Source organism: Gymnoscopelus microlampas (genome assembly GCF_963454915.1).
Source record: "Gymnoscopelus microlampas genome assembly, chromosome: 1".
NCBI lineage: Eukaryota > Metazoa > Chordata > Actinopteri > Myctophiformes > Myctophidae > Gymnoscopelus > Gymnoscopelus microlampas.
In genome coordinates, this window is record NC_139962.1 from 30985194 (window position 1) to 31107703 (window position 122510).

Genomic DNA, 122510 nt, shown 5'->3' on the forward strand with positions numbered 1-122510 from the left:
CAATGAGGAAATGGCTAGACATAATTTGTCTCCTATGCAATCAAAGGCAGATGGCCTGACTGGGAGGAGACGGCTATTGGGGGAGTGTGTGTCCCATCACAGTGTTCCTCTGCAGTGGTGTAAAGTAACATCCAGTCCAAGTAACAAGTACATGTACTCAAGTACTGTACTTAAGTACAATTTTGAGGTACTTTTACTTAAGTATTTCCAATTCTCAGTATACTTTTACTTCTACTCCACTACATCTCAGAGGCAAATATTGTACTTTTACTCCACTACAATTATTTGAAAACTTTAGTTACTAGTTACTTTGCAGATATAAATTATTACATTATAAAACATACATTAACCACTTTAGCCCTATTTGAAATCGCTATTTTCAAACATTTTTGTACTTTTACTTTTGGTACTTAAAGTACATTTTGATACCTATACTTTTGTGCGTTTACTCAAGTACATTTTTGATTCCAGACTTTTACTTGTAACAGAGTCTACTTCTACATTGCAGTATTGTTACTTTTACCTAAGTAAAACATTTGAGTACTTTTTCCACCACTGGAGGAGACAGCTATTGGGGGAGTGTGTGTCCCATCTCAATGTTCCTCTGTAGGCGACGATATACAAACCCACATGGGCCTAATAACATCTCATAATGAACTATGTTTTCCTTTATCTCTATCATAACATGAGGAGTCATTGTGAATCTTCTTATTAGACAGCACCACCGCAGAAACCTGACATTAGTTTTTTTAGCATCAAAAGCAGCAAATAAACAAGCTCGAAACGCAGCGTGAAGCGACGCGTTTTGAGCTTGTCGATCTGCTACTTTTGCTATTTTTGAACTTGAATCCTGAAAAGGACATACTGTATGATTTCCACCCAACAGAGACAAAAGTACTTTTAATTGAGTACTGTACTTACATTTCTGAGGTACTTTTACTTTACTTAAGTGTGCCCATTTTTCAATACTTTATACAGTACTTCTACGCCACTAGCCCCACATCTCAGGCAAATATTGTACATTTTAATCCATACACACAAGTTTAACATACAACTAAGCCCTATTTTATTTCGGCTATTTGAAAATAGCCTACAGTACCTGCAAGCTAACGTGTCGCATTGCGACGCATTGTGAGCTTTGTGATCTGCTATTTTCAAAAAAGGTAGACCAATTTAGAGAAAAAAAAACTTTTACTTTAGTACTTTGGTGGTAGCTTTTAAGTCATCTCTGTCGGGTGGAAACCAACATTTTCCAAAAATGTTACTTTTTAGGATTCAAATTCAAACATATAGCAAAAGTAGCAGATCCACGCTTTGTGCCACGTTTCGAGCTTGTGGATCTGCTTCTTTTATGTAACACCAGCATAATCAAGTAGGGCGTTAATTTACAACAAAAACACAAAAAGTTAGAATGCGGAGATGGGTTTCCGCCCAACAGCAACAAAGTATTAAGTTAAAAAAAAGAAAAGAAAAAAAGAGTACTTTTACCCACCACTGCCTAGGATATGCAGAATGACTCAATCGTGGGTAAGGGGTGTGGAGCTGTGGACGGGGCTGGGAGTAAGTGCAATGGCTAGCAAGATGCCCCTTCGGGGAGCACACCCCGCCCTGGACATATCCATAAAATGTATGAAAAATGATTAGGCTGTGACTAATTGCCCGTTTAGTGTCGCCGAAAGTTGTTAAACAGACCATTGCCTTTTAATACTTAAAGTACGGAATGGGATTAATTAGGCAGAAATGTATTCTTCTACCCTGCCAAGTCCCTTCTACTGCACTCTCTAAAAACACTGTGTGATGGGGGTTGGTACCTGAGGGAAATAGCCTGTAATGGTCCGAGAATGGATCTCCAATTCTCCATCCACCCATTCTGTGTGGGAGAATGAATGAGGTGACTAAGTGCATGAGTGGTTGACGGAAAAAAAAGTGGATGGAGTTAAAAAAGAAAGAGAATAACAGATGAGCCTATAGGAGGAGTGATGCAGAATGTATATGACTGGCTGCCCACCTGGTCCTCCCCCCCCAGTGGCAGAAAGCTTGGGTTAGGGCGGAATACCAAGTGGAGCCACCGTTATGCTTTGGTGAAATGTGTGTGTGTGTGTGTGTGTGTGTGTGTGTGTGTGTGTGTGTGTGTGTGTGTGTGTGTGTGTGTGTGTGTGTGTGTGTGTGTGTGTGTGTGTGCGTGTCTTTGAAATGTAGTGGAGTGACAGTTATGTTTTTAAAAAAATGCTCAAGTACAGATACTGATAAAATGTACTTACGTGTAAGAACAGTTCTCAATTATATCGTCATGTGAAAACCTCAAAACTGTTACTTTTCTTGCCGAGCTTGCAGATCTGCTACTTTTGATAGCTTTGACGCTGTAGCATGATCACGTAGAGTATCAATTTACAAAACACAAAAACGTTGAATGAATATGTAGATAAAAGGTTTCTGCCCGACAGCAACAAAATACTTAACTGTCCACCATGCACTAGGTCATCTGTAGCAGTCTGGCCTGCATGGTGATGATGGCTGACCCGAACCAAGCCGTTACGGAGGAGGTGGTGGAGGATAGTCTGTGGATATAATTGTGTAGAATTGGGCTGTCATTGCCTGCACTGGGTCAGATCTGTCTCAGGAGGTCCATCCCCTGCTAAGGCCTTGTTTGCAATACAGTCAATGTTATCCTCCCACTTCAGTTCCTGGAAAGTTGTGCTCCACAGCAACTTGAAACTCTATAATGGAGGCTAGTGAGCCATGGATATTGAGGAGGGAGGGAGTTCACTATACTTTTTTTTACAGGGAGTGTTAACCACTTATACCCTAGAGCAGGGGTCTTCAACAGGGGGTCCGGGACCCCTTGGGGGTCCTCAGAGTTACTACAGGTGGGGCGCCAAAACTTTGTTTGATAGGAACTTTGTGTTTTACATTAACCGCTTGAACCCTAACATCCCTATTCTGAGGGGAACATTAGCCGAAAATAGCAGATCTACAAGCTCACAACGCCTGGCGCTGTGAGGCGTTGTGAATTTGTTGATCTGCTATTTTCGGCAAAGAGGTTTGGTGTAGTGGGAAAAAAGAGCAGACCAAATACAAGTTTTTAAAGTATTGAGGGTTTAAGTGGTTAACTGTTTGAAAATACACATTAACATGAACCAACACAACACTACACAAGCCTATGAAAGTTACATTTAATCAATATGTAGTGGGGGTCCCTGCTTCATCTCTCTCTCTCTCAGCTAAGGGGTCCTTCATTGGCCTTAAAAACGTTGAAGACCTCTACCCTAAAGTATATGTTGTTATAATGGCAAACAGAAAAAAATAGCTGTTGTGAGCTTGTACTGTAGATAGGCTATTTTTGCAATTATTGAATTTTTTTAAGAATCTTGAAAATCTGGCCAAAATATGGACACCAGGCTTTTAAGCTCCCATGGTTGAGGTGACTCCACCAGGCTTCCAGACAATACCAGATACCAGACAATAACATCGACACAGCAAAGATGTTTTCTTTTTAGTTTTGTTTCGTTTTTTCAACGTGGGCCCTATACATTTTTTTCAGTTATGCTGATCGGTTATGAATGTTTACTTTCTCGTATCTGAATCATTGCAACTTTTCTACGTACGTACGCACATACATACATCCGTACATCAACTACTATACAGTTTTTTACCCAAGACTGGAGTTGAGAAACAGTGCTTTTGTTTGTTGTTTTAAATTTTTCTTGTACAAAACACTCATTAAGTAAATGCAGATAGCAATTAGCGGATGGTTAATAAATCATTAACACATTGTATTAATCATTACGTCTTCATTCCTTAGTAAAGACTACCAGTAAAATACTAAGATAACGCAACCTACTATGTAAAGTGTCAGACATTGTATTGTTCGCTCTGATAAAAATGCCACATGTATGAAAGCAATTATAGCATTTTAGAAGAGAGGATAAAAACAAACCCCTCATAGCGGGTTTGTGAGTTTGTATTCAGACGAGTTCTTTGTAGTGTGCGTAAGCGGAACTCCCTGCAAAACAGGCATTATGGGAGAGTTTAGGGAAGCTGTGCTTTGTTGTTCTGGACTGCTTGACCTTGCTGTTGAATCACCCAAATCATCTGGCAGCTCGTTGCCTTTGGTATTTTCCGTTCTTTATTTGTAGATGCGAAGGAGGCCTTTGTCTTATTATTCTGCTTTCCTCATACAAACTGCCAGTGACAGGCAGCTTTGTGGCAAAAAAAAAAACGTTCCTGGCCTAACGCAACTTTGAATTGCACAATAAACCATTACTCGCAGTAAATGTTTTGCATTGTAAACAGGAAAAACCTACTTTGCTCCGTCCGTATATTACCGCCGCTTATGGTCCGGAGGGGGTCTTAACTCCCGATCATTGCTTGATTGCTTTTTTTTTGTCTGTCGCATGTTAAACGATATCGATCCAGTTTTGCTCCTCGGGCTTGCTTGGCACAAGGATGATTTTGGCCCTCCTGTTGCTTGGCCGTGTGCGGAGTGGTAAATCTGATCAGGAGACGGGGGGAGATCAGTCTGTCAGCTGGCTGATTTATACCAGACATGCTCTTAAAGCCCTGGTCTGACACCGAGGGTGCCAGCAGCACCCGCCATCAGACTGCCAGACACCCGGAGGCCGGCGCGGCGCAGAGCCCACACAGCTATTTAACGGCTGTGCTTTATGGTTTTTATTGGTGCATCAGCCTGGGCTGGTGAGACGAGGACAACACGAGCACATCGAGACCATCGATCGATTGACCACTTCAATAGTCACAGCCATTCCCAACCTGTGAGGCCGTGAGGATATTTCAAGTGGGCCCCCACAATACATGACTAAACACTAAAGATATTAATGATAATATAACATTATTATTTGGAATAATTATGTAAAAAAAAAAAGAAGATAAGGTCATGGTACGTTAGTTCCATTGATCCAAGCCGGAGCACAATTGATCGACTGATCATTACAATAAACACGCTCTGAAAATGCACACGGTCCACCCATCTGACCACTTAACACGGCAGCCATTCGGCTGCCGTGTTAAGTGGTTGGAAGGGTGGGCCGTGAATGCTTTTTGTGTTTTACCAGCGGTCCCTGATCTAGAAGAGTTTGGGATCCAGCGCACTAAAAGCACACGGTTTGGATGGGTTGTTGTGATTGCCTTGGTTTTGAACCAGGTTAGGGGGAAAAAAAAACAACAACCCTGGGGCGTGTTGCTGCCCACTGATCTGATTCAGTTCAGAAGTGTTATGTTGTTCATTTGTGATCTAACAGTTACTGTAGCTCCAGATTATTGTTGTCAGGATTGTGTTGTCCGCTTAACGTTTAAAAAACACAATATTGTTGGTGCCTTTAATTCTAAACCAGAGCATTTGGGGAATTTTCTTTCTTTCTTTCTTTCTTTCTTATGCATTTACGTAGAAGTTGTAACTATATACATGAAATGGTCTACATTTCTATAGCATCTCTGTTTATAAGTATACAAATGAGCAGACCAAAAAGGGTAATGAAACATTAAAAAGTTGTCTTTCCTGATTGGATGAAATTGGGCAAATCGTGTTTGTATAGACGCTCAATAAAGCCGGATGCACCGCTGTGAATTCAAACCCCCATACTCCTTGGTGGTGGGCAGCTACATTACCACTGTGCCACCTGAGCGCTTAACTTTTTAACAAAATACCTTTTGTTTTAACCCAAACATATCACTTACAGTACCTTTAGCTATGAGCTTGTACAACATTTTTGTGTTGTACAAATGTTTTAATAATTTATAAACACAAATGATCTCTTCTTTGGTTCCCTGGCACAAAACATTTTCAGATGGGGGTCCGTGGCCAAATACATCATTTTGGGTCCTTGCCACGAAAAAGTTTTAAAACTATGGCATGGCATCTATGGCATAGTAACATGGCATAGTAGTAGTAGATGTCTGATTTTGGTTATGATGACTATCATTACGTGATTTGGATCGTCTGCTTGCAAAATGCTTAATGCTCATGCAGTGTCTCATGAAAGGCACTTATAAGAGTAGACACTGCGAGTTTTAATGTTTTGTTTATTCCTCCTGTTTTCTTTCCAGCATATGGCTTAATGAAAATCTCACCGCTATTAATCTTTTGACATACCTCACAGCTACTTTAGCAGCAAGCCACCACGAGAGCACAAGCCGAGTCTGACATTTGACTAATTGCAGTCATTTGAGAATGATCACTGTTCTAATGCGTAGCGCGACGCACAGCAGCATAGCACAACATGCAGACACCTCTGTCTGTCTGGTGACCCACTTTACAGTTGGTAATAAAGGGGCAGGCTGTTAAAACTACCCTTTTACACCGATAAAGAACGGCACTAATTGGATGGGAAAGGATTGAGGTATGTACGATATAACGGTTAAAGTCCCACCGGTTACACCTCTGTTTCGTTTTATCAGTGCTGGAAGAAGTAGGCTATACTCATCTTTTATTTTTACTTAAGTAAAAGTAGCAATAACACAATATAGAAATATTCTGCTACTAAAGTAAAAGGCCTGTATTCAAAATTGTACAGATACGAAAGTATTGGCATCAGATCAGAATACACGAAAAGTATCAATGTAAAAGTACCAATTATTAATGGCCCGTGGCCCAAAATAGCAGATGTACAAGCTCACAATGTCGTGGGCTTGAAGATCGGCTATTTTCACGTGCTCGGAATAGCCCGAGATCGAATCCCAAAGGTTGCACTATGATGGACCCCAGCAGGGCGAAGGAGTCAAGGGAGGTCAACCCGAAAAACAACCTGGCGACGAACCGTGACAGCAGAGCTAAAGGAGGTGAACCTCACATGGGGAGAGGCGCAGCATGCAGCGCAACACACTTCCCGATGGAGACAGATCGTCGAAGCCTCATGTCCCACTCGGGACGAAGAGAATTAAGTTAAGTAAAAAAGTGCAATATTTGCCTCTGAGACGTAGCAGAGTAGAAGTATAAATCATTAAAAGAAATGGATATACTCTAGTAAAGTAAAAGTACCTAAAAATTGTCCTTAAGTAGGCCTACAATACCTGAGTACATCCATTATTGTGATTTTTTTTCCACAGCCTTTAATTATTGTTATTATTGCCTCGCTTGTGCATAGTAATCATTGCTACAGAGTGTTTATTTATTTATTTATTTATTTAGTAACAGGGGTGTCGTCGTCTCTCTAGATCTTTATTAAACAGAAAATACATTTTCAGGTGGGTGGCACATCTTTAGCCAATCAGGCGAAAGTACCCATTTACCGGCTTAATTTTTATGGTGTTCCAGTTCCAATTTTCTCATTTCTTTGTGTCATCACTTACAATGTCTCTCCTTATTATCAGAAAAAGCAATTCATATTTTAACAACAAAATATCAATTACCCTATACCTTTAATTAAGTAAAAAAGTACAATATTTGCCTCTGAGATGTGGCAGAGTAGCTTGTGAGTATTTCAAAAAAACGTAAATACTCAAGTAAAGTAAAAGTACCTCAAAATCGTATCAATGTATTATAGTTACTTTCCTCCACTGCCTTTAATTATTGTGATTATTGCCTCACTTCAAGGCCCCGGCCGCCGTGTGTCTTTGTGAGTATCGATAAAGAACGGGAAGCGATCCATGGCACGATCAATCATCTTCCTGTACAATCCAGCAATGTCACCGCCCCTCCCCCCTCTCATCATCGGTATAGCGTGGGGAGGGGGGGGGGGGGGGATTCAGAAGAATGAATGACTCTTACCCGTCCTTGGCACCCCGCGAATCCTTGTCGTTTGATGATGAAGACCTCAGCCACGGCCGGCCTCCTCCCCGTGCCGGAGTGGACGGCTCATTATTATGGCCAAAAGGACATATTATCATCGACGCTGTCGGGTGGAAACCTTGTATATCCAAAAACCTGTTCCTGGTTTATCCCTTTAAGACCGGAGGCCGATTCTACAAATGCCTTCTAAATCACATTACATTTACATTTACATTACATTACATCAAAAGCAGATGTACAACCTCGCAGCGTGGTATTTCTATTTTGCTTTACTTCACAACATCTTAGAGACAAATGTACATTTTACTTCACTACAGTTATTTGAGTTACTTGCAGATTTAGGTTACAAAACAGACATTTAACTACTTAAGCCCTATTTCATACAGTACTAGGCTGCACAGCTTGTAGATCGGCTATAAATGTTTGACAAACTTGAGAACTTTTACTTTGGTATAAATGCATATTTTGATGCCAGTACTTTTGTAGTTTTATTACAGGCATTTTACTTACTGACAGAAGTATTTTTTCTATTGTGGTATTGCTACTTTTACTCTTTGTTTTCTAACTGTTTATATGATGTTTTGCATAGCAGTGTACATATTTGTCTGTCATTAAATGCTTCGATGAATTGAGTACAAAAGACCCCAATGGAAACAAGCCATAGGCTTTCTTGGGTTCAAAATCCTCTTAGCAGACCTTGTATTGAACTCTACTTTCCTGTGCTTTTTTTTGCAAACTGCTAATAAAGTATTCAATCAATCATTCAAGTAAAATAAATCTGAGTGCTCTCTGCCACCACAGGCGACCTCCTCCCATGCTGGAGTGGAGAGCTCATTACGACCAGAGGAGAGAAGTGCATAGCAGAGAAACAGGGAAGAATGCATGTCTGTGTGAAAGATTGAGAGAGAGAGAGAGAGAGAGAGAGAGAGAGAGAGAGAGAGAGAGAGAGAGAGAGAGAGAGAGAGGGGGGGGCGGGGGGGGGGGGGGGGGGGGGGGCAGAGAGAAAGAGGGTGTGTGTGAAAGAAAGGTAGAGAGAGTCATTGACAGAGTCGACTGTAGAAAAAGCAGTAAATATGAGAGATGGGGAAAGCCCCCCTTGTAAGGTGAACTAAGGGGCGCTCGGGGACTTGCCTTGTACATTGCACCTGTCTTCATCATCATTTAACTCTTATTTGTTGGTCTTACTAAACTGTCAGCAATTCTCTGCCTTCTTGGCCTTTACCTGTGAAAATGCCATGAAAATGCTGACAGGCTGCCAAATCGGAACGGGGCGCTGGAAAGAGCTGCTGCTGCTGGCTTTTCTTTGAATTCCACATGCGTTGTCAGAATTAGAGGTAGACGCATACACTCCACTGCACTTTGCTGCTCTCTGCGTTTATACTCTACTGACATCTATTCCTCTGCCAACTGAAATTCATTTAGCGGCAGCTTTTTAAAATTGGCTGGGTCTAGGAGTCCCTTATCTAGCCCCCTTCCCTCCCTCCCCCCCTGATAGGTTAATAACATATATTTTTTCTTCATTGTATTCTCTGAAACATGCCCCATCCATCCCTGACATTTTGCCGCCAATGGCACTGTTGTGCCTGCAATGGTCTGTTTCTGGTCCAACTCAATTGTGTTTTGATGTATTCACTGGGCCAACTAAGCAAGACATTATGCCCGTGATCTGTGTGCAATTTTATGCAATATGCAATGTGGATTCATTTCTCTATAGCGGTGTAATTTGGGAAGGAGCTAGAATTCCAGCTCCAATCATCCCTCTCTCTCTCTCTCTCTCTCCCTCTCTGACTCACTCACTCTGAAGGGAAATTGCTTTTGCAATGACTCCCCACTTTCCTGGCTTCCTTGGTCATGCTATATTTTGAATTCACTGTGGGAGATATTCCACATCTCAATCAGTATGGGGATGTGACAAATGCTGGATGTCTCCTATCACAACTCAAGCAGGGAATGCCTAATCAATTGATCAAGTGCACTGCGGCAGCGTAAAAGGACTGGCTCTATCAAAGGCTTCGTGGTGGATCTTGGACTTCATTTGGCCTGTCTATGACACTGGGTTCTCAACGTCAGGTCTGGGGGACCGCCAGGAGTCCAAAACGAAACCCTTACGGGTCTGTAACTCTGAAAGTGTACACATGGAAACTAATGGACCTGTAAGTTCTGTTTGTACACTCTCAGAGTTAAATTATAGGATTTTACAGAGTAGATTGGGGTCTGCGAAAAGAACCGTATCAACATTGGGGGGGTCTGTGGACTAAAACATCAAACTGGGGATCCTTGAAATTAAACAAAGGTTTGAGAATCACTGAATTAAACTATACTGGAGCCCCAATCTACACAAAATCCTGTGCTTATCGCCGCTGTCGGGCAGAAACCTCTTATCTGCATTTCTCAACTCTTTGTGTTTTTTCATAAATTAACGCCCTACTTGATCATACCACAGCGTCACACAAAAGTAACACAAGTAGGAGATCTGCAAGCTCTAAACGCCACGTTTCAAGCTTTCAGATCTGCTACTTTTGCTATTTTTGTCTCCGCCAGACCGAAGACATGGCAGATATGTTTTGCACCCTGTCCGTCCGTGAGTGTGTGTGTGTCCTTCTGTCTGTGAGCAGCTAGTCTCCGGCACTGTTGGGCCGATGGTAGCGAACCTGTGCACGCACACTCCCTGGATAACAGAGCAGAACCTCTGGTCTGAATTTTTCAGATCGGCGCCACCAGGAGGTCTTTGCTAAACAATTTTTTTCGTATTACTCCTACAGATTTTGTCCAAAAATCACATAAATCGGTACACAGTATCTCTATTGTCATTAAATGAAATGGGTCTTTCAGATTTTTCATATTCCTTCCTGATTGGCTAAGATTGGCTTCCAAAGTTTGCAGGAGTGCTCCGTTTTGAACAAAAGGCCTCACATACTGAACGCAGCTTTACATTTTGAATGCACATTCCCACTAGGCCGAGGAAGAAATGCCACTTGAAATTCTTCAAATCTGCCTCATGGTGGCGCTATAACAGGCCGATTTGCGCTTTTACCTATAACTGTGAGAATTAAATTAAATGATATAAAAGGCTTTAAAGTGTTTCAATTGGCCAGCCAAATGGGTTATTGGTATAAGTGATCGTGCACTAATTGTATATCTGTGATAGGTTGTTTATTCCCCCAAATGACCAGGGAATTTGACCTTTGAGATGAATAAATAAGTCAATCTGTGATGGACTGCACTTTAGCTTTGTACGGTATATGGGCAAGGTTTCAGCCTGAACCGACTGCCATTGTCTTCCATTATATCCTTTAGTGCACAGAAAATACATTTTCAGGTCGGGATACCAATTTTTATCCAATCAGAAGAGAGAACTCTTACAGGATATGGATCAATACATGAAAATAGAAGTGATGAAACAAAGAAGTGAGCAGACCACATTGGAACTCCAACACTATAACATTTTAGCTGATAAATGGGTAGTCTCTCCCGATTGGATGAAATTGGCAACCCACCTGAAAATGTATTTTCTATTTATTAAAGAGCTAGAGAGTCGGGGAGATCCTGTTACGGGGGGAAAAAAAGAAGAAAAACAACAATAACAACAACACAGATAGTAACTAGATAAAGTGCTCCTCGGAGCACAGGTCTCCGCCAGGTCAGATACGTTATTGTGGCCTCCTGGTGGCGCTATAATAGGCCAATGTGAAAAGGGTGCCATTTATTCTTAGGTCGTTCACGGCAATCGGACACTGCATTCATGATTTGAAGCATTTTGTTCCAAAAATGTGTTTTGCTAAATTAGACCTGCTGGTGGCGCTATAACAGGCCAATGTGAAAAGGGTGGCATTTCTTCCTCGGCCTAGTGGGAATGTGCGTGTGAAATTTCACGGAAATCGCACGCTGCGTTCATGGTTTGAGGTAGTTTGTTCAAAACGGACCAATCCTGCAAACTTTGGATGGCAACCTTAACCAATAAGGATGGAATATGGGAAATCGGACAGATCAGGGTTGATCACATGACTATAGAGATACTGTGTACCGATTTGCATGACGTTTGGTTAAAAACTGTAGGAGTAATGTGAAAAAAATGGGTTTTGCACAAATCGGCCTCCTGGTGGCGCTATAACAGGCCCATGTGAAAAATTTGAGGCAGAGGTTCTGAATTGGCATCCAGGGAGTGTGTGTGCACAGTTTCGCAGCGACCGGGCCAACGGTGCCGGAGATTTGGTGGTAACACACGGACGGACACACGGACGGAGGGTAAAACATACTCTCTCGCCATGCCTTACGGCCTAGCGGAGACAATGATTACTATCAGAAAATACAGTGTTAACTTTTTAACCTGATATTACCTTCTTGTTTCCACCTGGCATTCCAATCTAACAGCGTCCACCATCAAGTGAAAGTCTTCTCATTAACTTTACTGTCCACCAATTCAATTGACAATGTTTTTCTTTCTTTCTTTTTTTTTGTCACTGGCTCCAGTCCATACGCCCCCCCCCCCCTTACTTACTTACTTACACCAAACCGCTGGCCCCGCTGTCCTTCATCAGCAGTGAAGGTCTAATCTTATCTGTAGGCTGTTCTGCCTGGCTCTTCATTAATCATTCTCACGGCCCCAATCAGATGAGTGAGTGATGCTAGCCGCGGCCTTGTCCGGTACATCCCTCAGGTGCTAAGGTTGGGCTACTTGCAGGCTGGAGGGGGCGAGGCTGAATAGCTGCCTGTCTGGCTGGCCTGCCGGACGGCTGGCTGGCGGGCTGGCGTGAGCAGCGAGCAGTGGAAAAAGTACTCGAATGTTTTAGTAAAAGTATCAATAATGCAATGTAGAAGTACTCCGTTACAAGTAAAAGTCCGGAATTCAAAATTGAATTGAGTAAAAGTACAAAAGTATCGGTATCAAAATGTACTTAAAGTACCTAAAGTAAAAGTACTGAAATGTTTGAAAATAGCAGATCTACAAGCTCACAACGCGTTGTGAAAAAAATGCATTTTACATTTTAGCGCTAAATGACGTACAGAGTATGTACTACTAACTATAGTTAGTAACTGAGATAGAGACAATGCTGAAATGTTTTGTCCTGAAAATACAGTTGTTCAAATTAACCAAACACAATTGTCCTTTTAAACACATTTTCATCAACTTTAAGAAAGGTTATGAATGTAACCTCTCATACGTTTATTCCATGACAACACAATGGAAAGCAGTAGCCAGTTAAACTATAAAGGACCACTTCACCCATTTTCAACCTATCTTCATATAATTGGTGCACTAATGCTCATTATAAGATTGCACAATTTGCATACTAACCTTCTAGGAAAAGATCAATAGTGTAGTTTATATTAGCTTGGAATCCCCATCGATGATGTCACTGGTAGGCAGGTTTCTGAACTGTCCACAGGCCTCCAATGAGCACAGAGTAGTCTGAAATTGTGCCATCTTACAATGACCATTATTGAGGACCAATTATATGAAGATAAGGTTGAAAATGTTGATTTAAAGTGATCCTTTAAATTAGACGATCTCTCCTTGAGGGGGTTCCAGGGGGGTCCCTAGTTAAATGAGAGCTATAGAAACCAAATGGACCTTATGGGTCTGTAACTGAGAGAGTGTACCCATGAAACCAAATGGACACTTACGGGTCCATTTGGTTCCATTACACTCACAGGGCCCTATTTAGTCTTATTTCCAGGTCTTAGGCGGTAATTAAGTAATAACGGCACCATCTTATGCGCAATTGCTTTTGCAAGTCACACTGAACGCAAACACTTAAGGCTTAAGACCCACCAGCATATTTAACGCCTGGGGAAGTGTCCATATGTTAATTAAGGGCGCTACGCGGTATCTGCTATTGTGCCCCTTGACTTAACAAAACTCACCGCATAGCACTAAGACATGGTCATGGACCACGTCTTAAGCACAAAAATATTATTTTTAATTGTAGGACACCGGAAGTTTAACTCGGTCGTACTCTGCCTGTCGGCCAATTATCAAGTGATTGTTATAATTCAAAGTTCTCTATATCTGTGAAGTGTCTATGTTCTTTTGGTGTAACAATCATGATCTTATTATCAACCGCTTAATGCCGCGTTCACACCAAAGGACGCCTTTATGAAAAAAACGCCTATAGTCCATTTGAATTGGCGTTTTTTTATCAAACTGGGCGTGTCCAAGGAGCTGTCACTCAAGTCTCCTCAAGTGCACTTTTTCGAGGCGAGACGAAAACGGGCTGTTTGAACAGATGCGCATTATGAAGTCAAAAATGAAAAATAGCAGCTGTAGATGAGAAATAAGTCTATATTTAGTTACTACATAACCTATTTATGGAAAGAAAATTTACAGAATGTTTATAAACAAGCTGCTAAATAACTGAACGGGCCGTCTGGTCGCTACCCCCCCACGCTGCTCTCCATGAGCCCGTCATACAATCATGATCTTATTATCAACCGCTTAGGGGTAAAGAGGACGTTTCGGGTGGCGGCGGGTGCACATTACGCACAAATGCTATTAATATTAGGCAACTGAGAATGAGAATATGTGTTGGTTTGTCAAGAGATATCACAGATGTGTTTTGGACTCTCCAAAATTAGCATTGATTTTACAGTGTAGATTGGGCTCCCACAGATTAAAAAAAAACCCCATCAAATTTGGGACTGTGGGTCTAATGCATATCAAACTGAACTGGTTGAAATTAAAATGGTTGAGAATCACTCCTATAGTTTTAAAAATCTTCTCTTATGGGGGTCCATGGCATATATTTTCAAACTGGGGGTCCGCGGGCTAATATGTGTCAATTTTGGGGTCCTTGACATGCACAAAATTTGAGAACCAATGCTTGAAATGATTAGGATTTTATCGATTCCGATTTGATACTGTATCTTCATTAGTATGGGTACCCGGTACCCAGAAATTTGGATTTGATTACTACTTGGAACCTAATTTCGACACCTAATCGTATGGGTCCTAATACTGTATGTCCCAGGCCTGGCATTTGACTGTGTGGGATGCATCTCAGTGACAGTGTTGTCCTCATACGCCAGCATAAAAATAATATAACAAGAACTTGCGCCAATCCTCTGGCAGTATGAACTATAGGAACATTCAATCACTGAGCGTTATTGTTCCACTTGCTACTTGTCATCAGCGGCAGTGATTTCTTTTTTTTTTTTTACGTATAGTCCGATTTGATTTGCCACTATGTCAGGTGCGTGGAGGGTTGCAGTATAATATAGGCATCACAAAAAGCTCTGGATCGCAAAGGGCCCTAAATTAGATCTCTGTTCGAGTGACGCGCGGCAATGACTTTTGACTTATTCGTCCATTATCGTCGACTGGGCAAGCTGGATAGAAGATGCATGGGCCAGTGATTGAGAGTCAACTTCGACTTGGGAGTGTCATAAACGGGAATGGATGGGTGGGGGTGTTAGGTGGAGAGAGAGAGAGAGAGAGAGAGAGAGAGAGAGAGAGAGAGAGAGAGAGAGAGAGAGAGAGAGAGAATGTGGAGCCTTAAGCGTCATTTATACTCCGCCGCATGACGGTGTCACGCGGCGAAAATAGAAGACGTACGCGTCGCATCCGGGTCTTGAGCTTGTAGGTCGGCTATTTTCGGCGCGTGCGCCACCTTCGTGCGACGAATTATAAATGGAGCGTTATAGGTGGAGGGAGGGAGGGAACGCACAGTTTGTTCTGGTAGGAGCAGGATATAAATGACACAGAGATGAAACAAATCAACCTTAGGTAGACCCAGCCGTTAGCCAATCCATAGTAATCAGGGCGACTGTATTGAGCTCTCCGCTTCATGGACTCTTACCAATCAGCCAAGAAAACACAGATCCGTCATCCATTTTCCTCCCTGCTGATAGAGGCGAGGTGCCTCTACGCACAGCGAGAGCCAGAGTGGAGGGCTGGTGCTTGTTTTGGAAACAGGACAGACGGGGCGGTGTGTGTGCATGCGTGGCTTTTATTACTATACTTGTGTTCCCAAAAGTGTAGTAGAATTGAAGAAATAGACATTGCGAGGACAATGATCCTGGTCCTCACAAAGCAAATGGATGTTTTATGGTGTAGAGAGATTTTTTTGAGGTAGACTTACATTTAGGAAATAAATCAGGTTGGTAGATTTAGATTAGGTTCATGGGTTGGGGTATACGTTTATAGTTGCGCGCCAGTGTCGCACACCAAAACTGATCAACAAACCCACTTGCTTGTAGATTGTCCGCTGTTTTCGGCTCTAGGGTTTAAAAATGGCTGTCCAAAATCACTGTGCTGGAGTGTTGATGTCCTCACAAGTATAGCAATACAGTACCTGTGTGTGTGTGTGTGTGTGTGTGTGTGTGTGTGTGTGTGTGTGTGTGTGTGTGTGTGTGTGTGTGTGTGTGTGTGTGTGTGGGTGTGGGTGTGGGTCTGTGTGTGTTCGGTTCTGATCAGGCCTTTCTCCCTCTGTATCATAACAATTCCTTCACAGCAATTCCTTCACAGCGGTTTGGTCTCAATATTACATATATCATAATTATGATAGGGTGGTCAACATTCTGCTTATACCGTGGTAACTGCTCATTCGTGGCCTTACTGTGACCACTCAGACAGAAGCCCCCCCCCCCCCCCCCCCCCGGGCAGTGATTAGAGCATCGATCAGTAAAAGTGAACTAATAAGTGTCCACCCGGTGACGTCAAAACACGGAAGGCATGACTCACTCTGTTTGCGGTATCCCATTAGCATCTTTGTCGGACGGAAAACCTTGTATGTCCCAAAGGCGTTTCTTTTCAGGGAATGGGGATATAAAAAAAGAAAGAACCTGTGTTCCAATAGATAAAATGTAGTTATTATTTAGTCACAAGCTCTTGTTATTGCTTTTCATTGGTTAAATATTTATAAAAACCCATTCAACCACTTTCTTTTTTCTTTTTTAAAAAAAAAATAGCTGACCGCAAAAGTAACGGAAATACTGGATCGCTCTGAGCTTGTAGATCAGGTATTTCCGCTACTTTTGCACACCACTTTACAAGGAAGTAGGGCGTAAATGTAAAAAAAAAAAAAAAAAACATTTAAAAGTTGAAATGTGGAGATACAAGGTTTCAGCTGCAGGTTTCACTAAGCCCAGTCTCCTGGATCCGGCCAAGCAAAATGACTTCCTCTGAGTTACGGGTGGCCGGACGCTTCGATTTCATGTAATTGATGCAATACGTGAAATTAAACAAATTAACCATAAATCTGACGTCTGTATCGGCATGTCTGGATGGACTCTGCACACAGTGAGGAGGAGGAGGCACATAAACCTGGACCACTGGTCCTCAAAGTGGGGGGAGGTTCCAGGCGGTCCCCAGCAAAATGAGGACCAGTTTAACCACTTAAACCTTCTAAGACAGGGGTCTTCAGCGTTTTTTAGGCCAAGGACCCCTTAGCTGAGGGAGAGATGAAGCAGGGACCCCCTCTATATCTTTGCCAAAAATAGCCGATCTACAAGCTCACAGCGCCTCGCAGCACCAGGCGTTGTGAGCTATAGATCTAATATTTTTGGCATTTCACACAAAGATTTGGCGGCCCCCCCGTACTAACTCTGAGGACCCCCTAGGGGTCCCGGAACCCCTGTTGAAGAACCCTGCTCTATTAAAGACTTAATAAACTGGACCTGAGTTGGCTCTGTACTTGGACCGCTTGTTTCCGTCTACACCAAATCTCTCCGCTAAACAAAAGCCAATCTACAAGCTCACTTGTGCTAGTAGATCGGCTATTTATTGGCTAATGTTCCCCCCTACAATGGATGCTGGGGTTTAAGTGGTTAAAGCACTTGGCGCCTATATTATGTTTTGGCTTTCTCCCCCAAAAAAACAAGGCGTTGCAATGGGGGTCTCTGGCACAAAAAGCTTTTCAAATGTGGGTCTGCAGCGAAATATACATAGCAATTTGGGGGTCCTGGACATGCAAATGTATGGGAACCACTGACCTAAACAGACATTACTGTACATTAGCCAAGTGTGGTCACAGATACACACATGTGCATGTTTCTATTGTACAGTATATGCATGCACCATCAAACAATGATGATGTGCCTGAGAGCAGGGGTCATCACCATGCTGGTTTCTGATGGGCATTTTCATCAAAATTCTATTTTTGCCACGGACATACAAAGGGGTGGACACTAACGGAGTAAATGTACGAGTACAATACTTAAGTACAGATTCTGCAGGATCTGTACTTTACTTGAGTATTAGATTGTGTTGATACAGTTTATTACTTTTACTCAAGTACATTTCTAGGAAGGCTGTAAAGTACTGAGGATCCTAGGAACAGTGAGCAGCTGTTGGTTGTAGCGGCTCTGGGAGCAGTTAGGGGTTTGAGTGTCTTGCTCAGTTTGACCTTTTACACATTGTTGAGGCCTGGAATCGAACCTGGGACCTTTGCCTTCCCAGGCGGGCTCTATAACGATTCATCTATGGCCGCCCCAGGTTGCCATGGGTACCCGGTGTGTCCAATCACAGTACGTTGAGGCCGGTCTGGAGTCACAGGGAACTCCTTTTTTGGGGAAATTACGTCATATTTGATGAGTCGATATTTGAGGAGCTGGATTTAAAGGCTGATTCCACACAGTGTGACTTGAGACGTCACTGTTTGGGACAGTTCTAGACAGCTGGAGAAGACACTCAGTCAAGAGATGGAGAAAAAGCTGTGTGCTGCCGAGATGAGGAGGATCCAACGATATGCGGTGGACTTAACTCTAGATCCTGATACAGCACACTGCAAACTCATCCTGTCTGAGGATGGAACACAAGTGAGTCATGGAAACGTATGGAAGAATCTCCCAGACAACACAGAGAGATTCTCCGCAATGTTCGTTGTCTTAGGAAAACAAAGTTTCTCCTCAGGAAGGTTTTACTATGAGGTTAAGGTTAGAGGGAAAAATCCTGGTTTCTAGGAGTGGCCAGAGAGTTCATCAACAGGAAGGGACTCAACTATGCGAGTCCCAAATATGGTTACTGGACTCTAGGGTTGAAGAATGGAGATGAGTACGAGGCCCCCCCTTATGTCTTCCTCCCTGTAAGAGAGAATAAGTTGGAGTGTTTGTGGATTATGAGGAGGGTCTGGTCTCCTTTTATGATGTGGAGACCAGAGTTCAACTCTACTCTTTCACTGGCTGCACCTTCACTGAGAGACTCTACCCATACTTCCTTCCTAGTTGGAACAGCAATGGTAGAAACTCTGCTCCTCTGATCATCTCTCCTGTCAATCACAATGAAACCTGCTTATCTGCAGCAGTTAGGGCTTCAGTGCCTTGCTCAATGACGCTTCATCCAGTTCAAAACACTGGTGACGACCTAAAAGGCAGTAAAGGTCAACCTCCTGACCTTCAGGACATGATCCAACCCTACACCCCTTCACAAACACTTTGCATCAGATATCATTTTTTTTTTACCAAATTAGTTAGTGACATTGAACATCAATCAGGGTTCTGATACTCTATACTGTTTGACTGTAATTGGATTCATAAATGTGTGGGCGGGCTGGGACCTATTTCTTATTCAAAACATTACAGCAATTCATTGATATAAAAATTAAGAAATGTACTTATTTTACTTTTACTTGTACTTTTAAGTATTTTTAAAAGCATGTACTTTTGTACTCTTAGTTGAGTAACATTTTGACTGACCTACTTTTACTTGTAGTGGAGTAAATTTGACCTGGAGTATCTGTGCTTTTACTCAAGTACTGGGGTCGAGTACTTCGTCCACCACTGGTGCTTTGCGGACAATAATATTACCAGAAACGCATACAAAGCTAGTCCTAAATGTATACTAGCGCAGTGGTTCTCAAAGTGGGTCGAGGGACCTTCGGGGTTCCTTTAAGGAAGGGGGTCCCTTACAGGTCTGTAACTCTGAGAGTGTACACGTGGAACCAAATGGACCCATACCCATCCATTTGGTTCCATGTGTACACTCACAGAGTCATGGGGGTCCTTGAAAATAAAATGTTTGAGAATCACTGTACTAGTGGGCTCCTGTTTATTCCAACGTGCGCATTTTAAAATGTTTCCTGCATGAATGAAATCGGTGTCATACATACAGTATTCTGAAGAAAACCTGGAGACTGGCATTCAGTACCTGGGTCTTATAAGGCAGTGGTTCTCAACCTTTTCAGGCTGTGACCCCCCAAAGTAATCACATTTGAACTGTGGACCCCCCACCCTGACAAGCACTTTCAATGTAGGAATCGGGGCATTCAAATTAGTTTGACTCGGTTCTGCAGATAAATATTGTGAAAATAGCAGATCTACAAGCTCACAACGCCTCGCATCGAATGTAGCCTCTTTCTTATATTATTCGACAATGTTTGACCAGTTGTTATAGTATAATTTGTTGAATACTTTTGATGCAGTAATGGTCTTTTTTCAAGTATTAAAAATTGTGTAGGGACCCCCCTGGGGATCCCGACCCACAGGTTGAGAACCACATGTTGTTGTAATGAACACATTAAGAACATTATAATGTTATGGAAAAGTATTGCCACGGACACATTTTGTCCGTTTACAGACATACTGGTGACCCCTGCCTGAGAGGCAGAGGTGGCCGGCTGCATGGGCTGATGGTGCTCAGGTCTTCATAACCTCTGGACGCCTCCCGTCACCATCCTACACAGAGCAGAGGACACAGCTCTGCCCTATTAGACATGAATAATGAGCCTATTGGCAAGAGGGACGTTGCTAATGTTTTGTCGAAATATCTCAAATCTCTCCCCAATGATAATGTATTCTGTACCAGGGCCAAAGAGCCCTGCATATACTTGAAGAGGTGATTTCACCAGCAGATATGATTTATAAAGCGTTCACACTGGAAACGGGGGGGAGAAAAACAACGACAATTTGAAATGTAAAGTCTGGCGGCTGTATGGGCATCACAATAAGGGCTTAGTTTGTTTTGTTGTGATTGATGCTTTGCCTGCGTGTGCGCCATAGCTTTGTTTGTTTATGCTAATGGATCCGATGACCTGTTGGTCCCCCCATCTAGCAAGGAAATGGCAGTCGGTGCTGTGGGGGAGCGCGGCATTGATCTCTCTCTTCAATGCATCTCTCTCACGGGGGACTCGTACAGGATTAGCAGAGCCAGAGACAAAGGGAAAACGTGAGCGGAAACGGACAATCGAAAAGCAACACATTCCCCCCCGTAAGGTATATGCACACATCAGTGAAATCCTCTGTGGTAAATTTAACTGTGTGTTAACTCTCAGAGTGTACAGACAGGGGACAGCTGCGGATATTTACATACTAGTTCATTATCTCTGATGCTGTTTTTCCCTATATTTATCCAGACCACTTTAAACCATGCACATGAAACTGTGATTTGATATGCCTGCTGCTATTTTTACACACATTATTTCCCACCTGCCCAAGAAGTATTTACATAACTTAAAATAAGAAAAGTTCTCCATAGCATAAAAAGCAGCTGTCTGCGAATGAAGAATCATAACATCACAAGTGGATGAAGTTGCTAGTATACTGTATTTAATGTACTGTACTTGGTACGTGGTATAATATTGGCCTATAAATGAACATTGTAAATGTCCAGCTTTCAAAACCAGCTATACTTGCAATATTTCTGGCAGCCTCTCTACTGTTAAGTATGAAATAAAATCTACATTGATGATCATTGCATTTGTTTATGTGGAGCTTGGGTGAGCTTGCCAGGGTCTTCCACACCTGACATCACAAAACATGATTTACTGGATGATGTCTGAATGTTGGTTGTGGGTCGGGTTTTGCCAAATTAAATCTCTTTGCGTGTTCAGTGCCATGGCATTAGCCTTGCGTGGCCAGACAATATCACATGACACACTGCGTGGATGGGCTAAAGTGCAATGCAATTTTGCAAAGGCAGATTCGTCTGGAACCAGGCTACCATGGCATAGGTACGACGCCTCTTCATTCCGAAACACTGTTGGTCCAACGGCGCACATTATTACTAACCTTTCCCCTAACCTAACATTGTTCTGACTATTGGGGTTTCACAATAGCGGGCAGGCCCCAAATGCTCACGCTAAGCTTCATGTGGTTAAAGGGGGTGTATCTTTTGTTAAAATAAGTGCTAAATAGCTCCATATTCTGATAATCATTGCTACAAGACTGTTTGCTCAGTAACAGGTGTCTTCACGTCATTCAAGCTCTTTAGTAAAACAGAAAATACTTGTTCAGGTTGGGATACCAATGTCATCCAATCAGGAGAGAGAGAGCTCATACAGCATATAGGTTAAACAAGTGAAATTGAAAGCTTATAACCCGTCGCAATCGGCTATTTTCGCATTTTTTTCTTTCTTTTTGAAACAGGGCTTAAGTTAAAATGAATTCATAATGTATTTGTGGGTCCCGGGGAGACAACAAGTTTACCTTTCGGGTCTCGGGCAGAGACATTTTGGGAGCCTCTGGTTTAAATTATAAATTATATTACATATTCCCACATTTCCTTTTCATTCAAATGACGGTTTGACAATCCCAGCTTTCTCTGATGACATATGAAATAGCCTATAGTAGAGGTATTTGCATGTGGTAGCATACTGACTGTACAATGACTTAATGCTAATTATCTTCAATTATCTTAATTGACTGCTGTCCGTGACTCCATTAAAACAGGCAGCAGTTTTAAGCAGCATATTGTTTCCATTATCTTTGATTATGATGCCTCATTACTCTCCAGCCAGTTGGGGATTGGAGTTGAACAACTCCATCTACTCAGCAGATGGACTTCAACAGATGGAGATGGATGTTGTCTTCTTCAGCACGTTGATATACGATAGATTCTACAAGACAACATTCTGCTAGGGCCACTCTGTCAAAACAATCAGCCTGACTGCTGTGCTATTTAACTAAGTGTGTTATGTAATGTGTGTATATTCATTCACCTTAATATTGTAATAATACAACTAAAGTGTGCTCGTCTGAGCGCAGATCTCCGCCAGGCCCGGTTCGCTACCTAAGGCCCGCAAAACATGTCAGTCAGAATGGAATGTGAAAAATCTCTACATCTTGACCGCATGGCTCCAGAGATAATGGGTCCTCGATATCTGTCAGTTTTGGACAAATTCTGTAGGAATAGCAGCAAAAAGTGTGTATTGAAGAAACCGCAAAATGGATGTATTGTATGACATACGGTTCAACAGCCATCCCAAAACATGAAGCGACCCGCTATAGCGACACCATGAGGCTCATTTGATAAACTCTGTGTGGGGGTTCTTCTTTGGCCTACTGGAAGTGTGCGTGCAAAATGTCACAGCAATCGGACGCCGCTGAAAAGTTACAGTTTTGGACATACAAGTTTTCCGCCCGACAGTGACAAAAAGGGCACAACCATGTACTTCTTCTCACCCCTACAACGTGTTGAGGTGTTCAGGATAGGGAGGCAGACTGGAAAGTTATTACTTACACTTTAAAGTAGGACAGAGCTGTTCTACAAGAGTGAATAAAGCGTGCCGGGCATCTCTCTGCTTGCCCCTGAGGATGAGTCCAAAAACATCAGCTTCACCAGTGGTGGAAGGTATTCTAGTACATTGATTTACGCAAGTAGCCTACTGCCTACTTAAGAACAATTTAGAAACATGATTAATACAAAACATTCATTAACAACTTAAGCCCTATTTTGTACTTTGACTATTTGAAATCGAAAAGGCTATATTCAAAAAAACGTTTGACAAATTTGGAAAACTTTGAGTACTTTTATTTTAGTACTCTAAGTGTTTGTTTTTTTTGATGCTACCACTTTTGTACTTTTACTCAAGTGAAATATTGTATCATCATATACTATGAGTATTTTTATATTTTGGTATTGCAAATTTTATTTACTAAATCTGAGTACTTCTTCCACCACTGGGTTCACGGGAGGCAACATCTTCACCACGGGACGCCGATCGTTGCGGCCGTGGCCTTTCACTTTCCCTTTTCTTATTAGAAGAAAAGGGAAAGTGGGGGGGGGGGGGGGGGATTGATTGAATGGGAGGGTGGGAGGGGGCTTCCTCTCACAATGAAGCCTGATTGCTTGGTAGAAAGCCTTTTTGAAAAAAAAAGAATGGACCTTCTCTGTCTCTGCCAACAAACTCTCCCTTGGACACACATTTTCCGAAATGTCAATTCTCTAAGATCACACAATTCTCTTTTTTTTACTCTCCCCCCCCTCTTGGTGTTAACTAAATAGGTCTGACTGTGAGTTTTTTGTTCACAGACCTCGGGAGAAGTGGCTGCGTGCTCAGCAGATAGACCTTTCACGGCAGCTTCCCCATCCACCGTATCGATCAGCCCGGCTATTGGCTGTGAATAAAATGCTGCTGTATTGAGTCCAAAATCCCCACTGGGCCACTGAATGGAGAGGGAAAAAAAAAAAAAAAGGTTTTGCATTTTCTTTATGCACTTGCCTTCATTTCAACCCCCAACCTCCAACACCCCCCCTGACGACGTCATCCCTTCGCAGAAAGAACGCCGAAAACATTGAAAATTGCACAACTTGGACTGTGAGATTCAAACAAATATATCAGTGGTTCTCAAGCTTCTTTCATTTCAAGGATCCCCCTTAACTCTGAGAGTGTACAAATGTACATTTGTACACTCTCAGAGTTACAGGCATGTAAGGGTCCATTTGGAACCCACTCAAGGTCCCTGGACCCCACTTTGAGAACCATTGAAGTATATCATAACTGTCGGGGCAGAAACCTTATATCTACATACTTATGTTTTCTTTTTTTAATAAATGAATGGCCTCTTTTATACTTGTGTCACACAGGTAAAAAAAAAACATGACCATGTTAGTCTGTTATCAAAATATTGTTAATATTACTTATGGTAGATTATAATACAAAAGGGTTTTATAATATTCAACCAATGGCAATTATTAAGAGCTTGTGAATAAATAGTAACTACATTGTACCATTGGAACAGTGTTTCTCAAAGTGTGGTCCGGGGACCCCCAGGAGTCCTTGAGGGGGTTCCAGGGGGTCCCCAGCAAAATTAGTAGATCTGCTATTAAAATAATCATTTTTTTCTATATATTTTTAATATATGGAATATTTTGGAAACACTTTAACAAAACCAATCTTGTATGGGGGTCCCTGACACAAAATATTTTCAGATGGGGGTTTGCGGCCAAATACAGTTCCTTTTTCCTTTCCTTTGCAGGAAAACGTTTGAAACCCACTGTATTGGAACACAGGTTATTTTCTTTTAATTGTTTTGGATACTGAAAAGTATTCAGTTTTGGACATACAAGGTTTCCACCCGACAGTGCCGACATATACCTGTTTGTGTGTGTGTTTATACCCCCCATCAGCTCCAGTCTCAGCAGCAGCTGTGTCTGCTTCCTCACTCAGCTTGACATCAAAGACGGGAGAAGGTTTGACAAGTGCATGTAGATACGTTCCCTTGCTGATACCAGCCATCCCCTTGACATTTCAAATAATTGGAACATGAAAAAGACAATGTTTATACAGATTCAGAGTACAGAATGTGCAGTGTTTTGTATCCACATTATAGGAACAAGCAATATTTGTTGCCGATGGGCAGAAACCTCATATTTCCATATTTAAACTTTATTTTTATTTTTCGCAAATTGATACCGTACGTCATCATACAAGAGTGTCGCTCAAAAGTATTGTAAATAGCAGATCTACAAGCTCACAACGCGTTGTGACACATTGTGAGCTTGGAGATGAGCTATTTTCAGAGTTGTTTTATTTTAATAAAAAGGAACGGTTTTGGGACATAAGAGGTTTCCACCGACAACGATATATATATATATATATATATATATATATATATATATATATATATATATATATATATATATATATATATATATATATATATAATTTTTATATTTGTGTAGGAGGAAAAATAACCTCTTCACATTTAACCTTTTGACTTCTGAAAACGTTCAACTTCCTGGAACAAAAAGAAAAGAAAGGAAAAGAAAAAAAAAACGATTGCTTTAGTAATCTCAGTAAGTGTTGCAAATGATTATACATAGGGAATCCATTCCGTTTTTTTTTTCATCATTTAACATTAATAACAGGCGCTGGCCGTTTGGTCCACCAATCTCTGCTGTCGCTCACACCAGCTTGCTTCATTTCATCTTGTTTTCCCTGAGCCTTGGAATGACTTTAGGTAGTCGAGTGATTTTTCCCATATATCATTTATTTTTATTTAGTAGTTAATTTATTTGTGTATTAATCTATGATCTATGTATTTTTAATATTAAATAGTACACGGTCCTCTTGATGATGAGTCCTATGGTAGCGGTAAGGGTTTTCTCTCCTCTCAGTGGTCCTTGGTTTTCTGTTTGGTTGGAATATAGGGCAGTACTGTTTGGGTGCTCTTGTCCGAGACAGTCTGAGTGCTGCTGTTCCGTAGCAGTTTTTTACGACAGCCAGGGTTCAGGAGACCCTTCCTGGGCAGCGTGTGAGCCCCCGACGTCCCCCTCGCCGGGGAGGGGACGTACGAAGGGTCCAGAAAGTTGTGATGGAGCGAATGCTCGGAGGAAGAGCGCTTGGGAGTGCAGCCGGCCAGCGGAAACGAGCCGATCATGACCGGACTGCGCGCGCCGTCACTGTCCGGCGTGCCGCCGCCACTCTTGTCCTCCCCCGCCTCCCCTTCGTCCTGATCGTCCTCCTCGTCGTCGTCGCAGCACAACGCGTGGTACAGGATCTTGTCGCTGAAGCGCACCCGTTCTCTTGTGCCGGAGGTGCGGGACGTCTTGTGGCTGTGAGTGGAGCTGCTGGCCTCCTCGCTGGACGAGTCCGGGGTGATGATGCGCGGCCCGTTGGGGATGGGCAGCCCGCCGTTCATCTGCGAGTAGACCGAGGCGGTGCTGGCGGCGCCGGTGGGGGGCGGGGTGGGGGTCTGGGTCTGGGTGGGGATGGTCCCGCGGCCACCGCCACAAGCCTCTCCTGGCTGCTCGCCGGGTCTGCGGGCAGAGCAAGGTTTATTGCAGTTCACTAAAACTAACTCAATTAATAAAAGTTAAACAAAAAGGATTAACTGAAAAAAAAGGGGAAAAAAGGAAGGTTTACAAAATAAAAAAGCATTAACATGAATAACATTAATTACAGGCTGCATTGTGTGTTTATAAAATGAACTAGAACGAATTCAAATCATAGAGAAATATTTATTTAAAAAACATTCTTAAAAAATACAGACAATAGTATTTATTAAGAAATATATTTAAAGTATTTCGTCATGAGGTTGTAGTTGTGCTATTTTCACTATGATTGATATTTTTTTGTACTTTGAAATCTACAGTTTTGAATAAGCATTTTTAAAAGCATGCACTTTTGAATACTTCACCCATTTTCAACCTATCTTCTTCATATAATTGGTCCTCACTAATGCTCACTAATGCTGTCTCATAGGAGGGCTGTGGGCACTTCAGAAACCTGCCTACCAGTGACATCATCGTTAGGCAGATTTGTTTTTTCAAACAAGATTTCCCATTTCTTATTTAGATTTGTATTAATGTGAGAACAATGGTTTCCATTATACTGTAGCATGCTAACTTTCCAGCAAAAGAAAGCCTTTATATTAGCTTTGATTCTCCTTCGATGATGTCACTCGTAGGCAGGGTTCTGAACTGTCAACAGCCCTCCTATGAGACACAGACCGAGTATACACAAATGGTACCATATTATAATGAGCATAAGTGAGGACCATGTATATGAACATAGGTTGAAAATGGGTGAAGTTGTCCTTTAAGTATAGTAACATTAACGTGAGTACAAATCTGACAGAGCAACTTTGACTTGTAGTTGTGTAATATGTGTGAACCAGGAGTATCTCGTCTCTTGTCAGGTGGAAACCTTGTATGTCCAAAACTGTTACTTTTCAGAATACAAATTCTGATCTACGAGCTCAAAACGCGCCGCTTCGCGCCGCGTTTCGCGCCGCGTTTCGTGCCGCGTTTCGTGCCGCGTTTCGCGGCGTGTTTCGAGCTTGCAGATCTGCAATTTTTTATGCTTTCCTGTGACACCATAGTGTGTTCAAGTAGGGCATTAATTTACAAAAAAAGACAAAAAGTTAAAATATGGAGATAAGAGGTTTCTGCCCGACAGCAACGATCTCTACTTTGACTCAAGTACTGGGGGGGGGGGGGTTGAGTACTACTTGTGTCCACCACTGATAATACTAACCTGCGGGGGGTGGAGACGCCGGAGCCCTCCAGGTAGCCGCAGAAGTCCCAGCTGTCAGAGAGGACGTCTGCATTGAGGAAGTCGAGTCTGAAGGCCTCTCCCAGGCCCCGCTCACTGCTGGACGTACTGCTGGCCGTGGCCACCGTCCAGTCATCTGCATCCACGTCAAAGTCAAAGTCTGACGTTAGCTTGTCGATCTGACCCACCACCTGCCCGGCACCAGAGAGAGAGAGACAAGAGAGACAGAGACACAGCTGTTTGAGAATGAGCACTCAAACAAAATGTCTACTTTCCACCAGGAGACCTGCACCGGACAGAATTTGCATACATATTATGATTGGCTTCAGACTAATCAAAGTCAAACAAGAGTCAAAGTCTGACGTTATACCTTGTCGATCTGACCCGCCACCACCTGCCAGCAGTGTGTGTGTGTGTGTGAGAGAGAGAGAGAGAGAGAGAGAGAGAGAGAGAGAGAGAGAGAGAGAGAGAGAGAGAGAGAGAGAGAGAGAGAGAGAGAGAGAGAGAGAAACTTGAGCTATCCAGGCGATGTATTTAGTGAAAGAGAGAGAGAGAGACAGCTGTTGAGATCTTTCACAAATCTTTGATAACGTACTCAGACCAGATGGAAGAAGAATTCATCGCATGATTGACTAGACCAGTGGCCAAGTGGGGTCCTTGGGGGGGTTCCAGGGGGTCCCCAACAAAATGTGTTACTGTAATACAGTATCACAATAATTCTGACCACTTAATCCATAATACGTTGGCTATTTAAAAAATAGCAGATCTATTGGGTCATAGCACGACACTTTGTGCCATGCTGTGAGCTTGTACATCTGCTATTTTCTTTTCTTTTTTTTATCTTGAAAGTATTGGAACATTTTGAATAATTTTGAATTCTTTTAACACACAATTAATCTTCTCTTCTGGGGGTCGCTGGCACAAACCATTTTCAGAAGAGGTCCGTGGCCAAATACATAACAATTTGCATGTCCTTGGCATGGAAAAGTTTGAGAACCACATGGGCTAGATTAATTAGGCACCAGCAGGTCAAAGTCAAAGTTTGACACTTGTCGATCTGACCCACCACCTGCCAGCAGTGTGTGTGTGAGAGAGAGAGAGAGAGAGAGAGAGAGAGAGAGAGAGAGAGAGAGAGAGAGAGAGAGAGAGAGAGAGAGAGAGAGAGAGAGAGAGAGACAGACAGAGACAGAGACATAAAGAGACAGCTGTTGAGATCATCCGCAAAATGATATTGCTGTCGGGCAGAAACCTTGTAACTCCATATTTCAACTGTTATATTTAGTAATTAACACCCTATTTCGTCATGTGTGGCACAAAAGCAGTGAACATAGCCGATCCTACACATGTTTTAAGTGAAAGTGATTGTGTCTGTCTATGGGTATTGTATAAAAATATTCAACCAAGGGAAAGTATTCACAAGAGCTTGTGACTAAATATTAAATACATTGGATCCATTGGAACACATGCTGTTTATTTTCTTTTCTTTTTTTTTTTACATTTCCTGAAATGCAACAGTTTTGGACGTACGCAAGGTTTCCACACGACAGCGACAATATAGTACTCAGACCAGAGTTGATCTAACATCATTTTCAGCTAACATCTTATGATTGGCTTTCAACTAATCAGGCACCAGGTGGTGAAGGGACCATATCAAATAATAACAACAACAACAACAAGTGCCAAACGATTTGGCAAACACAAGTAAAGTGTTGAAGTCAATATCATTTAGTTTTTTTCTGTACTTGACAGCTCACTAAAACTACCTGTGCTGTCCTATTTCTTTGAACACCACGCATTGTGCTACTCCAAGCATGTGAAAGCGAACGTCTAATACATTTATTTGTATCTGCTGTTTACTCCAGGTCTGCCATAGGCCCAGATGTCCTATCAATCAATCTGGGAACCCATTCGGTGGAAAAGGTTTCGCTCCTATACACTTATGCAAATGTTCCAGTCCGCTCCATCCTCCGCGTGTTTACATTCAATCCAATACGTGTTTGGGATTTTAGTGCTGACAGATCAGAGATTATTCATCGATAATCCCCTGATGGTTTGGCCTCATGTTTTGTAGAAGAATAGATCTATACACACTGAAAAAGAAAGGTTCCGACTGGAACGAAACAGACCACGGTTCTTTAAAGAACCGCTAACCACTTAAAACCCTATAGACTTCATCGACTGGTGAAGACCTGGTACGCTCCTATTGTGCAAGATATCTTTGTAGAAAATATCCGATCTACAATCTCACATTGTAGATCTGCTACTGGGTAACAGGCTTCCATGCCGACATCTCGCCACTCCGACTAGTGGCTTCCGCGTGCGGTTAGGGTTAGGGTGAGGGTTAGGTATAGGGTTCGTTAACGTCGGAAAGGCGACATGTCGGAAAGCCGCCATGTAACCCTGCTACTGTATGTTTGGCAATTGTTTACCAATTAAGACATGGCCAACTTTGGGATGGTAGGGTTTAAACGGTTAAAGGTGCCTCAAAGAACCATTATTGATGGTTCCTCAAAGAACTTTGACAAAAAATAGGTTCTCTAGAACCATATGAGGAACATAAAGAACCATTCACTAAATGAAATGGTCCTTTAGAACCATTATTTTTCTGTGTGTACACACAATGACAAACAGGTCTCCTGCTTTCACCTTCAGCATATAGAGAAAATAATAAGGTAAAAGCATTTCATTGTTTTTTGCCGTTTCAAAATTAACCTCAATATTCCAGTCATCAGCGGCTGCAAAGTGTAGAGTGCCTCATGAATAAAAAGCACTTAAGCTCAAAACGCCACTGATTTGCTGACAGGACAGAAAATTCCAGCCCCCAATACTTGACATTTTTGCACCTCTAATCAGCTTGTTGCACTCTGGAAAACAATCTATTGTAAAAAATGAAACAGCCAGCGTTTGTGTAGCTTGTAAATTATACATTTCCTCCTGAACTATTTGGCAATTAAGCCCTGTGTTTTGAATTGTAATATAATTGCAACTAAATGCCAAAGGAAGTGTGGTTGTAGCCTGCAGATGCACAGAACTTGATCCCTTTTTTTGCCTCGATGATCATTTGCAGGATTTGTCTGTGGTTCTCCTTGCAATGAGCATATTGGTCGGATTGACGGATCGGTTCTGGATAACACCTATCCGACGACTTGCCACGTGGCATCACACTCCCTGGGGTCCTCTGTGACACAGTCGAACGGTCAGACGATACACGAAGGACAGATATACATACGCACGCACACATTTGCATAATTACGTTTGTAAGATATTGGAGGAAAATTTCAATTGTTTTGAAAAATGTCGCCTATAATGACTTCAAAATAGGGAAAGCGGCGGTCTGGACACCCGCCGACCGGTCAGACGGTTGTCGAGATACATGAACTACAGACGCACAGAGATTTTGCACATTATCAAAATGGTATTTTATTCACTAAAAAGCTTACAGAGTGGAGCTTTAGTTGTCTTATTTATTTCTCACTTTACTCTATATTTTATACATAGCATGTTTTACTCAGTTTCTGATTTCATTTGCTAATTATATTTTCTTAAGTTTTATGCAAAGCACTTTGCAAGTTCCTCATAAATAAACTGTATTACATTATTACTATAATTAGTATCATTAAAATAAGACTGGAAAGGACTGGATCATCATTCAGCATCAATGAACAATGAAATGTACTTTCCTCCCCAATTCTTTTCTTATTTCTGCTTTGAAATCGAACTCTTCAACCCCATCTCTTTTGTACACACGGTGTTTGTACTTGTTGATGACATGTATTATTGTGGTAATTTAGTATGCTGTGTTGATGAATTGAATACATAGGACCACAATTGTGTTATCCTTTTAGCTTTAATGTCTTACTGTACCACATGCTGATTACATTTCTGCCTAATAAAGTATTCAATCAATCAAAACCGCTGCAGTGGATCATGATGACCCAGCCTTATTTTTCCATTTTAAAACACTTTCCCCGGTGCTAACGGTAAAGCAGTTGCCGCCAGCACTCCTCTCCAGGCTAGCCTTATAGCCCCATGCCTCCCAGTAGGTATAGGCTAATTCAACCTGATAACTGTCTGAGCTCGAAGGGTGCTCCCAATCTTTCTAGGTCACAGATGGGCCCAACATGGCGGCAATGAGCAGTAATCTCTGCCTTTTGTTCCAGGAAGGGAAACGTGTGATGAGCCTATGCGACTATGGGGTGAATTAATAGGTAAACAGATTGTCTAAGCGTAAGGGATGAATGAACACATCAGGAACTGAGTCATTAGTGAGGGACACACTGTGTCTCACATGGAAAGAGCACAATGTTAACCGCCAAAAAGAGGAATCCAAGTAATTACACGCCTTACAGTAAGAAACAGCCATTGGTAGAAGAAGTACTCCGATTTTTTAACTTACTGTAAGTAAAAGTAGCAATACCACAATATAAAAAAAACACTCTGTTACAAGTAAAAGTCCTGTATTCAAAATTGTATTTAAAAGTACAAATGTATTGGCATCTTGGCATTTTACAAAACTTGTAAAACTTTTTTTTTGGAAATAGATGATCTACAAGCTCACGGCGTATCACATTGCAACGCGCTGTAAGCTAGTAGATAAGCTATTTTTGAATATGATGCAATGCGATGAAACATATTTTTGAATAGCCGAAGTATAAGATTGTGCTTACAGTATGGTGGTTAATACTGTTAATACAAAACATACATATGTTTTGTATAAATAATCAAAATAATGTCAAATAATATTAGTGGAGTAAAAAGTACTATATTAATAAATAACACAAGTATTCTCTTCTCTTCTCTGGGGGTCCCTGGCACAAAATATATTTTCAGAAGGGGGTCCGTGGCCAAATAGATATCAATTTGGCGGTTCTTGCCATGAAAAAGTTTGAGAACCCCTGGTATAGTGCAATAGTGGCACAGGTGGACACAGCGTTTGTCATCCCCTTGGGGCCGTTGTCAAACAAGTCTCAGGGGCACACTTAATCATGCCGCAAATTACCGCCAGGGCCGCAAAAATCTGTGTTGCTTGCAAGCTTTCAATTTAGCGGGGTGTTAAGTCTGATGATGTAAATAAGCACAGTCACAGCGAGTTAAATTTGAATGCGCTGCCGCTATTTAAAGAGGCTCAGCTGTCTCCACATGCTGGCTGCTACAGGCCTCTGCCAGTGGACAGACAGGGAAATAAATCCAGAGAGAGAGAGATAAGGAGGGTGAGGGAGAAGGTTGTCATTGCCATCCCATGTCATTTACATCATTGGTTCTAAAACGTTTTCATGTCAAGGACCCGCTGCAAATTGATATATCTTTGGCTGCGCCCCACCTTTAAAGGTTTTGCGCCAGGGACCCCCAGAGGATAATATTTATGTAAGAAAAGGAATTAAAAATGATGCAAAACAATGTCATGGTATTCTTTCTTAAAACCTTGAAAATTGAGTTTTAATTGTGATACCTATAAATAGGTACTTAAAAAGAAAGTTCCATTGATTCAGGTCAGAACACAATCGATTGATTGATCATTACAATAAACATGTTCTGAAAATGCACATGGCCCACCCATCTGACCACTTAAAAAGAGCACATATACTGCAAGCTAACAACGATGTCTTATTACCTTGTAGATACAGGCATGGATATATTTCATTGCTGTAAATTAACACCCTACTTGATCATACTACAACGTCACACAAAAGCATCATCAGTAGCAGATTTACAAGCTCAAAACGCAAGCTTGCAGATCTGCTACTTTTGCTTCTTTTTTTATCCTGAAAAGTAACAGTTTTGGACATATGAGGTTTCCACCCGACAGAGACGATACACTGTATCAGCCTCACAGACCAAACGTTCAGTGTCATAATGTATGTATACAGTACGTACATCATACAATCTGGCCAGGTTGATCTCATGATTTTAATCATAATGGCTATAATTACTATGAATAGAACATAATAGATGTCTGTGTACAGGTGTTGAAAATCAGCACTCGTGCTAAAACACTCACACAATGCATCTGGCTTGTCCAATGTAATTTGTGATGTCCCCGTCAAATAAAATAAACATAACATAACACGATAACAGTGCTCTTATCAGTCCGTCGACTAAATAAACTGTTGACTGTTGACTATAATCTTATGATATTTAGTCGACTAAAACTAGACAAAAACTAAAACATTTCAGATGACTAAAATAGGGTAGAATATAAGTAGAGTGTTCATTTACGAAAAAAACGATTAGGTTGGTCAATATTTACGTCAGATGAGCTGAGGTGTGTGTAGACTGTAGATGGACTTGCTGTGTACCACTGTATGTCATTAAATGATAACAGTTTTACTCTGATGGGCTGCCAGGGTGGATCGTGAAGCCATGCTCTGGACCCCCCCCAACAGGGCTTTGATTTGGGATCTTTGTCACCTTTTTTCAGCCATCATGAGTGGCAGGTGTGACACGCTACGAGCTTGTAGATCTGCTATTTTTGAAAAATCGTGAAAATGTGTGCAAATCTTTGAATATATATATTCTTTTAAAGCAAACATTTGTAACTAAAATCTTTGCTTCTGGGGGTTCCCTGGAACAAAACATTTTGAGATGGGGGTCGACGGCCAAATACATCATTTTGGGGGTCCTTGACATGAAAAAGTTTGAGCACCACTGATATAGAAACATACGTTAGGATTCAGAAGACGTTTGTAGAATCGGCCTTAGATCTTAGGCACTGAGTCATAGTATCTGTCCTTCATGGCAGTAATGTGACTATTAGTGAAGTAACGTTATCTGACCGGAGATGTTTAAGATATGTCTCTTTCGTATATTACTGTTGTGTGTTGAACCATCTCTGAAAGGACCACAATGGAAATAAGCCTGCAAGTTTTTTTGTGTTTATCCTTTTGAAAATTGTATGCACATGTTATTTACTTAGATGCTTACAGTACATGCGCATATGTCAATAAAGGATTCAATCAATCAATCAATCAATTAGTCATTTCAATGGTATATCGTTGCTGTGGGGCACAAACCTTGTATCTCCATGTTTCAATCTTTTATGCTTTAAAAAAATATTATAACCTATTGTCTTACTAAAGTGTCACACAAAAATGTCCAAATACTGGGTAATGGTACAGTCCAAATACTGGGTAATGGTACAGTCCAAATACTGGTAGACCTACAGTATATCAGATACAGTATGCCACTGGTTCTAAAACGTTTTCATGTCAAGGACCCCCAAATTGATATGTTGTTGGCCCGTGGACCCCCACCTGAAAACCTTTTGTCCCAGGGACACCCAGAAGAAAGATTCGCAGTTCCCGCCCACTTCCAGTTGCCGGAAGTAAATACTCAATGCATTTTTCCCATTGACTTTTCCGAAAATATTTATATAAATTAATTTAAGCCTAGAATCAAGCCATCCAGGATTCTGGTGAATCATGACCATAAAACGTTTGATTCTGTGAAAAAACTTTTTTGAAAACGGCAAAACAAAGGGTATTTATTAAACATAGTATATCATATCATTAAATATAAAATAAAAAAAATCACAGAAAAAAAGGTTTTATGGTCATGATTCACCAGAATCCTGGATGGCTTGATCCTAGGCTTAAATTCATTGATATAAATATTTTTGGAAAAGTCAATGGGAAAAATGCATTGAGTATTTACTTCCGGCACCCGGATTCTGCGCAACTGCGATGCTCTATACTGCTGGCACGATTATTTTCTTTTTTAAATGTCAAAAATAGCAGATATACGAGCACAGCACGCAAGCTTATACATCTGCTATTTTTGAATAGCCAACGTCCGCAGTATGCAACCCACCCACACCCATAAGCTGAGAGAGAGAGAGAGAGAGAGAGAGAGAGAGAACATTTATAAAACAAAAATCAATGAATAAATAACAAAATTGCATAAATTGTTTCTCTCTGCGTTTCAGTGTTTTTTCACTCTATGGCATGGTAGATCAGACCATGTTTGTTGGGTAATGATATATGGGGTTCACACAATAAAAGAAAATGGGAGCACACTCCCATTAAGATAAGCACCACAGGCCAAGGGAACCTAGAAATGCCAGCAGCATATTGATTGCATGCCCTGTATTAATAATAGTAAGGGGCTACTGCTCCGCTCCTCTCCCAGGCCAGGCCTTTTTATCCTTACCCATGGGCCTGGAAAGTAATTAAGTACATTTCCTCAAGTACCATACTTAAAGGTATACTACCGTATGTACAGTAGCTTTGTCCTGTGTTTACATACAACAAAACAAAACAAAACAATATGTATAAATGTTTTACACATAATTTCCTTCCATACCAGCAGCCACTTGGAGTAGTGTGGTGTTTACCTGCAGAAACACACAGTCCTCTCAGGGTATTTTGGTGTTTACACTGTTTGTTTTGGTAGCCCAAAAACGTCCCAGTGAAACAGTGAAAACACCAAAATACAGCGAGAGGGCATAGTGTTTCTGCAGGTCAACACCAGCACATTACTCCAGTAGCTGATAACCAGTTTTGGAAAAAGTACTACATTTTTTGACTTAAGTAAAAGTATCAATACTGCAATGTAGAAATACTCTGTTACAAGTAAAATTCTGGAATTCAAAAATGACTTGAGTAAATGTACAAAAGTATTGGTATCAAAATGTACTTAAAGTACCAAAAGTAGAAAGTAGTCATTATGCAGAATGTCCCATTTCACAACGTTTTCAAATGTATAAAATGCATAAAAATTGTTTGAAAATAGCAGATCTACAAAAAAAAAGTATTATTTATTTATTCTTTTGCTATGTAAACACAGGGCAGAATTACATAGTATACATTTAAGAACACTTTTGACATTTACTTTGTGTGTGTCTGTTTTCAATACTTCTCTAATTATTTGAAAACTTCAGTGACACGTCACTTTGCAGATTTCGATTATTTTGAAGATATATATTTTAAATATGCAATTCCCTATTTTATACTTAGGCTATTCTCAAGTGTAGCCGAAGGATTAAATGAAGTTTAAGTGGTTTTAATGATCAATAAGTACAGTCCAATAGCATGATCTGATTCTGAATTGGTCATTCAGCATGATGATTGATGGGTACTTGTGTTTTTGCTTTAAGTATTTTGATGCCAATACTTTTTTTACTTTTACTCAAGTAATTATTTTTAATACAAGTCTTTTACTTCTAGAGTATTTCTACATTGTGGCATTGCAACTTTTACTTCAGTAAAAAAAACTAATGAAAGTTATTCTTCCACCACTGCCCATGGCCCTGACAACAGAACAATGCCAACCACGGCAGAACTCACCCCAAAGTAAAACTCCAGTGGAGCATGGTTGGGGAAACACATAAATAAATGAACACGGCTGAAGTAAACAGAAACCGGTGGGGGAAGTTGTTGCACACGCTCAACTTTTTGTTTGTACTTTTCTTAGATGCTGAGGTATGCTAACGCTTAATAACATGAACAGGGCTGAAAGCGTAGTCAGCGGGGTAAAACAGATGAACTAAGAGGGTACTATCAATCCGCTCCATTTTCCAAATTGGTGCCCTATTAGCCCCCTTCTAAAATTGCACAAACTTTACCAAAGTATAGTCCGGGCTATCTGAAGTGTAAACAACGCGCGGTGCAAAGGCGCTATCAAACAATCAGTCCCAAGCAGCACTTGTGAGCTTTAATTTCACCTAAAAGCCATTTCACGCCGAAAAACCAATAAAAAGGGGACCACATTACGGGTCTTAGAAACCAATTTGCGGTGCCTCTTGAAAAGCAGCACGCACCCTCGCAAACACAGGACCACGTACGGCTTTCTGTTGTTATCAGGGTCCAATGTGCTGGGGGAAGGGGGGCTATAATCATAAGCCTCTGCTTTTTATGACCCCCCTCTGGTCATTTATTGTTTATGTCCGGTGTGGGGGGGGAGGGGGGTATGTTTTATTCCCCGCTTCTGGTCAGACTGAATTAAATATATCGTCGCTGTCGGGAGGAAACCTCTTATCTCCATATTCTAACTTTCTTTTTTTTCGCCTTACTTGATCATATACAGCGTCACACAAAAGTAAAAATAAACTGCAGATCCACAAGCTCATAACCTCATTGTGGGTACATTTGTACACAATTATCAAAATCTTTCAAGATATTAAAGCATATTTGAAAATAGCGATGATAGCAGAGCTACAATATTATTTCTTTGCGTGGAAAATGGTCTCCTATGACAGGACCCAAAACCGGGACGCCAAGTCTTGAAAATGTTTTAAGTGAAGTAATCAGACAACTACTAAGCCTTAGGCTTAGCGGTGTAGTAATGGCATTTGGTGTTTCAATCATGATTATAAAACTTTAGGAACTAATTTGGTGTGTTGCTTCACCCAGTCCCTGTCTGTGCAGCAAGAGTTGTAGAGATGCTCCTTTCATCTTCAGAACAGCTTTCATCCTGATATTAACCATTATTATGTTGACATAACATATCGTTGCTGTCGGGTGGAAACCTTGATATCTCCAAAACCGTTCCTTTTTTATCATCATTTTAAAACATTTCAAAATAGTAAAAATCAATCAGACATTGTGACGCGTTGTGAGCTTGGAGATCAGCTATTTTCACTACTGTTTCTGCCTGACAGCAACAATATGTTCATTTTCCAAAGCTTCCGCTACACTCTTGTGGTTTTGGCGTTGGATTGGCTGATTCTCTGCTTGCTGGTTTGGTGTGTGTATAGTAGACTGTCAGTCTGACTGCCAGTGTGTCGGATTTGCCGCTGGATTGGCTTGAGCCTCTTCCTGTGCTGTGTCGCCTACCACCATGCAGAGAGATTCTCTACTTGTACAGTAACCCAACACACACACACGCACGCACTCACGTGCACACTCACACGCACACACACACACACACACACACACACACACACACACACACACACACACACAAACACGTGCGCACGCACAGTGGTGTAAAGTAACCAACTACATGTACTCGAGTACTGTACTTAAGAGCACTGTTTTGTTATTTTTACTTTCTATTCCACTACATCTCAGAGACAAATACTGTACTTTTTAACTCCACTACAATTATTTGAAAACTTTAGTTACTAGTTACTTTGTGGATTTTGATTAATATTGCAAAACATGCATTAGCCACTTCAGCCCTACAGTATGTGCTGTATACTCAAGAAAAAACACACAGCGACACGTTGTTAGCTTGTACTGTTGATCTGTTATTTTTAAGATTTTTATACATTTTAGACATTTGAAAACTTGTGAAACGGTAATGAATACTTTTACTTCTGGTATTTTTTGATGCCGATACTACATTTTGAACGCTGTACTTTCACTTGTATTTCTACATTGTGATATTGATACTTTTACTTAAGTATAACAATTGAGAACCTTTTTCCACTACTGCAGTGACACACACACGCACACGCACACGCACACGCACACGCACACGCACACGCACACGCACACACACAAACACACACACACACACACACCATTAACACTAACACTAATACATTTCTCCTGTTAATGAAAACAGCAAGTTAATTCTGCAGCAAAAAAGAAAGAAGAAAAGTAATAATTGAAAGCGGTCAGGGTGGCCCGCGGCTTCACTCACATCACAGAGCCATTTCCAGGACACACCTAGCGTGACCTGGCGGCAGCGCGGCCCTCTAATCCGAGGCACTATCTCCGGGAAGCAGACAGAGTGAGGGGCCTCGTAGCGTGGCACTTCCATCTATTTCTGGTCATTACTACCAGCGAGGCTTCTCGACACTGATAGAACCAATGGAGGAGAACCTCGATAAATGACCACAGTGCGCCCTGCCAGCACCCCACCCCACCGCACCGCTCTCCCTCCTCTGCCCTCCTCCGTTTTGCTGGAAGCCAAAGACTTTTCACCGCACTCCTCCTGTCTCAACGCGGTGCACAGTATAGTCCACAACCTCACCGTGATTAGCCCATTAAGCCCGGGAACGCATCTGTGTCATTTTGGATTTCTTTGGCAATTCCAAAAAATAGCAGATATACAAGCTCATGGCGCGAGTGCCATGCTCTGGCTTGTATATCTGCTATTTGTGTGCTAAAAATCTGCTAAATTTGTGCAAATCTTTGAATATATGTATTTTTAAAGCAAACATTTTAACTCAAATCTTTACTTCTGGGGATTCTGCAAATGTCTTCTAAATCCTAACAGTTTTAAAATATATATATATATATATAATGCTATAAATAAACAGTTTTTCATGTCAAGGACCCCCAAAATGATATGTATTTGGCCGCGGACCCCCATCTCAAAATATGTTGTTCCAGGGACCCCGCCCAGAAGCAAAGATTTTAGTAAAAAAAATCGCTTCAAAAGAAAACAAAAAAATATATATATTCAAAGATTCAAAGATTTGCACACATTTTCACGATTATTCAAAAAAATAGCAGATCTACAAGCTAGTGTCACGCTACGAGCTTGTAGATCTGCTATTTTGTAATAGCCCAAATAAATCAAAACATGACACAGATGCGCTCCGGGTCTTAATGGGTTAAAGTCAATGCCAAATGGCAGGTGGGCACAGAGTGTACACAGCCTAACGACCTAAATTAAGCTCCATAGACTGAGGACATTATAGGCTCAAGGAAGTGGGTTGGTTTTCGCCCAGCGCCCTGGAGCACTGCAGAAGTCCACCACGGCCGAAGCGAAGGCCCCGAAAGGGATAAACGATGCCCATTACCGAAGTTTGTAACGATGCTTCTGATTAGCGAGTTGTCAGGAGGTATTGGCCTCCGCTCTCATCGCAGTGTTGTTTAGCACTTTAAGGCCTCTATAACGATGAGTGTTCTTTTTTTCACGAAAGATGAAAAAGCAGCAGGCATGTGCCTAATGAAGTCTCGGGCTTATAGCCTCTCTCCTGACAGGATAATTACAGCAAATTCGCTTCCCAGCCAACACTTCAAAGGACACTTCATCCCCGCGCCAACACCAAGGCGACACAACTCACCAATCAAGATGGCCTGACCTAAATCAGGTCCCCTCTGGCTCGCCTGTAATGTCAGCCTCCCTCCCCGACAACACTGATACTCTGCGGAGTCAATTACATACGTACATGGGGATCAGAGTGAAGACTACAGCGGATTCACCTTTAAAGTACAACGCGTGTTGCGGGATTAAGACTGCCTTGGTGATACTGGTGCAGACACGTATGGCGTGCAGAGTATTTAGCCACATTGCGTTCGTTGGCCATTTGAAAATAGCCGATCTACAAGCTCACAATGCGTCATGATGTGACGCGTTGTGAGCTTGTAGATGTGCTATTTTCAAAAGATTTGTATTCATTTTGAAAACTTAAAATGGAACATTCTGCATAATGAGTACTTTGACCCATTGAAACCGAGAAAGCATCCGTGTCATTTTAGATATTAGCGTTGGCTATTCAAAAACAGCAGGTCTACAAGCTCACAGCTGCGAGCTTGAACATCTGCTATTTTTGAACATTTTTGAAAAATCTTGAAAAGTGTGACAGCTACTGGTTTAGAGGGAGGCATTTGTAGAATCGGCTTCAAGCTCTTATAAGTGGGTATAAGTGTTCAACTGTGCATTTGACTATAGCACACACCATAGGTTGCACTCATATTAGTGGGAAGTGTGGTGTGTGTGAGTAACCATCTGCGTGTTGGCCAGCATACCAAGGGGATCTGTGCTGAATCGTGAGATGACAGATGAATTATGGCGTGTTCATACTGGCAGCTAGTGGCTCCTACGAAAGACACAAAGCTACAAAGCCACTACAAAGCGCTTGTGAAATGTAGATCAACACGCGCGTTCGTTGACGTCAAGCATGCTCCGACGAGCTAGAAAAATATAAAGCCTGCAGGGTTTAAAAGGAACATTACAATCAGGAATTCAACACAACACTTGGCCGTTTTGTAGCTTTCTGGCTGCAGTTGAAGCCAGCTCAACTTGGATTGTCGCTTTAGTACATTGTGTAGCCGCTACAAAAGTCGTAGTAGGTCGCTTTGTATCTTCCCTTGCTTGTCTGGGGCTGTCACTGTCATTGGCAGGGTGAGGCAAGTCGTCAGCCATTGGTCCTCACCTGGAGGAAATCAGGGGTCAACCTAACACTCTCTCTCTTCTCCTCCTCCAGTGAGCGCCTGCCTTTGTTTGAGGTCCAGCCTTATTTTTGGTTATACATTCACAGACACGCATACACAGCAGACACTGCTGATTCTTACCATTTATCCACACACCATTGTTGTTTATGTTTATTCTCAGTTAATTGCATTTAAGTTAAACATCTTGGTTTCCCTTTTACACATGCACAGACTCCCTTTTGTTATGTACTACACCCGGTATGTAACACTTCCTGTCGCTGATTTCCATTGAAAATGAATGGTAGGTTGTAGCTTTGTAGCTGCCAGCGTGAACACAGCATTAGACGCTATGGAGATTAGCACCTTCAGTCATGCACCCCTGTGTAGTGTGTATGGTGCATTGTAGCGCCAGTAGCTGAGTGAGTAGAGCGTTCACCTAGGAATCGGCCCCAGTTCGCCCCTCCTCGGCCCACCCAGTCAATGTGTCAAAGCAGGACTTTTAACCCCTATGTAACTGCCCCCACCCCCCACTCAGAATGGCCATCTGAGCAGCCATCGCCTGGGTGAAGCTTAAACTGAACCCCCCCGCCCCCCCCCACCCCCCCACCCCACGGGATCAATAAAGGTCTACCTCTTTTCCCTTCTCTCTTGTAAGCCATGCAAGGCTCCGCAGTGCAAAAATATACTTAGTGCCTGTGCGATAAGAGTCGATGTGCAGATAGGAAAGGCTCCCTTCTCAGAATTGTACGCCATCCAGCAGCTGATAATGAGTAAAACTCCCATAAGAGATTACTGTTTAAGTATCGTGAGCAGGGGCTTGGTGTGGTAAGAGGGCTATAACTTTCACTGGACTATTCTTCAAGCCGTCCCAGTAAATATGTCCCCTTAGAGTGGGTTGGTGGATGATAAATGACTTTCTGTGGGATGAGATAAACAGTATCACCACATTGTGAGCGTCTTGCTTTGCTGTCCTTGTTCTCGTGTTGAGGGGAGCCGAGCCGAGGGGTGAATAAAAAATGGGGGGGGGGGGGGGTCGTGTTTAGACTAAAGGAGGCGCTGTAAAAACAGTACGAGCTAAATGCATTAAAACTATATTTGCAGACGCGTGTACTCCGTAGCCAGCATGCGGCCCGTTTTGATAATTGCCGAGGCCTCCAAACTTGCATGAACCGCTTCCAGCATTGGAAGTGGCACACGCTGGGGCGTTGGGGGGTTTGGGGGGAGGGGTTAGGGTAGCGTGGAAATCCATAGTGACATGTTGAGTTTGAAATAACACTTTAGACGTTTGTTACGGCTCCGTTGAACGCCTCTTGAAAACTGCAAATCAACACCAGACGCTGTTATGTTGCATAATTAACGGCCGAGCGGTGCAAACTTTTTTTTCCCTCCCCCCACCCCCACCGTACACCCCTAGAAAATGACTCCGGGAAGAATCGGGAGGCACAAGAACAGATGGAGAGAGGCCACTTGAACACAGCGCAGCGACGCACCACGGAAGATTCACTTATACAGTGAATTCCTCAGAGGCTTGTCATGTCTCATCTATTTCTGGGAAAACACGGCGTTTTCGGTGTTAATTTAACTCGGGGAGCGTACACATGTAACCAAATGGACCCGCAAGGGTCCATTTGGTTACATGTGTACACTCCCTGAGTTACAAAAACAGATAAGTGAACACTGATGATTTTGCTTTCTAACACTAAACAACTACAGGTACACTATGAGAGTTGTCGATAGATTAGGAATACTAAAGCTAACACTGTCTATTGGGGTCATTAGACAAATGCCACAGCTTATCCAGGTAGACGAGACATGTAATAGATGGTGACCTCCATCTATTTACGTGACAGAGAAGCGAGAAAAAAACCCCAAAGTTTTCATATTAAAAACCATCAACGCGTATCAAAACAAGCCATTACCGTTAAACATCTGTTGAAACATCAACAGAGTGATAAGAGCATGTGGTAAATGTCACCCGCCTCGTCGGAGGCAATTTCAGATGCAAAAGCCTCACATTTCTGCTTGTTTTTTGAAGTCGAACGAGCGCTTCAGCAGCACGTGAAAACATTGGAAAATTAGCAAAACAGTTTCAATTAGTACGTCTGAGGACTGGCACTAATGTGTGTGTCTGGTCGAGTGTGCATAAGTGTGTGTGTGTGTGTGTGTGTGTGTGTGTGTGTGTGTGTGTGTGTGTGTGTGTGTGTGTGTGTGTGTGTGTGTGCGTGCGTGCGTGCGTGCGTGCGTGCGCGACTGTGTGTGTGTGTCACCATATCTATTCACGATGAATTAGACATAAGAGCTCAATAATAATAGTAGACAGGCCAGATGAAGGGTTCAGAGATCACTGTAGTACATATGAGATGAAGTTCCTGCTCTAGTAGTTATAGACAGACAGACAGACAGGTCTACAACGAGGATTAACAATTGATGTTAATAATTCAAAAAGAGTTAGCCGGTAGTAATGCACAGGGATCACGAGACAAGTACCAGAACACTCTCCTCTCTCTCTCTCTCTCTCTCTCTCTCCCCCCCCCCCCCCCCCCCACCCACCCGACAGGGAGAGGTTCCCTGGTTAGACGTAATGCGTGGAAGGAACACGTTATTCCAACCAGTTCCTTTCCCCTCCATCAGGCGCCCCGGCTGACCAGGGGGAGGCAGTATAGTGACCCGGATTACTGCATGTTTTCTGTGAGGGTACCTACCCTAGGAGACATGAGGAGAACATGCAAACTCCATACATACAGTATATATATATATATACACACACACACGCACACGCACACGCACGCACGCACGCACGCACGCACGCACGCACGCACGCACACTCTATCGGCTGGTACATCGCCATCAGCGCTGGCCCAAACATCCTGTATCGTGGTTGTGCTGTCACCCCTGTGCTAGGCTACCATACCACAGGCCATTCTCTCCCCACATCGCTGTACATTTCACCGACACGGCTCCTTCACCTGACCTTCAATTACCCAGAGCCGTCATGGCTGACAGGTGTTGAGGTACGGTAATAAAGCCTGGCCTCAGCCAGCCTCTGAGCACCCCCCCTGAGCTCTCCTAACACGAGTGGGGTCTGCGTTGATCGCGCACTTTAACCACAGCTGATTCCCATCCGCCTGCCAGTGCTGTGCCAGACACAATTTACCAAGGTGCCTGGTGGCTCAGCCGGTTAGTACACTCTCCATATGCTCCTTGTGAATTTGAATCCAACTTCTCTCTCTCTCTCTCTCTCTCTCTTCATGTCTGTCTACACTGAACTTGAATACTTGAATATGCAACTGGGTCACTGATATGTTTTGTTTTAATTCAATATATTTTTTATTTTCTATTTTCTATGTTACTTCATGAAGAGATAGGCCTACTTCATTTGATTCATGATGTTACCCTAGATGTTTTTATTTAATCCCCCCCCCCTTTTTTTTCTTCGATGGCCTTCTTTATTTGAATTTTAACTGCTCTTATTACTCACTTGAATGTGTATTACTAAATAATAGTGTTTTTTTCCTGTCTCCACGTTAAATAATGATTTTGATTGCTTCAGAAGAAGACAAATGCAAGGTGTAAAATGTTGATCAAAGTGTGGATCGATCTGAAGTCTAGAGGAAAATGTTATGCTTAATTTATTTTTTAATTAAAACATTTTCAAATATTAATGAAAAGGTTTGAGTTATTTGGTTTAATGTTGTATTATCCCTTTGAAGTGAGAGATGCCCCTTTTTTAGAAACACTAGGTAATTTTAATATAGCATTAAGCAATAATACACAAGAGGAACTGTTATACTGTGAGATACAATATCAGCCCATTTTAAGACCAGAGACCGATTCTACAAATGCCTTCTGAATCAGTAGTTCGCAGTCTTACGCACACTTTCTAGATCAAACATGTTCAAAAATAACGGATGTACAAGCTCGCAGTGCGGCACAAAGTGACACACTGTGAGCTTGTACATCTGCTATTTTCAAATGACACTTGCTTTCCAGGTTTTAATGGGTTAAAGGCCCCACTGTGCTGCAAACCTATGAATATATCACAATACATTGTCGCACAAGTGTGAGTATATTACGATTATACCACAGTTTTATCATTTTATTAATATGTATGATATGATCAGACTGACTGAGACATGGTAATTATGGACGTTTATTCTATAAAGATGAATAATCTCCTTAATTATTTTCCCTTTTTTACCTTGTTTGTGAATGAGATTAACCGTTTGAATTTAGCCCATTCGGGGTCCTTGTTGGAGAGGGCCGGTCATCAGTTTTAGGTTCATCGCCATCAAAAATGTAATTAAAACTAATTTGTTCAAAGCCAATAGATTTGACAAATTAGACCTGCGAGTGTTTGACATAAAATGTTTATTGATTGTACTCTGTGGTAGAAAGTAACTAAGTACATTTTACTCAAAGACTGTAGGCTACTTCAGTACAGTTTTGAGGTACAGGTTTTACTTTACTTGAGTGCATCTATTTCCATTTAATACTTTATACTTCAACTCCACTACATCTCAGAGGCAAATATTGTACTTTTTTTACTTCACTATTATTTGGCAGCTTTAGTTACTAGTTACTTTGCAGATTTAGATTATTAAACATACATTAACCAATGAAGCCCTTTTATTCTTCGTCTATTCGACAATTTTCGAAAAAGTTTGACAGAAAAATAGTACTTTTACTTTGGTACTGTAAGTATATTTTAATGCCAATACGTTTCTACTTTTACTCCAGTCAAATTAAATACAGGTATTTTACTTGTGGTATTGCTTTCCACGACTGAGTGTACTCAAAACATGGTGTTGAAAAGGAGATTTGTTTAATTCTCCAGGGGACAGAATGAGATTAAACTTGAATGACTTTAATCATTAAAGGGATAGTTCCGTTTTGGGGGGGAATTGTGTCTGTGTGTCCAGGACCCCCACAAACGTAGATCAGTCATAGCTCACGCTACTAGTATAACTTAAAAGGATCATACGGTCATCAATATGTCTATTCACAGCTTTGACAATAGTTCATAAATATGCAAAAAATATATCTGTTAATGTCTTTATTTTTAGATTGCTAGTACATTTGTATTTTCTTCATACTAGGCCTACTCAGGAACGATGCAAGTTGTAAATGTATGACCCCCGTTGACAGAGTACCCGTTGTACCCGTCTGTCTCCCTTTTATGCCCATATACTGTACAGTATGTATTCTCTGTATCTGTCTGTCTGTGTTCCTTTTATACTCATACATGGAGCTTCCAGCTGTCATCAGTACATGGCCATATATGGGCATGCCCATATACTGTATGGGTATAACGTGTGGATCGGCGGATCTGGACAACCGTCTATCTGCACTCCCTCGGGTCGTCAGCGATGCGCGCGTCGAGATACAGTACGTGAAATACAGATAAACTCACAGGCACACTGCATACGAAGAGATTTCGCACATTTATATAGTAATACAATACACATTCCAGTGAGTAATAAGGGCAGTCAATTCTAATAAAGAAGGCCATCGAAAAATATAAGAAAAACATTCCGGAGTAACAGCTATTATGAATCGCATTAATCATAACTTCATAACTGTAATAAAGAAAATAGAAAATGAAACATAATAAATTAAAGGAACAAAAATATCCGTAGATTTCAGTGCCAGTTGCATAAGTATAAGACAAATTGAAAACAAAGAATAGGACTGGGTGAGCCTTGGTATAGAGGCTATTGTCTGACTACTACAATGAACTAGGCCTGTCACAATTATTACATAATCGCCTGATCACAATCATTTTCAGTTATAGTTGTTGAATGGTACTCGCATGCAATGTCTGCCAGCATGGTACACAGTGAAAATGCTCTGTGTCAATTTAACAAGTGAGAGTATTCAGATGTAACCAGACCTTGGGTACAAGTACATTTGGATGAATGGATAAATTAATCATCTAGAGAAGATCTTAACACACTGAAGCCATAATGTGTGCTGTTCCATCACAGTGTGAACGAGACCTTAAATCTCTCCGCCATTACAAGGAACATTCAAACTGAAAGCAATGCTACCAAATGTATAGGGTTATTGATTAATCATTTGATAATTAATAATAATCTAAATCTGAAAAGTAACTAGCAACTAAAGCTGTAAAATAAAAAATTAACATTTGTAGTGGAGTACAAAGTGGAATATATATCAAGAAATGAAAACACTCAAGTAAAGTCAAGGTACCTTGAAATGTTACTTAAGTACAGTACTTGAGTAAACGTATTTACTTCACGTCACAGATAAAGTTGTCTGATGGACAAAAATAAAGGCACTCTGCGCACTTTGTAAAGCCTAGATATCAGCGAAGTAATTCATCGTTGATGTATCAAAGCAAAAAGCACCCTGGTGAAAACACGATATAGGATGGCCTCATCAATCTTAAGCGTTTTGGCAACAGCCTGCCAATACTGTAGCTAAAACCCAAGACTGACAAGGTAACGGAGGCATTTGTGGAGCCAAAATCTGTCGGCCAGTTAATATAGTCCAACACCAGGGGCATAAGAGACATAATTTGAATTGCATCTGGTGACAGGTTGTCTCGCGTGTCTCTCCTCTCTCTCTGCCCTTGGTTTCCTGTCTCGCTACACTCCCCTGTCAGCATAACATGCCAAAAATAAATCACCAAAAAAAAAAGAAGGGAAAAAAACACAGAGCGACATTATTCTGAGGCGAGTGCTGGTCACATTTTGGATGCTGTTAACTCATTCAATCCGGGAAAGCATCTGTGTCATTTTTTACTTTTCTTTGGCTATTCGAAAATAGCAGATATGCAATTTTGAAAATCTGTGCAAATCTTAAAGACGGGGTGCCGTGATTTTCAGTGATCACCCCCCCCCGCCCTAAAACATAATCATCAGGTATTATGGTTATACTAGGAGGAAGATTTTTTTCAAAAAAGTGTACAGAAATTGTTAAAATTATGTTTTTATGTGGACACGCTTCCAGTTCATTAAGTATACCTGGTTCTCACCTTAGCACCTCCTCCACCACCTTAGCACCACCCACCTGTCCTAGTCCCTCCTCCTCCTCATGCCCACACCTGTTGTGTTATGATAATGAGGGGGAGGGTATATTTGTACTATGTCACTAAAGCGCTGTTTCTCTATTGGCATGTTTGACCCTCAAGGTTTCAGCCTCCAGGTGGAAACTCAAAATAGTCAGAGGATACATAAAACACCATAAAAACACCACCAGGGGGTTTAATGAAGTTCTATCAACCTCATAGACACATGAAAAACAGAAAAAGTGCAAAACCATGGCACCACCTAGTCCGAGGCCAAATACATATAATCTTGGGGGTCCTTGACATGAAAAAGGTTTTGAACACAACTGATATATAGCAACATAGGTTTAGGTTTTTCAACTGTTAGGATTTAGAAGATATTTTGTAGAATCGGCCTCAGGTCTTAATGCGTTAACTAATTATTTGTCATTTTAGATTTTTTTTGGCTATTCAAAAATCGTGGAAATTAGTGCAAATCTTTATATATATATATTTTTAAAGCAAACATTTGTAAAATATTTAGTTCCAGGGACCTCCCCAGAAGCAAAGATTTGAGTTACAAATGCTAAATTAAAAAATATGTATATTCAAAGATTTGCACAAATTTTCACGACTTTTCAAAAATGGAAGATATACAAGCCCGCACTATGAGCTTGTAGATCAGCTATTTTTGAATAGCCCAAATAAATCAAAAAATGACACATGGATGCGTTCCCGGATTGAATGGATTAAGGAAGGGGAAATGAGGACAAGTTATCCACACTTGGCACAGACAGCACACTTAGACATGATTACATGACTCCTTCCCTTTGAGCACTTGCCCCGCACTGTGCACAGATTGCACAGAATGTTGACACTTGCCCCCATGCAACAGTGGATTTGACACTGTTCTGACCAAGTGTCACAAAAGCGTAGAGATATTTCAAGCACAGTCTGTCAAATCCCACAGACATAGAGAGAGCAACAAGAAGCACTAAGGCAGCAGCATGAATCACTTGTTGGAGATGTTTACCACAAGATGGAATTCGACCGTGGAGACGCTTAAGCAGTTCCAGCTAAATAAATCACCCATAGACAGTGGTGAAAAAGATAAAAAGATTTGGGACTAAGTAAAAGTAAAAGTAACAGAACCATGGGGTAAAACATACTTGTAATAGTAACTGCACTCAACATACTTAAGTCAAAGTACAAAAGTATTTGTATCAAAATAATATTTTGATGCTGATACTTTTGTACTTTTGTACTTGGTACTTAAAGTGGAAAAAGTAAAAGTATCATTATGCAGAATATGGCCCATTTCAGAACCATATCGTGTTATTAGACCATAACCATTGATCATTAACCACTTTATTACATTTACTCAAGAGTTGTGCAATTTTGAGGTGTATTTTTACTACTTGAATATTTCAAGATAGGTTGAAAATGGGTGAAGTCGTCCTTTAAGTACAAAATTGGAGTACTTCTTCCACCACTGATTTTGTGATGGTTCCTGGATGTTTCCAAAACATCAAGTTAACTTTTCTTTTTGGCAAATGAACACTGTGTTGACAAGTGTGACAAGCGTTACTATAAAACCACAGCCGTAGACTGTCACACTTGTCAGCACATCCACAACCAATCTATTCTAATCTTACCAAGCTCATCCAAGCTCATCACATAGCCACGCTTTGACGCCCATGGGGGTCCATGGCGTACGTGCAAGGTGCCCTCTCACATCTGGAACAGAAGCTCCAGATGTTCAGTAGAGTCTTGGACAGTATTATGGTAAACCTCTCATGGCAATATTGGACGCAAATACGTAGATTCATGACTGGAAGCCAAACATGAAACATGTGCCAAAGCATGACACTCAGTCAGTTGGTCAGTCGGTCTCTCTGTCTGTCCGTACTAAATGTTCACACAAACATACTGCAGCCACTTTTGTATACATTGATTTAAGCCTCACCCATAAGCTTCAGGTAAAGGTAATCCCCCCCCCCCCCCCCCCCCACACCCAAATAAAGTTATTAAACATATGACATTTTCAAAATTATCACATTTTTATGAATGATATGGACAGCATACTCAAGAGTGATACAAAAAAAAGAAAATTCACATTTTTATCGGTTTACCATACCTTTAAAATTATACGACTCGTAATGATAGACCTCCTTGCCGTTGCATCAGGTATTAAGCGATATCAAATGGGAAAACATAAATTAGGCCTGCTTTTTACTGCCGTGGCAAGCTCTGTGAAATTTGATGGATCTTCTTTTTTTAAACAACATTGATTAAATTAAATCCCTTTCTCGGGATGTTGTAATCAAATAAACAAAGCCATTCGCTCTCCTCCGGGCCCGGGAATCATCTTGTATTAACACCTTCATGAGCATAAAGTGAGCCAATCACGCAACAAACAGGTTCAGCCACTCAAGGATTAGCGGATTCAGAAAGCCGCCCTGCTCCCCTCAGGCAGCCTGCCAGCTGAGAGAGATGGCACAGCCCTGGCACACCTGACACCAACGCGACGCCACACCACCAGGGATGTGAAGTAATTAAGTACATTTACTCAAGTACTGTACTTAAGTACAATTTTGAGGTATTTTTTACTTTACTGGAGTATTTCCAATCTTCAATACTTTCACTTCTGCTCCACTACATTTCAGAGGCAAATATTGTACTTTTACTCCACTACAATTATTTGAAAACTTGTGTTACTAGTTACTTTGCAGATATACATTATTATTATAAAACATACATTAACCACTTCAGCCCTATTTTATACATAGGCTATTTATCCTTGGCAGGCAATGTGTTAAGTACTTGACTAAATGCACTTAGTGACTTTACACCACTGCATAAAATCACCTCAAAGTTGTACTTAAGTAGAGTACTTGAGTAAATGTACTCGGTTACTTCCCACCACTGGAGAGAGACACACAGCCCTGGCACACACGAGGCACACCACCACACCACTGGCAGAGCCACAAGGGAAGCCGAGTGACAGAGGAAATGCCATGCATTCACAGCCACCATGGCTGCATTCACATGCAAGCTGCTGCTGCCATGTGAAATAAGGGCTGAAGAAAAGCCAGAGAAGAGAGAATTTCAAGGACAGTTGCACATGCAGGTCCGTCTTATTGAACAGCACAAAATGTCTTTCAGAACACAAGTTATCCCTGTCGGGTGGAAACCTTGTATGTCTAAAACGTTAACGTTTTTTTAGGAAGTAAAAGAACCTGTGTCAAAAGCATCCAATGTAGTTTTAGTCACAGGCTCTTGTTAATACTTTTCATTGGTTCAATACAGGCGGCAAGCATCCGGTTTATAAAATGAGGCCAATATGGAAGAGCCATTTTCCCTGCTGTTCTCATTAATTGCCCAGCAGATGTCGCTATTTCCCCTCTTGCTAGCTGGAAAAACTAACACTCTATTTGTGAGTGAATGAGGTTTTGGCCGGACTTTACGCTTGATTTTATTAGTAAACTTTATTAGTAAAATTTTTGATAAATATTTTATGTTTTCAATCGCTAGTTGAATGTATTTTTTTCAATTATCATGATATGTGTTTAATAAATGATAGTCCCATTGATTAAAAAAATGATGATAAAGTAAGGTGCTTCTATAGGGCTTCTACTGGTTCTACCGAGTGAAGACCCGCCCTCGCTGTCCTTCAAGCCAATAGCATTCGTTTACGGTTGCTTTTCCGGAATGGAAGGTGAATGGTGGATTTGAATTCGCCAAAAAAGTGGCTTCAAAACGGCTCTGTAGAAACCAATGGGGCTCCCTTCGTCCATATTCTTTACAGTCTATGGTTCAAGACACACTTAACCACTTTCACTTTTAAAAAAAAGCTAAATGAACAGTTCCAAGCTCACAGTGAGCTTACGGATTGGCTCCTTTTGCTTCTTTTGTGCGACACTGTTGGACAAAGAAGTAGGACATTAATAAGAAACGTTGAAATACGGATTTACGAGGTGTCTGCCTGTCGCGTTTGTGCTGGAGATGGCATGAGCTATGCAGATGGGCTATTTTCAAATAGCCGATCTGCATATACTGTAGGTTTAAACCACTTCTATTGGGCTTGCTTTCATAGACGACCGTGGACGCTTATTTCTCTCGCAAAACCTGGCAACAATGCTTACAGTATGAGAACATTTTCAAACAGGGAAGGCGCTCTCTGCCCAAGATAGGACGAAGAGAGCGGACCCCGTTTCATGATGTCATCAAGAGACGCAGCCAGCGCTGGACGTGCTCCACTGACAGCGAATAGGGACAACATCAGTGTTGACACAGTGGCAGTACCCAGGGTGAGCGTCACAGAGACACGGGCCCATTTTCTGCTTCATAACGGCTCGCACTACATCAAGCATAGAGCTTGTTTGAGTAAAAAAAAAAGAAAAGAAGCTCAAAGCTCAAACAAAACACTTCTTACCGAGTACACACATCTAGTCTCCAATTAATTTTCAGTGGAGCATGCTCCAAGCTTTGGTTTCTGCTGGGTGGAATCACAGATTGAGAGTGTTGGAGAGTGGAGTGTCTCTCTCTTTCACAGCTCAGGAGAGACCAGTTCAAATGCAGTCTGGGATCAAAGCATATTGTCGCTGTTGGGCAGAAACCTTGTATGTCCATATCTTTTTTTCCGTTTGTTTTTTCTTATAATTTTAGAGTAGCCAATTAAGTAGAATAGTATTTATGCCAGTTAAGTAGTTATGCCAATTAAATCCTCCCCACACACATTTCTGTGTTGTCACTTGCTGTCGTATCCTACTGACTCACCTGCCAGTGAGGAGCCCCCACCAGGAGGCTCTACTCCTTCGTCCTACTCCTCCCGCCCAACATTCCCCGCTGACAGGTCCCACCCCAGCTCGTAGGAGTACGTACAGTGACAAATATCACCCTCCCCCGTCAGGCTTCCCTCCCCTGAACACGGGCCAATTGCGTTCACATATAGGCCCGACAAAGCCGGATGCACCACAGTGGATTCGAACCCACAACCTCTGTGGTGGTGGGCAGGGACTTTACCACTGTTTCTTTTTTAATAAATCAATGCCCTATTTTATACTTTGTTGCAAAAGTGAAAAGTAGCGTATACCGATCTACAATAAGTCATATGATCGCCCAGCCCTATGACACAGGATGTTTTCAATCTGTTTCGGTGTGGACTCTTGACCACTTGGCCACTTGAACCATGGCGTCTCTATTCTGGGACGGGAGCTTGTAGATCAGCTATTTTCAGCAAAAAGAGATTTGGAGATGAGGGAATCAAGGAGTGTTAGTGTAGAGCCCTGGGGGACCCCAGTCAACTAAGTACAGGGTGTAAAAATGTGTGTCTGTCTGATTGACTCATATAATGTCGATATCTACAGACAGGCTTCTTATATCTAAAAGGTCAAGCAAAATCTGTTTCAGGGAGTGGAAAAAGTACTGAACCTCAATACAGGCTGGAGCCAGGATGAAGTGACTGAGGGGGGCGGTAGAGGAGGCAGTATAGACAAGGTATAAAACACAACTTAAATATTTAAAAGGATCCATATGGCTAATATGCCAAATATGCCTTAATAGATTATAATTGCCCTCTATAACTATATAAATATTTAATCTTTTACCCAAGAGGGGCAATGCCTGTCGCGAGTTGTTGATGTCATTTGTCCATGTGTGGTCTAGACCTATGGAATTTATGGAATGCATGTGCAAAAAAATATATTTATATTTAAAATATTGATTTGATGCTAATATTAACCTTAGGAAGTATTAAATAGTTTTTTATTGTCACATGCATTCCATAAATTCCATGGGGCTAGACCACGTATGGACAAATGACATCATCAACTTGCGACGGGCATTGCCCCTATTGAGTGAAAGATTTCTAAAATAAATAACATATTTAAGTTGTTTTTAATTTTTAATTTTAGTTATAGAGGACAATTATAATGTATTAAGGTATATTTGCCTTATTAGCCAGGGATCCTTTTAATGTATGTTTTGTAATAATAATCTAAATCTACAAAGTAATATGTGACTAAAGATGTCCCAATATGTAGTAGAGTAAAAAGTATAATATTTGCTCTGAGATGGGAGTGGAGTAGCCTGGTAAACCACCCCGCATTTCATTTTCCTGCGACCGGGGTGGTTTACTGACTAGGAGTGGAGTAGAGCGACTGAAAAAGGGAATGGGAAGTAAAGTAAAAGTACCCAAAAAAATGTACTTAAGTACAGCACTTGAGTACGGCGAGTCCTCCACCCCGGGCCTGGGGGGGGGGGGGTTTCTCAGAGTGCTGATGAAAAGCAGTCTGCGAGGCACAGTTCAATAAGAGGGCCGCATTCCATGCTCCACTGCCAGCTTTCAGTCAGAAACAAGAAATTCAAATTTTTCGAGAGGAATAAATCATTGAGAATGAAGGAGCTATTTGCAATAGAGTGAACATTAATCAGTGCCATCCTGCGAGAGGCTGCAGCACAAGGAGAGGCTCAAGCCAAAGGGCTCAAGCAGTGGTGGACAGTAACAAAGTACATTTACTTACTGTCAGGGCAGAAACCTCGTATCTCCATATTTTACTTTTCGTTAAATTAACGCCCTGCTTGATCGTACTAAAGCGCCACACAAAAGTATCAAAAGTAGCAGATCTGCAAGCTCGAAATGCGGTGCAAATTGCTGCGTTTTGAGCTTGTAGATCTGCTACTTTTGCTGTTTTTTAATTTCAACGCTGATAAGTAACAGTTTTGGACATATGAGGTTTCCACCCGACAGAGACGATAATGTGTTTTTGGATACGTATGTCTTTCACTCCACTACATTTCAAAGTCAAATATTTTACGTCTAGGAAGACATAAGGCATACATTATGAATGAACCACTTGAGCCCTATTTCAAATAGTGAAAAATAGCTGATCTACAAGCTCAAACGTTGCGACCAGGAGTGCCTATCCTTTGACTCACAAGTACTTGTCCGCCACTGAAATGTACTTAGTTACTGTCCACCACTGGAGCTTGACATATGATGATGTATAAATAAACGCAAAGGCACGGCTTTCTCTCGTGATTGAGAGGTTGCATTGAGCACACAAGCTGCCTGATACAGTGTTTGTTTGGTTCAAGCAGCGTGCCAAAAATACGCTGCCCTATCACGACTACATCTGTTGTTGTTGTTGTTGTTGTTGCTGTAGATGCGTCTTTTTTTCCCTCTTTCTTTTTTTTTTGCGTGTTACGTTCCTGTATAGATTTCTGTGTTTTGTTTATCAGGCTCTTCTTGCCGGAAGGGCCCGGTGTGAGCGAGGCAGCTCTCTCCCCACACACCACCACATGCTTCCTGCCAACTCTGCAACCTGCAATTATCAGGGGACACATTGTACATGAAAAAAAAGGAAAATCAAGAGAATTGTTGGATGGATGAGGTGATTTTTTTTGCTCTTAAAAAAAAAGATGTTTTGTTTTCGTTAATGTAAATACGTATGGTTTCAAGTAATCTACAAAGAAATCGATTTGTGTCCGGTCAGAGCTTATGCGTAATATTTCCATATATGGAATTAAAGGAGTTGATCCATAATTCCATATATATTTACTAATTGTTCACTCAACAAGAGAGACGGCTGATGAAATGCACTGAAAAGGGGACAGGGCGGGTATGAAACTGTTGCAGTCGGGCAGAAACCTTGTATCTCCATATTCCAACTTTTTATGTTTCTTTCATACATGAATGCCATACAACAGTGTCACACAAAAGTAGCAAAAAATTGCCGATCTACAAGCTCACAAGCATGTCACATCACAACGGCGCGATGCAACACAGGCTTCTTGTTTTTTCTCTAGATTTCCTGAAAAGTAACTGTTTTGGACATGCAAGATTTCCACACGTCAGCGACGAAATGCTTCTCGGTTAGAGAGGCGTGCCAACACATCTGGGCTTTTTAATTTAATGACTCGTTTCATATTCAAAGGCAGCGCTTCACTCACGGATCATTGTTCAAATAAATGTTTGCTCTAATTTCCGAGAGGGTATACAGCCTTGGACGCAGCACAGTGGGGAAAGGGAACATATTTGCACAGGTGCAACTATGGGAAATCAAATTCTTGTTTTGGTGCCAGGACAAGTTAGAGTGGAGACATTTATTTTGTGCTTTATTTATTTCTCTTATGCCCTCATGTATAAGTGAAGTGTTCGTGTTAGCAGGGTAATTCAAGTAGGTGCCGCTGGTGCAGCTGCAAGACAGCTTTCAAAACATACGCTGTTGAGCAGAAACCTTTTAGAAATTAATGCTATTGAGCATCCTCAACCACTTAAGCCCTATTTTATACTCCATCGTACGACACTCAAGAGTTGCAAAACAAAAATGCTGATCTACAAGTTCACACCGTGCTGCGAGGACGAACAACATCACATATCAAATAAAATAAAAAAAACGATACCAATATTTTCCAATATTACATTTTTTATGCTAATATCGACCCATAAAATCGGCTGGCCGATAATATCGGACATCCCTAATTGTAAGGTTTCCGGCCTATGCAGTGACGAAAACACACTCTCGGTGGAAAGGATCAAAATGCCTGCCTTGGCTTGCAAGAGCACGCCTGTGCTGTTCTCCATTCTGCACCATGGAACAGGGCGGTCGGTTTCACTCCCTCGGTGGTGAACGGCTGTTCAATAACATCATAACAATAATCATAATCTACCCCCGACCTCCACCCCTAGCCCCCCATCCTCCCCCCAGATGAGGCACTTGATTGCTTTATTGATGACTGCTCCCCCACCCTGCTGGCATTTGACAGCCCACACACAGTGCTGTGTGATGGCAGGCAAGCCCCAGTCCACGTGCAATTCACAAAACAAGACCGTGATTATCTATAGACCACCCCGCCCCCAGGCAAACTCCATTTCCACTATGACACCAACAAGGGAGGCATGATTAAACATTATGTAATTGTATGGGCCACGACAAATATTGATTAAATATTCCAGTATGCGATATTGGAATATTTAGGTTGACATGGGGACGCATTTTGTGATTGGAAATAATTGAATAATTGTGTCCCTTGAAATATCCATCTGCACGAGCCCTATAGCTTTACTATAGCAATAAGCCCTCGGGCTTTACTGTGTTGCCCTCTGTGGTGCTATGACTGTATGTCGGGAAAGTGCTATTGTGCTCTTTTAATGTGGTATCACCAAATAAAATCAATCAATCAATCAATCAATCAATCAATGTCATTAAAGGCGTCCGTTCTGTGAAAATAGCTGATCTACAAGCTCACAACGTGGCTATTGTTGGCAGAGATTTAGTGTAGATATGGAAAGAGGTTCACTGGGGAACCCCGGTCAATGAAGTATAATACGTTAGGGTTGAAGTGGTTAAGTGTGTTGGGGGGAAAAATCATGATAATAATAGACTACATGTAGCCCCCCCCCCCATACCTGTCCCCAAGAAGTGTCACACCCACACACCCCAGGGACCAAACCTACTGCATTTACTTTACACTGCTCATCCTTTTACCGGCTTTGCACCGGGCCAAGTTCGGACCAGGACAACAACATTCAAGAGGATGACAAGCAAGGTCGACGCAGGCCTTCTCCGTCTCCTCAAGGTCTGGCTGAAGGAATGGACCGGGGATTGATTGCTCATGTCTATTGTTAGTAATGACGCAGCTACTGCAGCCAAGAAGAAGTTATCCACACACATTATGACAAGGCGTGTTGACATCTGTCACACCGATGATTGAGTGTTTGAATGAGATCCTCCGCGATTACATAAGATTCCGGTTTACCAGCTCTTCCGAGACGCTGTGTGTGTGTGTGTGTGTGTGTGTGTGTGTGTGTGTGTGTGTGTGTGTGTGTGTGTGTGTGTGTGTGTGTTCGTGAGTGTGTGCGTGTGTGCGTGCGTGCGTGCGTGTGTACTTGTATTACTATACTTGTGAGGACCAAATGTATAGTAGTATAGTAGAATGTGATAAATAGACATTGTGAGGACCATTTTTATGGTCCTCACAAGAGAAATGTTAGTTTTATGGTTAGTGGGTTTTAGAGTACCATTAGGAAAAGATCCAGGTAGGTTAGGGTTCAGATTAGGCATTAATTCAGAGGTCAGGTTTAGGGGTTGGGGTCAGAGTTTCACCTGCTTTATACTTTGTTGTGCGGTGATATCACACACCGAATAATAGCTGATGCACAGATGTGTAGATCTGCTATTTTCCGGCTATTGTCAATGCTGTCCTAAAATCTTGGTGTCCTCACAAGAATGGTAATACAAATGTGCGTGCGTGCGTGCGTGCATTTGTGTGCGCGCACATCCGTGCGTGCGTGCGTGCGCGCGTGCTTGCGTATGCGTGTGTGGGTGGCTGGATGGGAAGGGTGTCTAAAAATAGAGGAACTGGAGATTGTGAGGAGGCGATGTTAGCAAGGTAGAGGTGGCAGCCATTTGGTGCCTTGTGGGCAAAATGTGTTTCTCTGTAAAGTCTCTGTCTTCTACCATTCCACCGTACAAAAACATTATCGGCAGCACTTTAGTATAAGTGCCACGTCTGATAAGAGTGTCACAGATTTTAAGATGTCCCCATTGCTTACAAAAGGGACCGAAGATGACACAGCGACAGGTTTTGTCACTCTGAGGAGACCGCCCCATAGTTACCACATTAGAGAGAACTGGTGAAAGCCTGGAGGCAGTGACAATTGTTTTAGGGGGATAGAATAGTGCTAGTCGTGCACTTTTGGTGTCAGCAATCGGTGGCACAGAGAGTGTTCCTCATTCTTTCTCAGTTACCGTCACACCTTAATTGTGTCTTGATCCTCTTTACAGAGTCTGAACCGAGGACATCAAAGTAATGTTAAAGAGTGCAGTGTTCAGTATTGACCTCTACAGAATAAAATAAAGTACTTATTGTCAGTGGTGGTAAATGTACGCACATTTTTTTACTTGAGTAAAAGTATCAATACCACCATGTAAATACTCGGTTACAAGTAAAGTAAAAGTCCGGTATTCAAAATTAACTTAAAAGTAAAAGTATTGGCATCAAAATATACTTAAAGTACCAAAAGTAAAAGTACTCATTATGCAGAATGTCCCGTCTCACAAGTTATATGTACATAAAAAATATAAAAAATCACACCCTGTGTGAAGGTAGCAGCGCCTTTGATACATTATGTCATCGATATGTGTTTATAGCTATGTGTCACGAGAAGCTTGACCAATCACTTTGTTGACGGGTCTGACCAATCAGAACGTTGACGGGTCTGACCAATCAGAACGTTGACGGGTCTGACCAATCAGAACGTTGACGGGTCTGACCAAGCAGAACGTTGACGGGTCTGACCAATCAGAACGTTGACGGTGAACACGGACAAAGTCAGGTATAGAGCAGGATCCGCTCTATACCTAAAGGTATAGAGCCGCTAGCGCTGCTAAAAATGGTTGGAAATGGCACATCTACAAGCTCTCAACGCGTTCCACCGCGTTGTGAGCTTGGAGATCTGCTATTTTCAAATGGGATCAAATGGGGTCTGTCGATCAACAGAAAAAGAATAGATCATCTGAGGTTACACCATGGCTAAATTATTGCTCTCCAGAAATCCTTTGCAGCATCTCGTGCACTGTTTGTACACACCTTCATAGTCTTCATCATTTCCCCTGTACGGGTCTGGGATGATCAACTGCTTCTGAGGGTCGTATGAGCCGAGGAGCTCGACCTTTGCCCTGCAGTCTGTCACAGATTTAGCCTTCTCTCTCAGGTAGCTCAGATTATTCTCGTCCATGCACAGGACGTGGTCAAAGCTGACGAGGTCTTCTTTAGTCACCTGCCTGGCCACGTGCTTTATGGGCACGCTGTGGCTATCCATGCAGGCTACGGCACGGGGGTCTGGTTTGTTGCCCGTGTGAAAGTCGGAGGTGGCAGCACTGTCAATCCTCCACTTATCCTCAACGCCAGCATCGGCTGCCATCTTTCTGAAGACAGCCTCTGCGATGGGGGATCTGCAAGTATTCCCCATACACACAAACAAGACTGACGTATTACCGCTGGCTTCCATCTTGCATTGAGGCTGAAGCCCAACATTGGCACGGCGGCTCCAATGTGGGTCTCTGAGTTTTATGTGGGAGGCCTGTGACGTCACGGCAGTCATCTATGGCGTATCTATGACATAATTATGACTGCAAATGTGCCTGATTGGACGCCTATTGACTTACATTAAAGTTGAATAATGTAAAATATTGTAGGGTTTAAGTAGTTACGCTAGACAGAATTATCATTATTATTATTATCATTTTTGTAATAATAATGTGTAATGTAACACTTTGTGAGCTTATAGATCTGTCTTCCGACATGCATACGATTTTGCAGGAATCTTAATCAATCCCTTACTTTTTCTGTCATGTCAAGAGCAAATAAAAAGACCCTATAAAACCCTATGAAACAATTCTTGTTTTAAAACCAAAGAGAAGCATAAGATTCATATTTGAGTCAGTGATAAAAAGAAGTCCAGGAAGCAAAGTATTACAAGTGAAATGTCTATACACCTTTTTCACGCCGTCTAAACGTTTATTTGAAATGTAGCTTTAGACATCACAGTGAAAGTAGACAAGTGACTGATTACAGGCATAATAGTGTCTGGGTGAGTGAAATTCAACGTGGTGTTTTTCTACAGTTATGTAGAGAGAATCATGAAGGAACTGCAACAGCATTATTACATCAGCGGTGGTGGAAAGTAACTAAGAATATTTACTCAAGTACTGTACTATTTTCGAATACCCTAAGTATATTTTGATGCTTACCTTTATACTTTAGCTTAAGTCCTGTTTGTAATGCATGTTTTATACTGTGGCAACGCGTTGTGAGCTTTCAGCGAAAGCTTTCCCTACAATAACAGAAAACAGAAAATACTCTAGTATAGAGCCCTGAGAGACTCCGCTCAACCATATGGGGTGTAAGTGGTTAAGTCCAGAATGTGAGTACTTCTTCCACCACTGTGTGTGAGTTCTGTGGAGAAACATAATGGAACAACACTCTCCCTATCCTCATTGTCACATCAGTCTGCCAGTGAGACGTCTGCCTCTTTCTCCACACACACAAAAGAGCAATTTTCTCACCCTGAGTGCTGCACCTATATACACATACAATGATTTCTGGGATATTCTGAGCTCAGACAGTGTGAAAATGTTGCCAAAAGGTTGATAAGTGATACCTCTTTTTTTGCTTCGATCCTCTGCTCTCCTTAGCGAAAAAGAAGAGAAAAAAGCTAAAGACAATTTAGTTATAGTCTGTTTGTCTGTCTTTCTGTCCGTCCGTCGGTCCGTTGGCCCGTCCGTCCAACCAAAGTTTGCCTTTTTTCTCTAGACTAAAATGAAAGGGGTTTTGGTCTTTTCAAGTGGTGGCTCCTAAACTCTGGAACTTCCTCGCCTTCAGATTTGTGAACTCAGTTGGCACGTTTAAAAAAGCTGAGTAATTTGCTCAGAATGGCCTTTGTTTAGTTTTTTTCGAGTTTAGTTCTTATATCATGTAGTTGTTTTTTTTTACTTTCCCTTTATCTTGCATCTGTTTTTTGTGAATCTGCTCTGGAAAGGTGCTTTAGAAATTAATTTGACTTACGATGCAAAGTAATTTGTTTTAAATGTAAATAGGAGGTGTGCGGTGACAAGTCACCAAAAACAGGGGGGTGAAGCCTAAGTTAGGTGAATGAAACATGGAGATAGGTGTTCCCCTCGACAGCAACGATATAACGTGTGCATCCATCCGCTGTGTGTGTAAGTTGTGCTACTGTAGCTCATTAGGAATGAAAGCACCACACACTGCCTGGACTTCCCCTGTCCACAACCTATACCTGCCCCCTGCAGGAGCAGTACACACACGCCAATTACCATTGTGTGTGTGTGTGTGTGTGTGTGTGTGTGTGTGTGTGTGTGTGTGTGTGTGTGTGTGTGTGTGTGTGTGTGTGTGTGTGTGTGTGTGTGTGTGTGTGTTTGAGTGAATTTTCTGTCCCTTTCCTTTCTCGTATAACTCTATATGGCTGCCATTCTCCCTTTAAATCGGCGGTACACATAAACAGCGGGCCCTATTGTGTCACCGCATTTGTGTCAACAGCGCGTGCTGACACAAATTGGATGGTGTGAAGAATGGAGGTGTATTGTTCCATGTAAAACGTATTCATCTTTTCAACAAAGTCGTTATTTGTGGGAGGAGGTTGGCGTGCATTTGTGTGTGTGTGTGTGTGTGTGTGTGTGTGTGTGTGTGTGTGTGTGTGTGTGTGTGTGTGTGTGTGTGTGTGTGTGTGTGTGTGTGTGTGTGTGTGCGCGCACACATGCGCGCACGCTTCTATAACTGTACTTTAAGGGCCAAATATTCCCACATTTATGGTAGAATTAGAGATACTAGACCATACCCGGTCGACGCATCCGTGGGGGGATATGCGCACATGATCTGGCAACCCGGGAGGTAGTTCGTCCCATAGCTGGGCAGCCCCGTAACCATGGCGACAGTGTTTGAAACAGAAACGCTAATAAGAAGCTGAGATTTGATGAAATTGAAAAACGGGCTTCACAGTTAAGTTCAGATGGTAATGGTCAATGGCTGTGTGCAAAATCAGAGCAATTGGTCCAGCCACTGAGGAGAACCGGGTAGCTTCACCTACTCACTCACTCACCACTACAGACGGACAGAGGTTACTAGAATTATAGTAGGATAGACATTGCGAGGACCATTTTTCCTTCGGCCCCAGGTTTAGGGTTAAAAATGGCAACGCAAGTGTAAAAATGTGTCATTCATAAAATGGTCAGGTCCTCACAAGCACAGTAATACAAACGTGCGTGTGCATAAGTGTATGTGTATGTGTGTGGAGGTGGACAAACGAAGACTTCATCGAGCCAACTGCATACATTTGTGAGGTGCTCCTCAGCTCAGCTTTTCTTTCTCATTTCTTTGTCCAATCGTCATCCTGCCAGCCGAATACCTCCCCCCATCCAAACCTACTGTACTGTACTGTACTGTACTGTACACTACAGTGGTGTCTGATTGCTACAGTATAAGCTCCTGCTGGCCCGGGTGATGATGCAATAACTGATGTTCTCTAGGCATCAACTGACGCAAGCTCTTTGCTCCATCCTCTCACACCATTCTATGGCGTACTGTATGAACAACAACGGAGAAACAATGAGACTGCACTTTCAACACTGACGTCCCTATTGGGCAAGTCAACATAGTCTTGTTTTTACTTTGTGAATATAGCACCTCTACAAGCGCACGATGCGTCACGAATCACGATGCAATGCACTGAGAGCTTCTGGATCAGCTGTTTTCCACTGCTTTTCGTCAAACAATAAAGTGTGTAGGACTTAAGTGGTTAATAATTGATAGAAACCATGCAGTAAGTGAGTAAATGGAGCCAACATGATTTCTGGATGTTCTCTTTTTTGATACCTTCCATAGCGCGCTCTCTCTATCTCTCTCTCTCTCTCTCTCTCTCTCTCTCTCTCTCTCTCTCTCTCTCTCTCTCTCTCTCTCTCTCTCATTCGGATCTGATGACAACAAAGGGGAGTGAGGGAAATCTGAGGACTAGAGATAAGTGAGTGGCCAGGAATGAGTCAGTCAGCCTGATGCAGCCTGGACAGAAGGAGCGAGGGAGAGAGAGACATGCCAATATACAGTACAGGATTTGGACATATACTAATGACATCAGGGATCTCCATATATGGCCACATACAGACGGGTACCACCACGGATACTCTGACAAAACCCCCGACACTATGACTCAGACATATCGGTCGGATCCATAGAGTTAAAAATAATAGAGAGGGCACCGGATATCCCCTCCCTTCCACTTGCATTGAGTTGCTCACACAGCGCATGGGCCGAAATCACCCCTTCTTCCGGGTTGTGAAATGTGGTGGGCGAGGCCTATTTGGGGCTTCTGCGCGTCACTTCTGTGACGCGTTTTGCGTCACAGAAGCACGCAGCCCGTGCGCAAGCTCGTGCGCATGCTCGTGAGTCGAGCCCATTGGTCGAAACCGTTTTCGCTCGTTCGTGACAGTGGCCCAAGCTGCAGTACCACAAATGGCCAGCAGGCCCATTCCGCTTCAATGAAACCACTGGGTTCTGGGGGCTTGGTCGGATCGGATAACATAGGTGTGAGACCTCTAGTAATCTATAATAAGCAATTATTAACTAAAGCTGTCAAACAATATTTGCCTTTGAGATGTAGTTGAGTAGTATCAAAAAACTGAAATACTCAAGTAAAGTAAAAGTACCTAATTACAGTACTTGAGTAAATGTACTTAGTTATACGTGGACCATCCAGGAGGGAGGAAGCGTAAGGGGATCACAGCCTTACAGATTGCCCCACATACAGCACACAGCATGTTGGCATTCCCAAGTTGATATTTTTGGCTGGACCACAACAGCATGGCCAGCCCTATAAATGTGAATGTTTCTGACTGACTGACTGACTGACTGATGCAGTTACTCCATTGGTCAGCCGTTTGGCCTAACAACAAACTAGCCAATCGCAGAGCAATCGTCCTTGTAGTGCCCATTATGATTTGATGAGTTTGGATGAACCCACGCAGACCCTGTTCCGTCAAATGAACATCCCTCCAGTGTTTCATACTATAGTCCAGCAATACTGTGACCTACTCTTGTTTAGTAGACACATCATATCGTCGCTGTCTGCCCAGAAACCTCTTATCTCCATATTCTAACTTTGTATGTTTTTTCGTAAATGAACACCCAACTAGATCATACTACAGCATCACACAAACATATCCAAAATAACAGATCTACAAGCTTGAAACGCGTCTCGAAGCCACACGTTTTGAGCTTGTCCATATGCTATCTTTGCTATTTCGGAATTTGAATCCTAAAAGTAAATCATTTTGGATCTGGCAGAGACAATACTGTTGTATGTCCATCTTTTTGGGGGAAATAAATGCCCTATTTTATACTTAATATCCGATCTACAAGCTCAGAACGCATCACACTGCGACGTGCTGTGACATGTTTGCTACTTATTAAGGTGAGCTTGTGACTGACGACAGTAAATCATTACTACGGTTGATGCATTGGAAAACGGGTTCTTTATCATTTCTATTCTGTGAAAAGTAACAGATGTTTTAGACGTACAAGGCTTTCACCTGAGGGTGGACGTCACAAGCGTAGCTATCCTGGCACACGCCAGTTATATATATTTATATACATCTTACTGCTGTCACTGAGGACGTCACACTCTGACACAGCTCTGGAGGTTACCATATGGAGACTATATGCTGGCTGGTGCACACAGGGATGGGGCGAATGGAAAGTCATTCGGATCAGTGGATCTCCCGAAAAAATATCAATAAATCCGCAACTCCCATGGAGTACCCTGATGTCATCAATGTGACGTCATAGTAATGATGTCATAGCCTGGCCGCATGGACTCTATAATATGGACATGTACACATATTATGTCTCACGCAGAACTCCATATAATGAGTATGAAAAGGACACAGGCAGAGAGATACAGAGATCTCGATACGTGGACATAGACAAACAGACGTGTACAACTTGCATGGATCCTGACCTGTGTCGTCCCTGAGTAGCCCGGCACCCGAACCGGTCTAGTATATACTGTAGGTAGTATGTTGTTGCTGTCAGGCAGAAATATCTTATCTCCATGACTTTTTGTGTTTTTTTTTGTAAATGACTGCCCCACTTGATCATACTAAAGCGTCACTCAAAATATCTGCTACTTTGGCTGTTTTTTTTTATTTGAATCCTGAAAAGCAACAGTTTTGGACATATGAGGTTTCCACCCGACAGACACGATATAGTTTAATCCATTAAGACCTGAGGCCAATTACACAAAACAATGTTGTATGTTGCTATATCAGTGGTTCTCAAACTTTTTCATGTCAAGGACACCCAAAATTATATATATTTGGCCGCAGACCCCCATCTCAAAATATTTTGTTCCAGGGACCCCCAAAAGCAAAGATTTGAGTTACAAATGTCCGCTTTAAAAATATATATATTTAAAGATTTGCACAAATTTTCACGATTTTCCCAAAAAAATGCAGATCTACAAGCTCATAGCGCGGCACTCTGTGTCGTGCTATGAGCTTATATATCTGCTATTTTTGAATAGCCAAATACATCTAAAATGACACCGATGCTTTCCCGGTCTTAATGGAATATACACCGACACACGCCCAAGCATCAATCAGTGCTCCTTCCACTCCACAGACATACATCCACAGTAAGGTAACATCCACAGTAAGGTGACATCCACAGGACTCCACTGACCGTCACACTATGCTAATCCTGATGGCATCCACTGATTATTTTTCATGCCATTTTGTTAGTCTAAGCTGAAGGCTATATGGAGTATTTATTTATAGCGCCTACATATACCGAACAAAGCTCACTGCATCTCTCTCATCAGAGCCTGAGCTACAGTAATCAAGTAATCAGAATAATGGAGACACTCAAGTAAAGTAAAAATCTGTGAAAATTGTATGTAATTACAGTACTTGAGTAGATGTACTTATGGTAGTTACTTTCCACCACTTCATCAGGCGAGAGCTACAGTATACAGTGCGCCTGACCTTGGCATTTATCGTTGTTGTCAGGTAGAAACCTCTTATTGTAAATTAACGCCCTACTTGATCATTCTACAGCGTCACACAAAAGCATATCATAAGTAGCAGATCCACAAGCTCGAAGCGCGGCGCGTAGCGACACGTTTCGAGCTTGTAGATCTGCTACTTTTGATATTTCTGAATTTTAATCCGGAAAAGTGACAGTTTTGGATATATGAGGTTTCCACCCGACAGTGAGTGTACACAACAGACCCAGTGTGTGCGTGTGTGCGTGCGTGCGTGCGTGCGTGCGTACGTGCGTGCGTGCGCGTGTACAGAACAGACACAGGCGGAGGCAGTGAGCAACGTGCCACGTGATCAGATTAGTCATGCCCCTCCCCCCGCAGCCACCCCCCCCCCCCTCATGACTCCCCCGTCCCTCTTAATGTCATCGTCACTTATGACTCATGACTTTCAATGGGAAGGTGACGGGCGCCCACTAATGATGTCACGCAAGAGACAGTGGTGACAGTCGCGTCTCAGTCTGTCTCTCTCTCTGTGTGTGTGTGTGCGTGTGTGTGTGTGTGTGTGTGTGTGTGTGTGTGTGTGTGTGTGTGTGTGTGTGTGTGTGTGTGTGTGTGTGTGTGTGTGTGTGTGTGTGTGTGTGTGTGTGTGTGTGTGTGTGTGTGTGCGTGCGTGTGTGTGTGTGTGTGTGCGTGTGTGTGTTTAAATAGCCCCATGCAGATGTAATCTGCTGACACAGTAATCTGCTTAATTTATTAATTAATGAATGTATTATTATTATCATTTTTTAAATTAATTAATTAATTTCTGTATTTATTTTTAAAAAGTTGACCCTATAAGTAAGGGAGCAATTGGATTACCGGCAGGTTTTTTTTTTTTACGTTCGCGGATGGAAGACACCCCCCCCCACACCACACACACACACACATGACACAATGGTGTCACTGGGGTGGATGAATGTGGGGCTGGGGCACCCGCATCTACGTACATCCTCTCCACGCCATGCATTTCCACACCATCTGTCCCCGCTCGCGTTGACGTGGGTCATTATTCCCATTACTCGGGTGGCGCTGCCACGCTGGCTTGTCTCAATGTGTATGTACGCTCCATCCATCGCATGCATGGCACTGAGCCAGAGGTGGAAAGCAACAAAGTACATTTTACTCAAGTACTGTATGTAGTTCAATTTTGAGTAAGTTTTACGTTACTCGAGTATTTGATATTGGAGTCAAAAGTTTAAAAAACATACGTTACTTCAGCCCCATTTTATAATGAGCATTTACTGTATTTAGTGTTTACTTTGCTACTGTAGGTATATTGTTATGCCATACTTTTGTACTTTTACTCAAGTAACATTTTTGAATACAAGACTTTTTAAGCATCTGTGTCATTTTATATTTTTTTGCGCTGGCTATTCAAAAATAGCACATCTACAAGATCTTATCTGCTATTTTTGAACATTTTATAAAGATCTTGAAAGTATGACGCAGAAGGCATTTGTAGAATGGGCCTCAGGTCTGAGTGCTTCTTCCACCCCTGCAGTGAGCGAGTCCGTTCACTGTGCGTATACAGTTTACGTAAGCATTTACGCATGGGTGATTCCATCATGTGAGATCCGGGGCTTAGCCCGGGACATCAAGGCGTTTACGTATGTGTTTACGTGTGTGTTTACGTATATATGCCCTCCCCGCCAGCCGCCCCCCCACGCACAGTGCAGTATGTGCGATCTTGGCCTGAGCGAGCGTTGCGCGGTAGGGTGTGTGTAGGCTGGTCACGCCACAGCGTGTTCTCAAAGACGACGAGCAGAAGAGGACAGCTTGAGAGCAACGCCACTATTATTACTCAGCATGAGCAAGAGACTGAGATGGAGCAGTGGTTCTCAAAGTGGGGTCCAGGGACCCCCCAGCGGTCCTTGGGGGGGTTCAGGAGGGTCCCCGGCAAAATGAGTTCATATAGCATGACAATCAGTTTAAGCACTTTAACCCTATACAGTATACAGTACATTGGCTACTTAAAAAGAAAACTAGAAAAATGCCCAATCCATATTAAAACACGTGAAAACGTTTGAGAACCTCTGAGATATAAGAGAGAGAGACAGAGAGAGAGAGAGAGAGAGAGAGAGAGAGAGAGAGAGAGAGAGAGAGAGAGAGAGAGAGAGAGAGAGAGAGAAGGCTGGGACCAATTGGCTTTGCCAGTAGCCATATCCGGTCTAGAGAGAATCAACAGAGAGTACGAGGAATGCTGCCTCCACACTGCACCGTGGCCTTAGTTACAAACAAGGTCCAGAACGCATAAACGTTGCGTGTGTGTGTGTGTGTGTGTGTGTGTGTAGGCGACAGAACAGACACAAACGAAGGCAGTGTAGCAACGTGCAACGTGATCAGGTTAGTCATGCCCCCCCCCCCCCCCCCCCCCCCCCCCTTGACACCTCTGCCCCTCTTAATGTCAACGTCACTTATGACTCATGGCTTTCAATAGGAAGGTGTCGTCTATAAAGCACTCTATAGCTTGCACTAATTGTAATGCGGCGCCCGCCTCCGACCATCATCTTTGACTTCTTTAGTGCCTTCAACACCATCCAGCCAGGCTGCAGGTGGACCATGGCCCCGTGGCCTGGATTGTTGACCACACACAGACAAACAATGGTGAACTGGAACTAGAATAGCCATGTTTGGGTCCAGAAAGAACCTTTCAGACCAAGATTCTTTAAAGAACCATTTATTTTAATGGTTCTCTGACGAACCCTTAAAAGGGCAATATCACTAATTTTCAACATTAAACTACGTCATTACTATACAGTAGCCTACCAGAGCTGTATACATAAGAAAAGGTCCCCCCTTTCTGTGTTGCCTAGAACCGGATAATCGTTATTTTTGGAGTCATGCGTGTGATCAGTGACGTACGCCCGCCTTATGGCAGCCTCATAGACTATAATGGGAAATCTGACTTCAACCTGAAACAGTGCAACTTGAATACAAAATGAAGACTTGTTAGAGCATGTTCAGCCACTTGAGTTGCATTATCTACAAGTGCTATATCTTGTGAAACCGAATATTATTCAGTATAACCGTATGCCATTATAAACTAGGCCACTAAGATTTGCTTGCAGAGCGATTTTTCATTCCTTCGCTCTGAGATACAGAATTAGGAAACCCTCTGTGACATAAACACTCTTATTTGGACTGGTAAAGTGATGACGTTTCTAAACAAACGCGATAACTCAATGACAATTCTAAATGAATGGCGCCAGAACTCTACACAAGAACACAAAAATAGCTGATGTACGTTGCAATGTGTCGTGCTGTGAGCTGGTACATCAGCTATTTTCACTCGTTACAAAAACATTTGAAACCACAAGTTGTGAGTTTGTGTGTTCCCAGAACTCAGGCTTTGTACCGCCTCCTGAGCAGGGCCCAGGTTAGGCTCTGAGAAACTAGTCTGAAACCGAGCCATATGGCAGGGGTCTTACAACATTTTTCAGGCCAAGGACTCCTTAACAGAGAGAGAGAGAGATGAAGCAGGGACCCCCACTACATTGGATACAATTACAGGCCCCCCTGTAGTAACTCTGAGGACCCCCTAGGGGTCCCGGACCCCCTCTTGAAGACCCCTGGCATATGGAAACAAATCCAGAACCTGTGAAATATGTCAAAACAACCCGGCAGGGTTCACTTAGCTCTTGTAGTCGAAAAGAGCCATATCATTTCCACCACAAAGGCAAACAATGATTCATATCTATAGGGCTGCACGTCTAATTTACACTTTCGACATTTCTAATTTGTTGTAATGTCAACCCCAACAGGTAATGTATTTGCCGCTGAAAACATCGGTGTTTGAATCACAAAGTTAAACACAAGAGCTGTGTTTGTGGAATAACTCACAGCCAAGGTAATAATGCCCCAGAGATGTATTGGGCCAATAGATTTCCATGTGGAACCCAAGCTTTTCGTCCCAAGATGGAGGGTCCTCAATCCTGAACTACAGCCTGTACTGTATGAATGCTGCTGCAACGATGCATCAATATAAAATCATAGATATGGTTTTGATTACATCATAGGATTGTGTCTCTACCTGTCAACAAGAGTTGTTTTACTATTTACTATTTACAGCTTGGCCATTTAGCAGGCACTCTTATCCAGAGCGACTTACGAGTGTGAGATCCGAGTAAATGGCATGAACACCTTCTCAGCAAACGACACGGTGAATGGTCACGTAAACAGAGTGCAAAGAAAACAATGTAGTGCTTCAAAGAAACTAGGAAATCAGTTAAACATCAGCCTAGCATCTGTCAAAACAACATGATCTAAACAACACATCTAGATTACAAAGCATAATCGTAAAATTTACGATCTACTGTATAAGCTCACAACGCGTCACCATCACGACACGTTGTGAGCTTATATTTTTGAAAACATTCGAAAGTGAAAGTGAAAGTGGCCAGTGTGCTGTGTCTGTGGGCTTCATAAATACTGAATCAATGAAAAGTCTTAACAAGAGCTTGTGATTAAATAATAACTACACTGGATCCATTGTAACTCAGGTTCTTTTTTTTCCATTTCCTGAAGAGTAACAGCTTTGGACATACAGGGTTTCCATCCAACAGCGATATACTGTATATGCGTAGTGAAACTATAGTGTCTATCAAAATAGCCAACATGCAGGTGTCCATCAAGTGGATTGGATGGGTCCGTCGTGATATCACTCTATCAATGCTGTCATCTATCATGTTCACGCTGGCGTTTCACTTCACGATCCCCGCGATAACAGCAGCCCTTCCAACTCTCCTGTACATACCGTAGTATTAGACAACTGCAGAAATCCCAAGGCCATGAAATAGGCAAGTGAGGACAATCTGTCATGCATTAGCGAGAGCAACCATTTCATTGCAAATGGCATAATTCTCCATGAAGAGCAAAGCCAGCTCCCCTTCTGCAGCACTTCTGGAAATAGACTGATACTGTATATGCAGTGCTCCGCTGCATCTGTGTAATGTATTCTATTTTACACTCCAGCATTACAGTTAGGTTGTGTGGACTTTCTTTTTATATAATCGTCTCTGTCGGATGGAAACCTCATATGTCCAAAACTGTTACTTTTCAGGATTGCAAAAGTAGCAGATCTACAAGCTCAAAACACGTCACTGCGTGCCACGTTTTGAGCTTGTAGATCTGCTACTTTTGATGCTTTTGTGTGACGCTGTAGTATGATCAAGTAGGGCATTCATTTACGGAAAAAGCACAACAAGTAAAAATATGGAGATGAGAGGTTTTCTGCCCGACAGCAACAATATTTTTTTCCGTGGCCGGAATGAAAGGAGGGTAGGGGAAAGAGACAGAGAGTGTGTATTTTTAGTTCGCGCAATTGTGTGATGACAAGGTGGAATCCATTTCTGTGAGATATTCTCTGGACCCTCCTTGCTCTGCATGCTCAATTAATTTGATTCGAGCTGGAAGCATAAATCCTGGATGATTACGCCGCGTCGCGGGGGTGGTGGGGGGCAAGGAACATTTTCATCTTCTCAGGACACGAGCACAGCAGGCGACGAGGAAATTAGTTTTGTTGTATTATGCAGATGTTGATGCATTCTGCAAACTCGTCCAGATTCGGCTAGGGGGGGTTGGGGGTGGTGGAGTAAAAGAAAGACATTATTTATTTATTTATTAATATTAATGTGTTGGACGATACATTTCGAGGAAAATCCATTTTACAAGATCTACAAGAAGTTGTGAGACAATAGATTATTATTATATGTGTATATATATATATATATATATATTGTTTATTGGCATTCTTCATTCTTATATATCATCATTATTATTATAATTATTAGAATGCCTATAATTTCATGCCCAAAATATAGCTTGAGGAGCCGACAGGGCACCATGTTCTTTTCTGTCGCCCTATTACTTTGAATAGTGTGCACGTTCTATATAGGGAGGCCATGCTGCAAGACCTAGCCGGTTGAGTGTCTAAACGGAAGTACCAGAATTTGGGGTGGAAGTACCGCCCAAGGAAATGACGTTGACGCTTTACAATTCTGCTTGCATTCTCCATGAATGAAATGAGTATTGTGATTGATCGATAAAGATTGTTTCCAGGAAAAATACATACGACGGAAGTCCCGCCCCTATAGACACTCTCTGCATTAGGTGGTGACCAGGCTTTTCTTCTCGGAGATGAGTAAATGTCTTTCCCTAGGATGAGCGGGGCGCAGGAGCACTTGTTTTACAGCCCCGACGGAGGCACGCCGTCTGAAGCAGACTTTAGCCACAAGAGGCACCACCGAGCGAGTTCAGGTGAGCAAGTCGCCGTGCCAAACATTGCGAAGTCCGCTTCAGCCATTCCAGTTATGTCCCGATAGAGACCGAATCGTAAATCATCGCCCCCCCCCCCGTAGCCTCGGTACCTCCGAGACGTCAACACCGGTCCAAGCTAACACAGCCGAGCACTCCCTACCCCTGTTGCGTTTCAGCCAATCAGAAGCCGCGTCTGGCCCCCGCTCATTACAGGAACGCAATTATTGCCTGGGAATGAGGCTATAGTGCTACTGCCAACGTGTCGTCACCACGGGGGGCGTGGCATATTAGCTGCAGACATACTTGTGGGTGTCAATGTTAAGTCAACCTGTTTATACCCCACCAAGATGTCCGTGCTACCAAATTACATTTGTTGACGTCCCCTTCAGGATTTTTTGGTACACACTATAGGGAGGCCATGTTGAAAGTTGTTAATGACGATGGCCTAACGACGACCATATGCTGCTGGGCCTGTTATACATCAGCTGTCCCTGTGATGGCAGGGCTGCTCGCTCATGATCACCTCCCCTCCCTCCCCAACCCCCTTTACCATCTCCATCTCCATGGAGAAGGATGTGGAAAGAAACGCAAATAACAGTGCAGGTAGAAGGCTGGGGGGGAGAGACAGAGAGAGAGAGACAGCATTGTACCTGCTGGGATCTATAGGATCACAAGTAAACAAAGGACCTAGCATCAGTCTAAAACAATATACTGTACTATTAGCAAAAAAAATATATAGTGCTTGCCAACGTGTCGTCACCACGGGGGGCATGGCATAGTAGCTGCAGACATACTGGTGGGGGTCAATGTTAAGTCAACCTGTTTACCCCCCCTGTGTGTCCGCCGCTCCAAATTACACTTGTTGACGCCCCCTTAAGGATTTTTTGGTACGCACTATAGGATACCAGGAAGGAAAATGGGCCCAGCATCTGTTTAAATAGCATGCTATATATCAAATTACAGTCTTAACTTTGTGGTCAAGAAAAACAAGCCTATAAACACATAGTTTCTGCCAAGTGGAAACCTCATTATGTCCAAAACAGTTACTTTTTAGGATTGAAATGCAAACATAGCAAAAGTAGCAGATGGGCGAATTTATGAAAAAACACAAAAAGTTAGAATATGGCCCGACAGACATGAGAATGAATGACAGAGGTATGTCTTCATGGTGGTCATGTCTTGGTCAGTTGCTACCATCAGTCTCGTTACATTTCCACCAGTGGAAGCGGGCCAGCTGTTCTCAGTTATGGGGTGGGGGATGGATGAATGAATGGATGAATGGATGGATGGGCGGGCCTGGCCAGACGTCTGTGAGGTGACCGCTGGCCGCTAGATGAGGCTGCAGATTGTGGCGTAGCGTGGTGGACATGTTTCCCAGAGTGCACTTGTCACCGGGGATGATGAAGCTCCCTGACACTCCCTCCTGCTAGCCTTCTCTGTCTTCAGCTCCCTCCCTCACTCTCTCTCGCTCGCCCTTTTTCTAACCCTCTATCTCTACAGTAACAACTCTACACACACACACACACACACACACACACAAACATCCCCCCCACCCCATCCCCCCCACCGGCTGCAGGAATTGCAGCGCTGACACGTGTGTGTGTGTGTGTGTGTGTGTGTGTGTGTGTGTGTGTGTGTGTGTGTGTGTGTGTGTGTGTGTGTGTGTGTGTGTGTGTGTGTGTGTGTGTGTGTGTGTGTGTGTGTGTGTGTGTGTGTAGCATCTCGGCATCTCTCTGCCCCTGACTCCAGAGGAGAATCTGTTTATTGAGTCAGGGGATTTCAAGGACTGGCCGAGAAGAGAGAGAGAGAGAGAGAGAGAGAGAGAGAGAGAGAGAGAGAGAGAGAGAGAGAGAGAGAGAGAGACAGACAGACAGACAGACAGACAGACAGACAGACAGACAGATACAGAGACAAAGAGAGAAATAAGAGAGAGAGAGAGAGAGAGAGAGAGAGAGAGAGAGAGAGAGAGAGAGAGAGAGAGAGAGAGAGAGAGAGAGAGAGAGAGAGAATGTGATAACTCCTGGCTCCATGTCTCTGTCTATCTGCTACCACTCAGATACATTCAGCCACAGAGTCAACACAGTGCATCAACACACAGTGCATCAACACACAGTGCATCAACACACAGTGCATCAGCACACAGTGCATCAACACACAGTGCACACATTCTATCTCCCCGTTTGGTTCAGTGTGTCACACAGACCTCCCCTCCTAAAGGGGGCAGGCAGGTTGGTGAATCAGTTATGGAGGCGGGGTAGAGCGAGCATGGGGTGAATCAGAGAAGCGTGAGCGAGCGCACGCGTGTGTGTGCGTGTGTGCATGTCTGTGTGTGTGTGTGTGTGTGTGTGTGTGTGTGTGTGTGTGTGCGTCGACCTGGAATGACACGGAATGAAACGGCATGGCTAAGAAATATGTACCGTGCTCTAAATATTCACCCGGTGTGGCGTCACCGCGGCTGCAGCCCAGTTCTTAATTCAGCTCCGCTCTGCTTAGCAGTTTTTCATTTGCCGCTCGTGCTCTCATTTCCAGAGTGAAAGAGGAGAGACAGAGAGAGACAGAGAGAGAGAGAGAGAGAGAGAGAGAGAGAGAGAGAGAGAGAGAGAGAGAGACAGAGTTGCATGTGTGTGTGTGTGTGTGCGTGTGTGAGTATGTGTGCGTGCGTGCGGTGGGGGAGTTGACAGGGTTCTTTGTCGTTTTGTCGTGAGACACTCCCTATGGGAAACAGCGCCATCTGGCGATGTAACAGAGCTACACAATACGCTCCCGGGGCCCATTTATTGGGCTAGAGGGTATGTCACGTGACCGGCCATCCCTCCCCTCAGCGGGAGGGCATAAAAGGCCCCGGTCGTGACGTCAACTTCCTCTTTCAGTTCCTCTGTTCGCAGATGTTAACGGCTACACGCTTATCAAACAAACTGAAATCATCCTTTATCCAACGACTCAACTCTTCAGGACCAAAACTCGAGAAGCCAGCTTTAGCCCAAAGCGGAGGCTAGGTTAAGTCACCCACGGGTCTTCTCGTTCTTCTAAATTCTCCAAACTACGAACTTTTCTTTACCTCGTGGCCTACCGGCGTTAGCCCTAGCTGTTTTTTGTTAGCCTAGCCGCTAGCCTTTAGCTTAGCTCTTAGGCTACCCCTCCACAGCGCTAACACCCCCTGTACCGTTGAGCTAACTCCCCGTATAGAGCTGTTAGCCTAGCCCCTTCTGTGAGCCGGCGTTAGCCCTTAGCCTAGCCTAGCCGCTAGCTGTACTAGCTCAGCCCTTGGCTACCCCCTGAACGCTAACCCCTTTTTCCCGCTTAAGCTAACTCCCCGAATAGAGCAGTTAGCCTAGCCTTGTCGCTCACTTTCCACGATGACGGCTCCGTTTAAGCCCCCCAGAGGCACCCCGTACCACCTGGGCCCTCTGCCGGCTAGACAGTGCGGCCTACCCGACTGCTCTGCCAGTATCGACGGAGACGATACACACGCTATCTGCGTGGGATGCCTCGGCGTCGCACACGCTTTTTACGCGCTCTCCGACCCCGAGTCTTTCTGCGAAGCATGCTCCCGGTTCTCGGCGCGGCTGCTTCGTCACAGATATGGCCAGGCTACGGCCTTTGCTGGTAGTGTAGGAGACACCGACGGCTCTCGCTCGGTTCCCCCGAAACCCTCCCGCATCCCAAGACCTTTCTCTGCTGCTGCTGCTAGCGGTGGAACTCCCCGCTCGCAGCTCTCGGCGGAGACCAGGGTACTCCCCCTAACCACACCAGGCCCTTTAGCGGGCGGTACTAGCCTAGCACAGGGCCAGGGAGTTTATGTAGCGGCTGCCTCTGTCCCCGTTGCTGGACCTCAGCTCCCACAGAACCAGGCTAGCCTACCTTTTCCCCTCCTCCCCCTTTCCACTACAACACCTCCACCCAGCGGCCTTCTCCAGCTGGGAGACGGGGAGCAGTCCATGGACGAGGAATTCTCCGTCGAGGAGTACTACGGCGAGGACTCCGAGGAGGAGGAGGAGGAAAATGGACTACTCGACGAGGAGGACCTTCCCTCTGCTCAGGTGGCCTCCGACGTCGTCATGATGAGCCCGGGTAGGGCACACGAGGGACGGGCCGCGTCCTCCGGCACTTCCACCCCTCAGCCCCCTGTTCCAGCGAGCTCTGCAGACCTGCCTGAGGGGGCCCCACCGCGCCCCAAGCTCTCCGTGTCTACCACCTTCGAGAAAGCAGTGGGCAGATGTGGCCAAACGCTCCAGGCAGAAGAGCCCCAGGCCTCCTCCTCTGCTCCAGCACCCTTCCCAGGCATGGCCGCACAGGAGCCTCGCCGCCCCCGCTTCAGAAAGCTCCCAGTGGCCAGCGGTTTCAGAGAGGCTCTCCACTCTTCCTGGGAGGCCCACGCCAGTCCCTCGAAACTGCCCTTCGACATCGGCGTGGCAGGAGCAGAGGGACTGGGCCTCGAGGTTCCCCCCATGGACTCGGCCCTAGCCACCAGCATCTCAACAAGCAGCAAGAACCGAGTCTCCCTCGTATCCAAGCCCACCTTCACCCAGAAGGAGGACAAGGAGGGGTCCACAGCCACGGCGAAGAACTATCACGCCTCTGCCCAGGTGGCCAAAACACTCAACGCCAGCACGTTCCTGCAGGGCTACCTCAGCGTGTTGATCAAAGGCATGCTGCCGGCGCTGGGCGAGGACGCCGAGGAGATGGAACTGCTGATACAGCTCATCATTCAGCTGAACCAGCACGCCACCAATTGGACCGGAAGGGCCATGGACCTCGCCGCTCTGCAGGAGCGAACCAGATGGCTGGACATCGTCCATTTCCCAGGTGAGCAGGGCCAAGAGGCCAGAAAACAACTGCTGGCTCTCACCCTGGTCCCTGAGAATCTTTTCAAAGAGGGGACCAAGTATCTCAAGTCCTCCACAGACGAGAGGAAAGCGACTCAAGAGGCAGCATCTAACGTCTTCGAGCCGCTCGCCTCCACCTCCTCCAGCATAAAAAGCCGAGGAGGACGACCTGCTAACAGGGGAGGGCGCTCCTCCTCTCGCCAGTCCAGACCGAGACACACACACGATGCGCCCGCATCGAGCAGCTCCAGGGAGAGGGTCCACGACACGGCCGGTCCTCGGCCCCGTCCCTCTCGCACCACTTCCACCACTCGGGCTCCTCGTCGTGGAAGTTCCTCCCGCCCTCGTCGCGGGAAGGATTTTTGACATTTGCCCCTCTGTTCCTCCCTTGGCGAGGCAGACACTAGAGGACACGCAGCACTGCCAACCGCTCCACCCAGGGCTGCTCGGTCAGCCTGGACTTTCGCGGACCCCCCCTTTACTGTTGGGGAAGAGACAGGGACCTTGTTTATTTCTAGAGGACAGAGTCAAGGACCATTCCTCCACAGCCAAACAGAGCAAAATGTCGCACATTTCTGTCAGGTCTGTGAAAAAGAAATACCCTGTGATTGTGGCAATAAATGCGCTGAAATATACAAAACCTTGTCTTATTCCACCTCTGCCTGTGTACCAAGGAGAACGAGGACCGTCCACGTGGCGGCCCCCCGTTCTCGGAGGTCTTCCTATGAGCCCACAGCATTTGGAAAACCCGGTTCGCGGTTTTCCAAATGCGTGTGGGACAGAAATACTGAATGTATTGTCTCCAATGAAGGTAATAATAAAATCAGTTGTAAAAACAGTATCACCCCTGTCCGCCAGAGGGCGCCTTTGCTCCTTGGCACAGGGGTCACGCCCGTTTTTACAACCGATTCCGCCATCTTGGAGAGGGCGCCAAAACGCTTTTGCATCACAGGGCCCTCCCAAGATGGCCGAACGGAAGGTAAACAAGCTAAACACTTCCGTTTCCGACCGGAGACGGACGTCGAGCGTCCCCCACCGGATGTTGACGTCGGGGAGGTACCGCGTACAGTCTCACGTGACCTCCCCGAATCCGACTATTTCCGTTTCCAGCCGGAGACGGACGAGGAGCTTCTCCGACCGGATATCTACTTTGGGGAGGCACCGCGTGCGGGATCACGTGACTTTCCCGATTCCTTCTGTCAGTCAGGTAACACCCGTACTGCCTCTAGCGAGCGTCACACGCTCGGCTACGTCAGGGCTTGCGAGCTCGTCACTGGTCGCCATGACAACGGACAGACAGCGGGGGGAGAGAGCAGCTGTTTTAATCCGCTCAAACCCCCTAGCTCGCTGTCTAACGCAATGGAAAGCTTGCGACCCGTCTCGTTGGGTGCTGCGCACCATACAGAAGGGTTACAAACTACAGTTTTGCATGAAACCCCCGATGTCAGACAAAGTGATTTTCTCCAGCGCAAAAGGCGCTGCGGCGACCACGTTAAGAGAGGAGGTTCTCTCTCTCCTAAACAAAGGCGCCGTAAGAGAGTTGTCCCCAGATCAGAAACGCCTGGGTTTTTACTCAAAATATTTTCTGGTCAAGAAAAAGGGGGGGGGCGTACGTCCCATATTGGACCTGAGAGGTCTAAACAGATTCCTAACGAAATTCAAGTTTCGCATGCTGACGAACGAGACGCTTTTACGCACGGTGCGTCAGGGCGACTGGTGGACCAGCATAGATTTGAAGGATGCGTATTTTCACATTCCCATCTACCCGCCACACAGAAAATTTCTGCGCTTCGGGTTCGAGGGGCGAGTATACGAGTACACGGTTCTCCCGTTCGGGATGTCCCTGAGCCCCCGTGTTTTCGTGAAGTGCACCCAGGCGGCTATAGCCCCCCTGAGGAGACAGGGAATACGCATGTCGACGTACATCGACGATTGGCTCCTGGCGGGAGACTCCAGCCAGGAGGTAGCGCGTCACACGGAGATGACCATCTCACATCTGACGTCACTGGGTTTCACCGTGAATTTTCAGAAGAGCGTGTTGGTCCCATGCCAACAAACCTCTTTCATAGGGATTGCTTTGGACTCGAACACGCTGATGGCACGCCTATCCAAGGAGAGGATAGACAGTTTCCTAGCCTGTGTGAGGTCTTTTCGAGTAGGAAAGAAAGTCACGTACAGGCTGTGTTTGCAGGCGGCGGGTCTCATGGCCTCGGCCATACACCTAATCCGCCTGGGCAGACTGTTCATGAGACCTTTTCAGCGGTGGGTGCGGGATCTCCACATTCCACCTACCATGGGGTCTCGACAAGTTCTAGTGTCTCCACTTTGCATGGAAGCACTCGAACCCTGGTCACAAGCACCTTTTCTGTCAGAAGGTGTCAGACTAGGTGCAGTGCTCTCGAGGAGAGTGGTCACGACAGACGCCAGCTTAACCGGCTGGGGCGCCGTCTACGAGGGTCGTGCGGCCAGGGGAGTGTGGGGCCCCGATCTACGATTGGCCCACATAAACTACCTGGAGCTGATGGCGGTGTTTCTCGCACTGAAACAGTTCGAGGCGCACATCAGCGGTTGTCATGTCCTGGTGAGGACGGACAATACCACGACCATGTGCTACATCAACAAACAGGGAGGCTTAGGCTCCCGTGTGTTGGACAACCTGGCCCGAGAACTGACGATGTGGTGCGACTCCCGCCTACTTTCGGTCCGGGCGGTCCACGTCCCGGGCCTCCTGAACGGCGGGGCGGATCTTCTGTCCAGGGGCAGGCTTTGGTACTCGGATTGGTCACTCAACCCGAAAACAGTGCGCGAGATCTGGTCCAGGTTCGGTCGACCCCAGGTCGACTTGTTTGCCTCAGCAGAGAACGCGAAGTGCTCTCGCTTTTTCTCAATGAAGGCAACGGATCTCTCGTTGGGGCTGGACGCAATGGCTCACAGGTGGCCGAGGGAACTGCTGTATGCATTCCCGCCGCTGGAGCTGATCCGCCCAACGCTGGAGAGAGTCAGGCTCCAGGGCCTGACCGTACTGCTGGTTGCTCCGGGGTGGGGCGTGTGGAGGTCAGAGATAACTCCCCTGCTCTACGCCAAACCCTGGTCCCTCCCTCCGATAACGGACCTGCTAATGCAGGTGGGGACAGAGATCAACCACCCCAGCCCCCGGGACCTAGACCTGTGGGTCTGGCCCGTGAGAGGGCCAATCTAGATGCTTGCGGCCTGCCCCCTGATGTGGTAGCTACTATTCAGGGGGCTAGGGCCGGATCTACTCAGGCCGCCTATGACGTAAAATGGAACATTTTCGTGTCATGGTGCCAGGAACAGTCGCCGGCGGTGGTGGCTTTTCGGGCGCCAGTTCGTAGCATTCTGATTTTCCTGCAGAGCAGGCTGAATCAGGGCTTGACCTACTCGACAATCAAGGTCTACTTAGGTGCCATCTCAGCTTGCCACGACGGTTTCGAGGTCGGAACGGTTGGCAAGCATCACCTGGTACGACGGTTCATGGGCGGGGCCAGACGGGCCAGGCCGACTAACAGGCCTCTGTTTCCGGCCTGGGATCTGGCAGTAGTGCTTAATGCACTCTGTCTTCCTCCCTTTGAACCCCTCGAGACTGTGAGCCTCGAGGTGTTAAGTTTGAAAACTATCCTCTTGGTGGCCCTGGCTACGGCCAAGAGGGTCAGTGACCTGCAGGCACTCTCGGTGAGTTCGGAGTGCTTGAGGTTCTCTGGGGATGGCAGACGGGTTCTGCTGAAACCAAACTTGGCATTTGTTACCAAGACCGGAATGGTTGCACCGGCTCCGGTCGAGTTGGTTGCCTTTCACCCACCTCCTTTCGCTTCGGCGGAGGAGGAGCGGTTGCATTGCCTCTGTCCAGTAAGGGCGTTGAAGCTCTACTGTCAGAAGACGGCGTCTAGTAGGTCGACAACACAGTTGTTTGTCTCCTACGGCCGGGGTAACCAGCGGAAGGCGGTGGCCAAGCCAACGCTTTCCAGATGGATTGTTGAGGCCATAAAGCTCGCCTATACTAGTAGTGGGGCCCCAGTGCCTGTTGGACTGAGGGCACACTCGACTAGGGGAGTGGCTACCTCCTGGGCCCTCTCTAGAGGGGCTTCGGTCCAGGAGATTTGCACGGCTGCTGATTGGTCGTCTCCTTCGACTTTTGCAGCTTTCTACAGCCTGGACGTGGCGGCCTCCTCAGTGGCGCACGCAGTCCTGGGCGTGGCAGCCTCATCTAATTGAGGTGCTTTTCTCCTCCTGATGTGATCCCGTGGGGCTAACGATCTGTTGGGTCTCTGGGAGCAGGGGGGCCCTGTTCCCTTATTAATTGGTTGGTAGGTGACGGACCTTGTCCTCTATTAGCTGAATAAGGCAGACTTCGGTCTGTCAGGGTCTCTTTTATCTCATCCCTTGTGCCGCGTCCAGGTCCGGTGGACCTGGGCGTCCCTGAGGCAGGGGCCCGCCGTGTGCGGGTCCCTGAGCCAGTAGGGGCACGTGCGTTTTTTTCTGGGGATGCAATGTTTTGAACGCTTCCGGGGGGTTTATAGATCCCATAGGGAGTGTCTCACGACAAAACGACAAAGAACTAGAGGTTACGTAGGTAACCTGGTTCTTTTAGTTTAGGAGTGAGACACTCCCCAAACACCCCTTTGTTTCGCCACTGCGAACAGAGGACCTGTGTGAAAGAGGAAGTTGACGTCACGACCGGGGCCTTTTATGCCCTCCCGCTGAGGGGAGGGATGGCCGGTCACGTGACATACCCTCTAGCCCAATAAATGGGCCCCGGGAGCGTATTGTGTAGCTCTGTTACATCGCCAGATGGCGCTGTTTCCCATAGGGAGTGTCTCACTCCTAAACTAAAAGAACCAGGTTACCTACGTAACCTCTAGTTTGTGATGTACTTGGTGGATCAGGGAATGCAACTAGATATGGCCAAAATGTTTTGATCATAGCAACTGCATGTTAATGCGACTCTGAGAGTGTATGTGTACATTTGTACACTCTGAGAGTCACAAATGGATGTATTTATCACTGAGGATTTTGCTGTGTACCGCTGTCACTATGTCACTCTCTACCTACCACATTATTGTACTTAAAAAGATTTTTTTTTCCATTGGTGTTCCAGTGTTTGTTTTCATTTTCTCCATAGTCATTAAAAACATTACCAAGTCAATGTTGGCTAAACCTCATTCCCGTGGTTAAGTAGTCACGGATGCTTGAATCTCATTCATAAATCAATCTCTTCTCCGGAGACCATTTTTGGCCAGACTTTTTAAATCAATCCATGTTTTAAAATGCGCTAAAATGGCTCGATAATGTAACTTTGAGGAAAGAAGAAATAGCAATTAAAGGAGACACACCATGAATTTCACTTTTTTTTATTTTTTTGGTATTTTTTGGGCTCCCCAGTGTCTCTTGTACCCCAATTTTTTTTTTTTTTTTAACATTCAGTCATTCATTCTCATTTCAGAGATTTTCAGAATGGGCGTGTCTAAACAGGCCATCTCAGAATGGCATGTTTGCTTACATCACCAAACTTTCTGCCCATGTATTTTGACAGACAGAATTGCTCAGTACCGCAGTACAGCACCCCTCTGCCCAACAGGACGTTTTGGTATTGCAGCTGAAAGTGCTTTATAAGCCTGAGAGAATTGACTTGGGATGAGTATATCTGAGTGTTGATTTAGGCTCAAACCTTTTGAAAATGGTTTGAGGGACATACACCATATGATATTAAATATCAAATATTTTTTTTAAATTCATGGTGTGTCTCCTTTAAGGCACATTTCGAGTCTCTGCAAGTTGATTTTCTGAACTTACTGAAATGAACCGAACATCACGATAGTTCAGGCGGTCCCCTGTTACTCATGCTCAGTCACCCTCCAATCGCATTCGCCAACAAGCAAACACATACGCCCTCAATCCTAATGGTTCATTCTAGGCAGGCGGTCTTATTTTTTACGAGAACGCTGTTCACTCGTCATACTACAAGCTCAGCATACTATAGATCAGGGGTCTTCAACAGGGGATCTGGGACCCCTAGGGGGTCCTCAGAGTAACTACAGCGGGGCCGGCAAATGTTTGTGTGATAGTAACTATTTTATTTTTTACATTAACCACGTGAATCCTAGCATCCCTATTCTGAGGGCGACATTAGCCAAAAATTGCAGATCTACAAGCTCCCAACGCGAGGCGTTGTAGCTCTGCAATTTTCGGAAAAGAGGTTTGGTGTAGAGGGAAAAAGGAGCAAACCCAGTACAGAGCCAAATGTCAAGTTTACAAAGCATTGAGAGTTTAAGTGGTTAAATGTCTGAAATGAACAAAGAACATTCATTTACACAACACTGATGATAGTCTATGAAGCTATACATGGAATCTATGAAAATACGTAATCTGTAACACAATTGTATGCAATGTAGTATTATGCCTCGTGGCATTCAGTTGTTCAATCGGTATGTTAGTTATATGGATTTCTGTGGATTGTATGATGTTACATCTGTGTATCTTAAGTTATGCCCTTGAAGGGTTCAATGTTATGTTCATGTAATAACTATCTATCTATGTATCTTAAGGCTCTGCTCCGGGGGGGTGATCTCAGATTCTGCACCATGCTCGCACAGATACATCTGTGGTATCACCGGAGCAGTGTCACAGTGCCAAATGTAATGCAATATCATTGCAATACATGGTTTATCTTGACAAAAGTGTCTGACTGAAATGGCATCCAATGGCTTCCTCCAAAATCACACCAACCATCTGGTTGAACACCAGGGGAGCAGGGAGAGTGAAAATTTCCACAAAGAATTACAAGCTCTCATGAAACCTCAAGTCGCCGAAGTAATTTATTTTAATGCAGTACTACTTCAAACATTTTCGTGTCAAGGACCCCCAAATTAGTAATGTATTTGGCCACTGACCCCTATCTGAAAATATTTTGTGCCAGGGACCCCCGTAAGATAGTCAGAATGAATTGTACCTTTATAATTCATATTAAATAAGTGACTCTAAGACACTTTTACTTTACTTGAGTACCTCCAGTTTTTGATATTTTACCCTTCTACTCCACTACATCTCAGAGGCAAAACATTTAAATTATTAACACAAAACATGCATTAACCACTAAAGCCCTATCTTATACTTCGACTATTAGAAAATAGCCAACCTATACAAGCTCGCTCACAACGCAATCAAAATACAAGAGTATTTTTGTACCTCTCTTCCACCACACTGACCAAACGGAACTGAAGCGGCCCCACCTGCTGAGGGATCATGTTTGTGTTTTGTTGCCTCCGGCCACAATCCTGGCACTCCAGCGAGTGGATAGCTACTGTAGGCTATACAGTACGTCTAGACTTGATTAGGCCCTTCTAATGATGGGTCTCAGTGCTGCTGGCAGGGCGCTATACCGGCCTCAACACTGACTTCACTGCAGCTCGATCCACCGCTATACTGTTCCTGTTGATGGGAATCAACAGGGACTATCGAGGATGCTTTGTTAAGTACACTCCCTCTGTCAAGTTCCAAGGACAGTTAGAGGACCACTTTAATCAGTGGTGGAAACAAACACAGCAAGGGGGGGAAAATAAATACCTCAAGGACCCTCTCTCACACGCTTTGGTCTTTGATTCAGTATGAATTAGCAGGCAAGCCGTTGCACGGCTGCGGCGGTGAACGTCTGACCGCATCAGACCCAACAGTTAGCCAATGACACGTTCAGAGGGATGTTGGGGAGTAGGGAGTGTGAGAGAGAAAGGTTGTGGGGGGCTTTGAAGAAGGAAGAGAGAGGGCAGCTGTGAGTTGTTACGCCAGTGATCCTCAAAGTGGGGTGCAGGGACCTCCCAGGTGTCCTTAAAGGGGGGTTCCAGGGGGTCCCCAGTAAAATTACGTTCTTAAAGGGATAGTTCACAAAAAACAACTTTTTTTCTATCGATTAGTCACCCCATGGAGACTTGAATTCATGGATATTTTTTAGTTTTTGTTGCATTCCTAAGCCAATAATTTGATGACCAGCGGACCGATAGGCAGCGGTTCCGGTAGGAGACAAAGAAGACTCTTTGTGTCTCCTACCGGAATTGCTGCTGTTCATGAAATGATTGGCTTACAGTAGGAATGCGACAAAAACAAATATATATCCATGAATTATGGGGTGACTAAAAAGTCATTTTGGGGGTGAACTATCCCTTTAAACCCCATACTAGTGTCTTTTGTGTTTTCTGTTAGTGTGGGGAAAGCTTTTGCTGAAATAGCCGATCGACAAGCTCACAACGTTGTGAGCTTGTCGATCTGCAGGTCTAAGTGGTTGATATCGCATCTATTTTATCCATTGGTCACATTGTGACGTGTTGTGAGCTTTTAAATCTGCTATTTCTGAAACGTTTTGAAAAAATGTGGAACAAATTTGTTATGGGGTGGTCCCTGGCACAAACTATTTTCAAATTTAGGGGTCGATGTCCCGGAAGTGACACAGCTCCGCCCCTCAAGCTCTCTGTCTCTCACTGCAAGAGCACGTCACCGAACGGCCCGAGGTAACCCGAGGCAGAACGCTCTAACACTCACTGGAAATCACCCAATTCACTGGCCCTGGAGATACCCCACACTGCACCAACAGAATCACCACTATGCCCCCCCCCCCCGCCCCCCACGTAATGAAAGTGGAGAGAAAACTAATAGCTTTGTGGAGGAGAGGAAAACATAAAGAAATAGCACAAGTCTATCAATGAAATGACAGAGGCCGAGCGTGTTCGGTTGAATTAGGAGAATCCAATGGCCTTACCCCCACCCACCGGCACAGCCCGCCCCGCACTGGATATCATCAACACTAAATACGGCGATAGCAGATAAAGGGAGGAAATCCAATAAGCTATAAAATGGCTGAAAATATAGCCGCTGGCTGTCACTGGCCGCGTTTACAGCAGGGGAGGAGGTTTGTCCTCAGAATGATTCTCCACTGTCCCAAAAGGAGTCTCCCCGTAAAGCACATCGCTTGCTGGGCTTTTTTTGGGGCTCGGTTTAATCCATGACAGCTCTCTTGGATGAATGTTATTTCTAAATTGAATCTCCATGACAGATTTGAAAAAGAATCTTGCATTGTTCTTAGCTGTTGAGGGAGTGTGCGGCGCCTACCGGAAAGTCAGACGTTTATTGTTCCCGGCAGTCCTGAAGCGTGAAACACTTGTGACAGAAATTCAGATACATTATCACGTGTGGGAGGGGGGCTGAATGATGATGTGGTCATGAGTGTCAGCGGCTTTCCTCCCTTTGTCATTTTCTTCTTTTAATGGCTTAATACCCTTCAAGAGGCTGTGCCTGAGGCGGCTTTCCATTCCTTGTTGCCTAGGCAAGTTTTGTTTTGTTTCGGCTTTGTCATTTATTTTTGCTTGTTCTTTTTTGTATCTGTCCTTCTTCTTTATTTTTCTTTTGAGGGGAGAGCAGACTTAAGAACTATCTGAAATGAACTCCATCCCGCAGGTTGTTTGTCAAGCCAAGCAACGGGAAGTAAAGTTATCTGCTTGAAAGGGAGAAAAGTTACGTTTCTGTGGCTGTGCAGAACAAATATTTTAGTACTGGGCGGCAGGTTTAATGCCCAGCAATATACCACCTACTGTAAATGTCAAGACAGCTGACTAGCTTGACATTTTGCCATTTCACTTTGTGGCTTGGATACCTTACCTATACAGTATTTAATGTGCAAAACAAGCCAATACAGAGATCCCAGTTCATCTGTATATGCACATTACAATACAACCCTATACAAAACTAACAAACGTTTTGGTTGACATTACTTTATAGTTTATATGTCTCAAAGGTCAGATCAGCCATCATGAAGACAGTACATGTACAATTAATACAATATCACGTATACTGTATACCTATATCACCCATGTGTCTGGCCAGTTTTAACACTTTAAATCATTTTTTTGCGGTTTTCGTGCTTTGCATAGTTACTGCACTTACAATTTTTGGAGCAGTAGTACTCATGCATATAGTCGCTGTCTGGCAGAAACTTTGTACGTCCATATTTCAAGGTTATTATTACTATTATTTATTTATTTTCTACTTTATCAAACTACAGTCACACACAAAAGTACCCCAAATAGTCCATAATACAAGCTCACAACGCACTGCATGTTTGAGGGGCCAAGGCCATAGGGCCGTGGACCCTCTTTGCATCTGTAGACTTCATTATTCTTCCGCCGTTTTTTCTGTCACGGCCTAACCGTGCAATAAACTTTTACGAAAATCGGTAATATGGTAGAGGGCTACTGTATGCCAAACGGCCAAGCCACAAAACTCACAACCATTGGCCAAAGGGTGGCGCTATAGCACTTAATTGAAAAATGCAAACTTGAACAGGTATAACTCATGCCCTGTTTGAGCTATCGCCATGATACTTTAACACACATATGTGTCTACTCATGATGAACAACTTTCACGATCTGACTTTTGACCTTTGACCTTTAGATCTCCCACCATTTTGAATTATATGAAAAACATTAAAAATCTATAGACTCAAGGGATTTTTGAGAAATCTGCACAAAACTTCTTACACATGAACACATTAAGCTTTTATGAGCCAAACTTTGCAGTAATGTCATTCCAAATATCACTAAAACCAATCTTATTCCAATTGGCCAAAGGGTGGCGCTATAGCAATGTTTTTAAAATGCAAACTTTAGACAGGCATAAGTCATGCCTCGTTTGGCCGACAGCCATGAAACTTGCTTACACATGTGCCTTGAGTCATGAGGAACACATCTATCACTTTGACCAGTAAGCTCCGCCCTTAGATTTTTTTTGGAGCAGTTTGCATGAGTTTGCAGATGGAGCCCAATCTGTTTGGGCTCCATTTTCACAAGTTCAGGTCTGTGGACTACATAACAACAATAACTACATTGGATCCACTGGAATACAGCTTCTTTTTTCAATTTCCTGAACAGTAACAGATCTGGACATACAAGGTTTCCATCCAACAGTGAGGATATGCTCTCTACATGATTGAAGAGGGTGTCCATGCATGATGGGGCTTCATTTCAGCTTGACCTGTTTTGCAAAATGCAAACACAGATTTTGATATGCCAGTTGTTGAACAAAGTTGAAGAGCTGTAAGTTCTGGCTCTCCAGCTAAACTTTGTTATTCCTCAAGGATATTCACTGGTGTCCTGGAGTCAAAGATCAATAATGTATCTTCTGCCTCCACTAGCTTCACCAAAAAAAAGAAGAACATCTTTGTGAATTGAAAAGTAGGATTTATTGATCCCGAATATCCTTTTTTCAAATGTTAAAGGGAGTGAAAGCAGGTTTAAATTCATCACTCATAATACTGCAACTGCTGCAAAGGGCAGAGCAGGAGGCTGATCAATGACAACGGTTATGGTGCTGTATAGTGCTTATGTGCTTATGTTCTATATAAATCGAGGGGGAAGTGTGACCTTCAGCCATTAAGGTATTAACCGCTTGCCTGAAGCCCTGGAGATGTTCCGATGTTTCCTTCCCATCGGTCGATACCAAGTACTTATCCGATATTAATGCGAAATAAAAAATGTAAAAAATCTAGGAATAAATAACAATTCAAGTGCAGCCACAATTTATACAGCAAGAGGATACATCAGTAGTGCAACTGAAGCAAAAACAATTATCAACTGTAAAGGAAATTGCATGTGACCGTGGTACCGATTACCATTGACTGGCATAGGCCTACTCGCCCATACCGATACCATAATTTTAGGCAATATCGGCAGCTTTTCAGATACCGCATAGGAACAACTACTTTGTTGTACGACGGTGTCATGCGGAAATAGCCGATCTACAAGCTCACAATGGGTCACATTTAATATTTTGGACATGACATGCCCAAAATAAGGACACCAAGTTGAGAGTGGGTGAAGCTATAACAATTCTTGGGTGAAGCTTACTTGGTGGGAAAAAAACAAAAAACGCAAATGAATTACACTGCAGCAATAGGGATGGTTTTAAAAATAGAGTGGACCTTTGGACGGTTTTGCTCAGTCTCTATCTTAGCCTGAACTCATACATATGTATCGTGCTGAAAGCAGGCAGGCAGGCAGGCAGACAGGCAAGCAGCAGTGGGTAGAGAACAGTGTGGGCTATGTTTTGCACAGTGTATAATCTAATTGCCAGACCACCAACAGTTATGGGCAGATTCACTTCCAACACAGTGTTTATGGCCTCCTGCCCCTTCGTGCGGTATAAAAAGAGGTCATAGTCGACCTCTTTCGCACCGTGGCAGTCGTGCGGAGACAGCCCGGAATGAATTTCAGAGGGCATACGTCCCCCTTTGAACACCCTTGTTCTCCTCCCTGCACACACGGAGAAATAGCGGTTCTTAACCCATTAAGACCTGATATACAAATGCCTTCTGAATCAGTAGTTCTCACATTTTCAAGATCTTTCAAAAAAAAAAAAAAATAGCAGATGTAGAAGCTCGCAGCGCGGCACGAAGTGACGTGCTGTGAGCTTGTATATCTATTTTTCAATAGCCAAAGCTAAAATCGAAAACACAGATTTCCCGGTTTTAATGGGATAAATGTTTCTTTAAAAGGCTATTATGGTTCCACATAGAACCACCACTACTAAAGAATATATATATATATTTTTTTTATTTAGTGAATGGTTTTTCGTGTTGATGGTTCTTTGAGGCCCCTTTCACCACTTAAACCCTAAATTTGGCCATGTCATGCCGTGAACATTCGCCAAAAATAGCAGATCTACGAGCTTGTAGCTTGGCTATTTTAGACAAAGAGATTTGGTGTAGAGGGGGAAAAACGGAGCAGACCGAGTATAGAGCCCTGGCAGACCCCGGTTGATGAAGTATATAGGGTTTAAGTGGTCATGGGTGCTTAGTAGAACCATTAAAATAAATGTTTCTTTAAAGCACCTTGTTCTGAAAGATTCTTTCAGGAAACAAAAATGGTTCTTCTATATGGCGTCACTCTGGAGAAACAGGGTCGGTTCCAGTTGGCACCTTTATTTTTCTGTGTGAGGTCGACCTCTTTTGCAATGTGGCAATCATGCAGAGACAGCTTGAAATGAATTTCAGAGGGCACGTCCCTCTTTGAACACCCTTGTTTTTTCTCGCCATACAACATTTGATTCAGAGCACTTATCGAAACGCCAAAGTCGCGTCCACGCAGTCAGATAATGGCGTCGCCCTCCTCCAGGTGTTTGGGAGGGTTGCAGCTGGTCAAGCAGAGAAGAGAGACTGCTTGACAGTGTGCAAATTCCCACAGGTGCAGCGCTCTGATGGTGCCACTAAATCTTCACAGAGAGGTGGCAAAGAAAGCTACACATCCACTTTTTTTTGTGTTTTTCTATCCTTCATTCCACTAGCATCAATTAATGGTGCGAGGTAGCCTTGTGTGAGCCTCACATTCACAGCTACGTTACGTGCAAATGTCACACTGCCTCCTGCCTGTGTCAAAGTAGAGTATCGTCAAAAGCCTTTTAAACCGCAATGACTCGCGCGTCTCTCACCGTTATTATTTTCCTCTCTCTGGGGCCACACCTCTCCACTGATGAACATCAGCATGTATGACAAAATGAAATACTCATGACAAAATAGCACCAAAAGTAGTGCATCGCAGAGCCCCCCAAAAAAGTCCTGGTTTTCTTTAGTTATTAAGTTCCTGTTCAACTCTATAAAGAGAGCAAACACCGATAGATTGACTAAAGAAGACAGTGAGTTGAAACACGTAGGTGCCTAGCCCATTTGTTAAAGGCTTTTTCACATTAGCAAATGTGCCTGCAAATGTGCAGTGTGCCTTGATATTTTTTGGGCTATGACTTATTGATCACAAAGCGCTCTCTCTCTCTCTCTCTCTCTCTCTCTCTCTCTCTCTCTCTCTCTCTCTCTCTCTCTCTCTCTCTCTCTCTCTCTCTCTCTCTCTCTCTCTCTCTCTCTCTCTCTCTCTCTCTCTCTCTCTCTCTCTCTCTCTCTCTCTCTCTCTCTCTCTCATCCTCCTCAACTCTGTTAGATGTTCACAGTCATTAATAGGAACAATGTTAGCCTAGGACAAAAAGGCACTGTAAGGAGACATTTTTTGGGGGGAGGGGGGGGGAATCAAAGGTAGCTTTGCTGTTTGCACAAAGCACAGTGGGACCGGCTCCCAACCAGGAGCCAGATATACCACATTAGCCTAAGCAACGTGGTTGCGATAAGTAGTAAGATGAGGCTGTAATTTACATAGCAAATGTGAAAAAGATAATATTGCTGCTCGCAGGCTTGTTAAGGATCTCTTTAATTGATTGGGGAATGTGAGCATGTTACAGAATACATAATTCCCTGTGGAGAAGTGTGCATAGCAGCAGCAAACCTAAACTACGGCACGTCTTCGCTCTCAGTCGTCATTCCACCCGATTAGAAGAGTGCAGAGACTAAAATGGAGGCTACGTGTGGATTGCTTAACTCTCTTCATGTGTCCAAAAATGTATCCTCTCTCAAAGCTCAATTAGCATGTCCTCAATTTCAGACATAGCATACTTCACAGACTAAATGTAGACCAAAGCTATTTTCGTGTTATAAATGACACTGCAAAATGGGGCTGGCTGAGGGAGCACATCGAATGGATTGGGTGCTTGTGTAACCACTTAAGCCCTATAGTAAGAATGTGCAAGGATTTAAATAAAAAAATGATTTAAACTGGTGGTTCTCAAACATTCTAATTTCAAGGACACCCATAATAACTCTGAGAGTGTACAAATGGATAAAACTATATAAAAATAATGGACTAAGCCACACCTCTGGTTTCTATACAGACCGAAAATGAAGCTGATTGTTCAGGAATTTGAAATCCGCCATCTTTAATATAATTATGCCAAAAAGTAACCGGGAATAGGAACCGGAAATCAATCCCTAAAGAATGCTATTGATTGGGTAGCTTGTCAATCAAGAGCGGGGGGGGGGGGGGGGTGAATGAATGCTATTGGTTGTGTAGCTTGTCAATCAAATCATCCCCCCCCTCCTAGAGCATAGCCTACTTTATCGTAAATTTTAAAATAAATGGGACCATAATTTACCAAAACGCATATCATGATGATTGAAAGGAGACTTTAAACTAGGAAGCATATAGTATTTATAACAATGTTTAATAAGGTAAGAAAATCAAGTCTAAAGTTCGTCAAAAACCCATCCGCTTACATTGAGAGAATACTCTTTCTGACACCAGCAGGGGTAAAACAGCGAAACTACAGGCGATTCATATGAACTGTCTATTCCGTATTAGAGTCAATGTAAAAATCTCAAGCTGGCCCCTTGGTCAAAACATGTTAAGACAATACCTCATTAAGGTCATTTTTTCCACATTTCTTTCCCCTCATTTTTTATGTTCCTGTTGTTAACAGACATTTTGACCCTTTGAGAACCACTATTCTAAATAATTTTTGAAAAATACACACAGCTTGTAGATCAGCAATTTTTGAAAATCGTCGACTATAATATAGCCAAAAATAGGGGCGTCAGAGTTAAAGTGGGCTCCTGAAATCCCAGATGCATTTTAAAATAGGGGGAAAAAACAAGGTTTCTGAAAATATACATGGGTACACAACTGGATACACAACTCATTCATGCTCCTTTGTGGAGTTTGTGCACCTTGGTTGAATATTCTTGGCGGCTGACAGGCCGCCTTATAGCTAGTCGGCACCCGGTGCAGACGCAGAAAATGACAGGTGTTAAAGAGGCAGACCTCCGCTTTTTATTGTCACGCATCTATGACTGACTCGCAACCATAGAATTACGGACTGAACCGGTGACCCTCTCGCTTACGCGCCCAGAAGAAGGAGTCGCTCCCTTTACCCCATGGCCCTGTGCTGTGTGGCTTCAGCTTTGAGAGAAATGGCTGTCTGCAGGCAATGAGATAAGCATTCCTTCTCTCTCTCTCTCTCTCTCTCTCTCTCTCTCTCTCTCTCTCTCTCTCTCTCTCTCTCTCTCTCTCTCTCTCTCTCTCTCTCTCTCTCTCTCTCTCTCTCTCTCTCTCTCTCTCTCTCTCTCTCTCTCTCCCCCCTGTCTGCTCCCCTCCCCATAGACACACATGCAGATACCTATATATAGGTGGTGGCTGACGCCGGGATGGACACACTGTCCCTGTCGTCCTATTTGTATTGTGCTGACAAAAGCCTCTCCCTCCCTCCACCCTAAACACAACAATGGATGACCCTTGTGTGTCTTCACCGTTGTCACCTGACTCCCAAAGTTCCTGATGGTGGCCGGAGCCACTCCATCACCGCTGCCCTCTCTCCGACCAACCACTGATGCATATCGCTGTTGTCGGGCAGAAACCTCTCATATCCATGTTTTAACTTTTTGTGTTTTTTTTCCCCCGTAAATGAACGGCCTCAGCGTCACACAAAAGCATCAAAAGTAGCAGATCCACAAGCTCGAAACAAGCCGAAAAACTACACGTTTTGAGCTTTTAGATCTGCTACTTTTGCTATTTTTGAATTTGAATCCTGAAAACTAACAGTTTTGGACATTTAAAGTTTCCACCCGACAAGACGATATACATATCGTTTCTGTCAGGTGGAAACCTTATTATGTCCAAAATGTAAACTTTTCAGGAGATGGGGGAGGGGGAAAGAACCTGCATGTTCTAATTACATACTTTATTTTCGTTCAGCATTTATAAAACCCACTGACACACTTAACCACGTTCACTTTTACTTGAATGCTTCCAACAAAGGGAAACTTTCTAATTTACAAGCTTGGAGATCGCTCGACACTCTTCTACGACAAAGTAAACATAAAAAGTTGAAATATGGAGATACAAGGTTTCTACCTGACAGCAACTATCTATCTGCAGTATCTAATCTGTCTATCCATCTATCTAGCCTAGAGATTCAGCAGATACAGCAGAGGTCACTCACCAATTGTAGCTCATCCTCTCTCCGTGGCTCTCCACACCCCCGTCCTCTACCCCCCTCCCCAATCTGTCAGTTGCGGCTCTTAACCAAACGAGGACAATACTTTAAATGTTGCGGCGGGGCCAATTAGTCATGACGTTTCCCTTTTGGCGAGTTGACATGATGTTAGCGTGACTGATGATGAAACCGAAAGCTAGGGGTCAAAGGCTATGAGTTACGGGGTGGGCGTGGGAGAGATGTCACTGTAGTCCTGATGCCCCCTGGAGACCGCCATCGTTCAACAGGCTCCAACATCTGTCCACACCCCCCCCCCCCTCTAATCACACCGCATTGATTAACGACTAAGTCACGCCTGAGTTATACAGTGTCGTACGACGGTGACAGGGCGGCTGTAGCTGAATGCGTAGAGCAGTGGTGGTATTTGTTTCCCCCTGGAAAAATAAAAATGTTTTTATGTGAAACTTATTCTTATGTGAATATTCTTTTTATCTTAGGGGCGTCCCTGGCACAACATCTTTTAGGATGGGGGTCCACGGCCAAATACAATTTGGGGGTCCTTGACAGTAAAATGTTTGAGAACCACTGGGGTCCAGAGGCTGTCTGGTAAACAGAGGGCCATCGATTCGACCCTTGGCTCTCCCATCTAGACACGTATCCCCTTACAGCTCCCCCTCCGAGCGCTTATACCAAAAGCCATCTGAGCCAGCCATCAGCTGGATGAATTCAAAAAGGTAATAATCTCTCTGGGACAATACAATACTCCCCTATTCCCCCTCGCCAAAAATAACCCGATCTACAAGCTCGCAGCGCATGGCTGCGCGTTTATTTTCGGCACGAGACAGAGTATACATATTTTGCATAACACAATGCAGTACTTTCACATGAAGGGACCTGATTTTAAAGGACAAAGTGGGGAAATGGATTATGGCGTGCACTAGGTAATGAAAGTTATCTTTAGTTGCTAACGCAGCAATCAAGCAAGTGACTTATGTTGACTTATCACTCTGCTTGTTTCACCAAACAATCACCGCTATCTGATCGCTTCCGGAAAGTCATTCTCAGTATCTCCATCAACATCTCATTTCCACACGCTATAATCTGAGCTTGCTCTCTGGGAGGGAGATCGACACACGCTGTGACTCAGAGTTGAACTGAGGACAGCCGAGTTGCTTGGCTTGTCACTCTCTTAACAGGCCCCTTTCTCACTTTCCTCACCACACAAACGCCACGCAAACAAATCTCACCAAAAGGAGAGTCATATTTCCATTACTCCCACATTGCCAAATTGTCAGTCAACCACTTGAACCCCAGCATCCCTATTCCGGGGGGAACATTCGGCAAAAATAGCAAATCTAAGCGTATGCGATGCGTTTTTTTTGTGTGTGACGAGATTGGTGTATAGACTGAAAAAAGTGGTCCAACTGCATTTGCAAGGGTCTATTTATTATGCTCGGTCAAAATGTGTTGTGGCAGTGGTTCCTCTAGATACTGTAGCTTGTATTTGTTGTGTGTTGGATGTTTGAGTTTCCACCTTGCTGGTGCTAGTATTGCTAACCAGATTACAGCTTCTAATTAGGTCAACCGCTATACAAATTATTATGTTTTAAGGTGTGGCTCTGCAAGACACACACACACACACACACACACACACACACACACACACACACACACACACACACACACACACACACACACACACACACACACACACACACACACACACACACACACACACACACACACACACACACACACACACACACACCAAGAACATATACAGTAGTGCTGCCGTGAGATATTACTGTTCAAAACCGCTCGTTGAACTGCTCCTGGAGATCCACGATATTATGTGCAGTAGGATAATGACTACGGCTAATGTATAATTTCTCCATCTGCGTGATGCACGGGCGTAATTTGCATGACATGCACCGACGTCCGACTCGGTTGCACCGAACTAAGTCTGCGTAAACCTGAAGGCCTGCCTGCCAGTCAGTATAGGCTATATGAGGATATAAGTAGCCCAAGGGGACTCATTGTCACTCCACCTAATGCCTTAAAAGTCAGAAAATCGCGTCCCTCATCTGAGTACGGACGTGGAACTTGCCGCCGGGCACAGGTGACTGCGCAGGCGACAGAAAGTATTAATCATCCAAACAGTTTGTTGTTGACATGTTCTGCCCCCTGTCTGCTCTTAGACTCTGTGTCTGAATAATTACCCTAGCTCCCTGTGCACGCCGCTCTCCCGTTTCATCTCGCCCCCCCCCCCCCCCCCCCTTGTCCCACACGTTTGATGGTGCATCACTGCGTTATTGACAGTGACGCTGGTGGCAGCCATCCATGCCCTGCCAGGTGGCAGAGTGTGCGACAGATAGCGCAAGGTTACAGAGAGAGAGAGACAGTGGTGGAAAGTAACTAAGTACATTTACTCAAGTGCTGTGCTTCAGTACAATTTGAGGTATTTTTTACTTTACTGGAGTGTTTCCAATTTTCAATACTTTTACTTTTACTCCACTACATCTCAGAAGCAAATATTGTACTCTTACTCCATTGCGGGGTTTATATAGTACTTCTGTCGTACAGCGGGTGTCGTGTGGACGCGAGGTGTCGTAGTGAGCTTACGGATCGGGCTTATTTTGGACGTGTAACAGCGACAGAGCATGAATTGAGCCTTTAGAGATACAGAGGGACAGAGAGAGATGTGGAGGAGTCCCCTCACAGTGGACATGGTTCTGGCCCGGATCCAGCCACCATGAATCGCTCAATATGTGCCCTGTGTACACCATAAGACCATTTTATAATTTCACAATTATTCTATGCAGCTTTTCTGGGGCCGCTTTGCTAGAATTGATCGTCGCACGAGGACTGATTGCGTCTTAACCCATTAAGACCTGAGGCCGATTCTAGTTTAATCTGTCTAGTTTTTTCTTTTTTAAACCTATGTTACTAGTAGTTCTCAAAGTTTTTCATGTCAAGGACCCCCAAAATGATAGGTATTTGGCCGCGGATCCCCATCTCAAAATATTTTGTTCCAGGGACCCCCAAAAGCAAAGATTTGAGTTACAAATGTTCGCTTTAAAATATATATATATTTAAAGATTTGCACACATTTTCACGAATTTTCAAAAATAGCAGATCTACAAGCTCGTAGCGCGGCACTCGGTGCCGCGCTACGAGCTTGTATATCTGCTATTTTTGAATAGCCAAAGAAATCTAAAGTGACACAGATGCGTTCCCGGTCTTAATAGGTTAAACTGTGACAACGCCTCGACTAATTACGATAAGATAAGATCAGAAATTATAGACCTCTATTGATCCCCGTGGGGAAATTCAAAGGTGCCATCATCGCAGCGGACAGTGGTATAGTGTGAAACGCAGGATAGATACAGGTAAGAGTAGAGTGATCAGATTGAGATAAAAATGTATAAAAATAAATACAGTAGACTTAAGAGTATGACCCTAGAAATCTGCACTCGGATCTGGCTATGATGTATGTTCTATCAATAAAGCTGATATAATCTATAAAATATAATAATCTACAAGCCATCACCAGTTAATATATCGTCTCTGTCAGCGTCACACAAAAGTATCAAAAGTAGCAGATCTACAAGTACTGTAGGGCGTTAATTTAGGAAAAAACACAAAAAGATAGAATATGGAGATTAGGAGGTTTCTGCCCGACAGCAATGTTATGCATTGATATACGTCTCTCGCCCATGAATGGACAGCGTTGGGTGTGGCACTGAGTATTATTACAGTGTAGATTGGCCTCCCAGAGATAAATGTAGTATCAATCGAGGGTCTGTGGCCTAAAGCATATCAAACTGGGGGTCCTTGAAATGAAAAAAGGTTGAGAATCACTGAACTAAACTATACTGGAACCCCCGACGTTGAGAAACGGTGTATTACAGTAATAAAGAGATGCTTGTCGTTACTGCAGGGCAGAAACCTTAGCTGACACAACAAACACACAACTTCAGCCCTTAGACTTTGGCTATTTGAAAATAGCCGATCTACAAGCTCACAACGCGTCGCGATGCGACGCATTGTGAGCTTTTGTAGATCTGCTGTTTTCAAAAGATTTGTATACATTTTATACATTTGAAAAATTTGTGAAATGGGACATTCTGCAAAATGGGCACTTCCTACTTTTGGTACTTTAAGTATATTTTGATACCAATACTTTTTTACTTTTAATCAAGTAAATTTTGAATCCCGGATCTTTGCTTGTAACAGAGTATTTCTAAATTGCAGTATTGATACTTTTACTTAAGTAAACATTTTAGTACTTTTTCCACCACTGGGTACAGTACATGTAACCACGGGTACAGCAGCGTTCAAAGCAACAGTCAAGATGTGCTGATGCACTCTTATGGAAAAGCACCATCTGTCTACGGAATGGTGAAATCCACACATCAACACAGTGAACATGAACACGAGGTGCTCAAGAATAATGTAGTTACTGAACGCCTGAGGGCCTCTTTATTACACAAAAGAAATCCTAAGTGTTTATCCTAGCTTAAAGGGATAGTTCCCCCCCCCCAAAATGACTTTATTTTCTATTGATTAGTCACCCCATGGAGTCAGACCATGGAGATATCTTTCACTCAAAGAGTCTCCTACTGAAGTTATCTATGAAATATATGAAAAGGTTCAATCTGCAACACAATTTTATACACTAGTGGGGGTCCCTGCTTCATCTCTCCCTCAGCTAAGGGGTCCTTGGCTTGAAAAACAAGGATAAGATTTAAGAAAGAGAGATGTCTCACTCGCACTTGCTTTCTTACTATATGTTAAATAGAGAAAATACACAAACCATGTGGACTGGCCAATCTTCTAAATGGAAAAAATGACTGATTCATGTGGGCTGAGGCTGGGCCTATAGACTGGCCAAGACAAGGTCTTTGGTGTAAATTAGTTATGACATGCACTTCCAAGCTATGACACTGCTTTAGATATGCAGGCAGACAGCAAATAAAAAAAGAGGTAATTAGATTATGAGGTAATGACATTTAAATGTTAAACGGATCCCTGTCTTGTTTGGCGTTAATTAGGTGGATTAGGGAACAAATCCTAATAATCCGTCTGTTTTCAGCAATCCGTCTGTTTTTTTCTGTATCTGCTAAGAGTACTTTTTTCCCCCGTGAGGTGCCAAGGTGCCTGTAGTTCTCAAACTTTTTTGTGCCAAGGACCCTGAAATTGATGTATTTGGCCGTGGACCCCCATCTGAAAATGTTTGTACTAAGGACATCCAGAAAAGAAGATATATATATATTAAAAATGTTCCAATACTTTCAAGATTTTTACAAAATGTCCAAAAATAGCAGATTTACAAGCTCCCAGCGCAGCACAAAGTGAATCGCTGTGAGCTTGTAGATCTGCTATTTTTGAATAGCCAAACTTATAAATGGATAAAGTGGTTTAATTATTGTGATGCTACGTATATTCCCTCAAGTTGAGCGTGTCTTTCCCTTGAAGGTACATGTATTAACGTGTATTAACCCCCCCCCCCCCCCCCCGCCCCCAAGGACCCCTGGGGGTCCCCACTTTGAGAACCACTGGTGTAGAGAGGTAGGGCAAACACAGATTTCCAAAGTAGACCCATCTATTTCTCTTCTCTTCATCATTTGGAACTTTGGAAATACACAGTAGAGTGCAATCACAGTGTGCTGTTCCTTAGCCGTACTGTACAGTGATAACCTTTACAGAAGTGCTGTTTTTTAATATTACAATATACAGCAGAACCAAACCACTATAGTGTAAAACACACTATTCTCCTTTAACCACTGAAGCACACTATACTTTGTCGCACGGCAAATATAGTTAAAACTAGAAAAAGTGCTCCTCGGAGCACAGGTCTCCGCCAGGTTAGGAAGGTTATTGTGGCCTCCTGGTGGCGCTATAATAGGCCAATGTGAAAAGGGTGCCATTTCTTCTTGGGCCTTTCACGGCAATTGGACACTGCATTCATGATTTGAGGCATTTTGTTCCAAAAATGTGTTTTGCTAAATTATACTTGCTGGTGGCGCTATAACAGGGCAATGTGAAAAGGGTGGCATTTCTTCCTCGGCCTAGTGGGAATGTGCGTGTGAAATTGCACAGAAAGTGCAAGCTGCGTTCATGATTTGAGGCATTTTGTTCAAAACGGACCAATCCTGCAAATTTTGAAAGCCAACCTTAGCCAATTAGGATGGAATATGGAAAATTGGACGATCTGTGTTGATCACATGACTATAGAGATACTGTGTACCGATTTGCATGACGCTTGGATAAAATCTGTAGGAGTAAAAGGGTTTTGCACAAATCGGCCTCCTGGTGGCGCTATAACAGGCCCATGTGAAAAAATTGGGGCAGACGTTCTGAATTGGCATCCAGGGAGTGTGTGTGCACAGTTTTGCAGCAACCGGGCCAACGGTGCCTGAGATTAGCTGCTCACAGACAGATGGACGGACAGGGGGTAAAACATAATCTCTCGCCATGCCTTTCGGCCTGGCGGAGACAATAACTGATCTGCAAGTGTTGCCTCGTCTGTAACTCTGAGAGTGTGCAAATGGAAGCAAATTAACCCATAGATCCATTTGGTTCCATTTGTACACAGACTGGGGTCCCGGTGATAAAAAAAAAAAAAAAAAAAGTATGAAATGGGGGAACCGTAGACTAATGCAAATCAAACTGGGTGTCGTTGAAATGAAAAAGGTTGAGAATTCTCAACCTTTTTCATTTCAACGACACACAGTTTGCTATAGGCTATGTAATACCAGCTAAAACCAGCTAAAACCGGCAACCATGATAAGCTGTTTTTTGCTGGGGGTTTTTTCAGCAGGGAATTGCTGCCCTAAACCATAGAAGGTACAGTAGATAATTTCTGCTGTGTTTTGGTTCTTTGGCGACCGTGTCTGGCTGACCCTTTCTGTCCGTGTTTGACGTTGTCAGTTTCCTCTGCAGCGAGGGCGCTCACGGTTGCAGTTCAGCATGCGGTGGCACTTTAGCGTGCACTGATCGGTCACCTACTACTGTACTACCATATCAGCCCTGGGGCTGATAACCGATAATCGGCTTATCACCCTTTTATCACTCCAGTCGCCCAGGGCAAATGGAGGCTGCATACTGCATGTGATAATGTGAATTACTGTACCACTTGTTTCACTGAGTCACTATGTTAAACCAACAGCCAATTTTTTTCTGGATTAATCCATGGTACAAATGTGACCGAGCGCTCTGATGTGAAAACAACTACAACTAGAAAAATGAGCTCCTCGGAGCACAGGTCTCCACCAAAGCAGGTAGGTTATTATGGGCCAGCAATGTTTCACATGTCACATTTCATGGAGATGTTGGGAAAGGTGTATTTAACCACATGAACGTTGGCGTCCCTGTTATGGGACGAAGATTCAAAGTGAATAGCTGATATAGGTGGGCCATTTTCAGCAAATAAAGATATTTGGTGAAGATCGGGGGAAACTTTGCGAGGACTAGCACAGAGCCTTGGGGGACGCCAGTCAGCAAAGTATATACTGTAAGGTGGCACTACAGCAGGGGTCTTCAACGTTTTCAGGCTAAGGACCACCTAGCTGAGGGAGAGATGAAGCAGGGACCCCCTACTCTATACTGTATAAAATTGTGTTTCAGATTTAACTTTTTTTGTTTACTTGGTCTGCTCTTTATTTCCCTCTACAGCAAACACCTCTTTGCCAAAAAATAGCCGATCTACAAGCTCACAACGCCTCGCAGCGCGTGGCGTTGTGAGCTTGTAGATCTGCTATTTTTTGGCTAAAGTTCCCCTCAGAAAAGGGATGGTAGGGTTCAAGTGGTTAAGATAAAAATCACATCACACAAAGATTTGGCGGACCCCCTGTAGTAACTCTGAGGACCCCCTGTTGAAGACCCCTGCACTACAGTACTGTATGTAAATCTAAAAGTGAAGAGATGGAGTGCGTGCCAGCACGGTGTGACAGATTATGAACATAGGGTGAAATAAATTCTACGTATTTAATTGCTTTAATAGACATCTTTTAAACAGGTAGGAGGAGATTTAAATGGAGCTGCAACAGTGAATTTCTCTACCTATTCATACAGCCAGTCACCCTGACCCCAATCGGGGACACACAAAAGGGAGCTTTTTCCTCACCTTGAGCACAGGTATTCAAATGTGATGAATTCTGGGACAGGGGGCTCTGACTAGAGCAGCTAGTTCTCATCCTTTTCTGGATATGGGGCCCACTTGAAAATCTGGAAAGTTTTTCCACGGCGGGCCCACTCATCTGACCTCTTAAACACGGTAGCCATTGGCCAAATCAGACCTTGCATGTGAAGCGTTACGTTTTAGCGTTATATCTTCCCATACACTAATGATTGAAATTCAATTAGCTCTATGCACAGCAACCATATTGGAAAGAAATTGGGCCTCTTCTTACTTCCTTCACAGGTGTTACCAATGATACTAATGAAGGCTCTGTTCCATTCTGGTCAGGGTGCTGATAACGTGCATATTGGCTCACTAGAAACACCATGTTGGTTCCCAAATGGCCCCTTAAGGTGGGTGTGTATAGAGGCTGTGCATAGAGGCTATTGGTTCATGGAACCAATTCAAAACTTCAAAAGCCTGATTCTTTTTGAGAATTTCAGTTTTTAAGAATCATTGCTGTCGGGCAGAAACCTCTCATATTTTGACTTTTCGTGTGTTTTTTCATAAATGTATGTTGTACTTGATCATACTACAGCATCACACAAAAGTAGCCGAAACGTGGCGCGAAGCGACTACTTCCATGCAGAACTACTGTATAATGAGTCCAGTAGTTAAAATGTGTCTTCAGACGTTTTCTTAGTGCTTCTGTACATTTTTACTCCTGTTAATGATTATTATCGAAGGATATTATGGTTTTGTTTTTTGTGTTCTTTTTCTTGCCCGTCTTCTTCTAGTTCTCATGATTACATCAGTGAATCTGGGTCAACAGAGCTGTGAGTCATGATGATACAGGATGTGGCACTCTTTTTAGAACACACACACACACACACACACACACACACACACACACACACACACACACACACACACACACACACACACACACACACACACACACACACACACACACACACACACACACACACACACACACACAGCACATGACAAGAAGCATTATCATTTTTGCTGACTTGCACAGGGTGTAGATATATCCAGAATAGAACAGAGAGAGGAGGCTATCTAGGTGCAGCCACCTGAGACTTCCAGTCAATGTTGCTTTAGGTAAAGAGAAAAGAAGTTCAACTTCAAAATCGAGGTGATTTTTTTTAACCACTTAAGCCCCATGTATTCGATTGTACGATTAACAGCGAAAATAGCGATGCAGCTGTGAACTTGCAGATCTGTCATTTTCGCTTGTATTGAACATTTTGACAATGTTTACATTTGTACCCGCTTTTTCCTCCCCAATTTAGTTATTATGCCAATTGATTCCTCTCCACACATATTTGTGTGTTGTCATACTGACTCACCTACCAGTGAGGAGCCCCCACCAGGAGGACCTAGAGCCTTCGTTCTACTCCTCCCGCCCAACACACCTGTTGCCAGGTGCCGCCCCAGCCGGCAGTGACAATTATGCCCGGCTTCCCTGCCTCGAACACAGGCCAAAATGTGTTTGTGGAGATGCTTGACAAAGCCGAAGATTCGAAGTAACCTCCGCGGTTACTTAAAAAAAGAAATGCTGAACAATGTGGAAGGTTTTTGAAGATCAAATGAGAATATGTTTGAGAACTTGACAAGGCCAAATTAGACGACACAAGGTTGAAAGTGGTTCAAGGACAGTGTGTCTTCAGTTGGTGGGCTGGCTGCCGGCTTGGCTTTGTCTATTACTGTAAGGCTCTGAAGTAGGGGTGCAAGAGTTAATCAAACAAATCAATTTAATAGATTTTTTTTTGTATCGATAATTTCACGAATTCATTTATAATCGATACCCATTTTGGGCATGACGAAGTGTAAATCACGCTTAAGTGGTTAAAGCTTTAGCTGCATCTAACCTTGAGCCTTGAACCTGTGCGGAGGAGAATAAACGCACACCATTCCCCTGAGCCTCTTTTACGTGGCTCTGCCGTCCAGCTCCAGCTCCTTCTCCAGGTTGCAGGCCAAGCATATCGTTCCTGTCGGGCAGAAACCTCGTATCTCCATATTTCAGATGTCCATGTATTTCTTTTTTTGTAAATCAATGCCTTACTTCGTCATACTATTACTACAGTGTCACACAAAAGTAGCAAAAATAGCCGATCTACAAGCTCACAATGCGTCATCTACATGTACAAGCTCACATCGCGGCATTTTTTGCTATTTTGCGGTTTGTTTTTAAGTGACAGTGAAATGGTTATGTATGTGGGTTTTATGCATACTTAAACAATGAATAACATGACTAAATAATAACTACATTGGATCCATCGGAACTAAAAAGTCACAGTTTGAACATACAAGGTTTCCACCCGACAGTGACGATATTGACTAGCCCATCATGCCTGTAAAACCCACTGGATTAGCAGGCCCTTTGAGCCTAAGCGCCTCCCGCCGCAGAACCCTCGTACTCAGCACAGATTGTAATGAGGGCTTTAGGGTTAGAACCCTCTGCCGAGGTGCCGTAAAACACCACAAAATTGTGCGCATCGATTTAGTTTTTATAAAACAACACACCTAGTAAAAGGGGGCTAGTTAGTAACAGATGAGCGAGAGAGGAAAACGGTTAGCATGCGTGTTTCTACATAATGTTTAAAGCCTATAACCCTTTTTCCCTTCCCCCCAAGGGAGGGATAAAGTAGGATAGAGAGACAGCGAGTAAGACAGACGGAGGGAAAGAGGCAGAGAAAGAACGAGAGAAGCAAAGAGAGAGCAAGTGCAGAGAGAGATAGAGATGGGGGGGGTGAACTGTGGACGGAGTTAATGGGCGCTCGCGCTGCACCGAATTGCGGCGGAACAAGCTTAGATCAATTGTTGCAATTGTGCTCGTGGGCGTGTTCAGAATTGTTTTGGCCTATCTCGGTGGCTGCGAATAAAACTAGTAGGCTGTAGTTAATGGTGTGAAAAATGGCATCCATCGAAGTGCATAAGCAGCCCCCAAGAATAGCGACATCACTTCATCGTGTCTGAGTGTACTGTATGCTGTACACGGTGGCGCCAGCACTCTTTTCCTTTAGGTCATTATTATCAGAGGAATGTATTTAAGGCTAGGTGGCTAGATGATCGTATGTCTCGTACAGTAGACTAAAATGTTCAAGTCATGATTAACTCATTAAGACCGGGAACGCATCTGTCATTTTTTAGATTTGAAGTACTTTAACCATTATCTTTGACTATTCAAAAATAGCAGATATACAAGCTCATAGCGTGGCACCGAGTGCCGCAGTATGAGCTTGTAGATCTGCTATTTAAACAAAAATCTTGAACATTTGTGCAAATCTTTTAATATATATATATTTTTAAAGAGAACATTTTTAATTCAAAAACATTTCATTTGAAAACAATTATGTTACTATATATATCAGTGGTTCTCAAACTTCTTTCATCTTTCATTGTCCCTCAAAATGATATGTATTTGTCTGCGGACCCCCATCTAAATATATGTTGTTCCAGGGACCCCCAGAAGCAAAGATCTGAGTAAAAAATGTATATAGGCTATATATATTCAAAGATTTGCACACATTTTCTTTATTTTTTTTCAAAAATAGCAGATCTACCAGCTCATAGCGCGGCACTCTGTGCTTGTAGAGCTTGTAGATCTGCTATTTTTGAATAGCCCAAAGAAATCTAAAATGACACAGATGCGTCCCCGCATTGAATGGGTTAAGAACAAATAGGATGACATGCATTTATGAGGAGCGCCTCGAGCACTGTTTCCAAAACTATAGCGTCCATATTTTTATAGGTCGCAAGTAAATATCTATATAGGCTACTATTACTGTAGGTACACATGGCTAGTACCAGCTTGGACCCCATCTTGCAGCTTTAGAACTGCCATAATCCTTCATGGCATAGATTCAACAAGATGCTCAATTGGTACTAAGGGGCCCCAAAGTGTGCCAAGAAAACATCCCCCACACCATCACACCACCAGCAGCAGCCTGAGCCATTGATACAAGGCAGAGGATGATGGAGACATTATTTTGCGTTGTAGATGCCAAATCCTGGCCCTATACCATCCAAGTGTCGTAGCAGAAATTGAGACTCATCAGATCGATCTGATGATCAAATCTTCTATTTTTCCAATATTCAATTTTGGTTGAGCCAATGTGCAAATTGTAACCTCAGTTTCCTGTTCTTAACTGACAGGATTGGCATGCAGAGTCTTCTGCATGCTGTAGCCCATCTGCCTCCAGGTTCAACGTGTTGTGCATTCAGAGATGCTCCATCTGCATATATCTCGGTTGTGACGAGTGGTTATTTGAGTTACTGATGCCTTTCTGTCAGCTCAAACCAGTGGCGGAAAAAGTACTCACTTTGTTTTGTTTTACTGCAATGTAGAAATACTCTGTTAGAAGTGAAAGTCCAGAATGTACTTGAATAAAAGTACAAAAGTATTGGCATCAAAATGTATTTAAGTACGAAAAAAAAGTACTAAAATGTTTGAAAATAGCAAGCTCACAAACGCGTTGTGAGCTTGTAGATCGGCTATTTTCAATGTAATAATTTATATCTGCAAAGTAACTAGTAACTAAAGTTGTCCAATAATTGTAGTGGAGTAAAAGTACAATATTTGCCTCTGAGATGTAGTGGAGTAGAAGTAAAAGTATAGACAATTGGAAATACTCCGGCAAAGTAAAACAACCTCAAAATTGTACAGTACTTGAGTTACTGATGCCTTTATATCAGCTCAAACCAGTATGGCCATTCTCCTCGGACCTCTGCCATCAACAAGGCATTTTCGCCCACAGAACTGCCACTCATTCACAGGATATTTTCCCTTTTGCTGACTATTCTCTGTAAACCCTACAGATGGTTGTACGTGGAAATCCCAGAAGATCAACAGTTTCTGAAATATTCAGACCAGCTCGTTTGTCACTAACAAGTAGGCCACAGATGTACCTCCACATGTGTTTTTCTGTAGATGTTTTATTATTTATTTTGAACAAAATCTCCATTTTTCAAAGGATTTCAATGAATACAAATCTAATTCAATCTAACCTTTTAATCCAACCTTTTAAGAAATAGTGAAAATAGCCGTTCTACATGCTTACGATGTGTCGCGACACGTGGTGAGATTGTAAATGGGCTATAAATGGGTGGCGGGGAGACACCAAATGAATCGTTTGGGTCGCGAGCTGAAAACGTTTGGGAACCGTGTTCTAAACACCTACAGCATCAATGGGAATGGCTTTTTGCTGCACTGTCCCATTGAAGTAGCAATGATCTGTGAATCTGGGGATGAATGTACAGTATAGGGTCACTATGAAGATAGCATGATGGATTCCCACCAGAAAATGCCCATGACCGGAAATAAATCTGGGCTACGGTTCATTCAATTTAAGACGGGTTTCCTCTTGGGAAGGGAGATCAGTGCTACAGATACTGAAGCAAAATTTCACATGGGTTATCATCATTCATATGAGGTCTGTTGGGTCCTTCATGCATGATATATACAGTGCCTCTGTTCCGAGTAAACAGCGTCCCATCAATAATTGTTTTGCTAATTGATAACGGGATTATATTCATAAGCTACCCAAGGCATTGTGAGGACTAGACCCCAATTCCAAAAGGTTCATTCTCTTTCTAATCATCACATCCTAGAGCCAATCTGGAACTCCATGTCAAATGCTGAGGCGATATTTCCTCATTAACGTAGACAATAACTGAACACCTGATCCATTTGCATTTGGAATGGACTGAATCTGTGTTGGAAGTGTGGCTGTGGGCAGGCATTCATCTGTGAAACATGTCAGGGTATTTTGCAACTCAGTGAAGAACAGATCAGAACGTACTTCGTTCTTGTGTTGTTGTTTTTTCCATGTGCAAAGAGAACTCCGCTGGAGGCACATCGCCGAGTATAATTTGGGGAATTTAATTTCCGCAACACAAAAGAGGCCCAGGCAAAGGAGGAACAAATTGACAGACGCGCCGTTGCGGGCGCATGTCATTTTCCTCCCAAATGGCTTTTAATGGGAGGGGGAACCCTTCGGCCCCTTTGGTGTGTCAAGTTGAGGGGTATTTTCCCTCTAGTAAGTGGCTGAGTGCTTTAGCCCTCACCGCGGCATGTTGCAGCCCCACAGAGCAGGTTTGATGACGGGCCAAGGCCCATTTTAATCTGAAGTCAATGGACCTGCGAGTGCAGCCATTCCCAACCTGTGGTGATGGCTCACTGGTGGGCTGTGAGGATATTGCCAAGCGGGGCTCAGATAATTGGCAAAAAAATGATAATATAACATTAATATAATATTGATATAATTTTTGGGAACCACTGGTCTCCATGATCTAAACCAGTGGTTCTCACTTTTTCAAGTCAAGAACCCCCACATATATAGGCTATGTATTTGGCCGAGGACCCCCTTTTGAAAGATACCCCTAGGACTCACAGAAGAGAAGCTGTAGGCTACTGTATCTAGCGTGACACTTCGTGTCGCGCTATATCTGTGAGCTTGTAGATCTGCTGTCTTTGAATGGCCAACATATAAATGGATAAAGTGGTTAAAATGATTGTGATGCTATATAAACAACTTTTTATCAATGTATAACGATAAATAGGAAGGTAAATGATAACTACGTTAGCTCCATTGATCCAAGCCACAAACACAATTGATTGATTAATCGTTAAACTAAACATGCACTGGAAATGCATGGCACGGCATGCCGTGTTTAACCGGTCATGATGGGACTTTCAGGTGGGCCCTGATCCAGAATAGGCTGGGAAGCACTGCTTTTAGCCCTCAGCAGCGCGGCATGTTGCGGTCCCACAGAGCAAAGCTTGATGACGGGCCAAGCCCCTGCATCTTAATCTGAAGTCAATGGTCTTTGCTATAGGAAGAGTGGAGCATGCAGCCACATGGAGATCGCTGGGCTGTGCTGCATGGTTTGTCTGGACTGTCTAACACAGGTAGACTGGCAGCCAAGTGCAAACGGTGGCTTTCTGGGAAGCGTTCCACCATGGACACAGCTTTGTGACTCATTATGATTTCTGATGGTGAGCACTCATTTGGAATGAATGTAAATGTGCCACAACCACAGTGCTACAAAAGATGTGGCCACAGGCTAAAAATAAATATAACTGTGATGTATTTCAAGCATACTTGATCAGCAGTAACTACATTTGACTCCGTCTAGTTTTTTTTACCCCGCCTCATTGCTGCACGTTTATGTGCAGCATTTAGCTGAAGCTAATTAATGTTCTAAAAATAATGCACATACCTGCCACTACACATGCTATCTGTATGTACCCTTTAGATGTTTGATGTGTTGCTGTAGTAGTATCCAACATTAGCAATACTCAAGTAAAAGTCTCACTATGTAACTTTTTTTTAATGATTAAAATGTAATTTTGTCCAATCTGTATGGTAAAGTATGTTGATACAATATAACTTATACAACTGGGGTGGTTATATATTGTCTCCCTGCTCTTCTATTGAGACATTTAGATCATGTCAAAGGTCATGTCTAATAGACACAGGATCTGACATGAATTTTGACCTGATGGTCAAGATTCAATGTATCCCCTGAGCAAGCAGGCAGGCTCTATTAGGTCAATGGTAAAAAGAAATGTAAGCACTTGAGAAGGAAACCGGGTTCAAATCCGGCATAAAAGAGGAAAGTTACATAGTGCTGCTTAAAGTACAGGTACTATTTTCTTATATTTTTACTTAAGTACAATACTCAAGTAAAGGTACTTTGTTACCGTGCACCACTGTCACGATGTATCTCATTAATAATCTGTGTTAAAACACCATGTCTTTCAGTACATCCCCCTAACTCCCACAGGATCGAACATTGTACACAAGGAGGCCACGTGCATACCGCGACTCATTGCAGATAAGAGCTTCAGTTAAGTACCGTAAAATGCAAATGTTAATGTATTTTTTTTTCCCTGTGTGATTACACATGTCGCCTTTAAGCTTTCTGATTTAAGCTTCATTTTTTTCTGAGCAAAGCTGCACATAATTAGAGTGCCTCTTTTCTTGGGTCAGTGAAATCATCGGCTTGGGAAAAACTAAGTGTGTCCCCCTGCAGTGGTGGAAAGTAACCACATTTTCTCAAGTACTGATACTTTAAGTACACTTTTGAGGTAGGCTACTCGGACTTTACTTGAGCATTTCGTTGCTGTGGGGCAGAAACCTCTTATCTCCATATTTTCACTTTTTGTGTTTTTTTAAAAGAAAATTAACGCCCTACTTGTTCACACTACAGCGTCACACAAAAGTATCAAAAGTAGCAGATCTGCAAGCTCAAAACGTGACGTGACATGTTTTGAGCTTGTAGATCTGCTACTTTTGCTGTTTTTGAAAAGTAACAGTTTTGGACATATGAGGTTTCCACCCGACACAGACGATTTCCATTGTTCAATGTTTTATACTTGTACTCCACTACAGCTCAGGCAAATGTTGCACATTTTTCCTCCAGTACAATTTTATTTGAAAACTTTTGTTGCTAGTTACTTTAGATTATTATTACAAAATACTACTTTACAGTTCTAGATCTGCTATTTTTGAAAAGGTTTGACAAATTGTGTATTTTGTATTGTATTGTATTTTATTGTATTGTATTGCATTGTATTGTATTGTATTGTATTTTGATGAATAGGCCTACTTGTGTACTTTTGTCTTTTACTGAAGTGGTATTGCTACTTTTACTTCAGTTTGAAAAAAAGTACTTCTTCCACCACTATCCCCCTGTAGATCAGTAGCCCTTTGATTTGCATTTGAGACTCCCTACAGCAGTGCCTGTGTTGTTAAGCGTGGTGCTGGCTACAGCGTTGGGGGGGGGGGGGGGTGGGGGGGGGGTTCTGTGGCTTTCCCCCGTTGCCTGACTATGTGGCTGTGATTGGCTTCATACGAGATCGTGAGACACACACACACACAAGCCTGCCGGTTGGCTCGCATGATGCTGGCCGACAAACCTGACAGACCGACTGATCCTAAGCCAGCTATTTGGACGCCTAACCTTCCCACACCGAGCCCCCGCATACAATGCAGCGTTTAAGCACGCCTCGGACATGAAAGACCATCCGCGGCGGAAGCCTCTCCTCTAATCAGACCATATTTACACGGCAGTATTCTTTGACAGGCTCCATTTCAGCACAAATGGCCTGATTTTGATGGCCAAGGCCGATGGGATCGCGCTGGTACCCGGGGTTTGATGAATAGGAAACGAATTGACCAGCCTATTTCTGCCATGGCCCAGGCTTAGTGGCTGTGAATGGCTTTAAACAGAAAGTGTGACTAACTCCTCGCCTATATTCCAGTGGTGAGCTAATCTCGTAGAGCACAAAGTGAAGCGTTTTGTCCCAGAAACAGCTATAGCGGCAGCCTGGGGGGATGTGGATGGAGAGTTGTTGCTGCCTGCCTGCCGCCTGCCGCCCGCTGTGGTCATGGAACCCTAACATACAGTGACACGTAGGCCTACACCACTTGGTGATGATCGTCTTACAGTAGTTTAAATAAGTATAATGTCCACTGGTGTAGGGGTGCAATAGTTAATCAACCTATACAATTTAATCTATTACAAGGAAAAAAGGGAGAAAAAAGATCATCGATAATTTAATAAAATAATTGATTAATAATCAATCCCTATGCTGGTGAAAGTTTTTAAAACATAAAAATAATGTAATCTCAAAATAGTGAAAATGTCTGATCTACAATCTTGTAGATTGGATAGTTGCACGACACAATAGCATGACAAAGTATTAATCTATTATTTGATAAATAACAAAAAAAAACACACAACAATTCAATTACTCGAAAAAGTAAATCGACAGAATATTGGCAAGAAAATAATTGCAGCCCTAAACTTGATGTTGATCGTTTGACAGTAGCTTCCATTAATATAATCACTGATTATTACTGGTTGAAGAGGATTTCATGTCCTTTTGAGCCCGCATGGAAAAGAGTATAAAGTATAAACGTTCAGTGATGAAAACAAAATCACGGGGTGCTTTTCTAAAATTCTTTAAAGCTCATTAAGGCATGTTCTGTCTGCAGTCTTTCAGTCCAGCGTTGAGCTCAGAGAGGCTGCCAGTCCGTCAGGAGGTCTGTGATGATAAGAATGTGCGAACAGCTAAACAGAAACCAAAAAGCTCTTTTTCAGCCAGACCGATACCGTCTGGTGTCCCGGACACACTGTGCTCTCGCTCTGATGTCTGCCGCCAATTCAAGCCATTCTCATTTCGTTGCCGTCAGGCAGGAACCTTGTATCTCCATCTCCATATATTACTTTTCGTAAATGAATGCCCTACTTGATCATACAACAGCGTCACACAAAAGCATCAAAAGTAGCAGATCCGCAAGCTTGAAACGCGGCGCGAAGCAGTGCGTTTTGAGCTTGTCGATCTGCTACTTTTGCTATTTTTGAATTTGAACCCTGAAAAGGGTTAGGGAACAGTTTTGGACATATGAGTTTCCACCAGACGGAGACGATTTGCAGCTTATTTCTCTCTGGTCTTGATAGCGGCACGTCTGTGTTCATTTCTCTTTAGGCAAGAGTCCTCTTTTATGCCTGGTTCCACATAATGACACCTCTTTTTTTTTTTTTTTTTGGACATTGTATACTTTATTTTAGATATAGGTCAGTGTAGAGTAGACATGTCAAAAGCCTGGGCACAGGGGGCCAATTGTAGCAGATGGCACCTGAAATGTATTATTTATGGTACACCAGCTATAGTCATGTGCAATTCATACATCGTTTTTTTAGTGTTTTGGAATTAACCTGGGAAAATAGGATATTTCTAAGTAGAATTTGTAAGGGTTCCTACAATAACTGCTTGTTCCTTGTTTTGTTTTTTCCCATTTTTAAGATGGATAAAGAAAGGATATCTATTTTATTTTATTTCATGTTATCTTAATTGTTGTAGAGACATTTTTAACCCCTGATTACATTTGGCTATACACTGCTATTTGAACAAAAAAGACAATTTATTTGACTGTAAATATAATGGCAATGCAGACAGTGCATGCATGTGAAACAAAGCTGAAACAGCTAGGGCAAAGTTGTTGAAATGCGATGCATTTTGTATGTGACTTTCTTATGGTCCAAAGGCACAGTATAACAGGAGATGCAGTCGGGCCTTAAGGTTTTGTTTTGTTTTTCATTATTTTCAAATATGGCCCCCTTTGAAAAAAGCTTTGGGCAGAGATAGAGAGAAAAGACTCAATTGGATTCGAACCTCGAGTCCTCGCACTCACTAAGAGCATATATGGCGTGTGCACCAACCGGCTGAGCCACCAACATAATAACTACTGTAGGCCTATACCATGACATAATAGAACTTCTATATTGTCTCTGCTTATGTCCAAAACTATTACGGTACTGAAGTAAAATGTATTAATCTGTGGGGCTATTTGCCATTGTTTAAGGAGAATTAAAGAGTCCAGGCATTCCTTCCCCTCAGTTGATTTTATTAAGGAGAGAAGAGAATTACTTACATGGTTACACAAGTCAGGACATGGCAGCTTTCAGCAGGAAAAGAGGGCAGGAAAAGAGAGAGAACTCAACTCAAGAGTGGATATTTATAGTCAGTGTGTATGCACGTGCACACTCTTTTCTATAGGCTTGTGCATGTGGCGTGTGTGTTGAGGTCCACATGTCTAAACAGTGTGGATCCTATATGTGTGTGTGTGCATGCACGGATGCACTTCAGTGTGCACGTAGGTGCGTGTCTTACAAATACTCAAACGGTGTGTAAATGTGTGTGTGTTGAGCTAAGTAGTTTGGTGTGTGTGTAGGTCTATTGTGTGAGTTGGTTAAGACAATATAGTGGTCATCTAGGGTCAGATGACCCCAGGAGATACTGGCCATCTGGACCTCCTAAGAGAATGGCCCTTTATCTTATGGGAGGGTTTAAAGTTTCTATGACTAATCAGGAATGCCTTGCTAGGCAAACTAGTAATCAATGGACTGTGTCTATTAAAACCTTCAGTAGTAGTATGAAAGTTATATTGTAATGTATGTGCATTACAATATAAGTACTAGTGCATTAGTGTATATTGATATATGATATTATGTATGGATGTATGTAAGTAAGTACAAGGACCATGTGCTGTTTGAATGCCTGTTCCTCATTAACAAGTGATCAGTGATTTTCTGTGTGTGGCATCCTGTGGGGGATATGTGTCTCTAGGTCAGTTATTTGTGTGTTCATTACAACTATTTTTTAGACTATATGTTTATTAGACTATATGCTTAGTTCTAATATACTACAGTACTTTTCAGTATTCAAATTTCGCGCCGCGTTTCTAGTTTGATCAAGTAGGGCATTCATTTACAAAAAAAATGAGATAAGAGGTTTCTGCTCCACAGCAACGATATAAAGACGTGTCCCTCGGTTCCCTCGGTGCCCCCTCCGCCCCCCCCCCCCCCCCCCCCACACACACACACACACACACACACACACACACACACACACACTCCATGACACTGCCATCTCTCTCATCTTTCTGTCCTTTCCGCCTCATTTGATCCTTTCAATTTAGCAGCCTTGTACAGTATCTCCATAATAACTAATATGGATGTTCTCCTAAACTTGCTCATGTTCACACATGCCTTCTTATTCACTAGTCAGTGGTGGAAGAAGAAGTAGCTACTCAGATTGCATTGTACTTGGCACCAGACTTCTTTAATTTTTACATCTTGTGCTCACACGTACGCGAGCATGCCGGCACACACACGCGAACACAATTCTACGACCAAGTCTGATACTAATGAAATACAACTTCCCCAGGTGCACACCATGACAGCCATCATTGTTATTACAAATAATACTACTTTTTATCGGCACGTTGCCTTTCAGAATCATTCCTCTATGGCCCCCCTGATTTTATCTGTAACAGACGACTGAATGGACTTTACAGATATGATGACGTTATGCAGGAATGGTTAATTGTACTTTTTGAATGTGGCGGGTGTATTATTTGACATTTAAATTAGGAGATTATGCTTGCTGGCTTGGACTACATGACAGTACTGTTTTTTTTGTTTTTGTTTTACCTTCATGCAGACCAATGTGTTACTGTATGTATGTATGCAACAACACCGGTGGTCATCGCACCTAGAGCAGGGGTCTTCAACACAATTGTATGCAATATGCAGTGGGGGTCCATGCTTCATGTCTCTCTCAGCTAAGGGGGTCCTTGGCCTGAAAGAAGTTGAAGACCCCTGACCTAGAGCATGCATACTTTAATGATCAATCAAATTGATTGTGTTCCAGCTGGGATCAATGGAACCCTTGTAGTATTGTTGGTATACAGTATTGTTACTCGTCGGTGCCCAACATTCTTCTACCTTCAACTGGCTGAAGTGCGTTGGAAATATCTTAGTGTTTTGCCAATGATTTGGGTGCCCACTTGCATTAAATAACCTTACAGACCACCAGTGGGCCATAGGTTGGGAATCACTGCAATAACAGTATTGTATCAACGCAGTAAGAGTTTAGCTTGAGAGTGAGTTGGTGACTTAATTACTTTAGGCTATGCCTTCTTTCTTTATAGGCTTCTGTGCAAACTAAACAGTATGTCTTCAGTAAAGGTCTTGGCTGCAATGTGTTCATATTAATGGGGTCAGAAGTGTCTCAAGGCTCAATAATAGCTGCCAAAGAATGTTTGATCAAGTTGTGCTAGTTGGAAAGCTTAAGAGTATGGCCATGACAAAAGCCATTGTTTGACTGATTTGTGTTTTGAAAACGTAAGTAAGTGAACATGTTTTTGTGTGTGTTAAAATGTTAAAGCTTTTGTTGAGTGTTTGTTTAATAACAGAGATATCCCCGTCTCTCCAGCTCTTTAATAAACATAAAATACAAATAAAGTAAAATAAAGTGTTCCAGTTTTTTCAGATTTTGTGTCATCACTTCCAATTTCACTTGTTCATCCTGCATCACTATCCTGTTATCTCTTGGATTGTTGAAATTGGAAATCTAAACTGAAAACTACATCTTCGGTTTACTAAAGAGTTGGAGAGACAGGGAGACCCCTCTTACAGAACAAACACTCTATAGCAATGATTACTATCAGCATGTCAACTTCATTTGGCGAGGTTACGGAAAACATTTTCCACCAGTGAGACAATATAGCCTTAGTTCAATTGGCTTTGTTGGGGGGTGCACTAACACTATTACGCAGCCTGGGAGGAAGTATAGCCTTGCAGAAAGACAAGGCAAAAAGTTACCCTACAGTCCACTCATGAAACAACACTGATTGAGCGAAGCTTTGCAGCAGCCATCTTGGAACAGGTGTACCACAAAACATCATGGAATTGCCTTCGCTAGCCATTGCACCTTGTTTTCTGGCCAAGGCCATTAAAGTTACATTTTTAAAAGCTTCAAAAGCTATTGATGACAAGAACAAAATACAAAAGCTATCTTAAGGCCTTATATTCTCAGCTAACAGATCACCAGGCTTCCACTCCACAGCAAACATCCATAGGCCTATACTATGCATGCAGTAACTCCACCCAATCCACTTATACTCACATTATCTTTCCCTCATTGAGCTAGTTATTTCCTTACATCCCAGTAGCAATTCATCATTTATGCATGTGACAGTTCTTATCTATTACACTGTGACTTTAATGTGTCCAAGAATGGCATATTTTATGGAACATTAGGCATGCGTTGCGTCTGACGGCGGTACGTATGAGTGGCAACGCTGTTTCTGCATCTCGCTTTGACACACCAGGCAACAATCTCACAGAATCAGCTAATTGCAGGATATTGATATACCGCATGAGCCTAAAGCCACTACTTGTCATTTCGGTAAGCTGGGGGACAGTGCGTATCCCCCTGGTAGAGAATGGTTGGGCTTTGTTGTTCAGGGTCCCCCTTTCTAACTGGGTCTTTAGGACAATGGTTCTCAAACTTTTTCGTGTCAAGGACCGCCAAATGTATGTATTTGGCCGCGGACCCCCCATCTGAAAAGGTTTTGTGCTAAGGACCCCAGAAGAGAAGATTTGTGGAAAAAAAAGAAAAATCATCATCGTAATCATTACAAATTTCCCAAACATTTTCAATAGTGCGGCACTAAGTGACACGCTGTGAGCTTGTTAATATGCTGTTCTTGAATAGCCAACGTTAAATGGATAAAGTGGTTAAAATAATTGCGATGCTATATTACATGTAACTACTTTTGTTGGGGACTTATTGGAAACCCCAGCAAGGACCCCTGGGGGTCCCCGGACCCCACTTTGACAACTAATGCTTTAGGAGGGCTGGGCAATACATGCCAATTAAACAGACATTTGGAACCAATAACTGACTTAATCCTGCTCATGTACTGTAGGTTAATTGAATAATCGAGAATCCGTTTTTTTTGTTGTTGTTCTTACATCAACAAATCAACAATTCAAATAGATTATTTGTATTTTTATAATCAACTAAATTGATTAGCCTGATTAACCACTAACATTATACTATAGTTATTCGAAGTCAACATCACCCCACAACAACCTTAGTTTCCGGAGTAAGAATGGTTAATATGCAGCAGGAGCTGGCGGAGGAGAGGAGGCCCGGGCCGTGTTTTTGTTTATAAATAGCTCCGGCCCGGTATTATTCCGCTTGCAGGCGTCCCATAATCATCAATCACTCGGGCTCGGGCTCCGGTCGGCTTCTCTGGGACTCACCAGAGAACAAGCAGTGGGGCTGCGAGGCCCCTTGCACCTCCATCTACCCGTGCTGCTGCTATACCAAGCACAGAGAGAGAGAGAGAGAGAGAGAGAGAGGCATAGAGCTGCCGGGATGGGAGTCTAGGGGGAGGGTGTTGGGTGAGTGAGTTATGGTACCACCTCTAACCCCACTCAACCCTCCATGGGTCTTGTAAGGGGGGGGAAATACAAGTCCTCCTTTACCTGATTAAGACATGCACACATATCGTTGCTGTGGGGGCAGATACCTCTTAACTCCGTATTTTAACTTGTTGTGTTTTTGCTTTTTTTTGTTAACGAATGCCAATACTTGATCATACTACAGCGTCACACAAAAAGTATCAAAAATAGCAGATCCGCAAGCTCGGAACGCGGCGCGAAGCGACGCGTTTCGAGGTTGTGGATCTACTATTTTTGAGTGGTGCCAACCACTCCTATATCTGACTTTGTCCGTGTGTCCGTCCGTATGTATGTATGTCCAATAAACAAACATTGATGACAACATCAATACGGGGCTTATCAAAGGCACCACTCTCTTCACACAGGGTGTGATTTTTTTATTTGAATCCTGAAAAGTAACAGTTTTGGACATATGAGGTTTCCACCCGACAGAGACCACACACACACACACACACACTCCTCCCCGACTTGCGCACCCTGGATTAGAAGGAGACATGAGGTCAGTGATGTGGTGTGGTTGGAGAGGCTTCAAAGGAGGTGCTCGCAGCAATGGGGACATTGCAGGGTGACATTCTAAAATGATAGTCAATGCCTTTTTTTCTGTGCTCACACGTACGCAAGCATGCCGGCACACACACGCACGCGCACGTGTGCACACGCACACACGCACACACACACACACACACACACACACACACAAACTGATGGTATTACTATACTTGTAAGGACAGCAACATTTTAGGATGGCTATTTTTCATTATAAATATATATATATATATATATATATATATTTGTTTGCCATTTTAACCCTAAACCTGGCCGTATACCCCAACCCCTAAAACCCCTAATCCTCCTAAACTTGACCCCAGCCTGAATCTTTTCCTAATTAACATCTAAATTAACCTAAACCTAATTTAAAAAAAACTTTGTTAACCACAACAACAACATCTATCTGGCATCAGTCCACAAAAATGGTCCTCACATGAAGGTCGACTTCTCAGGTTCTACTTGTGGGGACATCTGGACCTCACAAGTATATGACACACACACACACACACACACACACACACACACACACACACACACACACACACACACACACACACACACACACACACACACACACACACACACACACACGCTTGAACGCACGTGCACACACACTCACACACACACACACACACACACACACACACACACACAGACAGAACGGACGCACAATATAACTTTGTTTATCCTTGAACTCTTGTACGTTTCGCACCTTCGCCGGCGTGTTGCCATGGCAGTTGCGAAAATACTGCATGAATCGGGCTAATATTAACAATGCCGTTGTTATATAACTATTGCAGCACTAAGTCCTAGTATCTTACCTAAACCCACCGCTGGGTTTCAGTCCCGAATGTCTCTGTATCTTTTCTTTTTTGGCAGGCTACAAACACACATTTATAGACGTATAGTCGTCTTTCACAAGAAGACACACACTGCACATGGAGGGGAGCACTGGTGTGCTACGTGATAAAGCAGTCTTTGATTGAAAAAGGAGGAGAATCCAGGCTGAAAGAGGCATATAAACAAAGTCCCCCCCCCCCCCTTTTCTGCAAAAGAAGCAAGATCTTGTCTCATTTTAATCTCAATCAAAGGCGTCAGCATTGCTGGGAAGCACATTTTTATGCTTAATTCAATGCAGCCCCACTGAAGGAGCAGACCCCATATATCCTCTTATACACCTAAAAAACCCCAAAGCTCAATATCCATAATGCCTGATTTATGCTTGGTCGTGTGCCGTGTTGCGCACAGTTAAATAGCAGATATACAAGCTCACGACGTGCCGGCACGGTGCGTCGTGAGCTTATAGATCAGCTATTTCCGGTGTGTGTGTGTGTGTGTGTGTGTGTGTGTGTGTGTGTGCGTGTGTGTGTCTGTGTGTGTGCCACGTATGGCCTGATGTGTGTGTGTGTGTGTGTGTGTGTGTGTGTGTGTGTGTGTGTGTGTGTGTGAAACTCACCTCCCGCAGTTCCTTGGCCACATCCTTGAGCTCTTTGAGGATACCGTCCAGCTGATCGATCACCATCTTCATGTGGCTGCGGATGCGTTCTCGCGGGCTGGGGGTCTCAGAGGTGGCGGTGGTGTCCCGGGCCGGAGCTCTGCTGAGGGACATCCTTTACAGGGCGACGTGGGGCCAGCGGCCGGCGGGCTGAGGGCGTCGTGGGGGTGCCGAGTCGGGGTCCATGTCTTTGGCCACGAGGAGCCTTATCAGTGCTACTGATCCGAACAGGGGCCCCGGCCACGCAGGAGGACCTCAACATCTTAAAAGCGCCTGCAGGGCAGCCGGAAACGCCTTGCCTTGCCTGGCCCGCACGCTCGCCACGGGGTCACACTCGGACATCCATGCCCTCTTCCGGCTGATAGTTCCAAAAACGCTGAAAAGACGATCATGGGTAAAAGTCAAACACATTAGAAATCCACGGAAAACGATAAGGGGGGGAGGGCAGAACGCATGGACTAGGATGGATGCTGACTGGCGTGAAAACTCTTACATAATAGCATCCAGCCTACTCATCCCGCGTTGTGTCAGTGCATATGTTCGGAGTTTGTGTCAGAAGAGGTGCTATTTTAAAAAACGGCCCGTCCGTACGGGGGAAGCGGCGCCCCTGCTCTTCTGCCGGTCCTGTATCGTGTCTGTTCTCGTGGCGGAACGCGGCGACATAATATACGCGGGGCGTCCGTAGAAAAGTAAAAGCCGCAAATGGGGCTGTCAAGCTTTAATGAGCAATCTTTAACAACTCTGTCGAGGAAGATATCCAAGTTCAGATAGAAAAATAGAACTCCCAGCTGCAGCTCACATTTCCAAAAAGATCTTGTTCTACATTATCGGCGGCCGGGGACAAAGCTTTGCAGCTAAATATACTCCTTCTGTGAGGACAGTGTCTTTCAACGGAGAGAGAGAGGACGAATTCAGCCTCAAAAAAAGAGAGAAGAGATACTCCTGGCTCCCAGTGCCGCACTTCTTTTCCGGATGGAGAGAAATAAATAAAGAAATAAAGGGAAA

General features: G+C 43.4%; 2 protein-coding genes across 2 annotated transcripts; both read right to left on the minus strand.

The window, feature by feature from the left end:
• Nucleotides 1-26011: 26011 nt before the first annotated feature.
• Nucleotides 26012-121553, minus strand: insyn1 (inhibitory synaptic factor 1; the record flags this gene model as incomplete). The annotated part of the gene is made up of 3 exons (XM_084060430.1): nucleotides 121467-121553; nucleotides 27877-28085; nucleotides 26012-26657 (listed from the first exon to the last, which is right to left on the minus strand). Exons 1-3 carry the CDS (start codon nucleotides 121536-121538, stop codon nucleotides 26012-26014), a joined length of 927 nt encoding a protein of 308 aa, XP_083916556.1. The 5' UTR covers nucleotides 121539-121553.
• LOC311043148 (low molecular weight phosphotyrosine protein phosphatase-like) lies at nucleotides 60479-60967 on the minus strand (the record flags this gene model as incomplete). Its single annotated transcript, XM_084054333.1, has 1 exon — nucleotides 60479-60967. One exon carries the CDS (start codon nucleotides 60965-60967, stop codon nucleotides 60479-60481), a length of 489 nt encoding a protein of 162 aa, XP_083910459.1.
• Nucleotides 121554-122510: the final 957 nt, after the last annotated feature.